This window comes from Malaclemys terrapin, chromosome 4 (assembly GCF_027887155.1).
Source record: "Malaclemys terrapin pileata isolate rMalTer1 chromosome 4, rMalTer1.hap1, whole genome shotgun sequence".
In the NCBI taxonomy this organism is placed as follows: domain Eukaryota; kingdom Metazoa; phylum Chordata; order Testudines; family Emydidae; genus Malaclemys; species Malaclemys terrapin.
Genome location: NC_071508.1, coordinates 20,563,621 through 20,704,686, shown reverse-complemented (window position 1 = coordinate 20,704,686; position 141,066 = coordinate 20,563,621). Strand labels below are relative to the sequence as shown.

The following is a 141,066-nucleotide window of genomic DNA, read 5'->3' as shown; positions in this document are numbered from 1 at the left end:
GCTGAGAATTGTTTCACTACTGTTGTGTGCACACAGGAGAGAGTTTGGGGGGCAGATGGGGAGAGGGAATGACACTTTCAGCATCACTGAGAAATATTCTTGTCATTTGCCAAGTCTAAAGAACACCTTCCGCAATAATAATGAAAACAGCTGTCCCCTCCTCACTAGCAGGAAAGCCCTTTTCAGCACTGAGGCAGGGGGATCTGTCACTGATAGCTGGTGTCCACTAGGGGTCCATTTGCAAACATAGAGGAGCATTTATACAGTTTAAATGAATGTGTTTGAGATCAATTAAAGCAACATGTGTGGGAAATGCAGAGATTAAGAAGAAAACTAAGGTCTCAACATGGAGCAGCCTTGTATTCCTCATTAAGCCACACTGAAAAAGTGTGGAGATTTTTTCCCTTAACTACATTAAAGTATGGCACGTCCATTTTAAAGGCCCATCCTAAGATAGAGGGAATTGATTTTACAGATCTATTTAGAGACTTTGTAGTACCAGGAAGTCAAGTTTCTAGTGACAAAATGTTACCTTACGTGAAGGACAATCAGATTCCTTTCCTCATGCTACACGCTGGTGTATGAGACTAGAGTCTTTCACAACCTGTTAGTCTTTAACATTTCATACACGATCTATAAATAGTTAGCATTTATTTGTTTCTCTGCACTTTACAATGGGGGGTATTTGAGACTACTATACAAACGGATCACAAGTTCACTCTTAGTGCATAAGATGCACAAGTTATCACCTTGGTTTTTGTAGCCACATATAGCTGCACATTCTTCCTATTATGTAAAGATATTCTCCCTTCAGATGAATGCTTAAATGAGGCCTTTCATAGGAAATAACTTGACTGTGTGCAATTCCAAAAGTGGTCTGTGCCAGCCAAAGCTTCAGCTAGTGCCTCCGAGTTTAATCATGGCACCATGGGGCGGGTTGGGCAAATATTCCTTGTAAATCTGATTTTTGGATTAGCTGAGTCACAAAGCAAGAAAGTTTTAAAATCCCAGCAGAATTGAGGTTGTTCAGTAACATTACTGACCTAAACCACGTCAGCTAAAGTGACAACATCTATGTTATGTCTAAGAGACAATCTGGCAGCAGAGGTGAAAGTCTTGCAACCAGCTGCCACCTGTGTGACTGTCAAATGAGAGAGAAGCACACTCCGTTGGCTGGTGGCATCAGATCCCAGGATAGATGTAAATTCATTGGAATGGAACACTGCCTCACAAGAAAGATCTCCTGCTTTGAAAATATCCAGCTGCTTCCCCTTGTGTATGAATAACTCCATTTACTCAGCAGCTAGATAGCCATATCCTATGAAAAGGCTGAGTTTTGCTATCATCCCCTAAACACTAGAACACAAGGAATATGGTAACATTCACAAGACTCTCCCTCACCCCATATATTCAGAGTTACGCCACATTAAGGACAAATTATTCAGTTTGAGGGTCTAGCACTTGGAAAAAAGCCTCATCTAAAAAGAAACCTGTCATCTAAAATTGTAAACTTTACTTCTCTTGCACTAATGATCTGTGATGGTTTTACACACTCAAGTTTTAAGCAACACACTTGTGAGTGAGCTTGTCATTTCACAAGGCAAGTTCAGGGGTGAAAATTTCACCATCCCCCTTCACTAGGAGCAAGCTTCCTCCCTCTCTCAATTGAGATGAGAGAAGTCTAGAATATAACGGTTGTCATAATGGCCATTGGTCCATTCAGTCCAGGAGCAGTCAATACCAGGTGAACCTCTCCCTTCCAAACTGATAATGGACAGGGCCAACTGAGAAAAGCTGTATGCAGAGCAAATTTCTTTCCTGACTCTGCCTTCCCATCCCATCAGCAAGCAGCAGTTGCCTATGTAGAGTGGCACATGCACCTGCACAAAAGCTATTTTCCTGCTGCCAGAAGAAATGGACTATGTTGCCTGATTTTGGATACCAGTCACATTCCTCACAAGTCTGGCTGTTAATGCTCATGAACTCTGGAGCACTCATTTTCTGCTCCAGCTGCTGGCGTTGGACTTAAGAGAAGCAGCACAGACAGGAGAGAAGAGAAACAGGAATGCTCCAAGTTATTTTTGGATAGTTTGTTATCCAAAGTTGTGCAGTAACTTGCAACACCATTAGAAATGGACTCCCAGACCTGTTTAGGGCCCCCACAAGACTGCATTTTACAATTCCGTTAAGCCAAGGGTGCAGTAAGAGGAATTTTGTTTTTAGCGATCTAACACAATTACACCAATATAATTTGTTGAAAAAGTTTGCATCTGAATTATGCAAACACAATTTTTAAAGTTTAGCCCAACGTGTTAAAATCCATGAAAATCTAAGTCGCAGACGACAGGGTTTATAATGAAAAAGCTAAGCAGGCCTGGATGTTTGCTGCTGGGTGCGGGAAAGCAATGAGGACACCAAGGCCAGCCACACTAATGCAGCAATTAGAAAGAAAGCAACCACTCAAAAGCCTGGATGGCATGTTAAGAACTTAAGTTGCTTACTGAGCCAAACTGATTTTAACTGTTACAGGTGGTACTTTTTCAGGTAGGTAGATACGTAGGTGGAAGGTGCACCAGTCTGGGGGGCTTCGTTTCCCTTTGGTTCATCCCTCCATGGCTGCCGGGTGTAGGAGCCACTCCTCACCAGGTTAACAGCAGATTCTCTGTTGAGGCAGAAGAGAGCACTTTGGCAGTTTAAAAAGACTCTGGAGCCATGTTGTCGTGGTTTATCACACTGCTGAGCACGAAGTTAAGTGCTGGAGTCTCAACATCCAGTGGCAAGATCAAAGAGCCCTCCACATTCCGGCAATACAAACCCTTTTCCAGCTACAGTCCTGATTCACCACAGGGATAACGGGGACATTTTGATTAACTATTCCCCTTAAAATTAGCTCTAGTAATTCCCAAGTATTTATTACTTATTTAATGTCACAAGAATGCATAGTGTTTTGCACACACATTAACACAAGGTCTCTGACCACAAGCACTTGATCCAAATTCAGACTGTTTATAGAAAATCACTTCATACATTAGACCTAGAAAGATCTTGCTCTCCCTGCCTCTCTCCTTTTACCTCTGAGACATCAAGGACTGGTCACTGCCAGAGACAGGATACCAGGCCTCGGATCAATGGCCTGAGCCAATATGGTAAGTCTTAGGCTATTGACTTAGGAGCCAGGAGCAGCATGTATAAACATTTAGCAACAACTAGAACTATGTGCCATGATTCAGAAACAAATGAATGCCCCTACGAGTGTTAACGTGTGAAGGAGCAGGGGAATGGGATCTAAGAATCTGAGCTCAAGTCCCTCACTCCCATGCTGGAAGTATCTTGTGTGTTGTTCTCTGGCAATTGCCTCTCGCCAGCTATAGGAATCAGAACCTATTTGTAGCATGAGCTAATATGCTTCAGAGCTCCCAATTATTTTTCAATTTTGATTTCAAGCTATTCGTGCTGTTTTACTTCAAGCCTCTAGAGCATTCCATGAAGCACTGATTTGGCTAGTGTTAAAAGAAAAGTACTGGAAAAATTGTGTCACACAGTATACTGTGAATACCATCTGCTAATATAGCCTGATCCTTCTTCATCCTACAGAGCAAGGGACACTTAGCAGCAACCAGCTGGGTACAGCACAGTCTGAGGCACTGTTCAAATACACTCAGCTTTATCAGTCATCCCTCCTGTAATTTCAAATACAAATTGTCTGCTAAGATCCAAATAATGGTGGCAGTTTGAGACTGAAGCTAGAGCACGGCAGGCAGGATGTAACAAGAACAGTACAGAATCTATACTTGCTGTGAAATTGTTTCTCAGAGCCTATTCGGTGTAACTGCTTCACAACAATTATAGTTTGTGCTGGCTCTACAAATCAAGCCAAGCTCAAATCTTACTCCCCTTAGATCACATTGCAAGGAACCCACCGGAGGCAGCATTTCCCCAAATCATCATGTTATGAGACAGATGCTGCTTCCATTTTTATACTGCAGCAGCAGCAATGAGTAACCAAACAAGACTTGGGGCCCCATCCTGCTAGGCACTTTACAGACACACAGAAGAGTCCCTGCACCAGAGTTCACAGACTTAAGCTACAATCAAGAAGCAACTGGTGGACAAAAACAAATGGGATGGAAGAGATGATGTTTGAGCAAGTTACAGTACAATAAGCAGGGGTCTCTGATAGAACTCAAATTTAGACTTATTTTAGAGGACAAGAAGGCATCTGCATAGTATCACAATGGAGGGGAGAGATGTGTGTATAATCATCGTTTTCAGCATTTCACATTTTAAATTCTGAAAGTGTGCCAATAATTTAAGAGTTTAGGGAGCAGATACTATCGCCTACTGAGGGAAGGGCCCATTAAATTCACTTTTCATAAAATGTTGCCAGATTTCAAGCCATATCAAACACCTGTGCGCTTGGGAGTGATGAGTGAAAACTATGAAGCATGAACACAGAAACAGCAGAAAGGCATTTCCAAGGATTAAATTCCAGCAGAATCTTCACCAGAATAAAATCTGAGCCTTAAATTCAGTCCAAGTCCTACCTGTTTTCCTTTTCTTCTATGTCACCCGTACTGCTTAGTCTTCTAGGGGTTATGGGGGCAACGTAGTTTTTGCTGTCCTTATCCTGAAGGAAAAAACAAAACAACGTATTTCAAGATAATGTATATTCCACATGGAAGTTACATCTTCAATGGAATTCAGCAACACCTCTGAATTAGTGTTTCCATTCTTGCTTCTAGAAGTGAGAGTCAGTTTTTAATTTTTCCAAATTTGCCAGTTTCAAGGCCTTTGCTCTAAGTTTAAAAATTGGCATGGAGGAGTCAGCCTGGAACCATTTCAAGAAATAGCCCAAAAGATCTGTTTTCTAGAATTTACCATATGTTCTTTTTAGAGAGTTGGCTTCCCTGGCAACTAGCATGGTAAAGGTGAGGCTAGTAATTGAGGGCAGCTTCTAAATTAAGATAGATCGTGTGTAAATGGGCAGCAGAGCTGAATGGATGGAGAGCACACTGAGGAAGACTTTAGATTCAGAGCAGCACAATACCTACTCTGAAACTTGACAATACCTACTGTGAACACAGGTCACTCACTGGCTGGATTAGACATTCCCCACTAAAGTATGTGGGATGCCAAACTGCCGGGGGATTGCTAGGCAGGCTCCAATTTAGGTAGGAAGGGGTAAAAGGAATGCTTTGGCTGAATTCCAACAATTTTGCATGAACTACCAACATAGAAAGTAAGATGGCGTACTTTTCCAAACAGGAGGAAAGTATAAATGTACTAAAGCATCTGAACACAGATTCAAGCAGCATGAAAAAAAGCTGCAAGAAGAATGACAGGGGCATTAAATTATGGAGATTACGAACGAGTGGCCATAACTGAAACCCAGTGGGATGACGCTCAAAAGTGGGATGGCCTTACAGATAGGTAAGCTGATTGACGCTGCTTGGTAAGCACCCCTCAGATGGGATTCTCTACAAACTGTTTTGAGGGAAAGGAGACGTTTTCCTTGTTGTCTAATAATGCAGAAATCCGGGGACTCGATGAAGAGCGGTAGATGGAGGAACCTCTCTCTCTCAGTGCCTCCCGGGAAGCAGCTTCACTTACCATATTGTGGCTGCCAGTTTTCCGTAGACCAAGCCTCCAAGATGAGGGAGATTCATCCTTTTGCTCCTCTGATTTGTTGAGCAAACTGGTGAACTGCGGTGGGAGAAGACAACAGCGGGTAGGAAGCTCGGGTACTGCAGACAGTATATCAATTAACTTCCCAGAGAGTTTTACTAAGTAGGTTACACTTTAAAGCATGAGATTCAATGCAGTCTCTAGCGATAGCTAGATACATATACACACACACAATTCTAATCTGTAAATGCAATTTAAGGTTAATTAGGATATAGAGAGGGAATAAAAAGGTGTAATATAAAGGTTTGTCAGCATGTGTTTAAGAAGGGTGCACTACTCAAGAATGGCAAAGACCCAAGTGCCTTATGCAGCTCATCCCACATGAGTGCAAGTGAACACTTCATATGAGAAACCATGCAACCGTGTATTCTGTACATGCTGCTCTGTATTGGTTTTATTATGGACTTCAGCTATACAACCACATACTATTTCCTCAAATATACAATTGTTTCACAACTTTGTTTCAGCTACAGATATGTACCATATTGTAGTACTGGCATATTTCTCTATGTATGCTAGAGAGATCCATGAAAATAATCAGTACTAGAAGAGGGAGGCTCCTGCAAAGCATCTGCCTCCATCTACTCATGTGCAAGGCTATAGAAGAGATGTGTATTTTTGTTGTTGTACCTGTGTAGTACGCACTCATTTAACACTATTGCAATGCACATTTACAATGGGACAGTTAGTTTGCACATGGGACCTTAATTCTGGCATTTCGAGATTTCTGTACTTAACTGCAACCTTCATGTTTTTTTAATGTGGTTTTGGATGGATTTCACTCCAAAGTAAAAAAAAAAGCTAAACACTACCGGATTACCTTAACCCACGTACCTCATGGAGACCTTACAGCTATTAGATTTTACCTTACAAGACACAGTGAGGCCACTATACTGACATTTCCCAGCAAGAAATCTAGTCTGATGGTAGTGAGACACAGAAAAAGCTCAAGAGGCAGGAGACAGTTGTTGTAAGCGAAGTTGTGTTAATTAAGGGATTTCGGTTAATCTGATGAGTGTGTACACAAGGAGTTTATCTATAAAACAAACATACACCTACTCTGTGTTAACCCACTTCAATTAATCAAAAGTCTCAAACTACTGAGATTTCGGATTTTCATACTTGCATAGGAAGCGCTCATCAGCTTGAGGTAGCTGCAATGCATGCAGCAGGGAAAGGGTTAACTGCACTATTCATTGTTGCTCACGCTCTCTTCCTCATCACTTGCCTGGTTAAGTAAATTTAAGTTTATGTCATAAGGAGTGCTATCTTATTTGCTCTGGACAAGCGATTAGGCTGACTGGCACATACAAAACAATTCATGACTAACTATGAAACCTCTTGCATCTCATATCTATTAGCTCACTCTAAAAAAAATAACCTAGCATATAACAACCTGCACTTCAGTGTACGAACCTGAGATGTTAAGCACAGGGCCACCAAAAGGAATGCAAGATATGAAGGTTACTCAGCTGTAACTGGAAGTTCTTTGACATGTACGGTCCTTATCTGTATTCCAAACATGGGGACGCCCATGTTCCTTGTGCCTGAGACCAGAGAATTTGCACGTTGTGTCTGTAGGTCTGCGCCTGAATCCTAGAGCTCCAAGGGTGTAAGGGGAGGTGCGGACCAACTGCTTCTCCAGATCCTTCGCTATCGCGAATCTAGTCATGATCCAAAGCAGAGGGGAAGGGGGGGGGGGGGTCGTGGAATACAGATTATGGTCCCGTCAGGTGTTCACAAAGAATGCTAACTCCAACATGCACCTACTCCAGGTTCATCTACCATACCAGGAAAGCCGTGACCTTGGCAAAGATTGTTACTTTGGTATTCATTTAGTCTCTGTCTGATGAATAAACAGCCCAAAGCCAGCCTGTACACAGAGGTGAAGCCTGGTGAATGGCGTTATGCAAGTACACAAGGGCATGTGGGCTAGCAGAGAAAGACAGACCTTGACTATAGTTTGAGGTCTGAGGGTGACTTGAACTAAGCTGTTCATGGCCTGAAATTGGTCCATAGGGAGATAGGCCCTTGCTGAAGTCAGTTCTTTGGTTGCTTCTACAAAGTCTAAGGTTTTTGTGGGACTCAAGGTAGACTTTTCTCTGTTTACACAAATTCCCAAGGATGTCAGAAGGTGGAGCAAAGATAGGGTGGCTGATTGAACCTCCTGATTGGATCTGCCCATTAGGAGCCATTCATTCAGGTATGGGAAGTTGGTATAGCTGTTTTGACTCATCTGGGCCACCACCATTGTGAGGTTGCCAGTCCAAACAGAAATCTGAGGAACCTTCTGTGGGGCAGATGAATGCCCACATGAAAGAAAGCATCTTTCACGTTGAGAGCTGTGAGCTACATGCCCTTCTCCAGGAAGAGAATTATCAATGCCAATGTGCACATGCAGAATTATGATTTGCAAATAAAAATATTCAGCTGATGTAGGTCGAAAATGGGTCTTCATCCTTCTTTTTTCTTGGAGACTGAAATATAGGGAGTAGAACCCTTTTCCTAGATGCTGAGGTGGCACTTACTCTATATCCCCTCCTTGGAGGGGACCTTGGAGGGGACAGTCCACCTCCTTACAGAAGATTTCCTCTTGAGGGTGGTCCCTGGAGATGGGCCAGGAAAGGGGTTTGCAAGGGGGAAGGAGAGAAACTTGATGGCATAGCCAGAGTGGATGGTATCCAATCCACACTTATTCATTGTTATTGCCCTCCAATTGTAAGTGAAAAATGCGAGGGGGCCACCAAAGGTTTGGGGGGGCAGTTGGAGATGACATCAATAAATGTATGTAGTTCTCAAGCATCCTGTCAAAAGTAACCTCTAGTTGGTGGATGGGGCTGAGTGGCTGTGGTTGAAAGAGCTGCCTACTTAGGGCTTTGCACCTTCTGACATTGCATGGCAGTTCGTAAGGGTGCTGGCAGTAGAACAGCTGAGGGAGATGTCTTGGTTTATACATCTGTTTGTGGTGTTTCCTCTTTGATGCTGGCTATAAATGCCCAGGGAGTGGGGTGTCATCCTGGAGTCTTAATGAGCGCAGTGACTCATCCGCCTTTTCGTTACAGAGGTTAGACTCAAAGGGCAAGTCCTCAATGGGATTCCTCCCTGAGGAACCCCAAACAGTGAAGCCATGTTTCATGCCTCCAGGATCACCGTAGCAATAGCTCTAGATGTGGGATCAGCAGTGTCCATTGCAAATTGAAAAGAAATCTTAGCTACCAGTTTGCCTTCATCAGTGAGGGCTTGGAATTGGACCCTGTCCACTGATGGAGTGTCTTCAAACTCCAAGAATTTGGAGTAATTTGTAAAATCGTGCTTTGCTAATAGGACCTGGTTGTTAGCAATTCTCAGCCTTTTTCAGGGTAGGGGTGCAAGATGCAGAAGTATGCCATACCGCCCTGGTTGGTTCCATGATGGCCTCATTTACTGGGAGGCCCACCTGACTGGGGCCAGTGGGCTGCAAGATGTCCATGAGCTTATACTGCATATCATGGATCTCCTGGAGTGGAATCTGGAGTTCAATTGCCACACTCTGCAAGAGTTCTTGGTATTGCCTGTGGTTTTCAGGCAGGGATGCTGAGGATGGAGCAATTGCCTCATCAGGCAAAGACGATGACATCTGTCAGAACCGGTTGATCCAGCTCCATTTCCTCCTTCCACGTGCTCTGATGGAGCCAGTTGGCGTTGACTAGGAGGAGAGGGCCGGCAGGATTCACGCATAGCTCTGGAGTGTCTCTAGCATAGGGATCCCATGGATCCCAACAGGGCCAGTATGAAGTGTCAACTGGTTGGAGGGGGAATCTCAATGCAGTGAATACCATCGGTTCCCTAGGTGGTCACGTCTGGGCATAGGATGGGTCCAAGATCTCCTGCTGTCTCTGTCTGAGCCAACCCCCTACATGGAAGCGATGGCTTGTCTGGACATCAGAATCAACCAATGAGAAGGTAAATTCTGGCTCTGTTGGCCGTACTGGTGGATGAATGCTTCAATTCATCAAACTATGGAATAGAGGACTAATCCCTTCTCCTCAAGGGTTGTTTCTTCTTTCTTCTTCTGTTGTTGAGGTGTCCCTCAGGAGAACCAGAAAGGAGAGGAAACAGAGGACCAGGTAAGGTGAAAATATCCTCAAAAGAGGTAAAAGTTTCAGTCCCTCCCAGAACACGAGGTGTCCCAGTGTTTGGGACTGATGGTGCTCAGCGGATCCTTCTGGGAACAAGTCAGTACAGTTGAAGAGGAGTCTATCCTAGAGCTCCCAGTCAGTGCTGGCAGGTGCCGATCCTTTGGCTTTCAAGTTGTGAGCCAGAGCCAATACCGATAAGACTTTTCTACGTCACACCTTACCCTCGTGGTCAGAAGGTTTAGGCAGACCTGAGTCTTTAGGATCAACACGAGGACTCACCTGACTCTGTCCAAGTCAGGGAGGGATCCTTCTTTTAGAAGCAAATGTGGAAAAGGATCTATGAAAGTGCCCCTAACTCTCCTAAGAGGCCTGAGGCAATGATTACTCTGACTTAACAGCCATGGCCTCTGCTTCGGAGCTCATGCTCAGAGGGGCACTGCCTGCAGACCGAGGCCTATGTACCAGAGGGTTCACCTGCCAGGCTCTGACTGGGTCTCATGACTTTCTCCATGAGATACTTCCTCAGTTGAAACCCTTGTCGCCTCTCAGGTTTGGGGAGGGAAGCAGAGGCAGATGCTGCACTTAGCGGAGATGTGAGCCTCCCCAAGACACTAAAGGCAGCACTAGCCATCATCGCTGACTGAGATGGGGCAGGGGCAAGAGACATTTCTTAAATCCCAGGACTGTAGACATGGTCCTTCAGAGGGGAGTGAAAAGAAATTGAGAGGGGAGGCCCCAAGGCGGGAGCAGAGCGCAGGGGGACTAAACTACGCTAATTAAAAGACTGAAAACACTAGAAACTATACACTAGGATATTTACAGGTAGGAAAACAGTGCAAAGGTGGCTCTGGACATAGGATTCCGACTCAGGCTGGGCAACAGTAAGAATAAACAGGTTGGCCTGCACCTCTCCTTATACCATTGATACTGAGCACAAAGAACACCAGGGCCCAAAAACGGACCAACAGACACTACTTGCAAATTCTCCAGTCTCGGGCATGTATGGAATACTCATTGGGACCACACTCATGGCTCCTGCTAGCCAAGTGGATTTAGAGTAAGAAGAGGTTTATGTCTAATCTCAGTAGCTATAGAGAGCTTCACTCGCGGGAGAGGGGGGAGAATATCATTGCCAGAGAAATGACAAGCAGTCTCACCTCTACCTCATTAGTGTAGCATCACAGCTCATACAGTGCCATCAAGTCTGGGCCAGGTTATGTAACCTGGATGGATCTTCAGGCTATGTGCTTCAATACCAATTGCATTGTTGTCACATTGCCATGAAGGGCAAAAACAGGAATTTTACCAGTCGCTTCCATAAGGACAGTTTCAATGGAGTTCTCTCTGTTGCAGTATTTTCTGCTGAAAGGAACTAGGGGAACAGATGTAGACAAAACTGCTTCTGTCACCAAACAGGCAGTGGGGTCCTTCCTGGCCAGAGAACCAGGAGTACTTGTTAAGCAGTAACGTGTTGTTGTTGTTTTTTTTTAAATGGCCCAACTTATTTCAGAGGGTGCATAATGGAAAGAGAGCACACCAGACAAAATTAGCCCTATTTGTGCATGTCCCAGACTATTATGCCATTAACTGTGCCTCTTTGTTAAATCAGAGAGAGAATAGTATCTGATTGTAAATCTTGCAACCTCTCTGAACACCAGTTTAAGAAAATCTATTCTCCAGTGCACCCAATTGTTTTAAAGTAACAATGGAATGCACAGTTGGACTCTAAGTCAATCCCCAATTCACTTACTTTTCTGGCAGGAGCTGCGGTGAAGGAGTTATGTTCTGGTGGTGGTATTTGCTCAGTGACGCTAGTCCTGGGTTCATGACCAGAATGGTTGGCAAAGGACTCTTTCTTTCTCTCTACAATTTTAGAGAAGGGGAGGAAAAACAAGGTGTTTGAATGTTGCATTTATAAACCACTTTCCCTTTACCACTGTGATGTGCAAATAAGCAGACCCAGAGCCTGTGTAATAACAGAACATTTTAGTGCCCCACACTCAGAATAAAGGGAAACATCCCTAAGTCTACTCATTGAACAAAAGGTATTTCTGCCCAGTCCTAAAACACCTCTGCACTAAGTGGTTACAGCTGAAGCATGCTTTTACAGAGCCATCTATTTCACACCCAGCAGGTAAACTGCCCCTTCTTTCCTGAGAGCGTTTGAGGCCAGATAACAGGCTTCATTCATTAGATTTCCTTTAACTGAGCATTCTTGCCAGACATATGGGTTTGAGAACTAGACTAAAGTATTCCTGCAATGCCGAAATATACGGACATTTCTGTGTACAGCTGGGACTAGCTGATCACTCTGGAGATAGTCAAGAATAAACTAACCCAAAACAGCCAGATCCTGTGGCTACCTAGTTGCTCCATTCTACAAGCTCAAGCTTCCACCATTAAGGCTTTTTGATTTCTATTCAAGACAGATGCCTCTACCCCTACAATATAGCATTCGGTTCCAAACACCTTGTTACCTAAGAACATGGGAGGCACATATCGTAGGCTGGGGAAGGCTATGCCTCCCCAAACAGCCCTGCGTGGCCTCACCCACTCTCCACCCCAAGGCCCTCTCCTGCTTGCTGCTGCCCCTTTGGCCCCAGCCCAGGCAGGCTGCTCCTTTTTGAGGAAGTGTGCTGGGACTGGGGCTAGGGCGGCCAGCCTGCGGCTGGGACTTGGGGCAGGCTAGGCGGGCGCTGGGGCTGTGCCTCCTGGAGCTTCAGGGCTGGGGGTGCTGGGCCTGCAGCGCCCAGGTGGGGGCTGCCAGCGCTGGGGCCGCCCACCTGGCACAGTTTGTCTTGCACTTGTTTTACCTTTCAGTAGCAGTTTGAAGCAGACTAGTACACAAAGATACAGTGCAGCACTTTTTGTGCACTGCTGTTTGCTCCTCAGGGACTGGGGAACTTCTCAATTTCACTTGGCTGCCTTCACTCACTTTGAGCAAATCAGAAAGCCGAGCAGAGAGAGGGCTCTAAACTCCTGTAAGAGTTGTAAGAAATAAGGCCAAGACAAAAAACTCTGGGCTCTTTTGCCTTCTCAAGTTTTCATACCAGAGTCAGCAATTAAAACACATCTGTGTTTTACATATGGGAAAGCTACTTTACACCAAGAGTTGCCAAAACAGGTCTGCTCTGACTTCAGTTTAATTTCAATTCCATGTTTGTATAAGGTTCATCCATACTGTTTCTGAAGCTGATACACTATGACACACCACTTCCTGCAGCAAAACCACTCCTTATAGGCAGGCTTGGAAGGATTGCATTTTTTTAAATCGGTAAATGTCAGTAAACATCGATTTCACTGTACACACAAACAACAAATTTTCCCCTCAATAATCCAAATTTACAGATAGGCAAAGCTAAGAAAAATGCTGCTTGGGAACTTACTAGTTTGATTTAAGGCTATTTACTGTACTTTGTATATTTTGACATGCAATGTTAACAAATTTGCTTTAATGGCTATAAAGCTTTAATTTTTTGAATCTTAATGTCTGTCATTAAGTAATTGTCTGATCCCCCCATAATTTCCCACAGCTGAAAATTTAATTTGAAAATAAAAAATGTGAATACCTCATAATTGTGAAACTTTGAAAATTTAAAATGGATAAAAATAAAAAATGCTTAAAAACAGATATTATCCCTCAAAATTATAAAAAAAATAAGTCATTCTGCCAAGCTTACTTGTTGGTGTTTCATTTAAGCCCCTGCTTTGCTTGCAAGGCCTGAGATTACAAGACAAAGTTGCTCCTTATTAAAACTCTATTTTAATTAGAAGAGCAACTACACATGGACTAAAATCCATATGACATTCATTTTATTTACATACCAAAAGACTTAATTTTAAAAAATGTTTAATCTTGGTCATTAACATACATAGACAAAGACTTTTTTTTTTTTAAACTGCCAGTTCTGCCAAGATCAGCCTAGATGCTTCGGTCCTTTTAACTCATCATCCATCTTCAAGTTTGTCCAATCAGAGCCCAAGTGATAGTTCTTTCGCTGCCAGACAGAAGCCAGGCTGTGCTTCCATAGCTGTTTGACAGTTTTGTAGTGCTCACTGGAGTAAAGATTTATTGATTAGCACAAATAGACCGAGTAAGGTGCAGTTATAACCCATAGCCACACTAACTCTTGATCAATATTCTTCTTCCTTGTCTAGTGAAAAAAACGGCAAATATATTGATAAACTAAGTACCATTATCATCCAATGAAATGCTGTTTTGTAGCTTTCTAAAGTCATTGTTTAGAACAACCGGGATCCTAACAGTCTTACATCTATAGAACACTAGGGGGAGACTTGTTTTCTGTTTTTATTCTGGGGATGAAAGCTAAACAGTGTCACAGGAATCTGTGGTCAGCCCCCTCTTTGCAGAGATATGGGTAAATCAGGAAGCAGAGACCTAAATATGGTCACTTGAACAACATGTGCACCACATACCCCCTGACTACGTTTCTAACTGAAGCCACAGAGACGTTATGAAGAAACCAGGAGCTTGGAACTCCAGCAGTTAGCAGCAGCATCCAAAGCCTGAGATACATTATGTACTTAGTGAATCCATTATTTTTCAACAGACTGAAACCTTTATACACCAAGATCAGAAAAAGCTTTCCCTACTCCCACTCCCATGTGGTGATGGAGTATTTAAATGTCACAGGAAATAAGTTTCCATTTCCTACGGTTTATTTTTCCTGAAAACACATTTTTAGTCCTTTATCTAGAACAGCAGCAAGTGGCTTTTACTGAGCAGCATTAAAATGAGTTAACTAGAAGACCAACTTCTAGACACACCTTCATTCAGTTCATTATATTCAAGGTACAATAGGAGTACTATTTTCTCCACACATTGAACTGGTTACTCAAAACCTCTCATTCACCAAAATTTTTACCTTTAAGGGGAACATAAGCAAGTAAGGCTGGAAACTAACTAGAGCCCCGTGTTATTCTCAAACATGAAATAACCACGAAATAAAACAAAAAGCGATGTATAAAATGAAAAAAAAAGAAAAAATCAAAAGCTTCTAATCAGCCAGGAGAGAGTCAGTAGCCAATGGCAGCACCCATGAGCACAAATGGTGAGCTAACCGGATCAATTCCACCAGACAGAGTGCACTCAGCCAATGGCAGGTCCCGTACAGGTCACATGCGTGCTGAGCAGGTGGGGATCAGCAGGAGGATTTGGCGGCTGTACAAAGAGTGTGGAGGGGAAGGGGATGGAGGAGGGGGTGAGGGGTGTGTGAGGAGGCAGGGCTGATAAAACAAAAACACAAAATTCCCAAAAAATAAAATGAAAAAAAAAAATCTAAAAACAAAGTTTCATGGGGGTCTAACGACTGCCCATCCCAAAGTTAGCGTTGTCTAGTGGGGAAGGCCATCCAAAAATTTAAAGCATTTTAACATTTAAGCTGAGGAAAAGGCACCGTTTATATAAGACCTACATAACATTTTGTGTTGTCCTGATGCAGAGCTGATGGAGAACATAAATTAAAACCTACCCCCAGATCTTTACTGACACTTATGCTGATCTATGAGCCAGTAAACAAAAAGGAAAATGTCCTGTTTGCATTCAGTGCTTGAAACAACAACGCTGGTTTGAAACATTTGGCAAGATGAAAGTTTTCATCCCTCTAAAAGGGTCTTGCAAAGTTGTATTAAATGAAAGGATGGGGCAAGGACTATTAAATTTGCTTTCTAGCAATTCTAATTTTGGGTATTGAGATCAAATTCTAATTTCTCACCTACAAAGTATTCATCTGTTTTAAAATAAATTTAGGGTCAATAAAGTCAGGTCTTCCATTTTTTAAAAGATGTCTCACTATACAGTTATCCACCATATGCTATACCAGTCTATGTGATTTACTTAGCAGCTCATCTCATCTGAAGAAACATTTTTAAAATGCATTTAGCCTTTGAAAAAACAGTGAGTGGGACTCCCTAGCTGAGGCCTCATATCTTAATTAACTAAAATCTCAGGTGTTGCATTATGCATTACCTGCCTCCTTTTCAGCATCTGATTCTGAAGCCTCATCTTCTTCGGCTTCCTCCTCTTCCTCAGAGCTGGAACTGCTCGATTCCTTGTTCTCCTCTTCTGGTTCCCGGGACTTCAGAGTGTCTTCTTCATAAAGAATCTTCTCTTTGCTGAGACAAATAGGAGTTTTTAAGATGTGCCAACAGGGGGGAAATCAGCTATTTGTGACCTTTACTCTTAAGGAACCTGCAGATAAGTCACTACATCTAGAACAGGTAAGCACACAACTATCTCTTACACACTTCTGCTCCCCAGTATTTCCTACCCAGTACATTTGCTATTGGTGAAATTCCCGATCCTGCATTCCCCATGCTGGCAGGGGCAGCTCCACTCACCCTGCGGAGATGTGGACTAGAGTGCCTTATGTTACTCCAGGGCAATCCCTCTAGCTGTACTAAAAGGTTTCAAATGAGATCATCAAGTCCTCAGCCAGAGGCTGGAGATAGCTACACAGGGAAGACAGGAGTGTGGGAGACTGTAGAAAAGACAAAAGCTACACCAGCTATTTTGTGGGTCTTACTTTTTGAAGAGTCCACTTTGCAGTTTGCCATTCATGTCAGTTTCAATTAGCTTGTTTCTCGTCTCCTTCCCACTGCGCAGCTGTCAAAAGGTGGAAGAAGAAGGAGAAGGTCATGTTTGAACAGGCATCAGCAGCACGAGCAGCTCGTTATCAGTCTGAAGTCATCCCAAACCTCATTTTGAGGAAGTAGCAGGTGTTTTTCCTTGTTAAGTGCTTTGTCGTTGCTCAATTTGACAGGCAAATACACATCTATAAGCGCACCGCACCGCATCATGGCCAGGAATAGCTATAACAGCATAAGGTAGATACCAGGTACATTGTTATACTCAAGTGTCATTTCATGGGAATTCCATGGAAATCAGCAACAGTGCTGACGGAGGGGAGTCCCCTTTGACCCTAAGGGTCAGATACTTGCCCCAGATGTACTGCCCTGTTCTTTCAAGCACATGCACAGAATTGGGGTGGGGGAGAGGGGAGGTTGTCATCAAGTGTCAATTCCTGCAGTGATGGAAGTGTTTTGGCCAACTGGTTCAGGAAATCTTGTCACCAGTGATTCCACTGGGGATGGATAAACCAGCAGCAGCATGATAATAGTCAGGGTAACTCCCAGGAACAATAAGCATGTTTTTAGGTAGAGCAGAAAGAGACTAATTCTAGCGCTGTCGTGCATTTTGAGGATCATTCTGAGCCTGAAAATCCCACTAAAAATCCCTCAGCCGGACACTCATGTTCTTCAAGTGAACGTATCCTGGAATCCCAAAATTGTAAACACTGCAGTGCAGGGTTTATAGGATTGGAAAACACTGCGGGACCCCAGGATTGGATGCCTTAAGCTAACAGAATACTCAAGGCAGTGCTATAAGGGGAGGTTGACTGGGGTAGCTAGGTCTGTTCAGCAGAGAACTTCTCCCCTCCTTCGCTTCTTCTCCACACTGCCCAAGGTAAGTTACAAGTTCTTCCTCTGCTGATAGAGGCCCAGAATCCCTCTGGACAGGTAAGAAGCAGAAACATACTCACATCTTTGAATGCACAAAAACTAACAGACATAGGCTCAGGGAAGCCTTTCATGACTTGAAATAAGGAGCTTCTCCTATGAGCTCTGAGTGCCTCATTTAGCCTAAGGTTAGGTGAGAATACAGAAGACATCCCACCATTTTTCCTGGTCCCGCATGAAAGAAATATGGCCAGATTCATTAAGAAATTTGTGTATGGCCAGCTCATGCATGCTATAGCAGTTTTTTATGCTATATGCAAGAGAATTTGTAGGTGTATTTTGATTAGTTTTTTTTAATTAGGAGTGCAGTTTTCTGCATTAGGCTGGTTCACACTTCCTGGGAAAAAGCCTAAAGAACCCTGTTTACATATTAGTTTATCAATTCCCCTAATTTGCTGAGAAGTTGGCTCACATTTAAAACAGTTTTGAACCAAAAAAAAAAAAAAAAAGGGATGCAACGGGGGACTGCTGGGCCACTGTGGCCTAGTCTTCACTTACCGGCTGGTCCGGCGGCACGCCATCGATGTTCTGGGATCGATTTATCGCGTCTGGTTAAGACGCGATAAATCGATCCCGGATCGATCCCGGAAGTGCTCACAGTCGGCGCCGGTACTCCAGCTCGCCGAGAGGAGTACGCGGCGTCGACGGGGGGAGACTTCCGGCCGCGTCTGGACCGCGGTAAGTCCGGACTAAGGTACTTCGAATTCAGCTACGTTATTAACGTAGCTGAATTTGCGTACCTTAGTCCGAAGTCCGGACTAAGTGGGGACCAGCCCTGTGTTGCAGCCAGAATTCTGAGTTCTACCTCTCTCACTGCCCTATTCCTCAAAGCTGTAAGTACTGGTATCACCACGTTTTTATAGCTAACGTTTTCTCTCTAGCAACACCGCTTTAATTCCACTGTGTTACACTGCATCTGGCTGGATTTTTTTTTTTTTTTTTTTGCTTGCTTGGATTTTGGTGACATCAATGAATAAGTGGCAAGTCTGAGATGGACTAGGAAGGAGTGCAACTCCAGGCCAATGCTGCAATATGAGGATCAATTTTCCTTTGATCAAGACCCACCATTTTTGCTATCAGCTTGCTACCCACACCACCTTCACCAAAGGCTTCCACCACATCACAAGATGACATACTATTTAGTGTGGGTTTGAAATTACTAAACTTCTCCCAATGTTGGGGTTCACATAGTTATAATTACTTCTCCCTCCCTCAGTCTTGCTCTTCTAAAAGACAATACAGGAACAAATATACCAGTTCAGAATAAAGCAGGACACAGTGTTTGAATCATCTTCCTTTACGAAAAGTTATAGTAACCATAAGCCTTCCTTAGTTGCTATGTAAGTACCTCCCAGAAACAAGAGATTTAGGGACAATGGTAAATCTAAAGATTAACTGTACAGCTACACTCAATATCTAGAATTCCAGATGTTGATAAATCATTGACCCTCTTGCTACAGCTGAGTTGCTAGCAAACGGGTTCTGGAACTTTAAGTATGCCATTACGTTTAATGTCTCCCAATTATCTAAAAAATGATGGCACGTAGTTTCATGCTTCCACTGAGACATCATATATATGTTAGATTATCCATGCAGAGATAGCTAGTTAGAAAGCAAGAAAGAGGTCAGCCAAAAACTCAACACATTCTGTTTTTTCTGCAGCATCTCCAAGTGCTCAACCAGTCCCTCATCAGCCACATCAAATGGTGTCTGGCCCTGATGACATGGGCAATTAGAAAACAGAGGCACCATCCAAGCTTCATTAATACGTCAGAAGTGTTCTTTACCAGTGGATAAAAGAACTGAACTCCCTGCCACAGTATGCATTCAGGAGAACCCCACTTCAGAGACCTGCTTGGACATCCAACTGCCAGCTGACATATGGAATGGGATGGCAGAGAAGACAGCCCTCGTGTCATTCTGACATAGTCACTTAATTCCTAGACTAGGACTGGCCAAAAGCAGAGGCTGCAGTTTTATAATGCAACCCATGGCCAGACTCACCTTTATTACAAGTGCAGCTCAGAGAGAATGAGATCCCATGCTCCAACTCAGCAGCAGGAGCTATTGCATTTGGGTCACGTGCTCTCCAAAAATTGCACATCTACATTAAGGATGAGGGTGACCTCAACCTGCCCTATTCATTAGTGCACCCTTCTAAGCTCCTGGCAATTTGCCAATGCAGCCATCAACAGGACAAAGTTGAGGGGTCTCTGTCCTGAACTGTTACTCAAATATAAAATAACTAGGAAGGCCACTTTGGGATGTAATGAAAGAGACCTCCAACACTGTCATTTTAATTAAAATACTCAGCCACCTTATTAATCACATTAATAATGAAACCTGATGGCTGTTGATTAAATGAAGACTGACAGGCCACAGCTCCTGGCCAGGGAATTTACAACCCATAGCCAGATCACTAAAGATATTATGACCCACTTAACTTTCAAAGGGATTGTTTGCAGAGCAATAAGACAGTAGAACCTTGCTAATTTGCAGCGGTTACTGAGACAACCATTGAGGACTACAGAATTTTAGAAATTAGGTCCCAATCCGGCAAAGAGAATTGTGGTGGCAGGGGTCTGTCCATGTGGTTCTCTTTGCCAGATCAGGCCTTAGATGAATGATCATACAAACAAAAATAAACAGAATGAATCACAAGTGTAATTTTTCAAATCAATTTCCACTGCAAGCAGATGTTACTCTATTCCTCGTTTATACAAGGAGGAAAATGCCACACTCAGCCAGACACTTAAAAAAAATAATTTGTTCTCTCAGCCGCCTAAGCCTCCTGCCTGGATTCATTCACTGATGTCGCTCTAGCAGGTATAGTCTCAATCCACTGCCAAAGAAGTGGCCATCATTCCAGCTGATTGCAGCTGGTAGGACAGTGCACAGGGAGACTCATTGTTGCCATAACAAGCCATGCAAAACCTTACAGATTAGAAGTCCCAACATCCTGAATTGCACCTAGTGCACAAAAGAGAAGTAGTATAATCTGTGCATGAGCCACTATGTGAACAGTTTAAGGAGGAAAATCTTGGAAGGACTACACACAAAATTGGCCTTGAAACAAAAGCATATTTTGGCAATGCAGGGAGACTGGGGGAAACTGCGAGGCTTGGGAGAGGTCCAGCCACTGTGCATCACTACCCCAGTACCTCTAAGAAGAGGCCTGCATTTGGAAGGGAAGGCCAGATGGGATCTCTGCAGTGTGAAGATGTTTGGCAGAGAAGGAGCCAAACGAAGACCCAATAAGTTTTGGGTAGAGAAGTCCCAGTAATGGCTTCTAAGAAAAAGCTGGTTGCCCTTCACTACAGTCTAGAGATGAGTCTAGTGCTGGTTCTGCCAAAGAGCATAACTGAAATTCCCCAGACTGACAGGCCAGTGGAGGCAGGACTACCAGAGAGGGATTGGAGCAAGGATTTCACTGCCTGTGACTGACAGCTAATGAACAAGACAACCCACAAATCAGCATTACAAGACATGCATCTTAATAGACTGGGATCTGTGCAGTAAAAGCAAATCCTGGTGCAAGCCAGACACTTTGGGAACACCTCCACCATGTATACCATTGTCTGACTTTCCCCCTCACCTGTCTATCTGATCATTGCAGATGCCATGAAACACTGGCACCCAGTCAAGACCTTTATGTGAAGGTTTTTGAAAAACAGGTGTCCATAGTTGAGATCCTAAGGGACTGTCAAGAGTGTCAAAGTGACTGAGAAGCACAAGACCTACTGCCTTTTAGCAACACTAAGCACCCACCAGCCTAAACATTTAGGGAGGTCACAGCAGGGCTCTACGCATTGACACGCTTGCCACTGTTCTTTGATTATTTGTATTTTGGGGATTCCACCATCACCTTCAAGAATACCCACATCACCACAGCAACCTTCCCGAAGGCAGAGGTGCACTGGACAGAGAATGAGCACCGTGTGCCATTCCAAACTGCCACCACTGATCAGAGGCAGAGCATGCTGCCTTTATAGCACTGTCATTTGAGGCAGCATTGGGATTTTGACATTTCTGCTGCTTTTAAACTGCTGTGTTACAGTGCTAACTAACTATAGTATTGTTAAATGGCTCACATAGCAGTTTCCTTGTGAAAGCTCAGCTCAGCTGAAACATGTGCTTTTCGATCAGGTGCTGACTTTTTAAGCTAATTTTCCAGCTGGAGAAAGTGGGGAAACAAGGCTGTTAAGAGACTTGCTCAAGGTCAAGGAGCAATTCTGTGTCTCATCAAGAGGTTTGCTAGCTCCTGGCTCTCTGCCCTTGGTGTAAGTCACTAGAGTTTAGATTTGAGCTCAAAGATGGTCATAAAATATCAAAGGGTAAGAGCCCAGATTAGCTCAGTTTTATTTTCTGAAATAGCTAGAAGCGAGGGGAAGTTCTCCACAAGAGGTATAAGCACCATTCGCAACAGTGACTATTGGAAAGTGCGGCCACCTCATTACTGGACTGTGTGCAAAACACTGCTAAGGACAGACATGACAAGGCACCATTATTTTTACAGTGGTTGAGCCCAAGGGCCCGGATCAGGGCCCCATTGTGTCATTGGGCACTATACAAAGAACAAAGACAGTCCCTGCCTCAAAGAGCTTACAATCCAAGTATAAGACAAGAGCCAACAGGTGCATACGGATGGTGGAGCACAAGGAAACACTGAGATGGTTATGAAGAGCTGGATAAAACCAGCAGTCTGAGCACACCAACTGCCTAACCACAACTGAGTGTCTTGTAGTCATCACGCTGGAGGAGAGTTTTCAGAGGGGATGTGAGCCTGGACAATGGAGCAGCCTTGTGGGAGTTTACAAGGTGCTCCTCCATAGCACAAGAGGTGGCATGGGACAAAGCACACAGGTGAATGTTGGAAAACGCCTTGCTGGAGAAAACCTCACTAAGTTCCACTTGCCCAAGTACATTACTAGGCTGCTCAGGGGTTGCTTCTTTTACACTCACAGGCCTATCAGAGGAGCCACTCAGCTTCAGCTCAGCAGCAGTCCAAGTGGAACCTCTCCATTACAGAAACTGCAAGCAGCACTAAGGGCTCGTCTACATTGCCAAGTTGTCGACAAAACTTTCGTCTTTCACGGGTACTTAAAAAAGTCTGCCCTGCCCCCCCGAAAGACAAAAGTTTTGACGCGACAAGTGGCAGTGTGAACGCGGCTCCTGCCGACAAAGCGAATGCCGCTCACGGGGCTGGAAGTATTTTGTCGGCAAAAGTGCTGACAAACAGCATTTACACACCCCGACGTTTAGCAACAAGGCTGTGTCAACACAGCCTTGTCGCTAAAAGCTGCGTGGTGTAGACAAGTCCTAAGTGGAATGTGGGTGTTAAGAGAGGACTGGCTAGTGTTTTTTTCCCTAGGCTGACAAGTTCAAACAACAATTTTGCATGACTAATTTAACTTATTCAGCATATCTATAGGAAAGAGTGTGACAGGGGCTTAAGTTACGGGGCACCAATAGTTACATGCAAAAAGCAGTAAAACTTAATATCACATAACTGGTACATCACTGTACCATTGACTGGCAGTCATTAGTTTCCTGCAAATAATTAGTTACACTTCAACCCAGAGTTTCCAGGCAAAACACATTTTGGTACAGAGACTGCAATCACTTTTATCCTGCAATAACATTTAACCTGTAACTCCCAACCCTGCATAGTCAAGAATTAAGCTACATTATATTACCATATATATTACATTATATTACCTACAGAAGTGCTACATTATATTACCGTCTATACTTGTTCATAAGCCGAACATTTTTGGTAAAAGAGTGACATATTGAAGAGCGGGGGTCATCTTATAAACAGGTCTACACCAAAATTTGATGATTTTAAACTCTATGGAATCATTGAATTGAATATCTAATACATTGTCATTTTGTTTACCTGTAGGGTTACCATATTTTGTGCCTCCAAATGGAGGACACTCCCCGGGGGCCCGCCCCCGCCCCCAGCCCCGCCCACGCCCCCGCCCCAACTCCGCCCCCTCCCAAAGTCTCCGCCCCCTCCCCTGCTTCCCGCGAACATTTAATTTGCGGGAAGCCTGAAGCAGGTAAGGGGGGGGGGGAGGAGGCGCGGCCCAGGCTGGTCCCCCCACGGCTCCAGCCTGGGTCGGCTCGGGCCCTGGGGTGCCGGCCCCGACCGACCACCCCTCGGCTCCCAGCCCCGCGGGCCCGGCGCACCCCCCGGCTCCCCGACCCCGGCTCCCGGACCCCGGCGCACTCCCCGGCTCCCGGACCCCGGCGCACTCCCCGGCTCCCGGCCCCGGCTCCCCGACCCCGGCGCACCCCCCGGCTCCCCGACCCCGGCGCACTCCCCGGCTCCCCGACCCCGGCTCCCAGCCCGGCTCCCCGACCCCGGCTCCCCGACCCCAGCTCCCAGCCCGGCTCCCCGACCCCGGCGCACGCCCCGGCTCCCCGACCCCGGCTCCCAGCCCGGCTCCCCGACCCGGCTCCGCGGGCCCGGACCGGCACCGCGCCCCCCAGCTCCCGGCCCCGCGCCCAGCCCGGCCCCCTGCACCATGCCCCCGGCCCCGGACAAAGAGGCCCCGGCCGAGCCTCCCGATTTTCCCGGACATGCCCGGCTTTTGGGGATTTCCCCCCGGACGGGGATTTGAGCCCCCAAAAGCCGGACATGTCCGGGAAAATCCGGACGTATGGTAACCCTATTACCTGGAAAGTCTGCAGGCATGGAGCCCCTCAGCTCCCTGTAGCAGTGGTTCACCGTTTTCAGTCAATGGGAGCTGTGGGAAGTGGTGCACCACTTCCTGCAGCTCCCAGTGGCTGGGAACGCGAACCATGACCACAGGGAGCTGAGGGGCTCTGTGCCTGCAGATGCTCCAGGTAAACAAAACGTTGTAACCCGCCAGCAGCTTACCCTCATGGACCGGGAGCCAAAGTTCGCCAACCCCTGAAATATAGAGTTGGCTTATGAAAGGATCATACAGTTTTTGCTATTTTTACCTAACCATCTTGGGGGGTCGGCTTATAAACAAATGGGCTAATGAATGAGTACATACGGTACTTTGTATTACTATAGCGCCTAGAAGCCTCAATCATGGACTAGGATCCCACTGTGCTAGGCGCATAAAAAACAGAGCAAGACGACAGTCCCTGCCCTGGAGAGCATACAATCTACATGTGGATGGATGCAGACAGACGGCAAAGTACAAGGAAGCCATGAGACAGTGTTGTCTAAATATACAAGACAGAGACAGGGTGGGGGATGGGGTAGAACACACCAGCAAAGTCAACAATGTGATGGTGGCAAATGTCACATAGTTCCATATTTTTTCTTCTTCTTTTGGGTGGGTTTACTTGGGAGGGGGATCAGCTACATGGAACGAAGGGAGGGTGAGGGTAGGAGGAGCAGGTGAAGAGACTGAATTAGAGGGAGTGGGAAGGTTGGAGTAAACAGCCAATCAGCACAGGGCAGAGGACATCTGAAAACATTTGATGAGAATGTCCCCAGATCCCTGCTGTGGTTGCTTCTGCTCCTACAGGCTGGAGTCTGGTTGGCTCCTCTCCGCAATTCTCCCCTAAGGTCACATGGCAAGGGGAAGGAGAGGCACACGCCTTATTTCAATTTCAGGCTAAGAAATACCCCGAGGCACCTAGAGCTTTGGATGGGCATCTTTTGGGGTGCATATGTTTATAAACGGAACAGCTGAGATTGAAAGGCAGTTGGGTGCCTAACAAACCCCACCCTCAACTACAGCACCAGGAGCGCCCCATTCCACAACAGAACCGAATGCAAGGCATTGACCGATGTAAAGGAGTCATTACCTCATGACTTCAGAGTAGCCCTTGGCTGCAGCTACATGCAGAGCAGTAGCACCTGATCGAGGTTGCTTTATATCCTCAAGCTTCCCACTGTTTAGCCACTGCCGTGCATCCTGCAGCATCTGTTGCTCTTCCTCTTTCCTTGCCAAGTCCAGGTCCACCCCTGTGGGAGCAGATCGCAGATGGAAAAACAAAATCAAACCAAAACTCACCTGTACTTGTGTGTCAATTTAAAATGGAATAATTTTAACAAAATTTTTGGCCGTTTTGCAAGCTCACTAATAGCATTTCCTAGGATGTAGGAGAACTCCTGAACCACCCTCAACAGAAATAAATTCAGATATTCATAATACTTAAAATTGAGAGGCTCATTCACAAGCCAGCCCACAATTAATTACCAGGTAAAGCATGAATTGTTATGGGTGCAAGAATTGAGTCCTCAAAAATGCAGACCTAGCTTGAAAAAAGTCAAGCACAGCCCAAAGAACAGTCTAACAAACTGAATTAAACATGAATATACATTTAATCTATTGTGTACAGCTGATGAGATGCACCTCAGACACCTCTTGCAAGGTTAAAATACCCAAAAAACTATTGATAAATGAGCTTATTAACAGTCCATTCCTGCATGCCCAAAACTCACTGAAGTCAATGTGTTGTATTGCAAAGGAACAGGTGATGCATTTAAGTGACCACAGAAATGCGAGCATGCATGTTGGTGTGCGCCCACATGGAAGGGAACAAGATTCATCACATTCCTATAATAATGGAGCCACTGATCCTGCCCCAAAGATCACTTAGGAACAAAACAGCCAACACAACGTCTAAGTTGCATATGTGGGTTAAGGCTAGAGTCATTCCAGTACACAAACTACTCCAGCACCAACATCGTTAGTAAGCTATGCAACAACGAAGCAGAGTGAAATGGCTCTCGTTTCCAAGGGAACACAGTAAAACTCAGAAAAGGCTACATTTTCCATAGAAACTCCTGGCAAACCTTCTAGGCAGGCTTTCAAGTTTCTTCCTAAGCAAGGCTTGAAAATTCCAGTCTCCCAGACGCCAATATCAAGTAGGAAACGGTCTCTGAACATAAGGGCCCAGTTCCATTAATTACTACAGACTTTAAACTTCCATTTTTAAAAGTTAAGGCTCTAACCCTTATAGCAGCAGAGAATACCTTCCAAAAAGGAAGGACTACAATGGTGCCTTCCCAAGTCTGCAGATAAGCCAGGTTAGTATGTTTATTGCTGTTTAAAACTTCGCCATCTTACACTGGTGCAAGCTTCCACTGGAGACGTGCGGAACATGCTTAGCCACACCAGCGCAAAGATAGCCAGTCTAGTCAGTGCCTTGTAGAGGGAACACTTAGGCCTTGTGTGCCCGAAGAGGTTATACATCATCATTAGGGCCCTACCAAATTCACAGTCCATTCTGGTCACTTTCACGGCCAGAGGGTTTTAAAATTGGTCAATTTCACGATTTCAGATGTTTACACCTGAAATTTCATGGTTTTGTAACCCTGAGGGTCCCGCCCAAAATGGAATCATGGAGGGGATTGCAAAGTTGTTGTAGTGGGGTCCCAAGATTGCCACCTTCACTTCTGTGCTGGGTTCAGAGCTGGGCTTTGAAGGCAGCACCCTCCCAGCTTCCTGCAGTTAGAGGAGATTCCCAGAGGTGGAGGTGAGTAGGATCTCCCCCATGCTGCTGGGAGCACCCCAGGCAGGGGCTCCTAGCTGCTAGTCCATGCCAGGGACAGATTAAGGCAGGGGCTCCTGGCCAATTTGTGGGCCCCCAGGAAAAACAGGTGCCACAGCCCTGGCAGAAGCCCCTACCAGGTCACCCTGACCCCCGGCAGGAGCAGCAGGGGAAGAAGCCCCGAGCCCGGGTGCCATGAACCCCAGCTGCAGCCGCGGGGCTGAAGCCTCGATCCCGGGCAGCCCTGAGCCCCAGCTGGAGCGGGGGTGGGGGAGAGAGAGGGTGGAAGCCCAGAGACCACGCTGCCCTGGCTGGAGCTGCTGAGGCGGGAAGGGGGGTGGGGGAGGTGGAAAACCCGAGCCCACACTACTCCGCCTGGAGTGGCAGAGGAAGCCCCCAGCCCGGGCTGCCCTGAGCCCTGGCTGAAGCTGCAGGGCTGAAGCCCAGAGCCCGGGCTGCCCCAGCTGCAGCCACTGGGAGCAAAAGCCCCAGCCCAGCAGAAGCCGCTACGGGAGGAAGACCCGAGCTTGGCGCCCGGTGCTGTGGGTGGAGCCGCTGGGGTGTGGGGGAACGGAAGCCCAGAGCCCAGCTCCTGGGCTGCTGCAGTGCAGAAGTGAGGGCAGACCACTCATTTCTGTGCCGCCTCTGGAGGTGGGTCTGATCTCCCCACCAAGAGCGGCCATGCAAAGGAAGGACAACTCCTGACCCTCCAGTGCAGCTGGAATAGCAGCTAGGAACCCGGGGTTCCCAGCAGCAGGGGAGATCAGATTTCACAGGGAAGGGCTGATTTCATGGTCCATGACACGATTTTCACGGCCTTGAAATTGGTAGGGCCCTAATCATCGTAACTAGCACCAATGCTTTTCATTGTTGTAAACAGCAACTTGCACCAGTGCAGCTTACCTTGGTTTGAATCTGGCACAAACCGCTCAGACATAAGACGCTTTTTAAAACAGTGTAGCTGCTAAAAAAAACCCAGTATAGACAAGACCTTTGTGGTTCCCAGTGGAGAAAAATATCAAATGCAAATCCAAGTTGCAATAGTTTTTCTTGTTAGGAATAACATGATGGCAATATTATAACAGACCTCAGTGAAGTTAGGACTTCACAGATACCAACTGGCTGGATAAATAAATATCAATTAGCTGGTTTAAAAAAAAAATCTTTTATTCAAATTGGATTTGTATTTAAATATATTTTTATTTTTAAAAATAAACATAATATAAGTTGTCATTATTTCAACTTCAATTTTAAGGCCTAAATTATTAAAATATTTTTTAAAGAAAAAAATATTCAAACAGTACTATTGTTGCCAACGTTTTAAATAAAGTCAAACCACCGAACTTGAAGTCACTGGCTAAGCACCTACAGCCAGAGTTTGTCAAAGTGCTAAACCAGCTTTTGACAAGAGTAGCCTCGTCTGCACGTACAGAGAATATTTTCATCATTTCAGTTTATTCAACTAGTTCAGTTCAATGACTAATTCATTCAGAGTTGAGAAACCAATTGGGAGTTGAAAAAGCAGGAAAAATACCCCTTTCAATCAATGGATAAAAATCATGTGAGAGGATGGTATTTACTATTTCTAAAATCTTGCAGGACATGGTGACCAGACACAATCAGTTCGATTCATTAACAACAGATAGTACTTCTGTTTAATAAATCAGCATTAAATGCAAAACATGTTATGGGAAACTTACTTTTTTCCTATGTATCCAGAACTTTAAGGTATTTTAATAAAGACAATTTTAAAATGTTGTTGGTGCATTTAATTGAATTCCAATCTCCATCCAAATGCAGCTTGACAAATCACGAGTAAAAAATAATCTAGTAAAGAAATGAGTCACCATTTTCTAACAAAAAATGTTAAGAATCTGAATAAATGTAAGCTTTATAATTGCTTAAATGTGTATAAATAATATAGTGTATCATCCTGGTTAGTAAAAAGTACCAAATTTAGCATAAAGGCTATTTTAGTTGCAAATCAACATGTTTTAATGGCTATCAACCAATGAGAATCAACCTTTGATTAGAAAAGTAACTCAAAAGTACAAGTGCAACACAAGATTAAAACAAATCATTTAAATCAAAATTTTGTGGCTGATGATTTTAAATCAGTGATTTAAGTCACTGATTTAAATCAATCCACTCTGGATATCAGAGACTTGAATTTAACTTCATCTGAGAGTAAAGAGATCCTGTATGAGGCATTATCATTTTCAACCATTTGGTATTTTGCCTGCTTTGCACAAGCCCTTTTACAGAGGATGCAGAATGGAAACGAAGTATTAGTAATTTGTGAACTAGATCACAGCGGGTTTTGTACAATTATTCTAATGCCAGGCCATCAAAGTAAAATTGTTCTGCTACTCCTTGGGCCAGATTTCAGTTTCATCAAAACATCTAGTACATCCAGTTTCCTTATAAAGCCCCTAGAAGGCCCAAAGGAAGCATGTTCAAGTACACAGCTGGCTTACCTTGTTTCTTTACTTGCTCCAGAAGCAGGTCCTTCATGGCTGCTTCCTCTGCAAGGTCAGACTGGACTTCACCTTCACTGTTCACAGCAGCCACGTTGGCTCCATGGCTGAGCAAGTATCTATACAGATTAGACCCATACTGATGTATCAGACTGTTACCAGAATTGAAATTCAGATATGACTGAACAGCAGAAGAGTATCTGGTTTTCTGATAGAAGTGAGGTCCCAAATGAGACTGCTCTGTAAGCCTCTCAATTGAGAGTTTAGAACTCCTGCTGCTCCTCCATAGCAGCCCATGCAGACAGTTGATATACTCCCATTCCTATACAGCCAGTTAAAATGCCTCGATTTCATGTACGAACATGGTCATGCTTGCGCTTTTAAAGGAGTTTTGAAGTAACAAAAAACCAAACAAGACTGATCTTCATTATGTTCTTCCACTTCCCTTTTTATAAGTGAATCAAAAGTTCGTACAAGAGCAGGCAATTCCTCCTTCAGCCTGCATGTCATTAACGAATGTGACAGACTAGCAACGTTCTCGGTTAAAGGTCTTACAGGTTAGGGATGTTGCCTGCCCAGAACTGGGCCCGAGATGGCAAACAGGGGGTTTGTCGCCCGGTGTGCTTGGCACCAATAAAGACACCGAGGGGAGAAAGCAAGCCAAGTTTATTTCAGAGCTCTGAAATGGCACTAGGAGACCAGCATGTCTCAAATCAAGTGCAACAAATACAAACAACTTTTACCTTTTATACTTCAAACTGTTTACATACATCTCTTTGTCTGGCTGTTCCCCCTTACCCCTCCCTTCCAGACAACTGTTACAATAAACTCTACATAAGCTTGTGAGAAAACTTTCTCAGTCTTTGCGACCTTGGATTAGACGCCTGCAAACTAACTACCCCGCCTTTCCCTCGCTTCTTATCTCTATTATTTCTGCTAGTGTGAGTGAAACTGCAGCCATCTGTTAAAAAGCTGACATTACATTTCTGCTTCAGCCTACTTCAGAGCATGTAAGCAGTTAGCACAGAAGTAGGTGAGAGTTCCCAAGATGGCGTCACTGTGGTTCAGGTAGGCCCAGAGCAAAAGAGCTTCATCGGCACTTTTGGCCTTCCGCTCTCCCGAGTTACCTGGTAGCTATACCTAGTGGACCCCAACACAGGTATAACCCTAAGTACTCAGTGGAGAGCTCTGTCCTGTGACAAAGTTACAATATGATAGAAAAACCTAATTCACACACATTTAGAAATAGACTGAACAAGGCCTATAACATGGAGCTGGCAAATGAGCAATGAACAGCTGAGAAACACAAAGCATTCTCTCTGTGCAGCACGTTTTCCAATGATTTTTGAATAATGAGGTGAGCTGTAAAGATCTTGACACGTAAGAAGATCTTTACAACAGCAAGCCCCTTTCAGAACTTTTCTTAGCTCAGTGCAGTAGTTACAGTCATAATCCCTGAATATGATTTTTTTAAAAAAATAATCAATTCAGTCACATTCAAAGCATTTCAACAATAAATTAAACCGTCTTCTGTTGTTGTATAATTTTGATAACTACATACGTATGTACATGATCCAGTAATTACAATGAATAATTTGGTTTTTAATTAATAATTGTCCAAATAACTAAAAATAAATCATTTTTTATTTTAAATAGTCTCTTTTGCGGCCTCCCCATCCCCCCATCAGTTCAGGCCCCCCATCAGTCCCCAACCCCTCAATCCAGCCCCCGGAGCCTCACCTCTGCTCCTCCTAGGTTTCCTCGCCCCCCTTTCCCAGGCCTGGGGGTTGTAGTGGGGTCCCCTCTCATCTCCCCTTTCCCAGGCTGGGGGGTTAGGGATGGCTCCCTCTGTCCCTTTCCAGGCCAGGTGCTGGAGGGGAAAAGAGCAGAGGTCCTGCCCTGTCCATGTTTTTCACAGGATGGGAGGAGGGAACGGAGCCAGTGCTGGCTCTGCCGGCTTCCAGCAGGACCAAACTTCGCAAGGGGGCTGTAGCTTCTTGCGTCAATGCCAGACAGGCTCCAGACCCCCCTGAAATCCGATCACCCACTATAAAATCAAAAGCTGCACTTTGCTGCATGATTGCTGTGGGGGGTCCCAGGGCTGCTGGGTCATTCCCCCTCACTAGGCATCGCTGGTCTGTTACCCACCTCACTCCTGGTTCCCTCCTGCCCTTTGTCTCTCATAGGAGAAGATAGAGTACGTCTTCCTGATCATCTTTACCATTGAAGCCACACTCAAGATCATCGCCTATGGGTTTCTACTTCACACGGACACCTACCTCCGAAATGGCTGGAACGTGCTGGACTTCGCCATTGTCTCTTTGGGGTAAAGGAGAGCTGGTTTGGCGGGGTGGGCAGAAGGTTTCTTAGAAAATGTCCTGTTTGTTCTTGGGGCGGGTTGTGAGACCATGGTAGGGAGAGCGTGACCAGGCCCGAGACCTGGAGTTGGAGCCAAAGCCCACTGAAGCCGGTGGGAGCGTTTCTAGTGACTCCCCTTGGAGGAGGCTCACTTGCCTTTTCCCACACGGCGCCCCTCTGCCTGAGACGACTCCCTTGAGCTTGCCCGCGCGCCCTCTCCATTTTTAAGTCCTCCTTCGAGACCTACAGGTTCTGCACACGGGCTGGCTTTAAATCAGAGCTGGGAGAATAACCGATCTTTCGATTCACTGGCCATGCCGAAAAACAGAAAAAAAGCCGCACTGAACCGGTCTGAGATGAGGTTATGGTTTAGCTGTGCTGGCAGGGGCTGTGGTGTGAACTTCCCTGGTCCGGCCTGTACAGGGTGAGATTGACTTTCCTCGCTTGGATTTTTTTTTTTTTTTTACTGTCTCCTTCCCTCCTTTCCCTCTCCCTCCATGTTCCTTCTCTCACCCCCCCTCCTCCCCTTTCCCCTCTCTTCCCTGTCCCACTCCCTTCCTCACCCGCTCTGGCAGGCTGGTCACGGTGGTTGTGGAGCAGATCAACGTGATGCAGGGCATACCGCCGTCGGGGAAGGGCGGCTTTGACGTCAAAGCCCTGCGAGCCTTCCGCGTGCTGAGACCCTGCACCTGGTGTCGGGAGTGCCAAGTGGGTGAAAGCTGCCCGGACGGCAGGCGGCTCGCTGGCAGGAGGCTAGGGTCACAGCAGCTGCAGTAGGCTTCCCCTTCGCACGGGTCTGTGGCCAGCCCCCAGCTGGGCCTCTGCGGAATGCCAACCGATCAGCAAAGTCTAGATCAGGGGTGGCCAACCTGAGCCTGAGAAGGAGCCAGAATTGACCAAAGTACATTGCCAAAGAGCCACAGTAATACGTCAGCAGCCCCCAATCAGCTCCCTCCCGGCCCCCGCTCCCAGAGCCTCCCACCCTCCGACAGCCCCGCCGATCAGCACCTCCCCCTTCCTCCCCGCACCTCCAGATCAGCTGTTTCGTGGCGTGCAGGAAGCTCTGGGGGCAGGGCCGGCTCCAGGGTTTTGTCCGCCCCAAGCAGCCAAACAACAACAACAAAAAGCTGCGATCTCGATCTGCGGTGGCAATTTGGCGGGAGGTCCCTCGCTCCAAGCCGGAGTGAGGGACCATCCGCCGAATTGCCACCGAATAGCTGGACGTGCCGCCCCTCTCCGGAGTGGCCGCCCCAAGCACCCGCTTGAGAAGCGGGTGCCTGCAGCTGGCCCTGTCTCAGGGGGAGGGGGAAGAGTGAGGGCACGGCAGGCTCAGGGGAGGGGGCAGGAAGGGGTGAAGTGGGGGCAGGGCCCATGGCAGAGCCAGGGGTTGAGCAGTGAGCACCCACCGGCACATTGGAAAGTTGGTGCCGGTAGCTCCAGCCCCGGAGTCAGTGCCTATACAAGGAGCCGCATGTTAACTTCTGAAGAGCCGCATGTGGCTCCGGAGCCACAGGTTGGCCACCCCTGATCTAGATAGTCCCAGTGCTAGTGCCCCTCGCGGAGATATAACCCACCAAGACCCAGCATGCGCCAATCCCACCATAGCCTGTTGTGAAAGGAGCTGGTGGGGGTCACCCCAGTGTCTAGGAGCCAGATGCCCCCATCGTGAGACCATCTCCCAAGGAGATGAACTGTGGGGACTCAGCCTTCCCCGATCCCTCTGGGGCAGTGTGAGGGGGCCTGGAGCCTGTAATGGGATTGAGAGATTTCAGTCACCAGGGCTTTCCTTCTCACACACCCCCCCTCCTGGGACATATAGGGACACATGCTGGGGAGGAAGGATGGCCTAGTGGTTGACACCAGTGAGAGCTGGGCCCAGGTCCCTCCCTCTCTTCCCTGCCATGTGCTGCGGTGGCGAAGCGGTTCAATGTGTCTGTGAGACGCCGTGCTGCCAGTTAGGAGGGGAGGGGTGTGTGACCTGTTACCCTTCTCTCTCTCGGCTGCAGGCCTGCAGGTGGTCCTGAACTCCATCATCAAGGCCATGGTGCCCCTGCTCCACATCGCCCTGCTGGTCCTCTTCATGATCATCATCTACGCCATCGTCGGGCAGGAGCTGTTCAAGGGAAAGTTGCACAAGACTTGCTACTACATCGGGACAGGTCTGGAACGTGGGCGACCCTCCCACCAGCCCGGGGGGGGGCATGCCATAACCCTCCCAGCCACACCATATAGCCATATAACCATATGACGTGGCTGGGAGGTGTATGCCATATCTGGGGGCGTTATATGACTATATGGCATGGCGGGGAGGTGTATGGCATGGCTGGGAAGTGTATGGCATGGGTGGGGGCATTATAAGGCTATATGGCATGATGGAGAGGTATATGGCATATCTGGGTGCGTTATATGGCTGTATGGCATGGCTGGGAGATGTATGGCATATCTGGGGGCATTATATGGCTATATGGTGTGGCTGGGAGGGTTATGGCATGGCTGGGGGCGCTATATGGTATGGCTGGGAGGGTTATGGCATGGCTGGGGGCATTATATGGCTATATGGTGTGGCTAGGAGGTATATTGCACTGCGCCAGAGCCCTCCTCTGGGTGGGGCTGGGGGCTAAGGCACAAGCAGTAGCAGGAGTGTAGTTGTCCTTCTCCTCTGCTCAGCCTGACTTCTGTGCTTCGGTTTCACCCTCAGATATCATTGCCAAAGGGGAAATGGAAAAGCCATCCCCGTGCACCACCACCGGCCACGGGTATCACTGCACCCTCAACGGCACTGAGTGCAGGAGTGGGTGGCCAGGGCCCAACAACGGCATCCCCCATTTTGATAATTTTGGCTTCGCCATGCTGACTGTGTACCAGTGCATCACCACGGAGGGCTGGACGGAAGTCCTCTACTGGGTAGGTGCAGGCCTGAGCCCGCTGGCTGCGAGGGAGGAGATGCCGGCACGCTCTTTGAACAAGAACATGGTACTAAGCAGGTTGGGCTGGCCAGGCTTCCCAAATGGTGGGAATCCTTCCAGGGCAGCGAGCCCCGCAGACCCTGCAGCTACTGGATGATGTATCCACTGAGCAATGAGCTCCCAGGGAGAAGGTGGCACCCGCCAGTGCAGCAGAGTGTTTGAACCCTGCCTAGCCAAGAGAGTCCCTGTCCAAGTACCACTGAGACTCTCAAACAAACCCCACCCTTGCCTTAAAAGACAGGAGCCTGGTGGGAGCGAGTCCTCAGACGGCTCCTCAGCTCTGGAGCTCAGGTATAAGCGACCATAAACTTGCCCTCCAAGCCACGAAGAATGGTAGGGGAGGAGGATGGTGTGAGGGCTCAGGGACAGGCTGGGAATTGCAGAGCTGAGTTCCAGTCCCGCCTCTGCCTCTGGAAAGCGCTTGGTGTGTTACCCTTCTGGGCATCCTTTGCTCCCAGGAGTGTGGGCTGAGGGCAGCTTGAGACACAGGTTGCTGGGCCAGTGTCTGATATTGTATCTGGTGGCTTTTAATAATAACACCACCTAGCTCTTATACAGTGCTTTTCACCATTAGATCTTAAAGCATTTCACCGTCATTAACTCCCCCTGCCCCACTCATCCCCCGGGAAGCAGGCAGGACAGTGCTATTATCTCCATTGCACAGATGGGGAGCTGAGACCCAGAGGCTAAGTGACATGCTCAAGGTCACACAAGGAGTCTGTGGCAGAGTAGGGAGTTGGGTCTTCAAAGCCTTAAACTAGTGCCCTAACCACTGGGTTCCTGGGAGGAAGGCTGGTCAATGAGTAGGGACAAGTCTGAAACCTGGGAGACCCAGGTTCAATTCCCTGCTCTGCCACAGACTCCCATTGTGACTGTGGGCAAGTCTCTTAGTCGCTCTGTGTCTCAGTTCCCCATGCGTAAAGACTGTGAGGTGCTCAGCTACTCCAGTAATGGGCTTACCTGAGCCAGGTGGATTTGGTTCTCCCCCTGGATCTTCATCTGCCTCTGTCCTGCTCAGGTGAACGACGCCATCGGGAACGAGTGGCCCTGGATCTATTTCGTCAGCCTCATTCTGCTGGGCTCTTTCTTCGTTCTCAACCTGGTGCTGGGCGTGCTCAGCGGGTAAGGCGTGTGGGCTGCATGGTGCAGCTCTCCTTTCTCTCTGTCCCAGCAGGGGTCTCCCCTGAGGGAGGGGCCAGGCCCTTATTGAGTTTGGGGATATGAACAGAAAGTCTGAAGGGGGTTTTTAACCTTTTTCTTCCCTTTTCTTCGTCCCTTCTTCCTTGGTACCTTGGCTACCAAGGCTATCAAGCCTTGTCTTCCCTTTTCTCTTGGAGAACTCTTTGGATGACTCAGGAATGTGGAGCAGGGGCGCTCTCAGCCCTTAATTGAAGGGACAGGATGGCAGAATTCTTAACACAGAGAGCTTTTCTCCCCAGTCTTAACAAAACCAGACAATGAACACATTGTAATTATTTAGTTGTATTGTGGTAGCACCTAGCAGCCCCCATCCTGGTCCAGGACCCCATGGTGCTAGGTGCTGTGCAAACACAGAACAAAAAGACAGTCCCTGCCCCAACAGCAGTTTTAAATAGTCCCTGTAAAATTCCCTTCCCTTCTCAGTTAACCAGGTGTCACTTCCTTGGTCCCTGCAGTGTCACAATCTTACTAGTCCTCGAGTCTTCCAGCGTAGCCAAGACATGAATTAAAGCAAACGGGTAAAATACCACTGAAAACAAACCCACCTGTCCTTTCCAGGCCTCCTTTATCCCTCAGAAGGGAGCAAAAAAAGGCCAAGCCCAATGTTTTTCCCCCTTGACAGGTCACCTTTACTATGGAGAGTGTGGGAAAATGGGCACAGCTGGCAATCTCTCTGCACCCTCCAGCTGTGTGAGCTTCCCCTTTAGCTCTGACACTCTGTTATGATTTTCTCAAGGCTTTCCAGTATCGGATACTCCTGTGTGCCTCAACAGCAGCAGTGGGGACAGCCATTAGTGCTCCTAATGTTAACCTGCCCTCTTTACAATCTAGCTGTAGTAGTTGGTTCTGTGGTGTCCTGTGGCAAGGAGTTCCACAGGATGATAAAAAAATGGGGAATAGGGAAGCATTTCCTGTTATTAGGTCTGTATTCGTCCCCCTTCCCCCGCAATTTTGTATTATATAACCAAGGTAAAAGACAGGACTGATCCATTCTCAGTCTTCAGTTGAGTTAAAGGAGTAATTCCACCAGCTGGCAGCAGTAGTAGGCTCTTGTCCTCTCTGGGGACTAGCCACTAGAATAGGACGTGGCACACACTTGATGAGTGTGTCCCATGAGCAAGGTCTGGATTGAAGCTGCCCGCAGAGCCCCCTCTCCATTGGCCTCATGCCAACCGTCTGCGTTTGTTCCAGGGAGTTCACCAAGGAGTGTGAGAAGGCCAAGTCACGGGGCACGTTCCAGAAGCTGCGAGAGAAGCAGCAGCTGGAGGAGGATCTGAAGGGCTACATGGACTGGATCACCCATGCCGAAGTCATGGACAGCCACCGGGCCAGGGAAGAAGGTACCATCCTCACCTGGGCAAAGCCTCTCGCTTCTGGAGAATGGTTAAATCCTCCACCGGGGGTGGGGGGGGGTGTCTGTGGGATGAGCGGGGTGGGAGGCCGGGAGAAGGTGTGCACTTGCTCCTAGTTTACTCATTGAGGGAGGCTGCCCCTCCCTTGACATTATCCAGGTTCAAGGATTAGAAGCTGCTTCAGACTCGCCAGAGATGAAGAGTTTTTGGAGAGTAAAGACCGTCCTATGGCATAGGACAGGCCAAGGCCTTGGGAAGCCCGTAGGCTGTTCCTGGCTCTGCCACTGACACACTGGGTGACCTCGGGCAAGTCACTTCACCAATCCGTGCCTCTGTTTCCCATGTGTAGTGGGATGTACTAACACTTGCCCATTTGGGGCTGAAATTAGTCACATTTGCTAAGGGCTTTTGAGAACCTGAAGTGGAAGTTGCTATAGAAGAGAGTTATTGGCCCCCCTTCCCCATTACCTCCCTGGGATGCTGTTATGTGCTTGGATATAATCCCTTGGCTCTTTGTTTACTCTGTGGGGCATTTTACACAGCTGTGGAGCTATATGTAATGATCAGAATTCTGAACGCCATCGCTGGTCCCCTGCTCTCTATTGCCACCGGTTACACTCCCGCGGTGTCTAGTATTGCTCCGTTTCTTCACACATTACGATGCCAAAAAAAACCTCCTTCCCAAACTTGTTCTCTTGAGTGCGGACGTGTCTCTTGAGGAGGTTTGTATCTCTTAGGGAGTTATTAGATGGGAACCCTTCCTTTGCAGATGTGCTTCTCAGGGTATAGCTACGCTGCAATCACTTTCATCTAGCCAGTTCGGTCACCAGAGCCGGTGAAGCCGCAATAGCCCTGTGCGTGATTATACGCCGATTTCACCGCTCCAGTATCGGAGCTAACGAGATTAAAGTGCTCTCGGGTGCATCTGCACAAGCTGCGATCACACCTCCGATTGCAGTGTGGACATACCCTTAGAGTTCCCCTTCCCTCTCCGGTGGGAATCCATTGCCGATGTCCCCATGTGTCTCTTGAGGGGGTCCCCAGCTCACTGAAGAACTCTCTCTTTCATAGGGATGCTGCCATCAGAGGAAGGGGGTTCAGAGACCGAGAGCCTGTATGAAATTGAGGGCATGAACAAATGGATTCTCTTCTTGTGAGTATACACACACACACACACACACACACACACAGTCTCTCTCTCTCCTGCCTGATCCTGACTCTCCTGCTCTTGGAATCAATCCTGTTGTAAGAGCCCCTATTGGAAGAGCTGGTAGTTTTGTTGGGGGGGTGGATACACCATGTTCAGTGCAGCCCACGCAAAGGTTGATTTTGCTATGTCCGGCTCTGGAAAAAGGCTAGTTCAGGTGGTATCCCGCCTCTTCTTTTGGGAGACCATGCGTCAAGCTCCTCTCCACTATCTCTCCTCCTACCCAGCACACCCCAGGGCTCCGGGAACTGCGTGAGTGGTGTCAGGAAATCCAAGGTCATTCCAACTGATGAACAGGTGAGGCCAGCGCACTCTTTAAGGGGCAGTGTCCTCTCCAGAGCATGCACAGGACCGGCCGCCATGCGGAAGGGAAGGCATCTCATGGACCCTGCGCTAGGCGAGCAGCCCGGACACCTGGGCAAGTGCCTTAGCTTCACCATCTGTTCCTATTCCTTGGGCAAGTGCCTTAGTTTCACCATCTGTAAAATGGGGATAAATGAAGCACACTTCCCCAGGGCTTTGAAACAAGTTGTTCATTAACACACCAGCATCTCCTTTGTTACCCTGGTGCATCCCCATTTGGCGTCGTGGTGATTGAGTGGGGACTTTGACTCCGTGCTGGTAATAGTTTGGGATGGAGGAAAGGTGGTAGAGAGGGGCAAAGCGGTATCCCTGCCTGCAGAACCCCTCTCCTATGCGTTTGCTTGGGTCCCTGGGAGCTGGTGGGCAGGGCGCTTTGCAATGACTCTGCCCTCTGGGGCTGGGTGCCGGGGGGCAGGGAGCCCTGAAGTCACCCCTCTTGGCCCATCTCTCTAGCCGGCAGTGGAGGCGATGGAACCGCCTGTTCCGCAGGAAGTGCCGCGAGGTGGTGAAGTCCAAGTTTTTCTATTGGCTGGTGATCCTGCTCATCTCTCTGAATACCCTGTCAATCGCCTCCGAGCATCACTGGCAGCCCGAGTGGCTGACTCGTGTGCAAGGTGAGCAGAGCGGCCCGGGGCTGGGGAGCCGCTGCCGGTTCGGTGCATCCACGGGCGTGCATGCGCACACGCCTGCCCACAAGTGAACACCCACATAGACACACATACACACCAACGCACACACGTGCATGCGCCTGCGCACCACACACACACGCAAAAGTGCACGCACACCCCCGTGCCTGTGTGCACATGTAGTTTCCTCCCGGTCTTGTGTGTCCCCTCCTGCGCACAGACCCGCCTCTTGCTGGGGTGGGGAAGGGAGCGTTCTGCTGCCGCTGCTCAGGGCCAGGAGCTGGGCAGGTAAGTGTGAGTCAGGCTCCTCTTCCTCCCTGCTGCGCTGCCCCAGGATCGTAGGCTGGGGGAGAGGGAGGCAGCAGGGGGCGTAGTGAGAAGGCGGAGGAGGATGTGGTCTCATGAGCAGCTGCTAGTGGCCATCGGGGGATCTGCCGCCTCAGTCCAGAGCGCTGACCGGCTGGGTTCGCTGCTTGCAGACAGTGCCAACCGGGTGCTGCTGGCTCTCTTTGCGGCCGAGATGCTGCTGAAGATGTATGCGCTGGGCCTGTGCCAGTACTTCATGTCCCTCTTCAACGGCTTCGACTGCTTCGTGGTGTGCGTCGGCATCCTGGAGATTATCCTGGTGGAGATCAACGTCATGTCACCCCTGGGCATCTCCGTCCTGCGGTACATTCGCCTGCTGAGGATCTTCAAGATAACCAGGTGGGGGCACCTCTCCCCAGGGCCTGGGGTCAGGCAGTACAGGCAGGGGGGCTTGCACTGGGAGGCTGGGCTGTCCTTACCCCTTCTGAGGCCTCAGGCATGACTACAACTATGAGCTGCCAGAGGCTGAGGAAGGGGAACTGGTGAGTTCTCCGGCCTCTGTGTGGCCAGGGTCAGGATACCTAGTGTCTGTTTACAACTCTGGGAGGGGAGTGGGGTCTAGTGGTTAGAGCTAGGGCTTAGGTGTCAGGACTCCTGGGTTCTATCCCAGCCACAGGAAGGGGGTGGGGTCTAGTGGTTAGAGCAGGGAGTCTGGGAGTCAGGACTCCTGGGTTCTGTTCCCAGCTCTGGGAGAGGAGTGGGGTCTAGTGGGTCAAAGCAGGGGGCGGGGAGCTAGGACTCCTGGGTTCTCTCCCTGGCTCTGGGAGGGGAGGGGGGGCTAGTGGATCAGAGCAGGGGAGGTGGGGGTCTGGGACACAGAACCCTGGGGCTCTAATCTGACACTGACTCACCGCTATCAGCGCCCAGCTGATCAGGCTGTCCTGTGAGTGGTGGGGCAAACCACACTCTGAGTAGTTACCTGCGGCCCTGCTGGAAGGAGGGCGTGGAGAGTGCAGGGTCTGAGCCCTCCTGCCACGAGACAAATCAGCAGCTCAGTCTGTCCTTTGGGACCCAGTGAGGCTCCTCACAGCTACCCGGAGCAGGAGCAGGAGCCCGCTCTGCCAGAGGGGTCCCAGAGACACAACAGAGCAGGGAGCAGAGAATGCCACAGGATTCATGAACCTCACTTCCCTAGGTTGGGATATTTGGTGGCAATAATGAAAATGGGGGGAAGCTGGGCATGGGGTTCACCTGGCTCCCCAGATCTATCTAGGTAGGTACTTATCTGCCCTCATCACCATAACATCAGAGCAACGGATTCCTCCTCACGCCCCCTGTGTGGCAGGGCAGCATCCTTATTCCTGTTTCATGCATGGGGAACGGAGGCACGGAGGGGCTAAGTGCCAGGCCCGTGGTTGCACAAGACATCTGTGGCGAAGCCAGGAACTGAGTACTAGGATGTGTTTCCTAATGGAGAGCACACTTGAATGGGAATCAGGAGACGTGGCTTCTACTCCCAGCTCTGCCACTGGCCTGCTGGGGGACCTGGGGCAAGTCATGTCCCTGCCCAGTGCCTCAGTTTCCCCACCTGTGAGATGGGGACAAGGAACATGGCCTCCTTTGCAAAGCACTTTGAGATCTACTGATGAAAAACTCCACAGAAGAGCTAGGCATTATTCTTATCATCTCCTGTCTAACACCTGGTCCCAGGACCACACGGGAGACATTTGGCCAAGCGGAGATGAGATGATGGAGTGCCCCCTCGAACTGAGCAGGGCATTCCCCTCATCACCCTGCCCCCCATTTCTGCTTGTGCGCCCCAGTGGCACCACTCGACATAAGCAGCCTGTGTGCCTCTTCTCACGCTAGGTACTGGACCTCTCTGAGCAACCTGGTGGCATCCCTGCTAAACTCGGTCCGCTCCATCGCCTCCCTGCTCCTCCTCCTCTTCCTCTTCATCATCATCTTCTCCCTGCTGGGGATGCAGCTCTTCGGCGGGAAGTTCGACTTTGAAGACATGGAGGTGCGGCGCAGCACCTTCCATAACTTCCCCCAGGCGCTTATCAGTGTCTTCCAGGTACGGGGCATGGGGTGCAGCGGGCATCAATCCCACTGATCTAACGCATAGAGGAGGGGCTGAAGTCAGGATACCTGGGTTCTTTTTTGGGCTCTGGGGGACAGTGTGACTTAGTGGTTAGAGCAGGGAACAAGGAGTCAGGACTTCTGGGTTCTGTTCTTTCTGGTCCAGTGGAATGGTTCTACTTGACCTGTTCTTTCACTCACCCCGTCTCCCAGATCCTGACCGGAGAAGATTGGAATTCAATCATGTACAATGGGATCATGGCTTATAAAGGGCCCTCCTTCCCCGGCGTGCTGGTATGCATTTACTTCATCGTCCTCTTTGTCTGCGGGAACTGTATCCTCTTTCTAGCCAGTTGGGGAGTAACAGCTGGGTGTTTTCTTGTCTTATCCAGCACAGTCACATCTAGGTTCAAGTACACATCGGGGAAGAGCTATGGGGCTGGGTATGGTATGTTCAGACATCATAGTACCAGGAGTGAGGGAAATGATGCAACAGGAGTGGGGGTTAAAAGGGATGAAAAAATCAGTTGGGACACCAACAGAGATTCCCTGGTGACAGCCAAGAGGCAGCTGTCATGGGTACACAGAGGGCTCGTTGCTGAACCTGGGGTTCTCCCCAGCTGCCTGCGTACATTGCTTAGTGTCACCACACAGGCTCTCGCTAAGCCTGGGCCATGGAAGGGACTCATTCCTTACATCTGAGCATGCTCCCTAAGCTCCTTAGCCCCACCCCCTCTCAGATATCTGCTCAATGTCTTCCTGGCCATCGCTGTGGACAATCTGGCCGAGCCGAGAGCCTGACGTCGGCCCAGAAAGCCAAAGCCGAGGAGAAGAAGCGGAGGAAAATGTCCAGGTCGGTGCTGCTCTCTGCTGCTTAAAAGCGGGAACCCCCAAGGGCCCAGGGCTTGCAAATCAATGTGAGCTGCTGGTCTTGGGCATCATCTCAGCAGCATTCATTGCAACTCTGCCATGGCCTCACTCCTCACCTCTCTTTTGTGGTTCCCTGTCCAGAAGTTACCCAGAGAAATCTGAGGAGGAAAAGCTCCTGCTGGCCAAGAAGCTGGAGCAGAAAGCCAAGGCTGAAGGAATCCCCACCACAGCCAAGGTCAGTGCCACGACCCCTCTGAGCTCGTCTGAACAAATGTCTAGGGGAACTTTCCCTGGCAGTTGAGGAGTACGGTACCCAGCAGTAATGTCTTCCCATTATTTGTCCTGTCGTGCATGAAAGGTGGATGGCCATGGCGGGAGGGAGGGAGATTTCCCCAGGGCCCACGGAATGACTGGGGACAAAATCCTGAGCTTCAGCAGACGCATCTCCGGAGACTTGTAGCAAGACGTCCATTCTGTATGCCCTGTAGGCCCGGATCATTCCTCTGACGAGCGAGCCTGCTTTCCCTGTCCCCTCCCAAAAAGCGTGGCGGGGGGACGGGGAGTGGGACTCAGTGGGTACAGGCCCAGGATCAAAGGTCCCGTATCAAAGGACTGTCTCGGTGGAGTTTCCACTCAAGATCTTTCTACACACACGTGTTCACAGACACACACACATATAGGGCCCATCAGAGGCCCTTGTCCAACTGGCCAGTGATCCTGGCTCCCCTGCCCCTTGTTATTTATTATTAATTATTTCTATTATGGTAGCACCTAGGAGCAGTGGCAGATTAGCCACTGGGCCCGGGGCCCCAGCCAACTGGGGGGCCCCCGGAAAAAATCTGCTGGCAGCAGCGAAAGCCTGGAGCTGCGGCCGCCGGGCGGGTGAGGCTGGAAAGCCCCCACGCACTGACCCTGTTCCGTGGCAGAAGTGTTGGGCAGGGGAAGCCCCCTCCACAGCAGCCAGACCCATGTCCCACAGAGAAGCACGGGGGTGGCGGGGGAAGCCTCAGCATCCAGACCCTGGGACTGAAGGAGCTCTCACACCCTGCTGTGGCCCCAGGGCCGTGGCACGGGACAGAGCTTCTTGGTCTTGGGGTGCAGTGGGGGAGGGCAGAAAGGAGCAAAAGGGGTTGTGGGGCTGCAGTGGGGGGGCAGAATGAGGAGGACCCTGGGTGGAACAGGGGCGGGTCCCAGGGGAAGGGGCAGAAAGGGGTGGGGCTGTGGGTGGGGCCACAGGCGGAAGGGGTGGGGAGGGGCCCCCCACTTGCTCTGACCCAAGGCCCCAGGGAACCTTAATCCATTTCTGCCTAGGAGCCTCCGTCGTGGGTCAGAGCCCCATTGTGCCAGGCACTGTACAAACACAGAACAAACAGATGGCTCCTGCCCCAGTGGGAGATCGGGGGAGCTCTCCCTGCCTCTCGCCTGCAGCATTGTCCCGCTGGCCTGCAGAAGGCTGGCACGCAGAGCCCTGGCAGTGCCACGGGTGGTGTTTCCGGGATGCTCAGTTAGTCGCCTCTCTCTCTCCTTCTCAGTTAAAAGTGGACGAGTGAATGAGATCAAAGACCCCTACCCTTCTGCTGACTTCCCAGGTAAGGCTCTGGCTTGATCCTTGCCTCCAGCCGGAGAGACTGAGGGAGCGATGGAAAGGGTTGGGGTGGCTTGCAGAGAGAAATCCCATTGGAGGGCTCTGGTCCCAAGAGTGCAGCTCAGCTAGTGGCTTATTATGATGCAGAAAGCCACATGGTTTGTTTCCAGCAGACGCCGAGCTGGAATAAACTCTGTGCAGTTCTCTGCAGCACTTGGTCTGTGTATGAGGGTAGGGGCGTGATCAGGGAGTTCTACCTCTCTCTGGGGAGGATACCAGACTCTGCACATGCCTCTTCCATTGCTTGTGGGGTGTTACTTGCCTCACTGACGGGTGAGTCCTGCTGGCCACTAGGGGGCGCACTAGGCGACATAAGATGGGGGACCCCCCCACACACACACTGAGAACAATGGGAGCTGGGTTTGGCCTGGAGGATTTGAAGTCAGGACGTCGGGGGATACCCCAGGGTTTTGTCCTATGGGTCTCTAATGGCAAGCAGCATCTTGCTCCACAGCGGGAGTGTGAGTACCCCCAGGGGCTGTGGGGTGCGAGGGGAGCCACAGCCCTTCGTCTAACTGTGGTGGCCACAATCTCTCTGCCCAGCATAAAAGGAAACATGGCCAGATGTCAGGTTCCTGATCCCTGCATGGCGGGTCAGAGCTGTTTTGCTGACTCATCCTGCAGCTGGACCACGGGGTCTCATCATCCCCAACTCCGGATGGTTAAGGAAACAATCCCTGATTGGCTGCCCAGGATGGAGAGGGGCCAAGTGATCCTTCTCTACCTCTAAGTTTTAGCTTCTGCTAAGGTTTTTTTTTTTTTTTTGGCTGCTGCTAAGTGAATGACCCCAACATGCGAGCTCAAAGTGACTGACTCTGTTTCCCTCCCTCTGGCTGCTCCACAGGTGACGATGAGGAAGATGAGCCCGAAATCCCCCTGAGCCCTCAGCCACTCCCCCTGGCAGAGCTGCAGCTCAAGGAGAAAGCAGTACCCATGCCCGAAGCCAGTGCCTTCTTCATCTTCAGCCCAACCAACAAGTAGGTGCTGCTTCTCCTCCCATCTGTCAGAAACCCAGCAGTGATCAGCGAGGATAGAACCTGGAACCTCCCGACTGAGCTACAAAGTAACACCTTTAACTGTAATGGTCTGTTACAGCTTCTGGAGCCAGCTGTGCCCACACGCTGTCCCAGGGTCGAAGCATGCCGGGCACACAGAATGAGGGGTGCCACCCCCGAGACTCACGCAGGGATCTCCCCAGCTGCACCACTCCCCAAGCTCTAACCTGGGCTGTCACTCAGCCCCTTGGAGCTGACAATGCTTTGACTGCCTGCCTCCCCTCTCTCCCTTCCCCAGGATCCGAGTGCTGTGCCACCGAATCGTCAACGCCACCTGGTTCACCAACTTCATCCTGCTCTTTATCCCGCTCAGCAGCGTCTCCCTGGCGGCCGAGGATCCCATCCGGCCTGTGTCCTTCAGGAACAAGGTTCCCAGGATGGGCTGTTGGGGAAAGCAGTTTGAGCCACCAGAAATGTGCAGCTTCAGGGGAGCTGCTTGCCAGGCTATCGCCTTGTGCGCAAGGAGAGTTTAGTGCAGGGGATGAGGAATCAGGAGTCCTTGGTTCTTTTCCTGGCTCTGGAAGGAAAACCTGTTCCAGAGCTGCAGCAGGGGATTCTGGGTTCTCATTCCTGGCTGGCACTAACTTTACTTTGTGGCCCTGGGCAAGTCACTTCCTCTCTGTGCCTCACCATCCCAGTCAGTAGCAGAGGGATAATAAAGCTGCCCTGTGAGGTTACATTCGTTCCCCGCTGGGATCTGCTCGGCCCCTGTGGTGCAGGGAGCGGTAGAGATACCCACAGAGAAGTCCATTGCCCTGTGAAGCACTCGGAGAACCCACAAGTGTGGATGGAGTTATTCATCAGAACTCCACGGCTGGAGGTGGGCCATTGGGCAGGGTGCAGAGGTGGCACCAAGCATTCGTGCTGTCAGGCGCTCGTCTGGCTGGTTCTTGCTCACGTGCTCAGGGTCCAACCGATCACCATATTTGGGGTCAGGAAGGAGTTTCCCCCCAGGTCACACCGGCTGGCATCTTGGGGCTGGCTGGTTTTGCCTTCCTCTGGGGGACAGATCACTTGCAAGGACCCGCTGGGTATGTCTCAATAAAACAAATCCCTGCCATTGCAGGGGCCTGAGCCATTGGTGGGCCCCTCAATCACTGGACTGCTGGCTTAGGTTTCCGTGGAAAGCTCAGCAGCGTGGGGCACACAGCTGAGGTAAAATGGGACTGCTCTAAAAAACTGGAATCAGGACTCCTGGCTTCTGCCCCTAGCACTGCCACTAACTGCCTGTGTGATCACTGGCAAGTCACTTAACATCACTCTGTGCCTCAGATTCCCCACCTTTAAATTGTCTTGGATTGTAATACTGTGAATGTACAGAGCCTTTCATCTGAGGACCCCAAAGCACTGACACTAACCTCGTTTTACACACAGGGAAACTGAGGCCCAGAGAGGGGAAATTACTTGCCCAAGGTTACCCAGCTAGATGCTTACAGAGCTGGGAAAAGAACCCAGGGATCCTGACACCTTAGGCCATGGTCCTTTCCCAGAACCAGGAATTGAACCCAGGAGTCCTGACCCTAAATCGCCAGCATTAACCACTAGAACACTGACTGGCGAGGCCACATCTGGAGTCCTGTGTCCAGTTTGGGGCCTCCCACTACAAAAGGGATGTGGACAAATTGGAGAGAGTCCAGCGGAGGGCAATGAAAATGATCAGGGGGTTGGGGCACATGACTTACAAGGAGAGGCTGAGGGAACTGGGATTATTTAGTCTGCAGAAGAGAAGAGTGAGAGGGGATTTGATAGCAGCCTTCAACTACCTAAACAGGGGTTCCAAAGAGGATGAAGCTTGGCTGTTCTCAGTGATGGCAGATGACAGAACAAGGAGTAATGGTCTCAAGTTGCAGTGAGGGAGGTCTAGGTTGGATATTAGGAAAAACGATTTCACTAGGAGGGTGGTGAAGCACTGGAATGGGTTACCTAGGGAGGTGGTGGAATCTCCATCCTTAGTGGTTTTTAAGTTCCGGCTTGACAAAGCCCTGTCTGGGATGATTTAGTTGGGGTTGTTCCTGCTCTGAGCAGGGGGTTGGATTTGATGACCTCCTGAGGTCCCTTCCAACCCTAATCTTCTATGATTCTATGAACACTCTCCCCTCCCAAAGATGGGAACAGTAGCTAGGAATCCTGGCTCCTGGGCTCTAACCCTTGGACTGCTGTGCTCTGCTAAGGATAATCCTTTTCTGACTGCTGTGGGGACTGGGAGGCTTAATTCATTAGTGTCGTAAAGATGCTGGCGCGAAAGAAGCAGTCACAGTGCAAAGCATGTATGTATTATTGTGGTATTTATTATTAGCACCAGGTGTGCAGTTTCCATTCAGCGGGGCAGTGTGCCGTCTGTCTGCCAAAGCTCCTGGTTGTAGGCCGTTCAAATAACATCTGGTCTCCCGAGTTACCAAAACCTCTCCCTGATTTTTATCTTCAGGTTCTGGGATATTTTGACATCGGCTTCACCTCCGTGTTCACAGTTGAAATAGTCCTGAAGGTGAGTCACACCCCATCTTTCTGGAGCCAGTGCATAATGGGGTGATGCCAACGGTGAGGGGAGCCGCTGATCGGGGCAGAGCAGAGGCAGGCGTCAGCAGTGGCTGCAGTGAATGGGGAATCTTTGATTGAGGCTGCTGCTGCACACAGACAGCACTGGGGGTTCGCTGGCCAGCCTGTGCCACTTACTGTCACCACTAGGGCGGCCTCCTCCGTACAGCGAGTCAGAACATTTGCCTCAAACGTTTTTCGTTAGTTTCTCCAAAACTGAAATTTGTCATGAAATTGTGTTGATTCTGACAAAAATTCATGCCAAAAAAAAAACCACGTTTGGAAATGTTCAAAATGTTGTTTAGAATTTGATGTCCTTTCTTTTTTCATGTTTACATTATTTCATACCATGGCAGGAGTAACACTGCACTAGGTTTCCATCAATACGAACTACCAACTGCCATTAATGTACACCCATAATATGCCCTATTACTGTGACATGTCATAATATAATAGAAATTAGGGCTGTCAATTAATCGCAGTTAACTCATGCGATTAAATAAAAAATCACGATTAGTCGCAGTTTTAATCGCACTGTTAATCGATAGAATGCCACTTGGAATTTGTTAAATATTTGTGGATGTTTTTCTACATTTTCAAATATATTGATTTCAATGACAACACAGAATACAAAGTGTACAGTGCTCACTTTATATTATTTTTGATTACAGATATTTGCACTGTAAAAATGATAAATAAAAGAAATAGTATTTTTCAGTTCACCTCATACAAGTACTGGAGTGCAATCTCTTTATTGTGAAAATGCAACTTACAAATGTAGATTTTTTTGGTTCCATAATTGCATTCAAAAACAAAACAATGCAAAACTTTAGAGCAGGGGTGGCCAGCCTGTGGCTCCGGAGCCACATGCAGCTCTTCAGAAGTTAACATGCGGCTCCTTGTATAGGCACCGACTCTGGGGCTGGAGCTACAGGCGCCAACTTTCCAATGTGCCGGGGGGTGCTCACTGCTCAACCCCTGGCTCTGCCACAGGCCCTGCCCCCACTCCACCCCTTCCCTGAGCCTGCCGTGTCCTCGTTCCTCCTCCCCTCCCCCCCGCCATCCAGCCTCCTGCACACCACAAAACAGCTGATTGGGAGGTGTGGGGAGGGAGGGGGAGGTGCTGATCGGTGGGGCTGCTGGTGGGCAGGGGATGGCGGGGAGCTGATGGGGGGCTGCTGACATATTACTGTGGCTCTTTGGCAATGTACATTGGTAAATTCTGGCTCCTTCTCAGGCTCAGGTTGGCCACCCTTGCTTTAGAGCAGTGGCTCTCAAACCTTTTTTACTGGTGACCCCTTTCGCATAGGAAGCTCCTGAGTGCGACCCCCATTATAAATTAAGAACACTTTTTTATATATTTAACACCATTCTAAATGCTGGAGGCAAAGCGGGGTTTGGGAGAGGTTGACAGCTTTCAACCCCCCATGTAATAACCTTGTGACCCCCTGAGAGGTCCCAAACCCCAGTTTGAGAACCCCTGCTTTAGAGCCTACAAGTCCACTCAATCCTACTTCTTGTTCAGCCAATCACTCAGACAAAAAAGGTTTCAAAGTAGCAGCCGTGTTAGTCTGTATCTGCAAAAAGAACAGGAGTACTTGTGGCACCTTAGAGACTAACAAATTTATTTCAGCATAAGCTTCTTCGGATGCATAGAATGGAACACACAGACAGAAGATATTTATACATACAGAGAACATGAAAAGGTGGAAGAACGCATACCAACTGTAAGAGACCAATCTATTGAGATGAGCGATCAGTAGGGTGACCAGATGTCCCGATTTTATAGGGACTGTCCCGATATTTCCTTGTTTGTCCCGCGTCCTGACCGCACGTCGGTCGGGACACTGGACAAACAAGGAAATGTGCCGGAGCCTGGAGCCCGGAAGTGCTCGCCCCCCCCGCGCCCCGACTCCACTCCCTCCTCCCCCAATTGGCTCCCTCCCCAAATCCCCGCCTCTTCCCCAGGCTCACCATTCCTCCTCCCTCCGCAAGCGCTGGAGAGAGGCCCGGGAGACTCAGAGGAAGCGCGGGGCCGGGGTGAGTAAGAGTCCGGCCTGGCCCCGAGCAGGCAGGACGCAGTTGGGTGGTAGGGAGAGGAGGCTGTTCTCCCCCCCGGGCAGCGGGACTCGGGAGCAGCCGCTGCTGCAGCTCCCACTGCCGCGGGGGGAGGAAGCAGCCATGGCGCTCGGCAGCTGCGGCTCTGGCGCCCGCGAACTCCCCAGGCCCGGGCCTGCTGCGGGGACCCAGCAGCGCGCACGCTGCGCCCAGCCCCTGGCCAGTCGCGTCTGGGCTGCTGCCCAGGTGATGCAATCCTGCGGCGGCCCCGGGGCGGAGGTATCGGCAGCCCAGCCCCGTTCGTTCCCCTGCGGGACCCAAGCGGGACGGGGGGGCTGGGGTGTGCTGCCCCCACTCCGGGGCCGCCGCGGGATAGCACCAGCTGGGCAGCAGCCCAGACGCGACTGGCCAGGGGCTGGGCGCAGCGTGTGCGCTGCTGGGTCCCCGCAGCAGGCCGCACCTCGGGGGGTTCGGGCCCGGGCGCCAGAGCCGCAGCCGCCGAGCTTGGCCATCGGCCGCTTCCTCCCCCCTCGGCAGTGGGAGCTGCAGCAGCGGCTGCTCCCGAGTCCCGCTGCCCGGGGGGAAGAACAGCCGCCGCCTGGCCCCGCGGGCCGCCCCCCTCCTCTCCCTACCACCCAACTGAGTCCTGCCTGCTCGGGGCCAGGCTGGACTCTTACTCACCCCGGCCCCGCGCTTCCTCTGAGTCTCCCGGGCCTCCCTCCAGCGCTTGTGGAGGAAGGGTGGTTTTTTTTGTTTTTTTTTTGCCACGCCCCCCCACTACTCCCCCCTACCCCCGCGTCACCCTCCCCCCCTACCCCCGCGTCACCCTCCCCCCCTACCCCCCCCCCCCCCCCCCCTGTCCTGATATTTGACTTGGGTGATCTGGTCACCCTAGCTATCAGCAGCAGAAGAAAAAACCCCTTTGAAGTGATAATCGAGATGACCCATAGAAGGTGTGAGGAGAACTTAACATGGGGAAAAAAAATTCAGTTAGTGTAATGACCCAACCATTCCCAGTCTCTAAAGTTTGTTTACATTGACGGGAGATACTGCTGCCTGCTTCTTACTTACAATGTCACCAGAAAGTGAGAACAGGCGTTCACATGGCACTTTTGTAGCTGGCATTACAAAGTATTTACATGCCAGCTATGCTAAATATTCGTATGCCCCTTCATGCTTCTGCCACCGTTCCAGAGGACAGGCTTCCATGCTGATGACGCTTGTTAAAAAAATAATGCATTAATAAAATTTGTGACTGAACTCCTTGAGGGAGAACTGTATGTCTCTGGCTCTGTTTTACCCGCATTCTGCCATATATCATGTTATAGCAGTCTCAGATGATGACCCAGCACATGTTGTTCATTTTAAGAACACTTTTGCTGCAGATTTGACAAAACGCAAAGAAGGTACCATGTGAGATTTCTAAAGATAGCTACAGCACTCAACCCAAGGTTTAAGAATCTGAAGTGCCTTCCAAAATCTGAGAGGGACAAGGTGTGGAATATGCTTTCGGAAATCTTAAAAGTGCAATATTCTGATGCAAAAACTACAGAACCCAAACCACCAAAAAAGAAAATCAACCTTCTGCTAGTGGCATCTGACTCAGATTATGAAAATGAACATGCGTCGGTCCACTCTGCTTTGGATTGTTATCAGTCAGAACCCGTCATCAGCATGGACGCATGTCCTCTGGAATGGTGGATGAAGCATGAAGGGACATATGAATCTTTAGCGCATCTGGCATGTAAATAACTAGTGATGCCGGCTACAACAGTGCCATGAGAACACCTGTTCTCACTTTCAGGTGAGATTGTAAATAAGAAGCGGGCAGCATTAGCTCCTGCAAATGTAAACAAACTTGTTTGTCTGAGTGATTGGCTGAACAAGAAATAGGACTGAGTGGACTTGTAGGCTCTAAAGTTTTACATTGTTTTATTTTTGAATGCAGTTATTTTTTGTACATAATTCTACATTTTTAAGTTCAACTTTCATGATAAAGAGATTGCACTACAGTACTTGTATTGGGTGAATTGAAAAATACTATTTCATTTGTTTTTTACAGTGCAAGTATTTGTAATCAAAAATAAATATAAAGTGAGCAGTGTGCACTTTGTATTCTGTGTTGTAATTGAAATCAATATATTTGAAAATGTAGAAAACATCCAAAAATATTTAAAGAAATGGTATTCTATTATTGTTTAACAGCAAGATTAATCAATATTAATTTTTTTAATCGCTTGACAGCCCTAGCAGAAATATTATTTTAATATAGTTTATTTTAAAACTCTTTAAGGGCAGCTGCCACTTAGCATGGATTGAAACAGCTTCGCTTTTCTTTTAGATCAAAATGTCTCCTGTTTGTGTTGTAATGAAATAGTTTGACACTGGAGTTACAATGCAAACAGCAGACGTTTTGACCTAGAAGAGAAGATGTTTCAATCAGTGCTAAGTAGCAGCTGCCCTTAACTGTTTTTAAAATGCACAGATTAATCCATTCCAAGGCTAGAAGGCACCATTACGATCACCTGGTTTGACCTACTATGTGACACAGACCATAGAACGTAGAGAATGCCTTTAGAAAAACATCCCCTCTTGATTTAAAAATTGTCAGTGCTGGAGTCTCCACCACGTCTCTGGGTAAATTGCTCCTATGATTAATTACCCTCACTGTAAACAATTTACACCTTCTTTCCAGTCTGAATTTGTCTAGTTTCAGCTTCCAGCCATGGGACTATATTATGCCTTTCTCTGCTAGACTGAAGCACCCGTTATTAAATATTTAAAATAAAATCAATAGAATCATTAAATGATTGTCATTTTACGACACCAGTAGTAGTAGTGTATGCCACAGACATGTCATTAAATAATAGAAAAATAAAAATATTAAACAAACAAAAAAAAGAAATAAAATAAAATAAAATAAAACAAAATTTCAAAGTGTTCCAGAACCAACATTTTTCAAAACTTCCATTTCATGGGATATTTTGAAAATATTTTTTTTGTTCCAATCAGGACCAAAACCAAATGATGATGTGTCGAAATTTCCCCCGAAACAGAAATGCCGAGTTTTGACCAGCTCTGCTCCTGAGTCCCACCCTAGATGGACCAGTCAGAGAAGGCCCTGCGGGCCGTGCTCTACTGTGGCCGGTTGGGCGCCCAGGGAAGCATTTGTTTAGTGGCTGTCAGCCCAGTTCCTAGGCCACAGGTGTCTGCGTGAGAAAAGCACCATCACAATTGGCAGCTGGGCCAAGAATGGGCTGTGGAGAATGAACTCCCTGGAGAGACTCCTGTGGGGTGGGGCTGAGGCTCGCTGGCTCAGTGGTACATGATAAGCTTCCTTTACTGTGCCTATTCTGTGGCTCTAGAGAGGACTTAAGTGTCCAGTGCTCCAATCTGGCTTCTTTCATGAGCAGCAGTCACTAAAAAGAGAGAGGATCAGAGGTGATCTGCCCCGTTCCCATTAACTCCCCTCTGCTTCCCTTCAGATGACCGCATACAGTGCATTCCTTCACAAGGGGTCCTTCTGCCGGAACTACTTCAACCTCCTGGATCTGCTGGTGGTTGCTGTCTCCCTCATCTCCATGGGAATTGAGTAAGCACCTGTTGTAGCAACAGGTCTGCCTGTTCAGCAGGGGATAGGGCCATCTGCTGTGCTGTCATCTACGTTGGCAATAGAGACATAGGATGGGTTAGGCCATTGGTCTGTCTAGCCTAGTATCTCACCTCCAGCAATGACCAGTAACTGATGCTGCAGATTGTAGGGATGCACCTGGGCAGATGCAGGGCTGTAGATGGAGGGTGGGGAGTAATTCCCTCCTGATCCCTGTGACAATCAGCCTGTGCCCAGAAGCATGTGAGTTGGTTGATTCCCCTTGCATTAGCATTCATACACTATTCAGTGCCACAAAGTCATCCAGCCACACTGTTGGGAGTAAGGAAATAAACAACCCCTGAGAATGGGGAGGAGAGGCTATGACATGAATTGGATACGCAAGGATTTTGTGGGCAGGCACTCACTTCAATCTCGAATTGCCTTCCTCCTCCCCCAAGTTCCTTCAGGACTCCTGGGTTCTGTTCCTCATGGTGGGTGGGAATGTGGCCTAGGGGCTAGGGCTCAGGATAGGGATGTCAGCGATCCTGGGGGCTAGGCCCAACTCTGCTACTGATGTACTGTGCAGCCGCCGGCCCCTTCCCCCACGGTGGGAAGCGCCTAGAAGTGCTGCCCTTGGGGAGCTCTGTCAAACTGGATTGCAATCCCCTCCTAGAACACATGACAGCCTGGCCCCGCCAGAGCATGCTCCCGGCCTGTCCTTCTGGCCCTGCCGCTCCGCACCCCCTGGCCTGCCCCCTGCAGCACACCGCCAGCCTGCCCCCCAGCGCGCCCCCTCCCGCTCTGCACCCCCCAGCCTGCCCCCTGCAGCACACCGCCAGCCTGCCCCCCAGCGCGCCCCCTCCCGCTCCGCACCCCCCGGCCTGCCCCCTGCAGCACACCGCCAGCCTGCCCCCCAGCGCGCCCCCTCCCGCTCCGCACCCCCCAGCCTGCCCCCTGCAGCACACCACCAGCCTGCCCCCCAGCGCGCCCCCTCCCGCTCTGCACCCCTCAGCCTGCCCCCTGCAGCACACCGCCAGCCTGCCTCCCAGCGCACCCCCTCCCGCTCTGCACCCCCCCAGCCTGCCCCCTGCAGCACACCGCCAGCCTGCCTCCCAGCGCACCCCCTCCCGCTCCGCACCTCCCAGCCTGCCCCCTGCAGCACACCGCCAGCCTGCCCCCCAGCACGCCCCCTCCCGCTCCGCACCCCCCAGCCTGCCCCTTGCAGCACACCGCCAGCCTGCCCCCCAGCACGCCCCCTCCCGCTCCGCACCCCCCGGCCTGCCCCCTGCAGCACACCGCCAGCCTGCCCCCCAGCGCGCCCCCTCCCGCTCTGCACCCCCCAGCCTGCCCCCTGCAGCACACCCCCAGCCTGCCCCCCAGCGCGCCCCCTCCCGCTCTGCACCCCCCAGCCTGCCCCCTGCAGCACACCGCCAGCCGGCCCCCCCAGCACGCCCCTTCCCGCTCTGTACCTCCCGGCCTGCCCTCAAGCATTCCCCCCCTCCTGCCCCCTCCTGCCCCTGCTGCTCTGCACCCCCCGGCCTGCCCTCCAAGCATGTTCCCCAGCCTGCCCCCTCCAGCATGCCCCCTCCTCGCCTGCCTGTCCCCCCAGTCTGCCCCCTCCTGTCCCTGGCAGGTACAGCTCCCCTGCCCATGTTGGAGGGGCACAGGTGTTGGCTCTCCCCCGATGCATCGCTGCAGGCCGGTTTGGCTCCTGACGGCGTGTGAGGAGCTGATTTGTCTGGCCAGACCCCAAGCTGGCTGAGTCACCCTGTCTCCCCCCGCCCTCCTCAGGTCCAGCGCCATCTCCGTGGTGAAAATCCTGAGGGTGCCGAGAGTCCTGCGGCCGCTGCGGGCCATTAACAGAGCGAAGGGGCTGAAGGTGAGAGCAAGGTGGGGACAAGGGCCCTCCATAGGGGGTGGACACGGCCCCCCTCAGATCTGTCACAGTAAGCCAGGACCTGCCAGATCATGGGCCATCTGAGCAGGATGCCAGGACTGCACGTCCCAGGGCTCAGGCCACCTGATTTCACTCTTACCCAGGTGTTTTGTTAGGTGTCTGTGGGCAGCTGGGAGGTAACCCATTGGTTTTGTATTAGGTCCCCTGGCTGCATCTGGAACAGCCGCTTCCCTTGCACACCAGTGTGGTGCCGGGTCCCCCATCCGTGTCTGGGACGGCCGTGTCCCCTGCACACCGGTGTGGTGCTGTGTCCCCCGTCTGTGTCTGGGATGGCCCCTTCCCCTACACAGGGGCACGGCCGATACCCACAGCAGGTCGTGGTGCTGCAGGCCTGGCCCATCTATGCATTGGCCTCTCTCCTCTCTCTAGCACGTAGTCCAGTGCATGTTCGTGGCCATCAAGACCATCGGCAACATTGTGATTGTCACCACCCTGCTGCAGTTCATGTTGGCCTGCATCGGGGTGCAGCTCTTCAAGGTGAGAGCCCCTCCCGGCCAGAACCCAGCGCTGGTCTCCCCCAACCCTCCCTGTCCTGGGGAGAGCTGGGGTGGAGCTGAGCTCAGGGAAGCGCCAGGAAGTGGCTCCTCTTCGTTTCTTTTAAGAGAGGGGATTCTCCCATGTCAGAAATTCAGAGGGAGGCCGAGGACCATCCCCGGCCATCCCCTTGGGGGTACCAGCACGCTGCAGGCAGAACAGGGCAGTGTATGCATAATCTGTGCCCAAGCAAGGCAGCCCCATGGCCCAGTGGGAGTCAGCCAATTTGGGGGTCTCTTGCCAGCTTTGGTGCTGACCAGCCAGGTAGCCTTGGGCCAGTCCCTTCCCCACCTGTGACTCGGTTTCCCCCGCTGCTCCCTGGGTCGGGGCCAAGCCGTGGGGTCATGTCAGGATGTACTGCAGTTGCCAGCAGCTGCCCTTGTCCTTGCTCCCCAGGTCTATCAGTCAGGCTCCCTGCGGTTCACAGTACAATCCCTGATTCTTCTGCTCTCTGCTTAAACCTAGGGGAAGTTTAGGAGCTGTACGGATCCGGCCAAGATGACAGAAGAGGAATGCAGGTAGGAGCCCCCTGTCATCACTGCATGTACCTCGCAGCCAGAGCGCAGGGACTGGGGGTGTCATTGCCTGAGGGGGGACTGGTGGGGAAGGCGAGGAACCAGCCCTGGTTTGTTGTCTCTTGTGCTCACAGCCTGTTCCCGGGACCCTGCTGAGCAGAGGAGCCCAGGCGTGGGTCTCTATGCAGAGCAAAGCCTGCAGCACAGGGCAGTTTGCTCTAGGGGGCAGAGAGCCGAGGGGAGTGTTGAATGGCCAGGACCAAGGAGGAGTTGGGCTCGTAAGCCAGAGGAAGGACAGGCCAATGGTTAAGGCACTAGCAGGGTTGCCAGGTGTCCGGGTTTTGACCGGAACACCTGGTCGAAAAGGGACCCTGGTGGCTCCGGTCAGCACCATTGACCAGGCCATTAAAAGTCCGGTCAGCAGCACAGCAGGGATAAGTCAGCCGCGGCTGCTGGAAGCAGGAGCATGTCCCCCCTTTGGCTCCTATGTGTAGGGGCAGCCAGGGGGCTCCGTACGCTGTTCCCGCCCCAAGTGCCAGCTCTGCAGCTCCCATTGGCCAGAAACTACAGCCAATGGGAGCTGCGGGGGGGGTGTGCCTGCGGACAGGGCAGCACGCAGAGCCACCTGGCCGCACCTCCACGTAGGAGCCAGAGGAAGGACAAGCCACTGCTTCCGGGAGCTGCTTGAGGTAACCGCTGCCCAGAACCTGCACCCCTGACCCCCTCCCACGCCCCAACCCCCTGCCCCAGCCCTGATTCCCCCTCACGCTTTTGGCTCGGAGCACCCTCCTGCACCCCAAGCCCCTCATCCTCAGCCCCACTCCAGAGACTGCACCTCCACCCCCAAACCCCCTGCCCCAGCCCAGAGCTCCCTCATTTCTGGCCCCCTTCCAGAACACACACCCCCAGCCCAGAGCCCGTACCCCTTCCCACCCCCCAGCCCCCTGCCTCAGCCCGGAACCCCCTCCCATACTTCATACCCCTCGTCTCCATCCCCCAGCCCGGAGCCCCTCCTACACCTCAAACCCCTCATTTTTGGCCCCACCCCAGAACCCGCATTCCCAGCCGGAGCCCTCACCCCCTCACGCATCCCAACCCCCTGCCCCAGCCTGGTGGAAATGAGGGAGTGAGTGAGAGTGGGGAGAGCGAGTGACAGAGGGAGTGAGCAGGGAGCGGGGCCTGGGAGGCAGGCAGGGCTGTTCAGTTTTGTGTGAGTAGAAAGTTGGCAACCCTAAGCCTGGGACTGTCTTGTGTTTTATGGAACGACCTGGGAAAGCTCTTTCAGGCCTTCTTCACTCATCATCAAAAGCAGGAGTAGAAGATGGCAGCCCCCAGGCATGGGTGGTGGGTATAAGAGCCAGAGGGGGCTAAGCCTCCCCAAACAGACGGCCTGCCGCCTTTGGAGCGCACCGCTGCCAAAAGGGTGGGCACCCTGGCTGTGGTCCTGCCCGCACTCCACTTGAGTTCCCGCTCCCACTCGTCCTCTTCCTGTCCCCAGTCTGCTTGCAGGGGAGCCTTGCAGGAGGGGGTGAAGAGACACACGCATGCACGAGGGGTGAGCGGCCGGAAGCCGGCGGGCAGGCAGGGGAACCCCAGGGGAGGGGCTGAAGAGGCGCAGGCGGGGATGAGTGGGGCAGGAGCTGGAGCAGGGGCGGGGCCATAATCTGGGCACACGCAGCCTCCCCAAATGGAGGAGTCACGTGCCGCCCATATCCCCAGGTGTTATGTCACCTTTGCAGGTCCCCTTTCAGACACGCTAGTGGGTGAAGTACGTGTCTGGGTGTATAGGGGGCTCCCCTGGGGCATGAGTCTCCCTGGCTGTGGAAGGGCAGAGCTCATCCCGGACGGCAGGATTTGCCAGGCATGTGGTGGGATTTGCCAAGCTGCTCCAGCCTGTAGATCCAGGCTGCCACCTGATCCCAGGTACTCTGGGGAGAGGCACCAAGGGTGGATCTTGGTGAGGCTGCTGGGCAGGTTGTAGACGGGTTGTAGCCCTGGCATCCACATGTGATCATTCCTCAGCACACCCTGATTGCATGACTGCCGATTCCTGTTATTGTCAGAACTAGCATACTCGGCCATGGTGCTTGTCGTGACCAGCACTGGCCTCTGGCTTCCTGCTGCTGTGAGTTCCCCAGGTTGATTTGGTGAGACAGTAACGTGCTCTGAGCAGCATGGAGTCTTCAGCAGGCGGGCACGTGTGTGTCATGGGCAAGGGGACCGGAGAGTTTCTGAGCCCAGTCCCCCACTCGCTCACCCCTCGTCTGTAAATGCGCTGCTGCCTCCCATTCCAGAGGCAACTTCTGTACATGGACAGCGGCCCCAAGCAGCAAGAGCTGTACCCGCGCGAGTGGGTGCACAACGACTTCCACTTCGACAACGTCCTTCAGCCATGATGCCGCTCTTCACTGTCTCCACCTTCGAGGGCTGGCCCCAGTGAGTCCGTCGAGGGGAGCACGCAGCATGGGGGCCGGGCACTGGGTCAGGCTGCACGGGGGGAGATCCCAGCACCCCACTGGCGCTGCTGCCTGGCTGGGGAATGCCATGTGAGGGGACTTCTCCCGAAGATGGGGAGAGGGGTCAGACCCCCCCACCCCCGATCAGGGGCAGAGAGGTGCCAGTGCAGTCAAAGGGGAAGCAGCTGTCTGGGATGTCCTGACCTCTCTGCCTTAGCTCAGCTGGACTGAGCCGCCCCCCCATGCAGCCTGGTAAACTGCATGCTCTCTACTCGCTACCCCCCAGGCTGCTGTACAAGGCCATTGACACCCACACCGAGGACATGGGCCCCATCTACAACTACCGGGTGGAGATCGCCATCTTCTTCATCATCTACATCATCCTCATCGCCTTCTTCATGATGAACCTCTTCGTCGGCTTTGTCATCGTCACCTTCCAGGAGCAGGGCGAGAGCGAATACAAGAACTGCGAGCTGGACAAGAACCAGGTACTCCCCGTGGAATCCCCCCCATGGAACCTCCCCCACCCTGCCGAGACCTCCCTCCGACCCCCCAGTCTCCTCCCACCCCAGCCCCCATGACCTGGGTTCCAGGGATGCCCAGGCTCTGGGTGCGAGGAGCCAGTTGTACCAGAGCTAGGTGCCAGGGTCTGGACGTGGCTAAGCATGCGGAATGAGTGCCAGCTGGACGAGAGCTGGGGTGCCCTAGCTGGGTGTGAACTAGCAAGACCAAGGTGCAGGGGACCCCAGGCAGGAGAGGCTGGGAGCCCAGGCACGAGGGTGTGTCCAAGCTGCAGAGTTGAAAGATGAGACCCCTGTTCTTCTGTGCCTCTCTCTGTCTGCTCTCTGACACCTTCACCGACACATCCAGGCTTGGCCACCACACTGGGAGCCCAGGATGGTTCCAATAAGCCAGGCTGCACAGACCTCTAACTTAGGGTTACCACATTTCCACAATCAAAAAAGAGGACACGGGGGGAGGGGGTAAGTCCCGCTCTAGACCCGCCCTGCCCCCATCCACTCCAACCCACTTCCCACCCCCTGACTACTTCCCTCAGTACCCCCAACCCCCCCCGCTCCTTGTCCCCTGACTGCCTCCTCCTGAGAACCCCCCACCCTAACTGCCCCCATAGGACCCTAGCTGTCCCCTGACTGCCCCGACCGTTATCCACATCCCCACCCCATAGTCACACCCCTGCCCCCAGACAGACCCCTGGGACTCCCATGCCCTATCCAACTGCTCCCCGCCCCCTGACAGGACCCCCAGAACTCCCGACCCATCCAACCCCCTCTGCTCCCTGCCTGCCTCGACCCCTCTCCACACCCCTGCCCCCTGACAGCCCCCCCAGAACCCCTGACCCATCCAACCCCCGCCCCCCGCTCCCTGTCCCCTGACTGCCCCCCTTCTCCAACTCCCCGGCCCCCTTACCGTGCCGCTCGGCTTAGAGCAGATGTCTGGCTCCGCCCCGCCCAAGCGGCGTGCTGAGGCTGTGGAGGAGGGGGGAAGCAGGGGAGGGGCTCTGGCCACTGCTCTGGGCTCCACCCCAGAGATGGTTGTGTTTCAGTGGTGCTGTAGTTTGTGGGTAGGATGCAAGGGACTATGGCGAGGTAGGCTGTTAAAGGGCTGTATGTCATGTCTGAACAGGGAGAAGGCTTCAGGGTATCTTTCGGAGCTGGGAAGGCACCTCCTGCTTTATATCCCTGTCCTGTGCGGCATATCCGACATCCTGCTTCATGCTGAGCTTGGCTGGACTGGTTTCCCAGGAGCACCAGCCCTTAGGCAGCCAGAGGTTGCTATTGAGCTGAGTCATGTATCTCCCCAGCCGGAGAGGAAGGATGGCCCAGTGGTCATGGCACTGGCCTGGGACTTGGGAGCCCTGTGGTCAAGTCCTTGCTCTGCCACAGACTCCCCGTGTGACCTTGGGCAACTCCCTTAGCCTCAGGGCCTCAATCCCCAGCTGCCCAGCCGGGGTCAGAGCACTGCCCTGCCCCCTGGAGGTGCATGAGGGTAAATGCATTAAACTGGGAGGTGCTCAGCTATTGCCATCATGGGGCTCAGATCAGTACCTTACCTGAGTAAAAGGCACTTACAGCATGTCAGGTGCTCCCTGTTTCTGCTGTCCCCTGAGCACGGCCTTCCCACGGGCACGCCTGCCATTTTTTGAGTCTCCGCCTTTTCCCTGCTCCTCTTGCTGTGACCCATCTTTAAGGTGACCATATTTCCCAAAGGGAAAACAGAACACCCCGTGGGACTGGCCTGAGCCCCTCTTCCTCCCCCCCCCCCACGGGGTTGCCTCGAACCACTCGCCTGAGTCCCTCCCCCCATGTGGGGCTGGCCTGAGCCGCTCACGCGAGCCCCCCTCCCTGTGCAGAGGGTAGGCGGGGCTGGGGCGAGCAGCAAAGCACATACGGGATAGGCCAACTATTTCCCAAAGGCTGGGGCCAGCGTCGCTGCTCACCTGAGCCCTGCCTGCCCCCCGTTGGATCCCAGCCTCCCCCCCACATTCCTCTGCACCCCACTTTCTTGACAAAACTGGGTGTTTGTCCCGTTTGCCCTTGGAGACAAATGCCCACTTTTGCAAAAAAAAAAGTCGGGACGCCCGGGACATGGCTTAAAAAAGGGACTTGTCCCAGCCGAAACGGGACGTAGGGTTACCCTACCCATCTTCCTCAGTGCGGCGCCATTGAGAACGTTGTGACGGAGCAGGGAGCAGGGCAGATTTGACCTGGGAATGTTGCAGGGGGATTGCAGTGAGGACGGGGGACTTCCCTTGAAGGAAGCTACCTGAGCTGTAACCTGAGCCAGGAACGGGGGTGGGGAGAATTAACACCTTCTGGCCGGGAGACTGAACAAAGGAGAGGAGCAGCGGGAGGAGTGGGGAGTTTAGTTTCGGTTTGGGCTGGGTGGTGCAACGCAGGGAACCCCCAAGCTGGGGTCTAAGCTCCCTGAACCTCCCAGAGGGACCTAATTGAGGGGGTCTGGTCGTACCTACACGCTCTGCTTGAGACTGTGTTCCTGTCCTTAAATAAACCTTCTGCTTTACTGGCTGGTTGAGAGTCGCAGTGAATCTCGGGAAGAGGGGTGCAGGGCCCTGACTCCCCCACACTCTGCAACACACGTGGCCGGCTGGGTTTGGCCAGGGCTGACCGACGCTGTGGCTTTGCCCTCTCTGCATCTCCCTTTCTCCTCTCCCCACAGGGCAAGCGTGTGATCGGGGAGGACGGCGCCGAGGGCTACAGTGACTTGTTCCAGGAGAACGCCATGCTCCAGAAGGAGAACGCCACCTTGCTCATGAGGGTGAAGGCCATGCAGGAGGCCATTGATGCCATCAACAGCCGGGTCACCCACCTGAGAGCCAGGAGGCCAATTTGATACTGGCCAAGGCAGGTGAGGATGGGCACCTCCAGAGAACATGTATGCGAGGTGGGGCATGCGGATCGGTCCCACGAAAATTACAGCCACCCCAGAGCTCAGGTCCAAGGACAGCTGAGTGGCAGCCCAGCTGCTAGGTGTTTCTGATCTTGTCTGTGATCCTAATTCTGTCCCTCCAGGTGACGGCAACGAGGCCATCGGCTCCCTGATCCAGAACTACATCTGGGAGATCGAGCAGCTCAGGTGGGCGTGGGTCACGTTCTCTCCTTCCGCCCGTCTGGGGGGGCCACATATCGCGTGCAGCTTGAGAGGACCTGCAAAGAGGCAGTGCGGGCTAGCGGGGGGGCTGCTGACCTGGGGCTCTGGAGGCCCAGATTCCCTCTCTGGCTCTGCCGCTCCCGGCTGGGTGACTGGTGCCGCGGGCACTGGGTTCAAATAGTAGGCTGGCATCGCAGCTCTGCCAATGACCTCAGGCAAGTCACTTCCCCTCTCTCTTGCCTTTGGTCTGATGCGACCATTTAGATTGTCGGTGCTTTGGGGCAGCGCCCGTCTCACGGGTGTGTGCAGCACCTGGCACAACAGGGCCTTGAGCCCGTCTCTCTCGGTGCTGCTGAAATATAAATAAAAGCCCCACATTCGAGATGGAAATGTCTCCATCCTGTAGGGCGTCCTGTCCGGCCCTTGTGCTCCCAAGCTTTCTCTGGAGCCTTGGCTGATCCAGACTTAAATGCCTCCCAGGGGTACATTGAAATGCAGTCTGATAGCTAGTGCTGCTCATATGTGGATTTCGTGCTGGAGAAACTGACAATCCTGGAGACAGGAATCCCCTCGCTCGTTCTGGGCCAGATTCTCAGCTGGTGTAAAATCAGCGTTGTCACACTGGGGTCCCTGGAGCAATGCCGATTTACGCCCCTCCCGCTGAGGATCCAGACCCCGTCTGTAATGCTAGAAAACAGAGTTTCAGAGTAACAGCCGTGTTAGTCTGTATCCGCAAAAAGAAGAACAGGAGTACTTGTGGCACCTTAGAGACTAACAAATTTATTAGAGCATAAGCTTTCGTGGACTACAGCCCACTTCTTCGGATGCATATAGAATGGAACATATAATGAGGAGATATATATACACACATACAGAGAGAGCATAAACAGGTGGGAGTTGTCTTACCAACTCTGAGAGGCCAATTAATTAAGAGAAAAAAAAAAAAAAAAAAAAAAAACTTTTGAAGTGATAATCAAGCTAGCCGAGTACAGACAGTGTGATAAGAAGTGTGAGAGTACTTACAAGGGGAGATAGTCAACGTTTGTAATGGCTCAGCCATTCCCAGTCCTTATTCAAACCGGAGTTGATTGTGTCTAGTTTGCATATCAATTCTAGCTCTGTAGTCTCTCTTTGGAGTCTGTTTTTGAAGTTTTTCTGTTGTAATATAGCCACCCGCAGGTCTGTCACTGAATGACCAGACAGGTTAAAGTGTTCTCCCACTGGTTTTTGAGTATTTTGATTCCTGATGTCAGATTTGTGTCCATTAATTCTTTTGCGTAGAGACTGTCCGGTTTGGCCAATGTACATGGCAGAGGGGCATTGCTGGCACATGATGGCATAGATCACATTGGTAGATGTGCAGGTGAACGAGCCCCTGATGGTATGGCTGATGTGATTAGGTCCTATGATGATGTCACTTGAATAGATATGTGGACAGAGTTGGCATCGGGGTTTGTTACAAGGATAGGTTCCTGGGTTAGTGGTTTTGTTCAGTGATGTGTGGTTGCTGGTGAGTATTTGCTTTAGGTTGGGGGGTTGTCTGTAAGCGAGGACAGGTCTGTCTCCCAAGATCTGTGAGAGTAAAGGATCATCTTTCAGGATAGGTTGTAGATCTCTGATGATGCGCTGGAGAGGTTTTAGTTGGGGGCTGAAGGTGACAGCTAGTGGTGTTCTGTTATTTTCTTTGTTGGGCCTGTCTTGTAGGAGGTGACTTCTGGGTACTCGTCTGGCTCTGTCAATCTGTTTTTTCACTTCAGCAGGTGGGTATTGTAGTTTTAAGAATGCTTGATAGAGATCTTGTAGGTGCTTGTCTCTATCCGAGGGATTGGAGCAAATGCGGTTATATCTTAGAGCTTGGCTGTAGACAATGGATCGTGTGGTGTGTCCTGGATGGAAGCTGGAGGCATGTAGGTAAGTGTAGCGGTCAGTAGGTTTCCGGTATAGGGTGGTATTGATGTGACCATCGCTTATTAGCACAGTAGTGTCCAGGAAATGGACCGCTTGTGTGGATTGATCTAGGCTGAGGTTGATGGTGGGATGGAAATTATTGAAATCATGGTGAAATTCCTCAAGGGCTTCTTTTCCATGGGTCCAGATGATGAAGATGTCATCAATGTAGCGCAAGTAGAGTAGGGGCGTTAGGGGACGAGAGCTAAGGAAGCGTTGTTCTAAGTCAGCCATAAAAATGTTGGCATATTGTGGGGCCATGCGGGTACCCATAGCAGTGCCGCTGACTAGAAAACAGAGGCAGCCGCTGCTGAAGATTAACCCTTTGGCTGCCATGTCAGCGTATCACCGTGGCTGTTGAGAACTGGCTGTCGGCCATAGGGTTGCTTCTCTCCCGTTAGCGTTCAGACCTGGTGGGAAGCCCTGGGGCCTTTGTGACGTGGCCTGGGCTGCATTGCCATCTAAGTGAAGGCACTAAATCCATGAAGTGGCATCTGCTGTGACTCTTTGCTCCCACAAGAGGCATGCAGATGGTTAGTGGTGGCCATGCCAGCTTTCCTTCCCTGCGATGTCCTTCTGCAGCACCCCTCCCCGGGAGCAGAGCCCTGAGCCCCTTTGTCCGAGCTGAGCGAGGGCAGTTTAGGTTCCAGACACACACTCTCCTGGTCACCCCTCCTTAGAAGTTGGGGGGAGGGGGTGTCTTTTCCCCTGGGGTTTTTGGACATCTGCCCAGGGCAGCAGATCTCCATAACCAAAAGCCCCTCCGATCCCCAGGACAAAGCTCTTGGAGAGCGAAGCCATGAACGAGTCGCTCCGCCGGAGTCTGTCGCGGGTCTCCTCCAGGCCCCCGTACTCCCTGGGCTCATCTCCAGGCCCAGGCCTGGGGGCACTCAGCAGCCCCATGGTCTCCATGGAGGCAGAGGCCACCGAAGTCCTCCAGCGGGCCAAGCAGGACCTGGAGCAGCTGAAGAAGGAGACCAAGCAGCGGAGGAAGAGGTGATGGCCAACTCCTTGCTGGGAACAGAGTGGGGGGGAGGGAAGGGGCTGTTCTGGGTGCTCCCATCCCTGGCTCTTCATTATTATGGCAGGACCATAGTTATTGGGATGCCCACTTCTCCCTTGGCTTCCAGCCCTGGCACCCTCCAGCCCCCATCAGCCCTGCTGGTCCAGACATTGTCCTGCCCCATCCCTGGGAAGCCAAAGCCATACAGCAGAGAATCAGGACTCCTGGGTTCTTTTCTCAGCTCTGCCTCTGACGTGCCACATGACCTTGGGTGAGTCCCTTCCCCTCCTTGTGCCTCAGTCTCCCCATCTGGTAACACTGCCTGGCCCGTCTCTCTGGAGGGCAGTGAAGCTGGGTTCCTGAAGGGCTCTGAGATGGAGGGTGTTGGGGATGTATGGTCTAAGGGGACCGTGTGCCAGGGCTCCCCAGTCACCGCGGTTCATCCCGTCTCTTCCTGGCAGCCCGGAGAAGGAGGCCTTTAAGAAGAGGCCAAAGCTGCAGCAGGAGAACGGGGAGGAGACGGACGAGAATGAGGAGGTGCGAGAGGCTTCCCCCGTGGAGTGGGTGGTGGGAGCCCGATTGCTAGCCAGAATGCCAGTGGCCTTCTCTGTTCCTCGCCCGTGGTTGGGGCAGCTGTGTCCTGCCGCACCCAGGGAGGTGGGGCAAACCCCAGCCTGTCTGTGGGAGTCGCAGGGGATCCGGGGGGCAGGGGCAGGGTCCATGACCACCCCCCCCGTAGGGCAGCCAGTCTGCTGCTGTTTGGCCCTGCCTAGGTGTGGAGAGTGGGGGCAGGGCATGGCCGAGGATGGCGGGTAAGACAGTCCCCTCTGCCCCCTGGCAGTGCCCTGTGCCATCTGACACCCTGGCAACAGGTGGGGCAGGACAACTAGCCACAGGCCTTTCCATGCAGCTGGGCTTTTTCCCGTGAACCGTGTCCCCTCTGCCCCAGCCGTCCCGGAGGTTCTCATCAGGTCCTTCATTTTCAGCTGCCATCTCAGCGGGGAGGGTCGGGGGAGCTCCCCAGACATGGCCCACTGCCTTTGCACACAGGGATCAGCCCTGCCCCTGGCCCCGGGTCAAACGTCCTCTCTCCTGCCTCTGCCTGGCACTGGTTTCCGAGGCAATCGCTTTAATTCACCCACATCTGGGGGTGGCGGATGGGGAGAGGCCTGAGCCCCTGCGACGATAAGAGAGGGGCCGAAGGCTCCTGATCTCTGCCCTAACCCTGCGCTTGTTTCCCAGGAGGAGGAGGAGCGGGAGGAGAGTGGCTGTGAGGATGAGGACGAGGATTCGGGCAGCGAGGAGAGCCTGGTGGACTCGGACTCCGATGCGGAGGAGAAGGGTAACTCGGAGGGCACGGCGCCCAGTTCTGTGCTTAGGCTGGGGCCGGGGATATCTGCAGTGACTCAGGGCTGTGCCCCTTTTGGGGAGGCGGTAGGCGGCTGCAGTGGGCCTGTAGGGTGAGCTGGGCAGGTCTTGGCTGGAGGTGCACGAGGTGCCAGTCAGGGTGCTAAGGTGCCCCGGCTCAGCTGGTGCTCAGTGGCACAGGCCTGGCTGCCAAGCTCTGTCCCTTCCTCCTCAGCCCCCCGCATTCGCCTTCGGGTACCCAGGCAAGGCTAAGACCGCAGGAGCGAGATGCCATCCCCTCTGAGTCCTGCCTCATCTGCCTCCTTTCCTCTGCAATGCCAGAGTCCATAGGGGACCCGTGAGCCAGGCACTGCCCCTCCCCTCTCCAGGCCGGCCCAGGGCTGCCTGGCTCTCTCCTCCTGACCTCCCCGGGGCTGCCTGGCTGACTGACTCTCCCCCCACCTCTAGTGGTGAATTTCCAGGCTGATCTGGCCGACCTGACCTGTGAGATCGAGATCGAGCAGAAGCTGATTGAGGAGCTGGAGAACAGCCAGCGGCGCCTGCAGACCCTCAAGCACCAGTCCGAGGAGAAGCTAATCCTGCTGCAGAACAAGATCCGCGACACCCAGCTGGAGAGGGACCGGGTGCTGCAGAACCTCAGTACGGGCAGTGCCCCCTCCACCCCCCGGCTCATCCCACCGCACGGGTCCTCTGAGCCAGCGCTGGCAGGAGAAACCCTGGGGTTCTCCCGGCGCCCAGTGAGGCCCAAACTGGGCCCTGTCCCTGTGTAAGGGACTGTTGCCCCCTTACTAACATTCAGTGGGGGGGTTTTGGTTGGCTGCTCCCAGCACTAAAAGGGGAGGGGTCGATGGCAAATCAGGAGCCTGAGACTGACAGTCCCCAGGGACAATGGGGAGAGGCCAATGCTCCAGATCAGCCTGATTGACAGGGCGGGCAGCTAATCAGGGAGTCAGGAGGCCAGGGGGGGTCCCGTCCTCCGGGTGAGCTGGAATTGCCTGAGTCAGACAGGGTGGGGCCGAGCTAAGGAGAGAGCAGGGGCCCAAGCTGAGCTGCTGGGAGCAGAGCTGCAGCCCCAAAGCCAGAGCACAGCCCAGAGAGAGCAGAGCTGCCCTGGGGGCAGAGCTGCAGCAACCGGAGCCAGAGAAGCAGCCCAGGGAGCTGAAGGCAGAGCAGCAGCAGCAGCAGCAGCAGCCGGGCTGAGGCCGAGTGGAGCTGGAGCCGGGGCTGGAGCCGTCCGGAGCTGGGTGCGGTGAGCAGCTGGGGAGAGTGAGGGGGACCCTGGGCAGTGGGCCCAGCACAGGGAGACGCCTCAGCCAAGAGGCCTTGCAGGCCAGACTCGGAGGGGGGATCATAACCCCGACCGGGCGGGGGCGATGCTGGGAAAAAGGGTCCTGCCACCTAGAGCCTGAGAGCATGTGGCCACCGCCAGAGCAAGTGTCCGACCCGCAGCGTCTCTGCAGCACAGCCAGGGCCTGAGAAGGAGCCTGGGACCTACAAGGAACAGACGGTGACCTGCCCTGACATTCCAGAGACACAGTTTGTGATGTTCCCTGCCACAGAGCGGGGTGATGTGTTTTCCTTTAACCTTTCCCATTTTTCCTTATTCTTTTATAAAGTTAATTGTTAATTAAACAACTTGTATTTGCTTTAAATTGTATGAAATGATCAGTGGGTCAGGGAGGTGCCCAGTGCAGAGAGAGTACTCCAGAGTGGGGACACCCTAGCCCCTGTCCTGGGTGACCACAGCAGGGTTGGGGGTCGAGCCCCCCAGGAATCCTGGGCCCAGCCTTGTCGTGGTTTACGAGGACTCTGCCAGACAGGAGAGTGGAAGGGGAGCCCTCAAGGGCAGGGAGGCCTCTGGGTAAAGGAAGTGGGAGCGAGGACTCGGATCCTTTCGCAAGCCCACTTCACCGGGGTAGTGCAGAAGCCAGGAAAGTTTACCACAGTAGCGGGACCATTCCCCCGCTAACACCTGCATTCCATGCCTCTCTTGCGGTCCCCAGAGATTCCCGCTGGCTGCTCCGTGTCTGGCTTCCCAGCTCCTGGGATCGATCCTTCTCCTCTGCTGTGTGCCACTTGTCCCGCCTCTTGATCAGGGCTGGGCCTGGTGACCCCGTGACCTCCCAGCTGTGCAGCCCGCTGGCTGTGGGGAGACAGTGGGTGTAGGGCCAAGGGAAAGTCCCTTCCCTCGGAGGAGCTCCAAGCTCTGACACGCGTCAGGGAGACAGGGCCAGGCAAAGAGGCAAAGCCGCCTGGCATCTGCGGCCAAGCTCCCAGCTGCTCCCGACTTCCTCCCAGCGAGGAAACTGTGGCTCTCCAATGCAGGAGCAGCAGCGTAGCCTGCCCATGCAGAGAGCTCCATCTCCAGGGCTTTTCAGTCCTGGGCATCTTCCCCGAGTGGGGCAGCTGATGCTATAACTGAGACTTTAGTGATTGAGACACCTGCCCCCAGCTGAGTCCCACCAAACTCATCTCAGCAGCATCCCCCTCTGGGCTGAACAGCAATGGCTGCCTGGAGGAGAACAGCCTGGAGCGGTGCGGTCCCTGGCACACGCCTGGCACTGCTCTGCTGCCGGGGTTATTGGTCTAAAATAGGCCCATGGTTCTGGCTTGCAGGCAATGACTGGTCTGGGCTACTCGGCCATTGAACATCTCCTGAGCTGCTGGACCAGGCAGGCTTGTCCCTGGAGGCCAAGAGTTAATCTAAAGTGCCCCCCACTGAGGGTGCTTTCCCTGGGGGCCTGGTGGGTCCAGAGGGCAGCTGGGTGGGATGGAGCGTGATGGGCTCGGCCTAGCCTGGCACTCTGAGCGTCTCTGCGCCACCCCCTTCAGGCACCATGGAATGCTACACGGAGGAGAAGGCCAACAAGATCAAGGCGGACTACGAGAAGCGGCTGAAGGAGATGAATCGGGAGCTGCAGAAGCTGCAGGCAGCCCAGAAGGAACGTGCTCGCCTGCTCAAGAACCAGTCGCGCTATGAGCGGGAGCTCAAGAAGCTGCAGGCTGAGGTGGCAGAGATGAAGAAGGCGAAGGTACCTGGCTGGGCAGAGGAGGAGGGGGCTGGAGGGGCATGGCCTGCTTGTGCTAGCTCTTCAAACTGGGGAGGGACGGTGGATGGGCACAGCCCCTTGTGCACACTCCTTATGCTGGGTGTGGCTGTCGGGGGGCCCGCAGGTGGCACTGATGAAGCAGATGCGGGAGGAGCAGCAGCGGAGGCGGCTGGTGGAGACCAAGCGGAATCGGGAGATCGCTCAGCTGAAGAAGGAGCAGCGCAGGCAGGAGGTGAGAACCCAGCTCCTTGTCAGGGCTCTGCAGATAGGGCAGCTCTGGCTGGGGCCTGTGCCCCTCACTCAGCTCTGAGCTCCCACACCAGCTGGCCAGGGTGCAGCGGGGAGTGCGAGTTCTCCAATGGGTCTGGGCCTTTCCTGGGGAGATGCCCCAAGCCAGGCTCCTTGGGACCAGATGGGGAGGGTGCTGGAGAGCCCTCGCTGATGCATGATGTGTCAGGTCCCCTCCCCTGTGCACAGGTGAGCAGTTACCTGGGTGAGCCAGCCTGCACCCAGAGTCCCTGACACAGGGTGGGGCAGGGGCAGGGGAGCCCCTGTGACGGGGCAGGGCTGAGACAGGGAGTGGGGCCATTCAGGATATGGGGCAGCAGGGGAGCCCTGCAAAGCTGGGGCTGAGCCGCAGGGATGGCTGAGCAAGGCGATGGGAAATCTGGAGCAAGCGCTGCACCAACAGAGGACCGGATTCCACTCTCTATTACGCTCATTGTAAATCTGGAGTAACTGCATTGACATTAGCGGAGTCGCTCCAGATTTACACTGCTGCTGCTGCGATGTGAATCCAGCCGTCACCTGCATCAAGAACATTCCACGTTCAGTCCTGCCCTACCTCTGCTTGACAGTGTGTTAGAGCTCTTCCGGGTGCCCGGCCGCTGGGATCAGTGCCCGGCTTGGCCCCCAGGCCCGCTCCTCTCAGAGCCCGTGTTGGGCCACTGGCCGGCCAAGGCCTGCAGGTCCTGTGAAGCCAGGAATGGGGCCGGCAGCATAGAACAGCGCAAAACCCTGCCTGGTTGGGGAGCTGTGTGCTGGGCACCCTGTGCGGAAACCAGCCACCCCACCGACTGTCTGGGGACTCCTCCCCCTGCTGAAGGCGCAGCACGTCCCCCTCTCCCAACCACATGTCCATCTGTCTGTCCATCCCTTGAGATCAGCACCTGGTGGGGTGGCAGGTTCCGCCTTCCCCAGGTCAGAGGAGGTGATTGCTTCCTCCTGCATCTCTGGTTGCTGCTCAGGGCAGGTACAAATGCCACAGTGCTGCCATCGGTTACAGCAGAATAAATCCCGATTAGCCCCAGTTGCTCCAGGTTTTATACCGCTGCTGGTGAGATCTCAGTGCAGGCCATGGGCTAAATTTTGAACATCCCATGTGCTGGCCCCAGGCAAGGGGGTGGGGGAGCCCTGGGTCCCCTCCCCTTCCCCCATTGCTGCCATGGGTTCTACCCCAGACCCTGGGTTCCTCTTTAGCGGCTCACGCCCGCTCAGGACTCGACTGAGGCTCGGCTTCTCTCCCGCGCAGTTTCAGATCCGGGCGCTGGAGTCTCAGAAGCGGCAGCAGGAAATCGTGCTGCGAAGGAAAACCCAGGAGGTGAGTGCCAGCCCCTGCACCTGCGGGGGTCTGGAGAGCCGCTCACGGGGCCGTGACTGGGTGGGCGCTAAAGCCTGGCTCCTGGATTGGGCCGTTGGCAGGGCAGGGCCCTGGGGCCTCTCCAGACGGAATAGTCCCCTCCGCTGTCCCAGTGGGTCGTGCTCCGCCAATCCTGGGTTGTTCCCAAGGCGCTGGCCCTGGGGGGGGTGGATTTCCCACAGAGCCTGGTGGTTTTATGGCCAGGAGTAACCAGGCAGGAGATGACAGTGATTGCGAGGGAAGAAACGCCTGCCTCCGGGGGCAGCTGATCTTCTGGGGTCAGGAAGGAGGAATTCTCTGCATGCCATGTGCGACCGTGCACAACAGGCTGTGTCTCCTCCCTCCTTCCTGGAGCTGGGTCCTGGCAGCTGAGTTGGTCACGTGACTCGTCCAGGCTGCCTCCTGCCCCAGCACCCGTACAGCTCGCGGGATGGTGCGGTGCTTCGATCCCAGCCCCTCCTGATGCATTCTGGGAAACTGCTATCCACGGGTACCGGACCTTCACCCAGCCCAGATAGGCTCAGCTCTCTTGAAAGGTGCTCAGCTGCTCCCGGGCTCCCTTTGCCACCTGAGAAGCATTGGAGTCGCTCTGCGGCTGGGGTCGATGCCCCCTGCGGGTGTTCCCAGGAGGCCCAGCCCTCAGGCACTGCTCTCACCCAGGTCTCTGCTCTGCGCCGCCTGGCCAAGCCCATGTCGAACGGGGTCTCTGGGAGGCTGAGTCAGAAGCCAGCCATGCTGGACTCAGGTGCGGAGGTGTCCGCCAGCACCACCTCCTCGGAATTGGAGTCCGGCTCTCGCTCGGTCTCCAGCATCGTGCGCCAGTGGAACCGGAAAATCGACCACTTCCTGGGAGACCCTTCGCCCTCCGTGAATGGGGCTCGGCCCGTCAGGTCAGACCAGTGCTTCCGAATCTGTGTCCCCCATGGCCTCGTTCCCTGCTTGGCCCTCAGGCCCCGGGCTCCTGGGTGTTAGATGGGAGCGGAGTTCTGTGGGAACACGGGAAACGATCGCTCTATCATCGTGGGCGACTCTGCCATGTGGTTTGACACGTGAGACTCTCCACATTGGCTGGAGACCTGATGTGTAAATGCCCCTCTGTCCTGAGCACTAGTGGGCGTGATGGCCGAGCGCCCGCCTGGTGGAAGCCCCCTGACCGTGTCCCATCCCACTGCAGGAAGAAGTTCCCAAAGAAGGGGATGAGCCAGACCTTCAGCAAGGCGGCCCGGCTCAAGTGGCAGTCGCTGGAGTGGCGCATCTTTGACGTTGTCATGCAGAGGATGACCATCGTCAACCTGGAGGCGGACATGGAGCGGCTGATCAAGGTGAGGTGTGGGGGGCAGTGCCCTGGTGGGGATTGGGTGGCCTGAGCATGACCGAGGGCCAGGATTGCTGGGAGGCTGCTGGCACCTGGACAGCGCCGGCTGAGGCGTTTCCTTCCCACCCGCCCCCCAGAAACGCGAGGAGCTGGCGCTGCTGCAGGAGGCGCTGCAGGGGAAGAGGGGAAAGCTGCAGGCGGAGAGCCCGGAGGAGCAGAAGGGCCTGCAGGAGCTGAACGAGAAGATCAGGTGCTGACCGCCAACATTGACTACATCACCGACAGCATCGCCGACTGCCAGGCCACCATCATGCAGCTGGAGGAGACCAAGGTGCCGGGGGAGGGGGCCTGCGGGCGGGGGTGAGGTGCAGGGGGTCTGTATATGGGGAGTTGGTCTCACGGGAGGGGGAGCAGGGGAGATCACCCCAGGGCATTGTGTGCTGTAAGGGAAAGGGGGTGCTCTGGGGGCTGGTTGATAGTTGGGGTGGGGACTGGGCGTGAGCAGGAGGCTGGCTGGCTGGACTCTTCCTCTAGACAGTTTAAGCATAAGGGTTGCAGGAGGCAGGTTTGCAGGGTCCTCTTGCTTTCTAAGCTCCAACTTCTGGGCTGAAACGTTGTGTCGTGGGTCACGCGGGGAGTCAGGGCCGAGCTGGCTCCCTGCTCTTAGCCCCCAGAGCTCGCCCCCTCCCTACAGAAACGTCACAGAGCAGCTGTTGCAGTCTGGCTGCTTTCTCTGCTTGTTTGCTGATGACGGCTGTATAAGGCCCAGTTCAGCAGGTGCCTGAGCACTCACGGGGCTGGTGCGATAGGCAGCCGTAGGCCCGTGGGCGCCAGGCTATCGGACATGGCTGTGGCTTGGCTTGGACCAGCAGAGGCCAAGAATCAGCCCTCTTCCGCTGCACGGTCTGCAAGGTCGGGGCCAGGATTTAGGAAGCCCCTTATATGTTGGTCCGTCAGGGTCTCCATCGGTGCTGGATGGTTTATTTGTGGAAGGGACGGCTGCGGAGAGCATGATGTCCACCACCAGCTGCTAGGCCCAACAGCCCTGATGGGAGTTCTGCACATGCTGGAGTCAGTGGAAGCCCTGTCCGTACCATGGGACAAATGTACCCATGATGTATCCAGTACTGCGGGCAAGGCGTGGTCTAGCCACGCTCAATCCTGTCTGTGTGCACAGAAAAACCCATGTCAGCACCAGGCTCCAGCCTGGGTTGCCGCCAGGCTCCAAACATGCTTAGAACATGGGCTTTCTCCATTCCCTGCGTATACGGCAACACAACCTCCTGTGAGAAACTGCCTCGACCCAGTCCAGTTCCACAGTGGCGTTCCTGTAGCCTAGACCGAAGCCAAGCCCAGGGGGCAGCCCGGTATTCAGAGCCAACTCCAGGTGTAGCCATGGGAGAGGGTTGAAGATGCTGTTTGCTTTTGTAGGAAATCTCAAACCCTTTTAGTTTTTCTTTTGAAATTTCCCAGGGGGAAGAAAAAATCAGTTTCTCCTCCCCTCCCCTCCTACCCCCCCCCCCCCTGAGAAACTGGAATTTTTGTGGGTTTTGAAAATCAGTTTTGATGGTTTAAGGCAAAAAAATTGGGGGTCTTGGGAAAGGGTTTCCCTTTTCTGAAACCGCGAACTTGTGCTGAAAGCTGTTGACAAACATTGAGTCTCTTTTCTGATGTCAGATTTTTGTAAAGGGAGGGTGGGATTTTGACCAGAAAGGAAATTTTTGTTTAATCAAATATTTCCACAGAGAAACAATAGCCTAATAATGAGGCCTTTCTCCCTGGCACCTGTCGGGTGTCTGTGCTGCAAGGCAAACCCCACAGCACAAGTCTCAGAGCCTGGATCCATTGCCTTGGCTCGCAGGGCTACGGGGCTAAAACGAAGAGTGTAGACATTCACACAAGGGCTGGAGCCTGGGCTCTGGAGGGTCTTGGAGCCCATGAGCGGGAATGTCTACACTGCTACTTTTAGCCCCGTAGTGCAAGCCCGAATCCTTTGGCCAGAGGCTCGCTGCTGTGGGTTTTTCTTTGCTGTGTGGACGCACCGTTAATGACATGGGGGGTCTGACCCAGGTTCAGCACAGTGTAGCTCTCTGCTCCCCTCCTAGCAGCTGGAGGTCGTAAACAGGTTTTTAGTATATGTCTACGCTTAATCTGCTACAGCTGCAAGGCTTTAGGTGTAGATACTCCCCGTCAGAGTAGGTAATCCACCTCCCAAGGAGGTGGCTGTTTAGTTCGGTCGGCAGAGCTACACTCTCCGGGATGGGCGGGGCAGGATTTTCACACCCTGGAGAGACATAGCTATGCTGGTATAAGTTCCCAGTGTAAACCTGCCCTTGGTCTGCTCTGGTCACCTGGCTAGCGAGCAGCTCCTGCTGTCCAGGCGGTAGAAGCTCCTCTTCTTTAAATCCGCAGGTGTGTGGTTCAGTCCCCATAGATGGCCCAATCAGGGGCCTGGTTCCAGGCACACGTCCAGTGCGAGTGCTCATGCACAGTATTGGCATGCAAGTCGTCTTCCGCGCCGCCTGCTCGCAGAGCACCTGTGTCCCTGCCGGCATCAGCCAGTCAAGGAACCCCTCCCAGTTCCGTGGTGCTGGTATCTCTGCTGGCCCTCTGCTTTCTGCCCTTCACCGCCCTCAGCGCCGTTCTAATTCCCCTCCCTAGGGGTCTCTCTTGCACCGTAGGAGGAGCTGGACTCCACCGACACCTCCGTGGTGATCAGCTCCTGCTCCTTGGCCGAGGCGCGCCTCCTGCTGGACAACTTCCTCAAGGCATCCATCGATAAGGTCAGGCAAAGGGCCTTCAAGTGGGGGTGCAGCTCTGTGGGGTGGGTCGCAGAACATGGGATCCCAGGAGGCCCCCTGTTAGCGTGGGATCACAATTGCTGCAGGTCAGGTTTGGAGCCAGGGCTATTTGGCTGCGCCTGGGGCATCCTTTGTGCATGGGTGAGGGAGACTGAGAGGCCTGCCTGGCCTGTGTGCTGCTGGACCCAGAGAGGGGAATGGGTTTGTGACGTTATTGATATCCTCTGGGACCATATAGATCATTGTTGCAACCAAGGTCCTGTAGTGGCACCCAGATCTTGTATAAGGGGGGTCAAATGGGGTGTCTAAGACAAGGTTATGGTTTACTGGTTATAATTATGCTGTCTATATGTGTGTATCAATTTTGTAGTTGAAGTTATGAATATTGGCTCTATACTGTCTGTATTTCAAACTTTGCTATGCTGCTGGGTGACATCCCAGACAAAATGGTGTTAGCTCTGCCTAGCCTGCTTGATGGCCCATTAAGGACCATCAGCTATACAATGGACCCATTGAGAGAAGGCAGATACACCTTGTAACTCAGCAAAGTATGCAGGGACTGGCCCATGTGACTCCAGACTCCATTTTGCTGTAATTTTCCACAATAAGAACAAAGGTGTTCTTACACCTGGAAAAGACTATATAAGGCGGATGCCTCATCTCCATCTGGTCTTCAATCCTGCTTCATACCTCTGAAGGAACTTTGCTACAAGCTGAAGCTTTGAACAAAGGACTGAGGACCCATCCCAGTGGGGGATGTATTCCAGAGACTTGATTTGAACCTGCAGTTTATTCTATTGCTGCTGCAAGCCTGAACCAAGAACTTTGCCATTACTGTATGTAATTGATTCCATTTAACCAATTCTAACTCTCCTCTCTATCTTTTTCCTTTTATGAATAAACCTTTAGATTCTAAAGGATTGGCAACAGCGTGATTTGTGAGTAAGATCTGATTTGTATATTGACCTGGGTCTGGGGCTTGGCCCTTTGGGATCAGGAGAACCTTTTTTCTTTTACTGCGGTATTGCTTTTCATAACCATTTGTCCCCATAACGAGTGGCACTGGTGGTAATACTGGGAAACTGGAGTGTCTAAGGAGACCGCTTGTGAGACTTGCAGTTAGCCAGTGGGGTGAGACCAAAGTCCTCCTAGTCTGGCTGGTTTGGTTTGCCTTAGAGGTGGAAAAAGCCCAGCCTTGGGCTGTAACTGCCCTATTTGAGCAATTTGTCCTGAGTTGGCACTCTCAGTTGGGTTCCGCCAGAACCGCATTGTCACAGGGGTACAAGCAGCAGCTGAGTGAGGCTGGTGTGGAACCTGCATCTGTGCCCAGGGACAGGGACTGAAGCCAGGAGCTGATTCCCCGTTCCACCCACTGGCCCGTCCTGTGTGCTGGACGGAAGGTAACCTCCTGCTCCCGCCAAACAGGGGCTGCAGGTGGCTCAGAAAGAAGCCCAGATTCGCCTGCTGGAAGGGCGCCTGAGACAAAGGGATGTGACCGGCTCCTCCCAGAACCATGTGATCCTGGATGCCCTGCGGGAGAAAGCGGAGTCCCACCCCGAGCTGCAGGCGCTCATCCACAACGTGCAGCAAGGTGGGTGCTGGGCTTTTCCCTCCTGGGGACCCCCGTGAGTACTGGGCATTGGCTGTCAAAGCAGCCGGCAGCGCTGATGTGGAGCCTGGGGCTGGCAGCAGCTGGGAAGGCTTGGGGTGTTTCCCTGCCCCTACAGATGGCACGTCTGCCCATTGGGACAGATGGAGCCCACCCCAGGGCTCTTGGCATTGCTCTGACCCTGTGGGCAGGAGTGATAGGCCCGCTTCTTCCAGACGTATCAGCCCACATGGTCACAGCCTGTCCAGCCGTGAGGATGCACTGATGGCGCTTTGGTGGCAAAGAGTTAATGATAGCAGGTCTGGGGGGTGGTCCCAAGGACCTAAAGGGCCACACGCTGATTGGCGACCGCCTGCTGGCTGGCTCTGATCGAACCAGCCCAGTGCGGTGCCCTCCCACCCTCTGTCACGTTGACGCACCCTTGTCGGCCGTTCCTTGTGCAGAGAACGGCTACGCCAGCACGGACGAGGAGATCTGGGAGTTCAGCCTGGCCTCGGAGGGGAGGTAAGCGCACCAGGGAGCGTGCAGTGTCCCAGCCTCGTGCGCCCCTGAGCGGCGGGATCTATGGAGGGAGGGGGGCACATCTCTGTGGCACTCATTGGCAAAGTAGACCCGTTAGAGCTTGGCAGCTAAATTCTCCAGGTTCTGTCTGCACCGAGCATGCTCCAGCCCCTCGGAGCTCCTACGTGGGACCCGACGGTGCACAGGCTACTCACACGCGATGACTGGCCATGCTCAAACCCAGGCGTGCAGGGGCTGTACAGAACTGTCCCAGTAATGGTTCCTCTTGAGGGCCAGGGGCAAGACGGAGCTGGGAGGGAAGAGGGCCCCGAAAGGGACCTGGGGATGGGCTGTACCTCGGGGAATGGGAGGAGGAACCGTAGCCGGGCTGGTGATAGGGTGTTATGGGGTGGGGGTGATGGGCAGTGGTTTCTTCCTTTAGCTTTAAGTTAAGCCTTAAAGGGGATCGGCCATTTAACCCTTTGTTTCCTACAGCTTCTCCCAGTCTTTCACCCTGAAGGGCTCGGCCAGCCAGGACGACTTCAAGTTCAAGGTCAGTTCGCAGCCACAGACAGGGCCATTTAACATCCAGATGTGGGGACTTTGGTCCATTGTACCCCCTCTCCCTTTGTGCTCACGGCTGGGCGGTGACCCTTGGCGGGAGTCTTCTCCATGGGCGGAATGTCTTGGGTCTGGAACTGAAATAGCCCGGGGTCTGGTCTCCTGGTGACGGCCGTGCCTGGCATGTTACTTTGGCCCTATAAATGGCTCCTTGAGTCGTAGAGCCCACTTTAAACCCCCAAATGCCACATCATTGAGCTGTACTGGGCTTCCCTGAATCCAGGCAAGGTGCCCTGGTGCTGTCTAGCCCTCCTCTGGGAGCAAATAAAACCCATGTGACGCCCTGGTGCTGTGCGCCCTTCCCAGAGGCTAATTGACTGGACCAGTCCCTCCATGTGCCAAATCCTCCTGGGAGAGCTGCTCCGGCACTCTGGGCCATACACGTTTCAGCCTTGCACAGGGGGTACTTCCTGTTGCCCTCATTAATGAGCTCATGAAACGTTAATGCTGGCAACCGGGGCCCAACTGAAAGGTTTCTCTAGATCTGCCACTGCTGGGTGCTTGGCCCCAGAGGCTTCTTGGAACTGAATGGCCAAGGGGCGCCAGCGTCTCAGACTCGCTCCACGTGCTACCCTCGGGGCAGTGAACTCCTCGCCTCTCAGCCCACCCCTCCCTGTGCCACGCCATAGGGGGAACCCAAGCTGTCAGGCCAGATGAAGGCTGTGTCGGCCGAGTGCCTGGGACCCACGTTGGACATCTCCACCAAAAACATCACCAATTCCTTGGTGTCCCTCATGGAGATCAAGGAAGACGGGATCGGCTTTTCCATCCGGGATTCCTACTACAAGGATAAGGTCTCCCGCACCATCAGCCTGCCCACCCGTGGCAGCACCTTGTAAGCCCTGGCAAGCATGGTCCCCACGTGCTTACAGGCCCTTGGGGGAAGAGGTGGGCTGGGCCATCGTATTCTGCCCATGGAGCCTTGAGTCTGGACTCCTCTCGGTCGAGCCAGCCTGTCCCAGCATGCAGTGGTGGGGCCAGCTTGCTCTGCCATCTTGGATTGCCAGTGTCCACAAACTGCCCGTCGGGGGGACGGGGCCTGGGGAAGGCGGGCACAAACCGGGTTCTGCTGTCGGACAGAGTTGGGCGTCCAGTCTCCACAGCCCTCTTATCGAAGGCACGGAGCTGCCTTCTCCAGCAGCAGTCTCGGTGATGAAGCCAACAGGACCTGCGCTCACAGCGCAAACCCTTAGCTGGGGCCGCTGGCCTGGCCTTGGGCCCTGCCGGGGCCTGATCCAGCCCGCTGGACCCCTGGCTCGGGAGGTGGATCTGTGCGCTGCCCCAGGGCTCTCGGCTCGCTTGCTCTGGGGTAGGCCTGTTCAGTGCTGAAGGGCCCTGGCCCCAAGGAAGGGCGATTGCTGATCAGGTCTTGCTCTGTTCCAGCCCTAGGCAGTCCCGTGGCTCGGACACCTCGCCTCTGACCCGGAGGAAATCCTATGACCGGGGGCAGCCTGCCAGGTGAGTGGGAAGAGGCTGGAGAGCACATGGGCCTAGCTCCCCATAGGGGACCGGCCTGTGCACTCGGCTTTGCCCAGGCACGACGCTGGGTGCTGGATCCAGCTGTGCCATAGAATCATAGAATATCAGGGTTGGAAAGGACCTCAGGAGGTCGTCTAGTCCAACCCCCTGCTCAAAGCAGCACCAATCCCCAACTAAAGCATCCCAGCCAGGGCTTTGTCAAGCCGGACCTTAAAAACCCCCAAGGAAGGAGATTCCACCACCTCCCTAGGGAACCCATTTCAGTGCTTCACCACCCTCCTAGTGAAATCGTTTTTCCTAATATCCAACCTAGACCTCCGTCACTGCAACTTGAGACCATTACTCCTCATTCTGTCATTTGCCAAGCTCCATCCTCTTTGGAACCCCCCTTCAGGTAGTTGAAGGCTGCTATCAAATCCCCCCATACTCTTCTCTTCTGCAGACTAAACAAGCCCAGTTCCCTTAGCCTCTCCTCATAAGTCATGTACCCCAGCTCCCTAATCATTTCTGTTGCCCTCTGCTGGACTCTCTCCAATATGTCCACATTCTTTCTGTAGCGGGGGGCCCAAAACTGGATGCAATACTCCAGATGTGACTCACCAGTGCCGAATAGAGGGGAATAATCACTTCACCATGGGCTGGCACTGCAGGCCTCCCTGTGCTGAGTGGAGGTGCGGGGCAGGGGGTAGATCCCCGGACCAGGCTTGTGATCATGGGTCTCTTTCTGAACACCCCGGCTCAGGACTTCGGACGTTGGCTTCACGCCTCCCTCGTCCCCTCCCACCAGGCCGCGCAATGACCGCAACGTCTTCTCCCGCCTCACCAGCAACCAGAGCCAGGGCTTCGCGCTGGACAAGTAAGAGCCTCGCGGGGCAAGGAGCGGGTAGGGGGGTGAAGCTCCAGGGAGCCCAGCCCCAAGAGCAGTGAATGGCAGACGGTGACTCCCATGGCTGTCCCCAGGTACCGTCCCCGCTCTGCCTCGGGCCCGGCAGTCCCAGCTGGAGTCAGCCCCAGGCTCCTGCCGAGCTCGTGAAGCGACCAGGGCGAAGGCAGAGAGCTGCGATACCGGTGCAGTAGAACTTCACATGGGGCAGCATCTCCCTGGGCAGGGGCCCTATGCCAGACCTGTCTATAACCCCATTGATATGGAGGGGGGGTCTTTGGTCCCCCTCTACTGGCTGGACCTTGTCTCGGGGCTGCCCCTGAGCTGCCAAGCCTGGGCCTTTAGCTCAGGCAGAAGCAGCTGCTGTTGAGAGCCTGGGGTGGCAGATGCCCTCCCTGTAGATGATCCAGCTGGAGGCTCGTCGTAACATTGCACTGCTAGAGCCCTCAGAACAGGCCTGAAGCGGTGCCCTGGCCTTTAGCGTTGTGTGCGCACACGTGGCAGTGCCCGGTTCCCCGCTGGGCCCGTGGGGATTCCCTGGGGGGCTGGGGCTGTCACAAGCCCCACTAGCGGCCCCGGGCTCTTTAGCTCCTGCTCGTAGCTCTGGAGGGCCCCGGTTCAGGCCCCAGTGTGTTGGCCAAGATGGCGGCTGTCACACTGGCTGCTGGCAGAGGAGAATTTCACCCGCAGGGACGCTGCTGGGTGGGTTTGGCTGCAGTTATAAAGCGGGTGAGGTGGGTCCAGGGGGCTGCTAGCTGAGGACACTAAGCCGCCATCCCGTCCCCAGCGAAGCATGGGGCTCGTCGGCACTGGGCTTGGCAGGGGTCCCCAGGCGGTGGGGAAGCCATTTCCCAGTCAGCCCTACCCCGGTTCTGTGTGGCACTGGCTGTGCCATCGCACCTGCCCCTTCTGGGCCCTGCTCCCTCTCCCACTGTGCTCTGTGGGGAGATGCCGGCTGCTCACAGGTCCCGGTCCCCCTCAGGAGGTGACATGGCTGCTCTCGGTGGGGCGAGCTTTCTGCCAGGGGCCCGTAGGTGCTCCGATTGCTCCTGGTGCCAGGGGCTGTGACCCTTCGGAGGTGGGGTGGGGGTGCTCTCCAGTGGCAGCCTTTGGTTTCTACGGAGGAACGAGCCCACCTTAGGACTGCCTTTGACCGTCACGGGCCAGCCTCTGCACGGGTGCAAATTGGCCTAGCTGCCGTGGGGGCAGCAGAGCGGCTTTGATTTACAGCTCCCGAGGACCTGGCCCTATGGTAGCAGCCACCTCCCATCTGCCTCCCTGCAGAATCCCAGTTTGGCGGCGATGTTCTAACCTGGGGGAGCCCATGGCGCTGCCTGCAGCTCAGGACCAGCCCCTGGTCCCCATCCCGCCTGCTATCAGACCGCACGATAGCGCAGAGCCGGACCGTGTCAGAACGCCCCAGCTGTACCCCAAAACCAGGAGTGCGGAACCTGAGGGGCTAGGTTGGATGGCTGGTGGGAGTGATGAGACGGGGGGTTCCATGGGAAGATTAAATGAAGACTGGATGCAGGAATCCCCGGGCGAGGCCTCAGGCGTGCACTGTACTGGTCAGACTGGGTGATTGTAACAGTCCCTTCTGGCTGAATGACTCCAGTCCAGCCTGAAAGATCTTGTGTCCGAGCCACGTATCCCTTCCTGCTCCTCTGCCCCTTTCCTCTCTGGTTTTCTGTGTCCGCTCCTCCCTCTCTACCCCGCTAGCTTGGATGCAATAACAACACTCCACTCTCTGACTCCGCTGCTGCCTCTCTCATCCGGGATTTTTTCTCCCGTAATCCTGCTAATTTTCTGTCCCTAGGTCTGACGACAGCGATTCCTCTGTCTCGGAGGTGCTGAGGTACATACAACTTTCTATTGATTAGAACTCTCCTGCTTCTCGCATTTCCCTCCCCCTGCCCTGCATGCTGAATCCGTGCTGGCCAAACTCTGGGCCTTGCTTCTTTGCTAAATCTATTGGGACTCTGTCCTGGTGCTGCTCTTGCTCGCTGTGTGTCCCTCTTTCCTTCTCTCTGCTTCCCCGCATAGCCCTGGCATGCCGTGTCCGGCTGTGGAAGTCCCTTTCTGCCTCTGGTCTCCAGTGCCTTAAGGTCTGAGCCATCGTCTTGAAATGCAGTGCTGGGGGTTTAAGCGGATAGCGTACGGTGCTTTCACTGAATGGGGACAGCTGCATGCTCTATTCTGCCTCGAGGGCGGGGCGGGTAGTGATGATATCTTGCGCTGTGTCTGGCCTAGCTGCAAGAGGCAGGGCAGGCCAGCTGTTGGAGCCGGTGGATGCTTGGAGGGTCCAGACTATGATGCTTTTTGTGTGTGTGTGTGTGTGTGTCTTCTCTCGCACCTTCAGTTCAGACATCTCCAAGCACTTGACAAACGTGGCTTCAGCCTCCCAGCACCCATGGCGAGGCTGGTCAGGATTGTTATCCCTGTCTTGTGCCTCGGTTTCCCCATCTGCAAAGAGTAAACACCTGGGGTGCAGCCTCTTGGCACCGAGGATCCTGTGGCTGCTGATGGGGCCTGTGCAGCCTCCCAGATATATTAGAGCAGCCTTGGGGTTGCTCTAACTCACTGCAACCTCCCAAAGGGCTGCTTGCCAGCTATGCCACACCCAGAGTTCCCCTAATGGGGTGTGCTAAGGCCCTGGCTCTGCCCCCAGCATGCCTGGGTTTGCAACACGAGCCACATAGAACCAGTTACGCTAGCTCAAGGCAGTGTCTGTGCCAGGACAACTCTCCTTCCCCCATTCCCTGCACATCAAAAGGGCCAGGCTGGCAGAGGAGCATCTCCCCACTGGCCTTTGGGTGCCTATTTGAGACACCGTGGGCCTGACTCTGACACCCTGAGCACCATCAGCTGGAGTAGTGGGTGCTCAGCGCCCCTCAAAAAATCCATTCCAACCATGCCACAAATGTGCCGTGTGACCCTGGGCTAGCCCTTTCCCCTCCCTTTGCCTCATTGTCCCCACCTGTAATCCAACCCTGCTGAGAGGAGGGGAGGTGCTTAGAGATCCTGGCTGGGAAGCTGCTTTGGGGCTATCAACCCTCTCCATGATGGGCTCTTCCACCTGGGCTCTTTCCTCAGGGGTGTCGATTCTCATGTGCTCAGCGCTCTAGAACCTCCCTCTGAACTCTGCTCACAGCCCCATTGGCTGTTGCTGGGGCAAAGCCTAGAACTGGTTTGAGACAGGATTGTCTCCTGGCCAGGGAGCCAGGATTCCTGGGTTCTCTCCCTGTTCTCAGGGGGATTGAGAACTCCTGGGCTCCGTTCCCAGCTCTGCCATTGATTCGATTGTGACCTGTTAAAAATCCCTTCCCCATCTGCCAAAACAGGGTGAAGCTCATTGCAAAACCGGAGTGGGTCAGATGGAGAGAGGGCGCTTCCCCCCCCGCTGGCCACGGGGTGGTGCCCTTATGCCCCACACAGCACAGCTGGAGCAGGGCCCCAGTTTGTTCAAGCCTGGAGGTTCTGGGGGTTGGGTCCGGAGCCAGCCTGTCCCTGCTAGTCTCTGACTCCACAGGGGATGGGGCAGCGTGTGCCATGCAGCAGCCTGGACTCTGTTGGCTTCGGGATCTTGCCTGGATGGGGCACAGGGGCCACCCACAGCTCTCACGGCGGGAGGGGGGTAGCTCATCTGTGCCAGCAGCGAGATGGCCAGGGGGTGAAGCCCGTTTCCTTTCCAAGCCCCTGCCCCAAGCCAAGGCAGGGTCTGCACGAGTCTCTGAGCCCTTCGCACCAACGGGGTGTGACCTGCCCCCGGGGGGCCTGTCTGGGGAGCAGGCTGCCCGGCAGCTTCTGTCTGTGGTTTGCTTTGCTCCGGAGTCCCACTAGCAGGCCCTGGCAGCCTCGTGGGGCGGGATCTGGCTTCGTCCTGGGTCACCCAGCCAGCGCCCTTCTGCTGACGCCCTTGCTCTCTCTCTCCCACGGAAAGGGCCTCATTAACCCCGTGGGCGGTGCCAGGAGCGCCCGGACAGCCCCGCTGCAGTGCATCTCCGTGGCGGAAGGACACTCCAAGCCCGTTCTCCGCGTGGACGCCACCAACGAGCTGCTCTTCTCCGGATCCAAAGGTGCGCGCCTCAGGGGCGGGCCGGCTGCTGAGCTCTGGGTGTGATCATTGGGGAGTGAGCCTGTTACCCAGGGGAGGGGCTGAGCCACCCCAAACTGCGGGGGCAGGACAGGAGCCTCTTGCTCAGACGGCACCCGCCTGCCTGAAAGCCACAACGGGCCGGTGCAGTTCTGGGTCCCCCCAGCAGAGGGCAGCAATGCTGCACGAGTCATTAGGCTGAACAGCTGTGTGGTGACATCCCTGAAGCGAGTTGTTGGGGCCTCTGCCCGGTTCCTAGTGGCTGGATGTTCACCTCGCACCTGGCACTAATAGACCCTCCCCCCGTTGGCAGGTCTGGCGGAGGTGCCAGAGGCTGGATGGGCCACAGGGACTGAGCTCCCCTGGGGCACTCGTGGGAGCAGGGAGAGGCGGGGGAGAGGGAGGGAGGAAGCCATGGGGATCCTTTGCTGAGGACAGGAAGGGTGCCGCAGTGTCATGTGCTCCTGCCTCCTCCCGCAGACCGGAGCTGCAAAATGTGGAACCTGGTGACGGGCCAGGATATCGCCTCACTAAAGGGCCACCCCAATAATGTGGTGTCCATCAAGTACTGCAGCCACTCAGGGTTGGTCTTCACTGTCTCCACCTCCTACATCAAGGTGTGGGATATCCGGGATTCGGCCAAGTGCATCCGCACCCTCACGTAAGTACCTGACGCACCGAGGCTGCCCTGTGGGCCTGGCCAAGCTCGACGCGCTGTCCTGCCAGCTTTCTGCACTCAGGGCAGCATTGCAAAGGCCAAGTGGCCGGGTTGGTCTGCAGGGCTGAGTCTAGGAATGCTGCAATGCTGGTCGTTCTAGCCTGGCCTGGCTCGTGGAAGCTCCGTGGCTTGGTGCTCTGCTCTCAGGGAAGTTGCTCCTCTCGTCTGTTTCAGGGGGCACCGTGCACCCTACAGTTGCTTTGATCAGGGATGGGTAATGACCCATCTGCAGCTGCCAGCGCCGTTTCCAGACCTCAGCGAAACAGCCCCTCTCTCTGGTGCCCAGCCACAGATTGAGACTTCTCTTTTAGGCTTCCCCAATCTGACTGGCGGGAACAGGAGCGGCGCCAGGGTTTTTGGCGCCCTAGATGGGAGTCCTTCTGTGCTCCCGGTCGTCGTCGGCAATTCAGCGGTGGGGGGGTCCTTCTGTGCTCCCGGTCGTCGGCGGCAATTCAGCGGTGGGGGGGTCCTTCCGTGCTCCCGGTCGTCGTCGGCAATTCAGCGGTGGGGGGGTCCTTCCACGCTCCCGGTCTTCGGGTCACTTCGGCGGCGGGTCCTGGAGCAAGTGAAGGACCCGCTGCAGAATTGCCGCCGAACACCCGGAGCGCGGAAGGACCCCCCACCGCCGAATTGCCGCCCCTCCCCCCCGCCCCCCCCCCAAATCCTGGTGCGGTCACCTAAATGGAAGCGCCGGCCCTGGGCGGGAACATGCCTGGGCTGCCTGTCAACATCAACTCCAGGCCAGGGATGGGGTTTGTGTCGCTCCGCCCTGGGCGTGGAGCTGGCATGCCTGCTGGTACGGGTCTGGCTGGCTGCGCGGCAAGGCACCTCCCTTGGGTGCCGAAAGCTGCTGCCTGGGTCACCCTTGCTGTGCCGTTGCTCCCGGCTTGAGGGGACGTGGGGCTGAGCGGGGGGGGTCTCATCCTGGCACCACTGGCACTGCATATGGCCAGGAAGTGGCGTTGCTTCCCCCTATAGATGGCTGGGGACAGACGCTGTCCAGCCTTCTAATCAGTCCACAATGGGCTAGATCTTCCATTCCACATTGTGTAAATTGCCCCCTCCCTCCCCCGAGGGTCTCTGCCTTGAGGCTCACCTGTTTGTCTCTTTGGCTTAGCTCTTCAGGTCAGGTGATCTCTGGGGACGCCTGTGCTGGGACCACCACCCGCACCATCGCCAGCGTGCAGGGGGAGCACCAGATCAACCAGATCACACTCAACCCCACTGGCACCATGCTCTACGCTGCCGCCGGGAACTCTGTCCACATCTGGGAGCTCAACAGGTCTGGGCGGGGCTAACTCGGGCCCCCAGGCAGGGGCAGCTCTTGTGGGGAGGCAGACGGGTGCTGCGTAGGCAGAGGGAGCAGTCGTTCTGGGCTGAGCGGGGGCCCGCTCCCTCCCGGCTGGAAGCTGTGTTATTGAGGCAGGGGCGGATTTGGACTGGCACCGGAGGAAGCTGCACTGGCACAAACCCCAGCGTGGAGCAGCTTAGCTTGTTTGTCTTGGGCTTTGCACTACATCAGAATGATCTGGACAAATTGGAGAAATGGGCTGAGGTAAACAGGATGAAGTTTAACAAAGACAAATGCAAAGTGCTCCACTTAGGAAGGAAAAATCAGTTTCACACATACAGAATGGGAAGAGACTGTCTAGGAAGGAGTACGGCAGAAAGGGATCTAGGGGTTATAGTGGACCACAAGCTAAATAGGAGTCAACTGTGTGATGCTGTTGCAAAAAAAGCAAACATGATTCTGGGATGTATTAACAGGTGTGTTGTGAGCAAGACACGAGAAGTCATTCTTCCGCTCTACTCTGCTCTGGTTAGGCCTCAGCTGGAGTATTGTGTCCAGTTCTGGGCACCGCATTTTAAAAAAGATGTGGAGAAATTGGAAAGGGTCCAGAGAAGAGCAACAAGAATGATTAAAGGTCTTGAGAACATGACCTATGAAGGAAGGCTGAAAGAATTGGGATTGTTTAGTTTGGAAAAGAGAAGACTGAGAGGGGACATGATAGCAGTTTTCAGGTATTTAAAAGGGTGTCATAAGGAGGAGGGAGAAAACTTGTTCACCTTAGCCTCTAAGGATAGAACCAGAAGCAATGGGCTTAAACTGCAGCAAGGGAGGTTTAGGTTGGACATTAGGAAAAAGTCCCTAACTGTCAGGGTGGTTAAACACTGGAATAAATTGCCTAGGGAGGTTGTGGAATCTCCATCTCTGGAGATATTTAAGAGTAGGTTAGATAACTGTCTATCAAGGATGGTCTAGGCAATATTTGGTCCTGCCATGAGGGCAGGGAACTGGACTCGATGACCTCTCGAGGTCCCTTCCAGTCCTAGAATCTATGAATCAGCACCAGCAGCTGCTGATCACACCCAAGGGTGGCTGAAAGTAGGACCCAGCGCTCCTCTCCCAGCTGCAGCCCTTAGGGCAGGGGTGGGGAACCTTTTCTCTGTCACTGGCCATTGACCCACAGGAAAAATCAATCACGGGCCACTTACCTGCCAGGAGGGCGTGGAGGCTTGGTGCTTCCCCTGCAGCGGGTGGTGGGAGAGGGCGCCACGGGCCAGATGAAATTAACTAAGGGGCTGGATCCAGCCTGCGGGCCGTAGCTTTCCCCGCCCCTGCCTTAGGAGATCGGTGGACAAGCCGGTCACCCCCTGACACCGCATCTGAGCCCAGCTCCCTGCCCCTAGCCCAAGGCCACAGTCACGGCCCATGGTGCTGAGGGATGTGGTATCCCCGAGATTGCTCCGTGCTCTGCGCCCCGGAGCCCGAGGTCCCCACTTCTGCTTGGGATGGTGGAGAGGGGCCTGGGGCTGGGAGGGTCCCTGCTGGGAGCCTTGGAGACTGGGCCAGCGAAGGGCCTGCAGGAACGAGCGCCTCCTGCTGAGCGCACCCCAGACCCTGACGCCCCGGGCTCCTGCTTGTAGGTTGCAGCCTATCGGGAAGCTGACCGGCCACATCAGGCCTGTGATGTGTCTCACTGTGAACCAGACTGCGAGCAACCATGACCTGGTCGTCACCGGCTCCAAGGATCACTACGTCAAGGTACCCTGGGACCCTCCCTCCCTCCCGCTCACAGGCAGCACAAGGGGCCTTTGAGCCCAGGAACCGCTGCTTGTGCCAGCCCTCCCCACCCCCATGCATAGCCGTTCTCCCGGAGGTGCCAGCTACAGGGGCTCGCTGCCCACCAAAGGCCTGGCGAGGAGGGGACATGCTGGGTGGTTTTGTCCAGAGCGCCCAGCGTCGGCCTAACTCCGCTCCCATGGGGGGCGGGAAGGAGCCGTTCTGTTGATCTCAGCGGGCGCAGAGGGAGGCCAGTACTGAGCACATTTGCAAATGCCACCAGGGTCTGAGAAATGCCATGAGCCCCCCAGCGCTCGTGGCCTGAAGGACCTGGTGGCTTTGCAGCTGGCCAGCGTTCCTGTCCCCACACCTGCCAGGTGTGTCTGTGGGTCACGGGGAGCAGGGTCTGTGCACTGCCCCTAAGAGCGTCCTGGAACCCAGATCTGGGAAATGATGGAGGAGCTGCCATGTCTCAAAGTGCTGGGCAGCTCGGCAGCCGTGGAGACCAGAATTCCAGGTGCCCGGCCCAGGCCTCCCCTCCGCACCCCCCGCTTCCTCCTGATGCCTCACACGTGGAAAGTGGAACCCACCTCCTCCTGCCCTCTGTGGCCTCTGCTGAACCTGCTGCCAAGGAGGCTATTTTGTCTTTGCAACGTGGCCCCTGCCAGCCGGACGCTGAGCTGCGTCCGCACGTTGGCCACCAAATCATTGGAGGAGGTGGAGATTTCCAGTCCCAGCTGAGCCGGGCGAGGTTCGAACCTGCGACCTGTATCTCAGCCCTAGTGCTGAGCCATCGTGTCCCCACATGGCCTCTGCCCAAGGATCCCAGCGTGGCGTAAGCAGGCAGAACCCTGCCGCTGCCAATCCATCCCTGTCTCATTTCACTGGGCCGTGGCTCAGCATCCCAGTGATAGCTGTGTGGTCGGACGCTCTCGCCATCCCCCTGCCTTGCTGAAAGGGCTGTTGCTGGCCTAATGACCTGAGAGCGACTGGTCTCCTTTGCCACCGGGGTTCACAGCAGCTGCCCTCCGGGCTGTTGCCTTGCAGATGTTTGACATTGCGGACAGCGTGGTGGGGAACGTCGGCCCCACCCATAACTTCGAGCCCCCGCACTACGACGGCATCGAGTGTCTGGCCATCCAGGGCGACGTGCTCTTCAGCGGCTCCGGGGACAACGGGATCAAGAAGTGGGACCTGCAGCAGCAGGAGCTCCTCCAGGTACGGAGGGGGACGAGCAGGAAGGCCCTGCTGCTGGGCGGGGGGCAGAGAGATGGGCTAGACCCGCAGCGTGCCGTTTCGAGGGCCAGTGCCAGGGTCTGGAGCGAGGACTTAGAACCTGCTGGAGAGTCGCTGTCCAGTCTGGAGCGTGCTCCCGCCATCCTGGGGGCAGAGGATCAGACAGCAGACACAAGGACCCCATCCCTACGTTGCACATGGGGCCTCCAGGCAATGGAAGAGCCCCGGGGGTTGCAAACGACAGTGGCTGGCAGGGTGGGTCCCGAAGGCAGTTTACAGCCGTGGGCAATGCACGGTAGCCAGTTCTATAGGGCTGGGCCCCACCTGCTGCGGTTAAAGGGCTCAGTGGCCTATGGGGAATGGGGACAGGTTGGTCTGGGGGTAGATAGCGCTCGGCGGTGTCCCTATTTCTGACCCCGGTGAGTGTGGCTGTCTGGTCTCCGGGCGCCACAGGCCGCGGTGCCTGGCTCTCCAGGTCAGTGGTGACGCGCTGCAGTGCGGGGATGGCCTCCGGTGGGTCTGGGATAGAGCAGCAGCCGAAGGGGGCGTGCAGGCCGGTGCTGGGAGGCAGGAGGTCTGGCTCTGCCATGAGACTTGGCTAACATTTCAGAGGCCTCCAGTTATTTTTTTTTTTTTTTTTTTTTAGTGGTGGGGGGCTCTGTTTTGGAGAACCTACCATGTGCCCGCCCGGGGCTGGGTTGTTCAGAGGAGCTGGGCACTGTGGGAGTCAAGGGGAGCAGTGGGGGTTCTGCCCCTCTGAAAATGGGGTGGTCGGGGTGTCCCCCAAAATGGAGCTGCCCAGAGCTAGTCACCATTTGTGGCTGTGTGACCCTCCCCCACAGTCTCTCCCCTATGAAATGAGGCTAATGCTCATTTTTCTTCCCACTGGAGCGCTGAGGATTGATGGCAGACAAATAATTAGAGAGATGGGGGGTGGGGGGGAATCTCTTTTATTGGACCAGATCCTGTGGGTGGAAGGGACAAGCTTTCAAGCCCCACCCTGGAAGAAGAGCTGAGTTTGCAGACTTGTCCCTTCCCCCCCCCCCCCCCCCCTGAAATTGGTCCAATCAAAGAGATTCTCTCCCCCATCTTGTGTGTCTCGTATCCTGGTTGCCAGCTCGGCTTGGATTGATTAGAGCTTGGAGATCCCCTGGTCAATCCCAATGAGCAATTGTCTCCTGGGGCGGAGCCCTCTTCTCTCCTGCTGAGCTGCTTCTGTAGCTCACCAGAGTCCCCTTGTCTTGAATTCAAATCCTCGGCTGCTGCTTGATGAGAAATCGAGCGGAGCTTAAAAATTCCAGCTCTCAGCCACGGTACAGATGTGGGGGGTTTGTCTCAGCCCATTACAGAGCCAGCAGCCAGCTGCAAACCCAGCATCTGGCTCTGGCTGCTGGCCTGACCCTGCCCTGGAGCTCAGGGGGCAGTTTGGGTCTTGATGGCCCCGGCTGGCAGCGTGGATCGTGGGCGCTCACTGGCTCTGCCCTGTCTCTGTGCCTGCCAGCAAATCCCCAGCGCGCACAAGGACTGGGTCTGTGCCCTGGCCTTCGTCCCCGGCCGCCCCATGCTGCTGAGCGCCTGCCGCGGGGGCGTGGTGAAGGTCTGGAACATGGAGAACTTCTCGCCCGTTGGGGAGATCAAGGGCCACGACAGCCCCATCAATGCCATCTGCACCAATTCCAAGCACATATTCACTGCTTCCAGGTGAGGGCAGTGGGTAGGGCTAGGCCCCTGCGGCATGGGAGAGGGAGGTCTGACCCTCAACTCCCCCCAGTGCAGCAGAGCTGCAGGAGCTCTCCAAACCCACTGTTGCTCCCCCCATGTGGCAGGGCCTGGAATGGCACTGGGAGCGAGGGATGGGAACAGCGCCGGAGCCAGGCTGCAGGCGGTTTGGTGTGGGGCAGCAGTCGGCTGCAGGGCCCCCAACCCCTCCCCATCTAGCCTCTCCTCTCCTCCATCTCTCAGCCATTGTTAGGTCGCCCCACAGTGAGGCTCTTCTGCCCCATCCAGTTATGCCAAGCGCTGGTCCTGCCCTGCCCCGCCATGCTTTTGGGATGCTCTTGCCAGCTCCTTTGATGTGCCGGGACTAGCCAGACCTGGTGCTGCTGGCCCTGCCACCCTCAGCGCAGAGAACGGACTTCCTGCCAACCGGGCACCAGCTCCTCCTCGACGGCACCTTGTGCATCTCCAATGAGAGCACCACCGCCCCCTCCTTCCGCTCCCCGGCCCCTGTGCACAGCCCTGGCCCCCAGAGTGGGTCCCCGGGTTCACAATGTCTCTGGCACCGTCTCTGATCTAATCTTTTCCGACCATGTCCCTTTTCTCCTTCCCTTTCTCTTCCCCCACCCCCCCCTCCACCCTCTGTTTCTCTCTGTGCCGCAGTGACTGCCAGGTAAAGCTATGGACTTACGTGCCTGGGCTCACCCCCTGCCTTCCTCACCACGTCCTTGCCATAAAGGGGCATGCCACTAGCCTGCCTTGACCCTCCTCCTCCTCCTCCTCTCTCTGGCTCTCACCCCCTCTGGCTCTCTCTCCTTTTCTTTCTCTGTCTCTTCTCTCTCCGCTCTGGTCTCAGCTGCTTCTTAACAGTATGAGATTCTTTTGGATTTTCCCCCCATGTAGAGCTCTTTGCAAGAGGAGACTGTCCTCTTGCCTGCCCCCCCCCCTCCCAGTCCCCCAGGTGATTGGATCCAGCGGCCAGCTCGGGGCTGCATGGGGTTTGCCCATCTGACTACTGCTCCTCCTGGGCCACTGCTGGGGGGATCCCCGCCCCATCCCCCACTGCGTCACTGGCCACTGCCAGTGAGGTGCCACTGGCTGAGCCTGCGCTCTGGTAGAGTGCCCCGTTACTGGCGCTCTGGGGGATTATCCCGCTGGCGGGCAGCTGGGCGCATCTGCTCCCTCCTTGCGCCGGTGCCCGCCCGCTTGGGGCACAGCGGCCTTGCTCTCCTGGGCTGCAGCGTGATGCATTTGGGGGCGGGGGAGTTGGGGGCAGGGCGTGGCCTGTAGCTGATTGTACTCGCTGTGCTGCCTCTTCCAGCTGGGGCAGGGGCAGCCCCCGGCCTCACTTCCTCTCTCTCTTCCTTCCCCAGCGACCTGACAGTGAAGCTCTGGAGCTGGAGAAGATTGCTGAACGGCCCGACCTAGGCACTGGAAAGGCCGGAGCCAGGGGGACTGTCAGGCTCCCTGGCGTGCCCAGGCCCCAGCCCCTCTCCCTGGCTGTGAAGAGCTGGGAGCGGCCTGGCCTGTGTGTGCTCCAGTTTCCAGGACTCTGGGGTGACGGCGTCTCAGCTGGGGCTTTGTGAACTGCCCGCTTCCACGGCTAGGGGGCGTCGTTCCCGTCCAGCCCCACGCTGGGTTTCCATGATGCAGAGGGCTTTCTGCTGACCAGGGCGTGGCCAGGCAGTGCTTCGGGACATGGCCTTGCCATGGGAGGCCCCCAAGCTGAGAGACTCAACGGGATCATTCCAATCTGTCCCGCAGCCCGTTCAGCAGCCCCAGATCCTGGATGTGCGAGAGGGATCCTGCCAGCTGCATCCTGCTGCTGGCCTCTGCTCCTCCTGGGTGCCTGGGGTCTCATTCCTTCTGCAAGCGGGTGCAGGCCCCTCTCCACGCTTCGTCGTGCAGCAGAGCTGGGATCTGCCGGCCGGTACCGAAATACGGAGAGGGCTTGTGTGCTGCCGACCCCAGCCTAGCACCAGCAGGGTGCATGGAGCCCCGTTCGCAGCACTGGCTGCGGTACCATCCTGGAGCTGGGACTCACTCTGTCCCATCTGCTACCATGTGTGCTGCAGGGGCAGGGCTGACTAAGGTCTAGCACCCTACGGCTCACCCCTTTCAGGCCCCCAATTAGCGGTTAGCACCGTAGAGCCAGAGTGCTAGCCCGGTTCCCACTAATCACTGGTGACAGGGCACAGTGTCCACTTCAGAAGCTGACTCCTTTAGCCCCCAAAGCCTTGAGGGAAGCCTGTGGTTCCGACAGGTCCCATCCCTTATGCTCCTCAGGACACAGTAGTAACCCCCCTTCTGAGGGCCCTGTTCTGCAGCCCTTATGTTGGGCAGGGCCGTGGGCCTGCAGCAGGAGACTGCTTGGCAGCGCTCCCCAGCATAAGGGTTACAGACCTGGGGCCGCACTACTCGGAAGGTGGAGTCTCATGAGCAACGGGGTGTCCCAGCACTGACTCTCTTCCAGGATCCTGTTTCCTTCCTGGTCCTTTACACTCAGCCCTTCCACCTCCCGCTGACCCCCATTTCAGGTACGATCCCCCAAAGAGCACAAGGGTCAGTTTTTTCTCTGAGCTGACAGCGTCTCCCATGCCACCACCCACTTCAGCCCTAGAAACAAAGTCACTTGCTTTAAGATTCCAAGGCAAAGTTTCTCTCTGGCCAGAGCTGGGTTGTGGGACCCAGGGGAGTAGGACAAATGGCCTTCATCGGTGGCCTCTTCAAAGGCAGTGGGCCATTGGCACTGGGACTGACCCAGAGCGGGGCTCGTTCCACCCCTCCCTGCCATACCCCAAAGTTCCACCCCGCGATTCTTCTGGTGCCCAGCCCTGCAACTCTTAGCTGAATTGTCCCATGCCTCACCCTGTTCGTCCAGGGGCTCCTCCACCTTCCACTACAGCCCTGCTTTACCCTGGGACAATGCCCAGCCTGGGGTGTAGTCTGTCTGCATGATCCCCACCAGGCACTGGCAGGAGCACTGCTTTACATTAAGGTTCTTTTGGTGATGGGCTAACCTTACCCCTGTCCTGCATTTCCAGTGTGAACAGCTGTAGATGGAAACCCAGACAGTAGAGATGGAGCAGGACTAACCGTGGTCACTTTGTCTAGCCCTCACCCTGTGTCTATACTATAGAAGTGTTGCAAACAGCAGGTGCATTTTCCTGCCCGGATAGGATTTTGGAGATGTTAACGCTTGCTACGGCTTTCTCGCTGTATGGGTTGTGGGATCCATTGGAGCAGTCTGTGTTCAGGAGAAGATGTGTAGATCTTTTATACCCTGATGTATTACTGTAATTACAATTATTTAATCAATAAAATGAATAAAAGCATTAAGTACATCAAAAAACATCAAAATGAAACAGACGATTGCTATGTACAGGGTGGGAGATTGCATGTGAGTGATGTTCGTCCATCGTTATCGATGAAGACCTCAACCACTCATTCTTTCGATGACCGGGCTCTGTACGTCTGAAGATGACTGATCAGTCCTATTCGGGCGTGGAACGTCCTGTCACACGTCGGGCAGACAAGTAATGGCACTGTCGATGATGTACAAGCAGCTCTGGACTTGCGCAGCTCACGCTTTTTTTCAGCCTCAGCAATTCGCCTCGCCTCAGAGGTATTACTGCCTGTGTGAATGAATGTATAGCCACAGCCTGACTGGGACAGCTGTCCTTCATTAGCAAGGCGAGTTTCGCTAAGGGCTGCAATGTCAATGTTGTAGCGTGCGAGCTCTCTAGCGACAAGTGCTGTTCTTCTCTCCGGTCTATCTGCCGTGATGTTGTCCAGTAACATGTGCACATTCCATGTGCCAATAGTGATCGGTGTCACTCTAAGTTTTGTTTTTATACGACCGCTTTTGTGGGATCCCCGCCAGCCGCGGTATGCTGGCCAGGGTAAGGTGAAGCAGGCAATGTTTAAGGCACCTTTTCTAGCCCCCTCCTCATTCTACGGAGGCGAGCAGTGCAATCCTGAATAGGGCTGCTCAGTCGCTCAAGAAGATGCCGAGCTCCACTGCTGCTTCGGTCAGTGAGGAACGACCATTATGCCTGAGCCGCCTATGTGCAGGTCCGCAGCTACAGCTCCCAGTGTATCCACACCTGCTGCTTCATCGCTCGCCCATCGCCACAGGACTTGATATGATGTAATAGGATACGATATTATGTCGAGACTTGCGCATGAATTGGATTAAAGTGAGGGAGAGTTGCGCGACGTCAGCTTCACTCTCTCTTCCCAGTTCCTATCTGTATCCAGTGGCAAGAACAGAAGTAGAGACGGCTGGAGATAGGGCAGGGCTCAGTGGATGACCAGGACGCCTACGTGTCTTGTGCTCTTAAGCGTTCCACAACGCTTGCTGTCATCACCTTCCTGACCATTGAACCAGGTTGCCTCAGTCAGCCAGATCCAGCCTTCGCATGCAATGGGTAGACAGGCCCTAACTCACAGAGAGTCTCATACTCATCGGCTACCCTCACCTGGTTTAGCCCACCGGTCGAGACGGTCTCCGGGGTGTGGCCGCTGTCACATGCTGACAGCTACTTGGAGCCACAGGTGAGAGCTGGGTATTGTCAAGTGGGGACCAAAGTGGATGAGCTACTCCTAGGAGTACGACTGCTCCCCCATCAGAGGTACTACCCCTCCCTGACAACCCCATGTGAGTAGGTAACCGCTCGATAGCTTTCTTCACCATATAGTTTTTGACAGGTTACCACACCCCATCCCCATTGCCGGCGCCGTCCCCATTTTTCTGTGTTTTGCCGGGGGAAGGTTGCGTACTTGTGTTTTGACATATTTAGAGAAAAAAGTATGAAAGACTAGAAAGAGAGGCTGTAAGGGGTTTGCAGCTCCCTCCCCCTCCGTCTGCGCAGGAGACAACACTAGGGTGACCAGACGTCCCGATAAAAGCGGGACCGTCCCGATATTTAGGTATTTGTCCCGCGTCCCGCTTGATCTTCGGTCGGGACCCTGCACTCCGCTTTTTTTTTTTTTTTTTTCTCCGCCGGCAGCACTCAGCTGTTCTCAGCTTTTTTTTTTTTCTTCTCCTCTGACTGCCGGCAGCACTCAGCTGTTCTCCGTTGGTTCCCCCCCCCCTCCTAAAAACCAGAGGCTGAAGGTATGCATACCTAAGGAAGGGTGCATAATCTCCTCTGACTGCCCACAGCACTCGGCTGTTCTCAGCTCCTGCCCCCGCCTGCCGGCAGCAATGGGCCACAGTAGGGAATTGGGAGAGGGAGCTGTTTGTGTCCTTATACCGGCAGCACTCAGTTTTTTGGGTTTTTTTGCTCCACCAGTGACCACCCCCCCCCCCGTGTCCCGATATTTTCTTCCTGTCATCTGGTCACCCTAGACAACGCCCCTCGCTATGATACTTCTGGGATACCTTGGTTCAGGGGAAAATTAGCTCAGTGTTAATGGTTCAGGCCTGCAGTCAGACCGAGCAAAGATAGAGAGTCTGTGTCACGGGGCAACGGTGAGGGATGATCTCTTCCGGCCTCTAAGTGCCCTCTACAGGCTGGTGTCTCGCCTGCCGCTGGTCCCGGTGTACCTCCCAGACCCCGGTACCCCTCTACGTCAGGGTCCTGCCCCCGGCAGTAACCCACTATCTGGGTGTCCAGGGGAACCCCCAACCCTCTAACCACACCTTGCCTCATTGGCTACTGCCAGTCACTGTCTAGCCCCCGCTCACTGGGGCGGACTGCAGTATATAAACCACGCATCATCGGCAAGGGGGGTTGGACCAGCTGCCTCTGCCTATCTCTCGGGTGCCCCTCTGCAGCCCGAGTACCGTTTTTAGGTGTAAGAGTATCCGGACTCACCCCTGCGGCGCCTCCTGCTGGTCATCCAGGGAATTAGCTCTCCAGCCTCTGGAGCGCCCTCTGCAGGCCAGTGATCCGCCTGGCCTCTGCACGCAGGCTCCCGTGTCCTTCCCAGGACCCCGGTGCCCCTTGCTCTGGGTGCTGCCCCCTGGCAGTACCCACACATGCTAGGTCTCCCCTCCCAGGTGAACCCCTACCCACTAACCCCACCTCACCTCAGGATAAGGCCACTGCCAGTCACCAGCTAGCCCCCACTCTCTGGGGCAGACTGCAGTATAAGCCACTCATTGGCAAGGTTGGGTTCGGACCTGCTGCCTTGGCTTGGGCTGCCCTCTGCAACCCCCAGTACCCCTTGGCCTATTACCAGGCCACAGCCTGGGGCTATCCAGGCTGGAGCTCCACAGCTCCTCAGCCTTTCCCCAGCCCTGCTCCACTCAGGTATCCTGTCTAGCTCCCTGCAGCCAGGCCCTTCTCTCTCTGCACTCAGAGAGAGACTCTTGAGCGCCTGGCTCCCAGCCTTCTTATACAGGCCAGCTGGGGCCTGATTGGGGCATGGCCCAGCTGTGGCTACTTCCCCAATCAGCCCAGTAGCTTTTCCCTTTGCCCCAGCCCTCTGCCAGGGCTGTTTTAAACCCCTCAGGCAGGAGTGCGGTAGCCACCCTGCTACACACCCCCCACCTCAAGATCCCCTCCACCGGGGGGGTAGGGTGTCTGTCTATCCCTAACGCCCCAGCATTCCTCTCAGCTGGGCCCGCAGGAAATCCCTCTCTGCTCGCAGGCTGTCCAGTGCAAGGAGCAGCTGCTCACTTCCTCCATAGTTTGGGTTCCCATGGTTGCCTTTTCAGCTCCCCCATGGGATCCCAGGTTTGTCTGGGGCCTCCCTGCCCCTGACAATCCCCTCTGTGGGGCCCTGGTTGTCATCACCCCCTCCTTCGGGGCAGTCTCAGACCCAGCCTGATCCTCTGGCCTACCCCGCCGTCTCTGGGAGCTAGGCCGCTTTTCCCGGCGCCCCTTGTGGCAGAGGAGGCACAGCCAGTGCTCACCCCTGCCCACCTCAGGGCTAGCCTGGGCCCTGCGAGTTCCGTGAGGGCACTCCCCCTTCTTGTGCCCTGGCTCCCCACAGGCCCAACACAATTTGAGCCCCCCTGTTGGCTTCACAGGGGGCACTCGAGTCAGTCCACGGTCTGTCTCTGGCACAGCCCTTCCTTCAGGGCTCGCCTGGGCCCTGTGAGGGCACACCCTCTTCAAGTGTCCTGGTTCCCCACAGGCCCAACAGTTCTTTGACCTTGGCACCGGCCTCCTGCCCAAGGTGCCTGGCCCCCAATGAGGTCCTTGTGCCCTCCCCTGCAGCAGCTGGAGCAGCCTGGCTTGCTGCTCGGCGAGACGGGCCACACGGGCTCTCCAATAATAGTCCTTCATGGTTTTCTCCACCTTTGGTTCTCAAGACTCTGCATTGGGCAATAGTCCACAGTCCTTGCCTTGGCCCCTTGTGTCACGGGTGGACCGCTATACCCGTATTCTCCACCATATGTAAGAGTATCCGGACTCACCCCTGCGGCGCCTCCTGCTGGTCGTCCAGGGAATTAGCTCTCCAGCCTCTGGAGTGACCTCTGCAGGCCAGTGATCCGCCTGTCCTCTGCACTCAGGCTCCAGTGTCCCTCCCGGGACCCCGGTGCCCCTTGCTCTGGGTGCTGCCCCCTGGCAGTACCCACACACGCTAGGTCTCCCCTCCCAGGGGAACCCCCACCCACTAACCCCACCTCACCTCAGGATAAGGCCACTGCCAGTCACCAGCTAGCCCCCACTCTCTGGGGCAGACTGCAGTATAGGCCACTCATCATCGGCAAGGTTGGGTTCGGACCTGCTGCCTTGGCCTAGCCCTGGGCTGCCCTCTGCAACCCCCAGTACCTCTTGGCCTATTACCAGGCCACAGCCTGGGGCTATCCAGGCTGGAGCTCCCCAGCTCCTCAGCCTTTCCCCAGCCCTGCTCCACTCAGGTATCCTGTCTAGCTCCCTGCAGCCAGGCCCTTCTCTCTCTGCACTCAGAGAGAGACTCTTGAGCTCCTGGCTCCCAGCCTTCTTATACAGGCCAGCTGGGGCCTGATTGGGGCATGGCCCAGCTGTGGCTACTTCCCCAATCAGCCCAGTAGCTTTTCCCTTTGCCCCAGCCCTCTTCTAGGGCTGTTTTAAACCTCTCAGGCAGGAGCGGGCTAGCCAACCTGCTACAGTAGGCCTTTATCTAGGCCTGCAGCCTGGGGTTTTGCCCAGCGCCCTCAATCAGGGCGGGGCGGCAATCGAGAAGGGGCTGTGGCCTACAGGCAGGCAGGCAGAGCAACAGAAGGTCCATTTGCCTGGCCACTGATCAGGGTGGGGCAGCAAGCAAGTAGGGGGGCTCTGGCCTACATCCGGCAGAGCTGTGGCAGTCTAGGGGAGGTTACCTCTCTGGTGGGAGAGTCAGCACAACCGTCTGGCATCCGGATTCAGGGGGGAGCCAGACCAATGCAGGCCTCCTGACAACCAGGTGGGGATGCTACCACTCCTGACGTTGGGTTGCCGGGGGTAGGGGAACCCAGGCCCTCCCACTCACCTATGTCCCATCCCAGGGCCCTAATAGAAGCGGAGTGGCCTGCCACTGGGTCAGTGGGGAAAATCCAACTGCAACACACTGGCTGGCTTGTAGTCAATGACACAGCTGAATCTGATTTGGCTTCCCTGGGCTCCTTCCTGCACGACCATTCTGTGTGTACATGGGTTCCAGGGTTGTTGTTTGCTTTGGACCACGAAAAAGTTCAAGGAGCTGAGATTACAGAAAAGTCCCATAAAATGTAAAAGGGCTTAAAGCCAATGGGGTTCTCTCTCTCCCTCTTTCTCTCTCCACATACACCACATCTATCTATCTATCCCCATACACCCCCTCTATCTATCTAGCTACATACTCCATAGACTCATAGACTTTAAGGTCAGAAGGGACCATTATGATCATCTGGTCTGACCCCCTGCATGCTGCAGGCCACAAAACCGTCCCTACCCTTCCCTTGACTCTGCTGATGAAGTCCCCAAATCCTGTGTTTTAGTGACTTCAATTGGCAGAGAACCCTCCTGCTAGCGATCCCTGCCCCATGCTGCGGAGGAAGGCGAAAAACCTCCAGGGCCTCAGCCAATCTACCCTGGAGGAAAATTCCTTCCCAACCCCAAATATGGTGATCAGTAATACCCCGAGCATGTAGGCAAGAGTCTCCGGCCTGACCCTTGTTAGCCATTATACTATTTACCTACCATTGCTCGGTATTCCTCAGATAATATGTTTTATCATTAAACCATTCCCTCCATAAACTTATCTAACTTAATCTTAAAACCAGACAGGTCCCTCGCCCCCACCGTTTCCCTCGGAAGGCCGTTCCAATATTTCACCCCTCTGACGGTCAGAAACCTTCGTCTAATTTCAAGCCTAAACTTCCCCACGGCCAGTTTATATCCATTCGTTCTCGTGTCCACATTAGTACTAAGCTGGAATAATTCCTCTCCCTCCCTTGTATTTATCCCTCTGATATATTTAAAGAGAGCAATCATATCCCCCCTCAGCCTTCGTTTTGTCAGACTAAACAACCCGAGCTCCTCCAGTCTCCTTTCATACGACAGGTTTTCCATTCCTCTGATCATCCTAGTGGCCCTTCTCTGCACCCGTTCCAATTTGAGTTCATCTTTTTTAAACATGGGAGACCAGAACTGCACACAGTACTCCAAATGAGGTCTCACCAGCGCCTTATACAACGGAAGCAGCACCTCCTTATCCCTACTAGATATGCCTCGCCTAATGCATCCCAAGACCGCATTGGCTTTTTTCACCGCCACATCACATTGTCGACTCATAGTCATCCTCCGGTCTACAAGAACCCCTAGGTCCTTCTCCTCTTCCGTTACTTCTAACCAATGCGTCCCCAGCTTGTAACTAAAATTGTTGTTAGTCATCCCTAAATGCATCACCTTACACTTTTCACTATTAAATTTCATCCTATTTCTGATACTCCAATTCACAAGCTCATTCAAGTCTCCCTGCAGCATATCCCTATCCTCCTCCGAATTGGCAACGCCTCCCACCTTCGTATCGTCCGCAAACTTTATCAATCCACTCCTGCAATCGGTTCCGAGGTCAGTTCTAAATAGATTAAATAAAATGGGTCCCAAAACCGAACCCTGAGGAACTCCACTGGTAACCTCCCTCCAACCTGACAGTTCACCCTTCAATACCACCCGCTGCATTCTCCCCATTAACCAATTCCTTATCCACCTCTGGATTTTCATATCAATCCCCATCTTTTCCAGTTTAATCAATAATTCCTCATGGGGTACAGTATCAAACGCTTTACTGAAATCCAGGTATATTAGGTCCACCGCATTTCCCTTATCTAATAAGTCCGTTACTTTCTCGAAGAAGGGGATCAGATTCGTTTGGCACGATCTGCCCTTCGTAAAACCATGTTGTAATTTATCGCACTTGCCATTAACCTCAAGGTCCTCAACTACTTTCCCTTTCAGAATTTTCTCCAGCACCTTGCACACTACAGATGTTAAACTAACAGGCCTGTAGTTACCCGGATCACTTTTTTTCCCTTTCTTGAAAATAGGAACCACATTAGCTATTCTCCAGTCTAACGGAACCACTCCCGAGTTTACAGATTCATTAAATATTATCGCTAATGGGCCTGCTATTTCCCGCGCCAATTCCTTCAATATTCTCGGATGAAGATCGTCCGGTCCTCCCGATTTAGCACCATTAAGGCATTCGAGTTTTGTTTCTACCTCGGATACGGTAATCCCCCATTCTGTTTGCCCCTCTGTCACGGTGCTAGTATCCCTAATACCTTCATTGGCCTCATTAAAAACCGATGCAAAATATTCATTGAGATATTGTGCCATGCCTAGATTATCTTTAATCTCCTCTCCGGCGAAAGTCTTCAGCGGTCCGACTTCTTCCTTCCCCCCTCTATCTATCCCCATACACCCCATCTATCTATCTATCCCCATATACCACATTTATCTATCTATCTACATACTCCCCCTCTATCTATCTATCTATCTGTCTATCTATCTATCTATCTATCTATCCCCATACACCCCATCTATCTATCTTCACACTCCCCCTCTATCTATCTATGTATCTATCCGCATACACCCCATCTATCTATCTATCTACATACTCCTCCTCTATCTATCTATGTATCTATCTATCCCCATACACCACATCTATCTATTTACATACTCCCCCTATCTATCTATCTATCTATCTATCTAGAGGGGGAGTATGTAGATAGATAGATGGGGTGTATGCGGATAGATAGATACATAGATAGATAGAGGGGGAGTATGTAGATAGATAGATGGGGTGTATGGGGATAGATAGATGGGGTGTATGGGGATAGATAGATAGAGGGGGATGATGTCGCTAGATATGTGTATGGGGATAGATAAATAGATAGAGGGGGTGTATGGGGATAGATAGATGTGGGGGTGTATGGGGGTAGATAGATAGATGTGGTGTATGTGGAGAGAGAAAAAGGGAGAGAGAGAACTCCATTGGCTTTAAGCCCTTTTACATTTTATGGGACTTTTCTGTAATCTCAGCTCCTTGAACTTTTTCGTGGTCCAAAGCAAACAACAACCCTGGAACCCATGTACACAGAGAATGGTCGTGTAGGAAGGAGCCCAGGGAAGCCAAATCAGATTCAGCTGTGTCATTGACTACAAGCCGGCCAGTGTGTTGCAGTTGGATTTTCTCCGCTGACCCAGTGGCAGGCCACTCCGCTTCTATTAGGGCCCTGGGATGGGACGTAAGTGAGTGGGAGGGCCTGGGTTCCCCTACCCCCGGCAACCCAACGTCAGAAGTGGTAGCCTCCCCACATGGTTGTCAGGAGGCCTGCATTGGTCTGGCTCCCCCCTGAATCCGGATGCCAGACGGTTGTGCTGACTCTCCCACCAGAGAGGTAACCTCCCCTAGACTGCCACAGCTCTGCCGGACTGTAAGCCAGAGCCCCCCTACTTGCTTGCTGCCCCACTCTGATCAGTGGCCAGGCAAATGGACCTTCTGTTGCTCTGCCTGCCTGCCTGTAGGCCACAGCCCCTTCTCGATTGCTGCCCTGCCCTGATTGAGGACCCTGGGCAAACAGACTCTCTACCATTACTTGGCCTGACTGCAGGCTAGAACCATTAACACTGAGCTACTTTTCCCCTGAACCAAGGTACCCGGAAGTATCATAGCAAAGGGCGTGGTCTCCCGCCCAGACGGACGGGGAGGGAGCCGTGAATCCCTTACAGTCTCTCTTTCTACTCATTCATACTTTTTCTCTAAATATGTCAAAACACAGGCACACAACCTTCCCCCGGCCAAACACAGAAAAATAATACAAAATAAATTTTCAAAATGGCAGACGGCACCAAAAACATACACGACTGGAAATGGGGAGGGAGGGCGGGACGTAAATGCTACACAGTGCATGGAAACCTATCAAAAAGTACATGGTGATGAAAGCTATCGAGCAGTTAACTACTCACATGGCTGCGCAGAGCAGGCGGCCAATGGGGAAGAAGCCATGGTCTGGCACGAAGCTCCCAGGGAAGGGAGGCTGGCTTTTCCCAGAGCTAGGGCAGCTGGGCAGCTTCAATGACCGGGCTCTCCTTAGTGCACATTGTTCTTATCCTATGAAAGCATGTCCATAGGCTGCTGTGGGCTGGCGGGTGGTTCTTGAACGCCTCCAGGATGAAGATGGTCTGAGAAGCCAGGCTTTGGACCGAGGAGTTGCTGTCCTGCTGCAAGCCTTTGAGGTCTAAGATTGAAAGGAAGGAAATGGAGGTCAGAGCCACAGAGCTCTGGAGAGCCCCAGCAAACCAAGCCAGTGCTGTACCTCTCGGCCTGTGACAAGGAGGCAGCAGGCTGGGAGGCGGGAGGCAGGGGACTAGCAGGAACAACCAGCAACCTTCACTAAACATCCCTGCTGCCCTCCACAAATGAGGGAGCCTCCAGACACAGGCAAGAAGTCCCAATGAACCCCATTTACTCACTATTTCTAGGACTGCCCCATCCCTGCAGTATCTGAGCACCTCATCCCTGCCTGTATTTACCCTCCGCCTTCCCCCCAATGCACAGATGGGCACTTAGGTCCAGAGAGGGGGAGAGTCATAAAGGGGGCTTGGACATTGTTAGGCTATGCCTAACTTTAGGTGCCCTGCTGCCATCCAGGAAATGCCGAGGAGGGAGCTCAGCCATTCTCTAGCTCTGGTTGGGAGGCCCAGCTGTGAACCTGCTCTGGGAGTGAGAAGCCTGAGCTATATCACTCCCCCCCTCCACCATTCGCCAACAAATGTGGAGATGCTGCTCTGCCCTGCGCTGCCCAGGGGTCCGGGCACGCAGCAAGGAGGTAGGTGACCGGACGTCACCTCTGCCTCATTTGGAGCAGTGGCTTCACTCCAGGCACCCCACGTGGAGGTGACTGCTCTAAACACTGGGCTAGTGAGTGCAAGGGGGGAGGCAGCACCCCACCTCGGCTGTGTTTGGGGGGGGGCAATCGTCTCTGAAGGCCAGCCAGCTCAAGCCCAGTTTGGGGATCTGCCAGGCCGCAGCTCTGAGGTCAGGGCTAAGTGCCTGGCACATGCCAACCAGCAGACACGACAGGGTGAGGGGGCAGCTGATCAGGGGTTTGGGGATCTACATTTTGCATCCCTTTGTGGCTCTCGCCCGAGATCCTGCTGGCGTCGGAGATTGAACCCAGCCCACGGCCCTGGGCCGTTCATCCCCCTAGCGCTCAGTGCTCAAAGCAGGTACCACCCACCGTTGCAGATGGCATCCAGCTTGTCCTGGCTCCTCTGGTCCAGCTGCCGGGCAGCGAGCCCTACACATACAAACAGCTCGTCACATCCCCGCAGCCCCAGCGAGGGTGTCAAATGTCACCCTCCAAGCAACCCCTCGCTTCCCCCGCCCCTCGCTGGCCAGGACGGTGCTCCCGAGTCCCCAGGGGAAAGGGTGAGTCCCCAGGGATGGTTACAGGGCTGGTTGCCAAAGGAGAGCACAGCACCTTGAGGGTTCACTACCAAGAGCCCATGGTGGGGTATGGGGGGGGGGAATGGGGACTGCATGGGGAGCAGTGGGGTTAGAGGGGGCCCATCAGCCGATCAGGGCAGTTTGGGGTGAGCTTGCTCCTGCGGACTTCTGACACCCTTGATCCTGCATTGGACAATCAGGAGCCCAAGGGTTACTTCTCGCTGCTGGCAGGGACTGAGGAGAGCCTGGGACCGGATCCAGCCCCCCTGTTAAAGGGACACCTGCTCTGTGGTTACCTATGAACCTGATGGCCGCTTGTCTAAGTGGAGTCTGTGGGTTCTCCAGAAAGGCCATGGTCTGGCACAGAAAGTTGTTGGCTCTCCCCTTGTAGCGCGTCAGCTAGGACCAGAACAAGGGAGCACAAGGTTATTAAAGGCCTTTCCGTCCCGCAGGCCGGGTTCCAGGTGTGTGGAGCGCACGTCCTGTTTTCACCCCTCTTTCCTGTGCCGGGGGGATCACGCAGAGGGACTACACCCAGGGCCAGGAGTGGTCCCAGGGCTGGGGCTCAGTGTGGGCACAGAGCCGGGCAATGGGGGGTGCCCTATCCACCGATTCCCCCGCTCCTACCACGAGGGCTGCGCAGTGAATGACCTGAGGGCTCCCTCACCAGGCAGTCACAGCTTTGCCAGATATCCTTGCGCTGGATGAAGCCACCAAGCTGGTGCCACTTCAGGAATTCTGCCGCACTGCTGAGGGTGTCCCAACACACCTGCAAAACAAGTGGGGCCAGGGCGAGCCGGCCACGGTTACGGGAGCTGGAAGCCACTAGCCTCGTTACCCGGAGGCGGGGAGACCGTGCATGCTGAACGCTTCCCGGCCCCAGGTTGCTTGCGGAAGGGCGGTGGTGTGGCTAAGGCAATAGCTGGAGACCTGACTCAATTCCCAGCTCTCCCTGCAGGAACTCAGGCAAGTTGCTTAGGCCCAGGGCTGCAAAGGGATTTAGGTGCCTAATGCCTATGGGTGATCAATACTTTTGAGGCGCTAGGCCTCATGCTGTGCCTCAGTTCCCCTCCTCATGGTGGGTAGGAGGGAGAATTCATTAGTGCTGGTGGCATTTGGCTCCCAAGTGATGGTGGCCATGAGCGCTAGCATGTGCAGAGACACCTGGGGCGGGGAGTGGGGGGGCGGCTTGGGCATCTCATGTCTAGTACGGGCTGTCCGGGCCGCTTGGCCAAGGGCACACTGGGTCCTGCGCACCATCTGGAGACTGGGTAGCTCTGCTCCTGGTAGGGGCCATGGCCAGGGTTGTGCTCTTCCCACCAGCACAGCCAGGGAATGTGCGGAGGCCAGTGGCTGTAGGAGTGGTGAGGCGACCCCTCCCCCCACCCAATCTCTCAGCCTGGCTGCAGGGGGGGAGTGTTGGGCTCAGAGGATGCAGGGAAGACTCAGCAGTTGGGTGGGGCGCCATGGTCATGGCGCTACTGCACTCAACGTTCAAGTGATTTTGAGCGCCTGACTGTCACAGCACTGAGCACCTGCCCTCTGTCAGCGAGACCCTTTAAAGAGGGGGTGTCACATGCTGCCCCCTCAAAACAAATTACTGGTCACTCTGTAACGGTATCCGCTGCAGGCTCCAGCTCGTGGCCTCACCTGGGACACGTTGGGACGCTCATCATGCACAAGGAGGAGCAGCGGGACCAGGCTCTGGAGCACATGCGCCTTCATCCGCCTCCTGTCGAGCCCCCTTACAAGCTCCAGCAGGTGTTTAAAGAGGGTGATGGAGAGCACCCGGAGCCTGCTGGTCACCTGCAAGAGACGACGTGGGGAGGAGACGCTGTGACAGTCATTCTCACCCAGCGGGGCGAGCGCTCACTGTGCCAGAGATGTCTGCCCTGTAGGGGGTATTGGTAACTCACCCCCCAGCCATACAGCCACAGCTGGGGCCAGAGTCTCATGGGCATAGCGCCATTGAAGGCAATCGAGATGCAGATTTCCACCAGTTGAGGGGCTGGCCTGGTAACTTCTTGGCCAGGGAGAGCAGTAAGGTGGGGTGAGACTGCCCCTGGGCTCTCACAGCCAGCTCTGGGCACACTGACATCAGCACACACCTGTGTCAGCCAAGGGGGAATGCTCAGGGCAGAGCAGCGCCAGGACAGGGGCGGCAGAGAGGGAGTGATGAGGAAAGATTCAAAGAGCGAAGGAGGGGGTGTAGTTTGTCCTCCCGCTTTGCGGGCCCAGCTCACACTGCTCTTGACCCACAGCGGCCCTCTAGCCAGGCCAAGGGGGCCAAGCGTGGGGGGCAAATTCCTACACTGGTGTTTGTTCAAGCCACGCACAGGGACCTGGGGTGGATTTAACCCAGGGCCAAGGAGTGGTAAATGTGCAGGAGTTCCCAGATAGGGGGCCTTGGAAGCCATGACTGGAAGCCACCCAGCCTCCAGGGGCTCGGAGTGGGCTGAGGGTTGCCCCACTCCTGTGCATGGGTTTCTTGTTAACTCAGAGCCAGCCCCGCTTGGTCACATGGTGCTGCTGGGCCCCCGCCCTGCATGGCTGCTGGCAGAGCTGAACCAGTCCAGTGACCAGGGAGGCTGGGCGAGCTGTGCCAAGCAGGGAGAACCAGGAGCAATAGCTGGATGCTGTAGGGAGGGGCCACTGCTTTCTGGGAGGTGAGGCTGAGGGGGCAGCCTGGGGACGGGGTGACTTGAGCTGTTCTGGGAGTGGCTGAACCTTTAAACGGTGACCCCAATCAGCAGTTACATGTCACCTCCGGGCACCAGGTTCTAGACAAGGCAGTTCTCTGCGTGACATCTGTTGTAAAAGTGTTCATAAGTTCACCTCACCTCAGTCCCTGGAAAAATCATGGAGCAGGTCCTCAAGGAATCAATTATGAAACACTTAGAGGAGAGGAAAGTGATCAGGAACAGTCAGCATGGATTCACCAAGGGGAAGTCGTGCCTGACTAACCTAATTGCCTTCTATGAGGAGATAACTGGCTCTGTGGATGAGGGGAAAGCAGTGGATGTGTTATTCCTTGACTTTAGCAAAGCTTTTGATACAGTCTCCCACAGTATTCTTGCCGCCAAGTTAAAGAAGTATGGGCTGGATGAACGGACTGTAAGGTGGATAGAAAGCTGGCTAGATCGTCGGGCTCAAGGGATAGTGATCAATGGTTCCATGTCTAGTTGGCAGCCGGTTTCAAGCGGAGTGCCCTAAGGGTCGGTCCTGGGGCCAGTTTTGTTTAATATCTTTATTAATGATCTGGAGGATGGTGTGGACTGCACTCTCAGCAAGTTTGCAGATGACACTAAACTGGGAGGCGTGGTAGATACGCTGGAGGGTAGGGATCAGATACAGAGGGACCTAGACAGATTTGAGGATTGGGCCAAAAGAAACCTGATGAGGTTCAACAAGGACAAGTGCAGAGTCCTGCACTTAGGATGGAAGAATCCTATGCACTGCTACAGACTAGGGACCGAATGGCTAGGTAGCAGTTCTGCAGAAAAGGACCTAGGGGTCACAGTGGACGAGAAGCTGGATATGAGTCAACAGTGTGCTCTTGTTGCCAAGAAGGCTAATGGCATTTTGGGTTGTATAAGTAGGGGCATTGCCAGCAGATCAAGGGATGTGATCGTTCCCCTTTATGCGACATTGGTGAGGCCTCATCTGGAGTACTGTGTCCAGTTTTGGGCCCCACACTACAAGAAGGATGTGGAAATATTGGAAAGAGTCCAGCGGAGGGCAACAAAAATGATTAGGGGTCTGGAGCACATGACTTATGAGGAGAGGCTGAGGGAACTGGGATTGTTTATTCTCCAGAAGAGAAGAATGAGGGGGGGGGGATTTGATAGCTGCTTTCAACTACCTGAAGGGGGGTTCCAAAGAGGATGGAGCTCGGCTGTTCTCAGTGGTGGCAGTTGACAGAACAAGGAGCAATGGTCTCAAGTTGCAGTGGGGGAGGTCTAGGTTGGATATTAGGAAACACTATTTCACTAGGAGGGTGGTGAAGCACTGGAATGCTTTACCTAGGGATGTGGTGGAATCTCCTTCCTTGGAGGTTTTTAAGGCCCGGGTTGACAAAGCCCTGGCTGGGATGATTTAGTTGGGAATTGGTCCTGCTTTGAGCAGAGGGTTGGACTAGATGACCTCCTGAGGTCCCTTCCAACCCTGATATTCTATGATTCTATGATTCTTTTAGCCTGTTTATCTGATTTGGCTGCGCTCTTCCTGTCTGGCCACTTCGTAGTAGGTTCTTGGAACAGTAGTTCTGAGTTGTCTTTCCATGAGGAGTTGTGCTAGACTAGATGCAGGAGCTGCTGTTGGTGTTGATCTGTAATTCAGAGGAGCAAGGAATGGATCTTCCTGCTGTCAGATGTTTTTGGCTGTCTGCGCAGCTCTCTCAGCCTCTCCATTCGCTTGTGAGTAATTTGGGCTGCCAGTGATATGAGCAAAATCATATTTCATTCAGACTGACTTAAATTCTGCTGCAGTGAATTGTGGGACATTGTCCATCACTAGTTGTTCTGGATACAGAAATGAGCAAACGTACACTTCAGTTTCTCAATAACACTGCAACATGTTATGTCTTTCAAGTACATTATTTCTATATAGCTGGAAAAGTAGTCCACAATGACCTGGCAATGATGTCCTCTGAATTCACAAAAATCTGCAGCTAGTCTTTCCCAGTTCTCTCTCTTGTAGAGGTGGTTGTTCACTGGTTCAGCATTGCCTCTTAAGTTGATTTGGACTAGATCACCTTTCAAAAGCCCAATAGCATCAGATCCTCAAGTTCTTCCATCTTTCTCACTAGGCCCATCATGGCTGCTACACTGCAGCTGAGAAGGTTGTTGGTCTTTGATCTCATACACACGGAACGCAAAGCTTTTGTCTTTGTAAATTGGTTCGGTGCCCATGCAGTTCAAAATCCCTTCAGGGAGGGTCAGAGCTGTGTGACATCAGCTCTCGAGTCAACTTTAAAGTCAATAGTCTTGCTTTGAATATTCAATGTCACTTTCCAGGCGGGCGCCATGTCATCACAAGTGATAGATCCCAGAATCAATGGGTCTTGATTGTCTGCAATATGAGTCAACTCCCTGACTGCTTCAGTGCAACGAACAGCTGCAAAATGTCCATATTTCAGGCATTTATTACAGCATGCGCCTCTGGCTGGACATGTATCATCCCTTGGGATATGACTTTTCCACACCTTGTGCATGTAGACTGGCATTTGTCCCTCTTAGCCTGCGAATTCTCTCTCCTTACCTCAGGGATTTTATGAGAAAGACTTTTAACACTTAAGTGTCTGTTTGTAGCTTTTAAGCTAGTTGCAGGTTTTTCAATTTGCTTTTGCCTGTTGTTTGACTAATTCTGACTCTTGCTAGCTGTATAGCTGTGGGTAGAGTTAAATCTCTCTTCGGCGGTAGCTACTGTGAAAGGTTTTTAGCAGTGTTGTTATAGCTGTGACAGTCCCAGGATATTAGAGGTAGGTGAGGGAATATCATTTAGACCTCACCTGGCTTGTCTCTATGAAAGGTTTTTATCTTTTAACCCAATAACCAGCCTGTTTCTGAAATTTTCATGTTTTACATTCCCCAAATCACAGTTTTCAGCCAGGGGATGCAGAGGTCTTCTAAAACTTTCAACATTTTCCCCTGGTTCTTGAATTCTTTGCTGAAAACATGCTCTTTAATAAACCACATTTCCCTCGGTTATAAAGTGTGCATCAATCCTAACCACAACCCTTGCATAGTTGTCTTTGTGATGGTCTTCAGTAAAGTCAAAGGAGGTAAAGATATGCTCTGCGTGCTTCTCCATAGCCTAAATTAAAGTCAATACCTGTATATCCCCAGTTCCTTTGTGCAGCTTGTTTGCAATGCAAAATCGTGCCAAACATTGTTTCCAGTCTGTCCATTGTGAAGGGTTATGAAAGGTGACGTTCTCTGGGGAATCAGAGTGGGACATGTTGATGAGGTCCTGCAAACTTCGTTGCTGTTCCTTCCGTCTGCAACCTGTGTTGCTGTTTTCCTTTGGTTTCTGTTCTTAGTTTACTCCTGACACCATATCATGTTCTGTACCAGATATGTACTGCCTACAGAGCTTGTTTACACACACCAGATGGACAGTGCTTAATTTGTAATGAAAGAGGTGCTGGGGCTCAAGCAATTTTTTTACAATCATAACTGATGCAGCAAGCCCAGAGATGCCAGGGCTAAGCCCTGGCAAGCCCTGGCACAAGTTGAGCACTGCAGATGGGTTCATCATAAGAACCGTTAATGCTCTGCTGGATACAGCTGAGGTTCATTTAAATAAGGTATTTTACAGAGCATCACCTAGTAGTCGAACAGTATCATACAGGGTAACATGCCATTACACAGGTAGCCTGGCTTGTTTGCTAGACTCCATCCCATGTTAATCTTACTAGCCAGCTGCTCCTGCCCCCGGTGTCAGCTCAGAGCAGCCGGGCAGGCTCTGCACAAAACTTATGGGAGCGGTCTGGGGGCATCAGAGCTGCACTGCAGTGGGCATAGGCAGATGTTGAATTGGCACCTCGCTGGTCTTCCCTCCAGTTGTTGAGGCCTATTTGCCTTTCCCTGGTGATGGGCGTTGTGTTCATTAACGCTATTTGGATTTAACACCCCCCCCATAAAGAACCTGTTCTGTTCCCCCCGGGCCCGAGAGAGGTTTGGTTTAAAGGGCTCGCCCCAGGGCGAGATCCTGCAGCTGGGGTCCAGGAGACCCTGGGAACAGCTTGAGCCGGGCCTGTGCCACTACTAAATAAAGAGCGGCAGGGTCCCAGCAGAGTTCGGCAGGGCTGAGGGTAGTATTTAGTGTTGTGAAAGCTGGGGAGGTGGGTGGACGCTCCAGGAGCCCCCACTGGGGGTTACCCCTAGAAGGCAGTAATGGATGGGCCCCTTTCTCCTGCCCACTTGCTGGATCTCATCATCCAGTGGGGGACTGGACATCAGTCTGGTGAACGTGCCGGCGGGGGCTAGTTTGTGGTTATGAAAGACCTGGGGAGAACTAGGCCCTCCTTTGACGCTGCGCTGCCATGAGAACAAAGGGGAGAGGAAAGGGTGGTAGCTGCAGAACCTACAAACGGAGCCGTTTCCTTATGGAGCTCCCAGGCCAGCTGTGGGATTCCTGGCCAGGGAGAGGAGGGGCAGGATTTTCACCAGGGTACCATCACTTGTCACCCTGGAAGCCAGCAAGAGCATTGCAGCACCCTGTGCTGCAGAGGCTCCCTCACTGCATGCAGACTCAGGAATGCATGTCCTTCCACAAGGGGAGCCTTGTCCCCAGGCTGCCCTGATCCTTGTCAGCAGGCCTGCAGGACACAAGGGTTCCCATCCTTTCTGCCATACGCTCTGATGGAGAGTGAGGTAGCAGAGGAAGGTGGGAATGGGCTCACGTCATTTACAACAATCCTTTTTCTGGCTAGGACCATACACAGGCCCTGCTAGCCCACCCGCCAGTCCCCATTCACAGGTCCGCAGTTTGAACGGTCTCCCATGGGCCACCAGGCCTTACATCATCAATGAAAGGCAGGAGTTTCTCAGCCACTTGCACAGCCGCGCGGCTGGCGCTCTGCCTGTCCATGCCGGCAAGGATGTTTTTCAGAACGGTGATGGCCTCGGCGATGATGTCCCTGTCTACCTCCTGTAGTTGCTCCAGGACCTCTGGCAGCAGACGCTGGAGTTTCCCCACCTGCGGGAAATGAGGAGCTGCTTTACAAAACACCCTCCAGTGACCCACAAGCCATTTCCAAAACAACGTCCACCTCCCCTGCAGACAGAGGCATGGGAACTAAGGGGGTGCTGCAGCACTCCCAGGTTTTACACGGGGCTCTGCTCCTGGCCCCGCTCACAGGGTCCCAGCTGTCAGCCCTGCGCCAACCCCCATCTGTGGCCCCAGCCTCGGTTCCCTTGCTCCATCCACCTCCCCCGCCCCCGGCTCCTGGAGCCATGGCCCTGCTCCTGAGCCCAGCTCTAGGGGTGGCAGGGGGTGTGGGCAGGGGTAAGGTGGGGTGCAGCACCTCCACTATAAAAAGTCTTCCAGCGCCCCTGCCTCCAGGTGACATGTTAGAACCTCAAAGCCTTTGCACAGCCAGCTAGGATCACGGGCAGCAGGGCCGGCTACCTGAAACATAAGCATCTGCTTCCTTGTACCCCAGATCTCAGGGGATGGTATTTATTAGCGGGTATCATCTGTGGAAAGTTCTCTGCACAACACATTGACCCCAAATAAATCAAGTCTATTATTGTTATAGGGGTTCAAATAGCACCTCGAGGGCCTATCTGCAATCAGGGCTTGTGCCGGGGGATTTCCAGGCACAGTAAGAGACGTCCCCTGCCCTAGAGCTTACAGGCTAGGCACACAAAGGAAGGATTTCTATCCCCATTGTACAGACATGGAACTCAGGCACAGAGAGGCTACGTGACTCGCCCATGGTCACCCAGGGAGTCTGGAAGAGCCAGGAACCGAACCTGGGTTCTCCCGAGTCCCTGTCCTTACAGCCCAGCCTAGAGGAGGGAGCCAATTTTGCACACGAGTTCTAGGGTTGGTCTGTTACTAAAAGCCAGATTCAATCATTTCTGTATTTGGTTTTTGAACCTTTCAAAGACAGCCCCACAAAACATTTTTGGAGAGGGTCCAGAGAAGAGCTTGAGAACATGACCTATGAAGGAAGGCTGAAAGAATTGTGTTTGTTTAGTTTGAAAAAGAGAAGACTGAGAGGGGACATGATAGCAGTTTTCAGGTATCTAAAAGGGTGTCATAAGGAGGAGGGAGAAAACTTGTTCACCTTAGTCTCTAAGGATAGAACAAGAAGCAATGGGCTTAAACTGCAGCAAGGGAGGTTTAGGTTGGACATTAGGAAAAAATTCCTAACTGTTAGGGTGGTTAAACACTGGAATAAATTGCCTAGGGAGGTTGTGGAATCTCCATCTCTGGAGGTATTTAAGAGTAGGTTAGATAACTGTCTATCAAGGATGGTCTAGGCAATATTTGGTCCTGCCATGAGGGCAGGGAACTGGACTCGATGACCTCTCGAGGTCTCTTCCAGTCCTAGAATCTATGAATCTATGAAAATCTCAACCGGCATCAGGGAAAAAAATGTGTCAAATACAGGCTAACCGGTTCCGGAAGAAAAAATGAACCACAAGCAAGTGAAAACCAGGCTGAGGCGCATGGAACGATGGGAATGGTGTATGACAAAGAATTACAGTCACGCCCTCTCCATGTCTGATAGAATCGTAGTCCGGGTTTAATAAACCGGACTGACCCGCTATTCTCAAGGTAAGTAAATTATCATCAGTGAGAGTTGCCTTCAGATTGTCTCCTCTTTACCAGGCTGCCAGATCTGTGTATTTAAGCCCCAAGGGTTTTCTCTGCCTTCACTATACTGTGTGTATCAAACTTGTTATGAGATCTTAGCAGCAAAAGGCCCCTGTAGAGCTCTTCAGAGGAGCAAGTGCTGCGGGACAGAGCTGTGACATCAACAGTTAAAACCTATGAGGCTTTAAAAGGAGATTTGTAGGAAAAAATGGTTCCTAATTGAAGCGAAATGGCTCTGTCTGGGCGTCCCTGATCACTGGTGTCACCAGCATTCCCTGGGGTCTAGAGTCCACAGCTCTGCTGCTAATCTAGTGCTAGGGTTCTTTGGATCACAGAGACCCCAGACACAATCAGGCCCGGCAGTGCCAGGTACTGCACACACCCAGAGACACACCCCGCAGGAGCCAGGCTTGGAGACTTGCCCAAGGTCACCAAGCAGGTCAGTGACAGAGCCAGGAATAGAAGCCAGGGCTCCTGACTCGAGGCCAGGGCCATGTCCCCATGGAAGGTTTCAATGACCCCAGCCCTGCAGCAGCTCCCTGCGGTTCTGGGTTTATCCCCCAGCCCTCCTCCCCTCTCACCTTCTCTGGGCACAGGGACAGGTTCAGGAGGCCTTTGAGCGCCAGCCAGCGCACCACAGTGTTGGGGTCTCTCAGCTGCCCACTCAAGTGGTCCAGGATGGCGTCTTCCTGCTTATTGCCAAGGTCAGGGCACTGGAGGAGCTAACACATCAACAGCGAAACAAGCTAGAGAACGGGGCTGGACCCTCACGACTCATCTCTGCCAAGGGGCCCTTAGCTCCACCTGCCACGGGCACAGCATGCGCTGTACGCCGGGCACCGCGATTGGTCACTGTGTGTGCCCCACTGAAACGCTGCTAGCGCAACGGGCCCTCGAGGCTCCAGCCGAGATCAAGGCCTACCCTGCTCCCCCACTAAGGCTCAGCTGCATGCGGAGCAGGGAGGGAGGGGGCTGCAGCCTTGTGTTCCAAAGGGCCGCCCGGTCTACGGGGGGCAGGTGAATTGGCCGTGGATGGGCCCGGCCTGCGCATGGCATACGGACGTCAGAGGGGGCTTCAGGGCCGAGGTCACACAAGGGACCATTCTATGGAGCTGAGCCTTGGGGAACAAGAGACACCCGACCCTGGGCTTTGCTCCAGCCCCGCAACACCAGCTGGGGCCGGTAACAATGTCCAGAGTCAGTGACTCCACCCCTAGGGCTTTAGGAGCTTTCCCTGCCCCTGGTCACCCACCCACCCCCAGAGCCACCTACTCCTCTCCTGGCCATAGGCATGGGCGGCGAGTTCTATGGGCCCTCGGTGCCTGGGCACCATGGGCCTCGGCCCCGCCTTCTGCCCCCACGTCTCCCGGGCCATTTAAAAGAGCCCGGGGCCCCCACTCACCACCCGCAGTGCAGCGGAGCTGAGCGGCTTCCTGCCTGCTTGCTCCACATGGCTGCCGGCCCCTCCCTGCGGCCCCTGAGTGGGGTGGGTCTGTGTCCCACTGTCACGGAGTGTGGGGGAGTCAGGGCCCCGCACCCCCCACTTCCTGTGATTCACCGTGACTCTCACCAGCCAGTAAAACAGAAGGTTTATTAGATGACAGGAACACAGTCCCAAGCAGGGCTTGTAAGTACAACCAGGACCCCTTTAGCCAGGTCCCTCTGGGGGGCAAGGATCTTAGACCCCAGACTTGGGGTTCCCTGCCTCTTCCCACCCAGCCCAAAACTGAAACCAAAACCCCTCCTGCAGGCTCTCTCCTCCTCCTTCTCTCCCCCTCTCCCTTTGTCCAGTTTCCAGGGCAAAGGTGTCAACTTGCCCCACCCCCCTTCCTGGCTCAGGTTAACAGGCTCAGGTACTGTCCCTCACCTAAAGTCATCCCCTGCTCTCCCATCCCCCATGCAGACAGTCCAGTAAAACTAACCGACATACCCAGGTCAATCCACCCCGCTCCCTACTGCGTCACACCCACCCCAAGCGCCCCTGCAGCCAGTAGGAAGCTGCGCGGGCAGTGCCTGGGGGTAGCAGCACACGGAGGCCCCCAGGCCCGCCCTGCCTAGGAGCCCCAGGTAAGCGCCGCACCCTCCCAACTCCTCCCAGAGCCTGCACCCCCACCCCTTTCCCACACCCCACTCCGGCCCCCAAACTCCTCCCAGAGCCTGTACCCCCTCCCTCCACACCCCCTCCTGCCCCCAAACTCTTCCCAGAGCCTGCACCCCCACCCCTTTCCCACACCCCACTCCGGCCCCCAAACTCCCTCCCAGAGCCTGTACCCCCTCCCTCCACACCCCCTCCTGCCCCCAAACTCCTCCCAGAGCCTGCACCCCTCACCCCTTCCTGCACCCCCACCTTCTGCCCCAGCCTGGAGCCTGCACCCAAACCCAAACTCCATCCCAGAGCCTGCACCGCAGGCCCCTTCCCCCACCCAAACTCCCTCCCAGGGCCCAACCTCTCACCCCTCCTGCACCCCAATCCCCTACCCCAGCCCAGTGCCTGTACCCCAGACCTCCTCCCCCCGCCCAAACTCCCTCCCAGAGACTTAGACAGGTGGGAGGCAGTTTGGAGGGGCGGGCTCTGCTGGTCACCACCAAAATTTCTACAAACCTGCCGCCCCTGGCCATAGGTCAGTCCCATGCCACAGTCACCGCTGGGCTAGGGCTGTTCTCACGACCCTCACCCGCCAGTGAGGCTCACCTGAATGAAGAACGCCATGGCCGGGATGTACCGCCTATCATCCCTGCAGTTGAGGATGGCCATCAGCTCCTGGAAAATCCAGCAACGCTCCTGGAAACTGACCGAAACCATGGCCCTGGCATGGGAAACACAAACACCACATCATTGAGGTGGGCAAGGACTGGTTCTCCATTTACAAATCTAACCAGACCAGTGCCACAGGACAGGGGATCCCGGGTGACTAGTCACGTGCAGCTGGCATGGACTAGTTCCTGCTGGCTTAAAATGCCCAGCAGCCTAACTGCTAGAGACCCAGACCCTTAATCACTCTACAGGGAGCCCTTCCACGAGGCCAGCTCCGAGCACGCAGCGCTGGGCTGTGTGACCAAGTGGGAGGGACGTTCTTAATGTCTCCTCTGAATACTGTGTGGTTGCCTCAGTTTCCCCTATGCATTTCTTAAGTCTCCAGTGTGCATAAATGGCTGACAATCTGTCTCCTAGCAACAAATGGCCAGGGCCCTTCCCCCCTTGCAAGGGGATAGCTAAAGGTGAACAAAGATCAGGTGACCTCCTGGCCCAGGAAAGAGACAAAGGCCAGAAAGGAGGGGCTGGAGGGGGGTTTCAGTTGGGAGCTGGCTGGGGACGGGAAGTGAGTGCGGACGGAGTTGTCTGCCTCGCTGGGCCCCAGAATGGACCCGGCTGAGGGGTCCCGTTTGCTGTACCTACAAGCTCTGTTTTAGACTGTGTTCCTGTCATCGAATAAACCTCTGTTTTACTGGCTGGCTAAGAGTCACGTCTGACTGCGAAGTGGGGGTGCGTGCAGGATCCTCTGGCTTCCTCAGGACCCCACCTGGGGGGACTCGCTGTGGGAAGCGCACGGAGGGGCATATGCTGAATGCTCCAAGGAGAGACCCAGGAAGGTGAAGCCGTGTGAGCTTCTTGCCCTGAAGACAGTCTGCTCCGAGGGAGAGGAGGCTCCCCAAAGTCCTGACTGGCTTTGTGGGGAGCAGTTCCAGAGCATTGCCCGGGGACTCCGTGATAGGCTGCAAGAGAACTGCAGACAAAGAAGGGCGTCGGTGGGCTCGGTGGCCTTTCTCATGTGCCCAGATATTGGGTGATGAGAGACAGAAGGTGGGTTAGGGAATATCTTAGATTGGTCTAAGACAAGTGTTAGAGCTTTCTGTGTTAGCGTCTCTCTCTCACACACAGATGCTGGGCCAGCCAAAGACATTCCCTCCCCCGCCTTGTCTCTCTCATGTGCTGGGCCTGACAGGGCTACACCAACGCTGCAGACAGACATGACGGAGGCTGTCTTTGCCCAGCCACGCCTGCCAGAGCCACGCAGGAAGCGGTTTACGCCAGGCAGCGCAGGGTGGAGAAGTAGCCGACTGACCCCTCAGCCAACGGCACAGAGGCTGTGGCCTCTTCCACGCAGGCGATTGGGAGCCGCGTCTCACCCAGCGGGGAAGGCGATGTGGCCGTGTCCTGGGCCCAGGGACAGGAGATGCTACTGCGGTCAGTTCTGGGCAGCAGCCCCAGGGACAAGACACTCACCGGGCAAGCACCAAGACGCCTTCGTGGTGCATGTCGGCGTTCACGAGCATGCCCCAGCCACCCTGCTTGTGGATGAACGTGGTCTGGTCCCTGTAGCCAGCACATTGGAGCAAGGCTTGCATGGCATCCACCGCATACCTGCATGCAGAGCGAGCCTCTTGTTACTGAGCGAGCCCAGGCCAGGCTCTGCCGTGTGCCTGCGGGCGACAGTTCAGAACCGAGGCGGGATGTCGGGCTGGTGGTACCTGACAGGGCTGAAGGATGCAGGCGTGTCCCCCTGGTTATTCACCCTCTCGTTATGCATGGACAGCTCCACCGTATATGTGATCTGGAATAGCAGGGCGATGGAGAGCTGAGGGAAGAGCTCCTTCACCTGCTGTCTGCAGGCCTGCTCCTTGAAGATCTCGTACAGGGCTCTGGTGGCCTGCAGCCAAGAACAGGAGACAGATGTCACTGCAGGGCCTTCGCCCTTTCCACGCTCCCCCGAGGCACCTAGAGAGGAGGGGTGGGCTGGGGGCTAAGGCCTGGGATGCTGGATTCAATTCCTAGCCTGTGTGATCTTGGCTAGAACCACAGAAGGGACTTCGGCTCAGCGTTGCCATGCCTAGCTTCATGTGCCCTGCTGCCCAGTGGACTCACAGCCCTGAGTTAAGTGCCCAGGCTCCATATACGCTCCAGAGGGAGAGTCAGTTGGGCCAATTGTTAAAGAGGGTAAATGGGATGGCCTGGGTAATTTCAGGCCTGTCAGCCTGACATCGATCCCAGGCAAGATAATGGAGCGGCTGGTACAAGATTAAATTAATAAAGAATTAAAGAAGATAATTTAATTAATGCAAATCAACATGGGTGTATGGAAAATATTTCCGGCCAAGAGAATTGCGATCTGTTTTTTGATGAGATTACAAGTTTGGTAGAGAAAGGAAATAGCATTGGCATAATGTATGTAGACTTCTGTAAGGCGCTTGAGTTGGCGCCACACTCCAGTTTGATCGGAATCCTAGAAGGATACAAAAGTAACGTGGCACACATGAATTGGTTATAAACTGGCTGACAGGTCTCAAAATGTAATTGTAAACTGGGAATCAGCATTGCACTGGTGTGTTTCCAGTGTGGTCCCCGCAGGGATCGGGTCTTGGCCCTACACGATTTAACATTTTTATCAATGACCTGGAAGAAAACATAAAATCATCACTGATAAAATTTGCAGATGACACAAGAATTGGGTGAGTGGTAAATAATGAAGAGGACAAGTCACTGATACAGAGCGATCTGAATCGCTTGGTAAACCGGGGGGCAATCAAACAGTATGTGTTTTACTATGGCTCATTGTAAATGAATACATCTAGGAACAGGACGGGGAATTCTCTCCTGGGAAGCAGAGACTCTGAAAAGGACCTGGGAGTCCTGGTGGATAATCAGCTGAACAGGAGCTCCCAGTGTGGCGCTGTGGCCAAAAGAGCTCATGTGATCCTGGGATAAATAAACAGAAGAATCTCGAGTGGGAGTATCTGGCACTGGTGTGACCCACTGCTGGGATCCTGGGTCCTGTTCCAGTGCCCACAATGCAAGAAGATTGTTGATAAATTGCAGAGGGTTCAGAGAAGAGTCGTGAGAATGATTAAAGGATTAGAAACCATGTCTTATAGTGACAGGGTGACCAGACAGCAAGTGTGAAAAATCAGGACGGGGGTTGCGGGGTATTAGGAGCCTATATAAGAAAACGTCCCTAAAATCAGGACTGTCCCTATAAAATCTGGTCACCCTACACAGTGAGAGACTCAAGAAGCTTGATCTATTCAGCTTAACAAAGAGAAGGTTGAGGGATGACTTGATTACTGTCCATAGGTATTTCCCTGGGGAACAAATATTTAGTAATTGGCTTTTCAGTCTAGCAGAGAAAGGTCTAACATGATCCAGTGGCTGGAAGTTGAAGGTAGACATTCAGATTGGAAATAAGGCATACACATCACAGTGAGAGTAATTAATCATTGGAACAATTTACCCAGGGTGGTGATAGATTCTCCATCACTGACCATTTTTGAATCACGATGGGATGTTTTTCTTCAAAGACCTGCTCTAGGAATGATCTGGGGGCAGTTCTCTGGCCTGTGTCATGCAGGGGATCTGACTAGATGATCACAGAGGTCCCTTCTGGCCTTGAAATCTATGAAGCTAAGAGTGGGGAGCTGCCTAAACCAGCCAATAGGAAATGCTGAGGAGAGGGGTGTGGCCTAAGCCCTACCCCCAAAGGGAATTCGGTATCTATCTCTACTTGGGAACACTTAAATAGTCATTGGAGCAGAGTTTAGACCCCGGGTCTCCCAGTTGGGTGCCCTAACCACTCGGCTAGAGACAGTGGTGTAGTCCAAAATCGGAAGGTACTGGAATGCCACTAAAATATTGATTTTCATAAACATGAATTATACAAATTCACATTTTATTTGTCTACTGAATTTCTGGTACAGTAATACTTGGCTAAACCAGGCCTGGCTGGAGACAGGCTGGCTGTCCAAAATAACAAGGTATTGGATTTTCTTTTTTTTAATTGTGTACACAGGGGTCGGCAACATTTGGCACACGGCTCGCCAGGGTAAGCACCCTGGCAGGCCAGGCAAGTTTATTTACCTGCTGACGCAGCAGGTTCGGCCGATTGCGGCCCCCACTCGCTGCGGTTCGCCATCCCGGGCCAATGGGGGCGGCGAGAAACCGCGGCCAGCACATCCCTCGCCCACGCCGCGTCAGCAGGTAAATAAACTGGCCCAGCCCGCCAGGGTGCTTACCCTGGCGAGCCGCGTGCCAAACGTTGCCGACCCCTGGTATACACGCGCACACACACACAACTATATTAGCTATTCAATTCATTTTAACTGTTGAAATCATTATGCTGAAATGCCATTAATGTGTACACAGCACACTATGTAAAAGATCTAAAGCTAGACAGTACAGTGAGAGAAACCCAATGAATGCGTAGCACGTTTTCTTTTTACTTTAGCCTATAGGCTAATGAAAATACAAAATAAATCATGCTGCTGCACTATAGACATTACTCTATCAGGTGGAAATAATAAAAGTTTATTTTAAATTGAAACTAGCTAGTAGGTTACACAAGTAACACAAAATACATCAAGGCATAACAGGGGCTGAAGTAGCAAAGGCCTGCTGTAATGCATTTATCTAATTTCTACAAGTATTTCCACAAAGTGTCTTTCTCCATCTTGTAATTTATGTGTCTGTGAATCAGAGGGAGAACAAGGATGTCTGAGCCAAGTTCTGGCACAGCTGAGAGGATGCCACATGGAAAATGAAGGGCCACGGAACTTGCTAAACATGAGCAATGACATATGCGGAATAAGCCGCTTGCTACATTTGCCATTCACAATCATAGTCATGTGGCTAAATCCACGCTCACACTCAGCCGTGCTGCATGAAATCACACGCGTGGAGCTGAACAGAGGTTTCAGCTGAGCTGGCACTTCTGACCAGTATAGTCAAGAAAGTCACGCTAGGCATTGACTATTCCAAATCGGTTGCACAGCTGCCCTACCTCCTTTTCACTTTATCTAAGAATAATGGGTCACTACAAAAAGTAATTTTCCCTCTGCTGATACTCACACCTTCTTCTTGTTCTTTCTTGGTTTCAGGTGACCGGCAGTAAAGCGTATACAGTTTGTCAAAGAATTCCAAGTGATTTACAGTTCTTACTTCACTTAACGTTTCAGCAGCTGCCAAATCCAACCTGTGATTCACACACTACCTCGCTAGAACATTTGGGTACTTCTTCACAATACAGCTCGCTACGCCAGAGTTCTTCCGAAGCATAACACTAGCATCACCACTCGCAAATACTACAAGAGTAATTGTAATCAGAATTCGATTTATTGAGGCATTTCAGCTCACAATCTACAGTGCCTGAAGCCGTCTGACGTGGAAGTGCAATCAGATCAAGAAACATGAAGTGAGGATAATCATCCTTCAAAGTGTCACATTTTAAATAGATTCTAACTGTTGATTCATTGCTCAGAGTAGTTGATTCATCAACAGACATGGCTATCTTTCCGTCACTCTCCGGCATCTGAGCACACATTCGTCATTTGCAAGGCTTTCGGTGCATTGCAGATGAGATAGGGTCTAGCATGTCTGTAGCACTGAATTGTGAACACAGACCGATACCAATATCTACACCATGCAGTATGTGGAATTCAGTTACATCGGGACGATCCGAGTAGGGTCTGCCATGTTTAGCAATGTAATATGCCATTCACTTTACCTGCACAGTTGTGTCAAGTTCTGATTTTGTCATGTTAACCACTTCATCTTCAAAAGTTGAGGTTTCTGCTTCTGTTGAAAGCTGTAAAGCTACCTGCAGTTGAATCTTTGTGTTCCTTTATCTTCATTGGCAGAGATGTTAATCTGGACTCTCAGCTAGGTCCATAAGGAGAAACAGAAAACTACCACCACCCTACTGCTATGGAGAGACCCTGATGAAACTTTGCTACCGTTAAGGCATCCAAGCTTACCATCATGGCAGGACAACCAAGGATAATCCCTCTTCTTCAGCATCCACTAACCAGAATTCATGCCAGCTGGTCTTTGGCTGTTGAAGGGTAATCTTCACAGTTCGTTCTCACTGCAATAGCCACCTCAGTGAACTCCATTACAGGAAGAGCTCTGTTTTTGTGTTTGTGTCTGCAGTCGAAGCACGGCTGCTACTGTCTTCGTCAGCACCTTTAGCCTTCTCAAAGAAGTAGTTAGGAAGAGAAGTTTCAGAGTAACAGCCGTGTTAGTCTGTATCCGCAAAAAGAAGAACAGGAGTACTTGTGGCACCTTAGAGACTAACAAATTTATTAGAGCATAAGCTTTCGTGGACTACAGCCCACTTCTTCGGATGCATCCGAAGAAGTGGGCTGTAGTCCACGAAAGCTTATGCTCTAATAAATTTGTTAGTCTCTAAGGTGCCACAAGTACTCCTGTTCTTCTTTTTAGGAAGAGAAGAATTTCCTAATGCTCTTTTCACTGCATCAGAGGACTGCTGGCTGTAACAGACAGTTGTGCCGGAGATGTGAATCATGTCATTTAGCTTGCCTACTATGTGCGTTCTGGCTCGATTACAATATTGTTGTCTGGTGTTGTTTCACATCTTTATTAATGACCTGGATGTAGATAGAGAGAGCAAACTGGTCAAGTTTGCAGATGACACAAAGCTAGGAGGAGTCACCAATACTTTAGAGGAAAGAGCTAAAATTACGAGGGATCATGGTAAATTGGAGGACCGGGCTATAGACAACAAAATGAAATTCACCAAAGACAAATGTGAGGTGCTACATTTAGAGAAGAAAAATCAAATGCACAGATACAGAATAGGGGATAACCAGCTTGGCCGTGGCACTTCTGAGAAGGATCTGGGAGCTGTGGTCGATCACAACCTCAGCATGAGTCAGCAATGCGATGCTGTTGCAAAAAAAAGCAAATGCAATTTTAGGTTGCATTAACAGAGGTATAGCATGCAAGTTATGGGAGGCGATAGTACTGCTCTACTCAGCACTGGTTAGGCCTCAGCTGGAGGACAGTGTCCAGTTTTGGTCACCAATGTCTAGAAAGGATGTGGAGAAACTGTAATGGATCCAGAGGCGAGTAACAAAGATGATCAGAGGGATGGAACACAAGCCATACGAGCAAAGGCTGAAGGAACTGGCTATGTTTAGTTTGGAAAAGAGGAGATTAAGGGGGGACTTGATAACGGTCTTCAGACTTGGAAGGCTGCCATAAAAAAAAGATGGAGAAAAGTTGTTCTCTCTTTCCACAGAGGGCAGGACAAGAGGCGATGGGGTCAAACTACAGCACAGCAGATGTAGATTAAACCTCAGGAAAAGCTTCCTAACGGTAAGAAGAGTAGGACGATGGGACAGATGCCTAGGGAGCTTGTGGAAACTCCTTCGCTGGAGGTTTTCAGAAGGAGGCTGGAGCCATCTGTCTGGGGTGGGTTAGACACAACAAGTCCTGCCTCGTGGCAGGGCGCTGGACGAGCTGACCCTGCGCTCCCTTCTCACCCTGTGGTTCTAGGAGTGCTGCTGAATAGCACCAGGAGAGCGTTTCGGCGTGTTCCGGCTCGACTATAGCACTGGCTAGAGTCACGCTCTCTCTCTTCGGCCCAATGACTATACCCAGTGGGAGACTGAGAGACACCCTCAGGCAGTGACGGGGACACACGGCGCTCCTTCCCTTGCTGCAGGGGCTGATACTTACAGCCAAGGGGACCTCTCTCTGAGAGACATGATGGTGGTGCAGCGGCTGCTCCTGCAGCGTGTTGAGCAGCTCCTTTAGGACCTTTCCTGTGGTCTGGCAGTGGGATGCCAGCATCCGCCACATCTCCGCAGCAACGCTGCAAAGGGAGAGAGCCAACGGCACTTGGTCAGAGCCCGGTCAGCCTCCTGCACCACGCCCCCCCGGCACCGGCACCCTGCTGGGTCTCCTTGCACCAGCCAGCTCTTTGTTGCCCTCCCGCTGCTGCTGGTGCAGGCTGCCTGGGGACCGGGTCTGAGTGTCAGCCCCAGGGGAGGCTGAGGGATGCCATACAGGGTTTTGCAGGCTGGTCTGTCTCCAGGGCAAGCCAGCCTGCAAAACCCTCCAGGAGAAGCAGCAGTTCTGCAGGGAGAAGGAGATCTCTGGAAGGTTCTGCACTCCCCTGTCCCTGGCAGCGGAACCAGTCCGGGGGACCCGGAGCGCAAGCGACGGCAGCCCCAGCCCCGTACCTGTCACATGACAGCGAGCAGCCCAGCAGGGTTCTGACCACCTCCTCGCTGTACTGGTTGCCCAGCACGAGAAGGGTCCTGAACAGCTCCTTCCGGGACAGCGGCTCGCTGATGGAGTCCAGGTTCTTGTAAATGCTCATCACAGCCTCCGACACCTGGAAGGGAAATGAGGAGATGGGGGCCTCGGCTTCCTCGCACTGCTATTGATCTGGGGTGCCAGGGACCTGCTGCACCTGAAAGCCATCTGCCCTCCCAGATCCTCTTTGCCAGCCCCAGACCTAGAGCACAGGACCAGTTCCCAGCCTATCGATTCATAGACTGCAAGGCCACAAACGGCCATGGTGATCACCTAGACCAGGGGTCTCAAACTCAAATGACCACAAGGGCCACATGAGGACTAGTACATTGGTCCGAGGGCCGCATTACTGACACCTCCCCCCTGCCGCCCTCGGCCCCACCCCCACCCCACCCCTTCCATGAGGCCCCACCCCTGCCCCGCCTCTTCCCACCCCTTCCCTGCCCCCATTCCAACCCCTTCCCCGAAATCCCCACCCCAACGCCGCCCCCTCCCTGCCCCCAGGGGGTACAGGAGGGCTGTGGGGTGTGGCAGGGGCTCAGGGCAGTGGGTTGGGGTGTGGGGTGCAGGAGGGGTGAGGGGTGTGGCAGGGGGTCAGGGCAGGGGATTGGGGTGCAAGAGGGGTGCAGCAGGGGGCTCAGGGCAGTGGATTGGGGTGCAGGAGGGGTGCAAGGTGCGTCAGGCGGCTCAGGGAAGGGGGTTGGGGTGCAGGAGGGGTGTGGGGTGCGACAGGGGCTCAGGGCAGGGGGTCGGGGTGCGGCGGGGGCTCAGGGCAGTGGGTTGGGGTGCAGGAGGGCTGTGGCAGGGGGTCAGGGTGCAGGATGCGGCAAGGGGTTCAGGGCAGGGCGTTCGGCTGCAGGAGGAGTTCGGGGGGCGGGCTCTGGCCTGCCCTGCCCCGCCCCCACGCTGCTCCGGGATGTATGTATTGCTGTTGCTTCAGGCACCGCCCCCAGCATCTCCCATTGGCCGGGAATGGGGAAACGCGGGCAATGGGAGCTGCTGGGGGCGGTGCCTGAAGCAACATCAACACACACAGCAGTGTGCCCCCTCTTCTCCATGTTCCGGCCGCTTCCCGGCACGGCGCGGGGGCAGGGCAGGCAGGCAGGGAGTCTGCCCTGCCCCGGTGCACGTCGGGCCGGAGCCGCTCTAGGTAAACGCTGGGGGAGGGCAGGAGCGGGGGCTGCGAGGGGCTCGAGGGCTGCAGAAAATTACCTCGCGGGCCGCATGTGGCCCATGCGCCGTGTGTTTGAGACCCCTGACCTAGACTGACCCCCCCTCCCCCCCACATTGCACAAGCCAGAGACCTGCCCCCCAATAACACCTAGAGTCTCCCACGGATGGGCTCCCCCAGCAGGGTGTTCTCACTGCGGCTCTTACCCTCTCCAGCCTTGGGCCGGGGACCATCAGGATCTCATGCAGCATGTGCCTGGCCACCACCGAGTCATGGACGCTGGTGTCTCTCATGCTATCAATAGCAGTGCAGAGGAAGTCCATGCGCTCGGATCCGTTGAGGTACTTCCCAAACATCTGAAACAAACCCGCCAGTGAAACCACTTTTGCTGCCCAGCGCGGTTCCAGTCAGTCACTGGCCCAGCCAGGAGTGCAGGCAAACCCCACTCTGCCGGGACAGGGCTGGGTTACTGCACCTGGGCAGCACAGTATCCAGTCAGCAATCAGGAACTGCCGTGCATGGCAGAGGCCAGCCGGGCAGTCCACGGGGGCACAATACTGCACAGCACGGATACACTCTCTAGTTCTCAGCAGGGGCTGGCACTGGTGCACAGATGCATTGATGCCTTTTGTTGCATTAATCTCTGGGGAAGCTCCCACCACGCCTGACAAGGAGCTGGGATCAGGTTTGGATGAGCCCCAGTGCATCTTGGGATGTGGCATGTAGGGAGGCATATTGGGCTGCATTAGTAGAAGCATTGCCAGCAGATTGAGGGAAGTGATTATTCCCCTCTATTCGGCACTGGTGAGTTCACATCCGGAGTATTGCATCCAGTTTTGGGCCCCCCACAAGAGAAAGGATGTGGACAAATCAGAGAGAGTCCAGCAGAGGGCAATGAAAATGATTAGGGGCCTGGGGCACATGACTTATGAGGAGAGACTGAGGGAACTGGGCTTATTTAGTCTGCAGAAGAGAAGAGTGAGGGGGGATTTGACAGCAGCCTTCAACTACCTGCAGGGGGTGGGGGGTTCCAAAGAGGATGGAGCTAGGCTGTTCTCAGTGGTGGCAGATGAGAGAACAAGGAGTAATGGTCTCAAGTTGCAGTGGGGAAGGTCTAGGTTGGATATTAGGAAAAACGATTTCACTAGGAGGGGGGTGAAGCACTGGAATGGGTTATCTGGGGAGGTGGTGGAATCTCCATCCTTAGAGGTTTTTAAGGCCTGGCTTGACAAAGACCTGGCTGTGATGATTTAGTTGGGGTTGGTCCTGCTTTGAGCAGGGCGTTGGATTAGATGATCTCCTGAGGTCTATGATTCTATGAGGTAGAGTGGGCCATAGGCAGGGCTCTGGCCCAGATGAATGGGCTCAGTCACACGCCTGGGTCTGTCCCTTCCCCCGACTCCTAGGGTGTTAATTTCTGACTCCTGATAACTCTGCGCACAACAATCCCGTGAAGCACTGACTGTACTTACCCATGTGATATCGCTAGTGTTGGTGAACAAGGTGTCCCAGGAGCCGTACAAGGTTTGCCTGTCCTTGAGGAGCTGCCGATGCTCTTCACTGTTCCCCAGTGGCATAGCTATAAAGGGAAGGGTGTAACAGCTGACCTGTGTACAGTACTATAAAATCCCTCCTGGCCAGAGCCCCCAAAATCCTTTTCCCTGTAAAGGGTTAAGAAGCTCAGGTAACCTGGCTGGCATCTGACCCAAAGGACCAATAAGGGGACAAGATACTTTCAAATCTTGGCGGGGGGAAGGCTTTTGTTTGTGCTCTTTGTTTGGGAGTTCGTTCGCTCTTGGGACTGAGAGGGACCAGACATCAATCCAGGTTCTCCCCATCTTTCTAAACAAGTCTCTCATATTTCAAACTTGTAAGTAAAAAGCTAGGCAAGGCGTCTTAGTTTTACTTTGTTTTCTCAACTTGTAAATGTACCTTTTACTAGAGTGTTTATCTTTGTTGCTATGCTTTGAACCTGAGGCTAGAGGGAGGTCCTCTGAGCTCTTTAAGTTTGATTACCCTGTAAAGTTATTTTCCATACGGATTTTACGGAGATGATTTTTACCTTTTTTCTTTAATTAAAAAGGTAATTAATTTCTTTTTAAGAACCTGATTGATTTTTCCTTGTTTTAAGATCCAAGGGGTTTGGATCTTGATCCACCAGGAGTTGGTGGGAGGAAGGAGGGGAATGGTTAATTTCTCCTTGTTTTAAGATCCAAGGGGTTTGGATCTGTATTCACCAGGGAATTGGTGAAGGTCTCTCAAGGCTATCCAGGGAAGGGAATTAGCTTTGGGATGGTGGCAGCAGACCAGACCTAAGCTGGTAGTTAAGCTTAGAAGTTTTCATGCAGGCCCCCACATTTGTACCCTAAAGTTCAGAGTGGGGAAGCAGCCTTGACAGCCACCATCATTGAGGCTGAGCCAGGGAGGGGAAACAGACAGCAGGCAATATAAATCAGATGTTCGGTTAGCAAACTGGAGTTTTGCAAGAAAGTTTAGAGAGGGTGTGTGAGAGACAAGTACATCTAACAACCATACTGTAAACTCAGGCCAATAACCCCCTCCCCAAAAACAAAACTAAACAAACTAACCCCCCTGGAAGAGTAAAAATAAACCAGGCAGAAGGGCAGCAGCAGCATGGGGCTCGCCAGTTGATTGCACTGAATGCAGCATGTATGATTACCAGCCCTATGGGCAGGTAGCATATGTGGGCATTTGGCCCAAGGAGCTACTGGCCCTCGGAGACCAGGAGGCCAGAGGGGCTGAACTGGTGGAGCCAAGGAAGACAGCGAGGTACATAGAGGAGACTTTTAGGGACACAGTAGAGTGGTCCCACCCCCAGTCTGACAGCCTCTGTGCTGCTGAGGAGGGTGAAAGTTTCGGGGAAGGAGAACATCGAGCTAGAGCAGGGGGAGACGATCCCATAGTTGGGACCCACCTTCCAGAGGAAGTCATGATGTCCTCTCAAATTGAGGTAGGAACCCCAGTTACAAAGAAAAGCCTGGTAATAATAATGGGGGATTCAATCAATAGACATATAAGCAGTTTGGTTTGTGATGGCTGGGAGAACCACATGGTAAATTGCCTGCCTGGTGCAAAGGTTGCAGCTCTCACGAGACATCCAGACAGACTTATGTGCCCTGTGGTATGTAACCTAGCGTTTAAATCGGCCTCTGTATGAGATAGCTAATGTGACAGTGAATTTTAAAAAAGTCTCCAGATGTGATCCCTGGTAAGCCTGACTTCAGTACCAGGCAAATTGTTGAAACTATAGGAAAGAACAGAATTATCAGACACGTCGGTGAACACAATTTGTTGGGGCAGAGTCAACATGGCTTTTGTAAAAGGAAATCATGCTTCACCAATCTACTAGAATTCTTTGAAGGGGTCAACAAGAATGTGGAGAAGGGTGATCCAGTAGATATAGTGTCCTTGGACTCCTTTGACAGGGTCCCTCACCAAAGGCTCTTAACCAAAGGAAGATGTCATGGGATAAGAGGGAAGGTTCTCTCATGGGTCAGTGGTTAAAAGATAGGAAGCAAAGGACAGGAATAAATGGTCAGTTTTCGCAGTGGAGAGAGGTAAATAGCAGGGTCCCCCCCAAGGATCTGTGTTGAGACCAGTGTAGTTCAACATAGTCATAAATGATCCAGAAAAAGGGGTAACCAGTGAGGTGGCAAAATTTGCAGATGATACAAAATGACTCAAGATCGTTAAATCCAAAGCAGACTGCGAAGAGCTACAAAGGGATGTCACAAAACTGGGGGACTGGACAACAAAATGGCAGATGAAATTCAATGTTGATAAATGCAAAGTAATGCACATTGGAAATCATAATCCCAACTATATATACAAAATTATGGGGTTTAAATTACCACTCAAGAAAGGTTTCAGAGTAGCAGCCGTGTTAGTCTGTATCCGCAAAAAGAAGAACAGGAGTACTTGTGGCACCTTAGAGACTAACAAATTTATTAGAGCATAAGCTTTCGTGGACTACAGCCCACTTCTTCGGATGCAGAAAGAGATTTTGGAGTCATCGTAAATAGTTCTCTGAAAACATCCACTCAATGTGCAGTGGCAGTTAAAAAAGCAAACAGAATGTTGGGAACCATTAGGAAAGGGATAGATAATAAAACAGAAAAATATCATAATGTCTCTATATAAATCCATGGTGCGCCCACACCTTGAATACTGCGTGCAGTTCTGGTCGCCCCATCTCAAAACAGATATACCAGAACTGTAAAAGGTGCAGAGAAGGGCGACAAAAATGATTAGGGGGATGGAACAGCTTCCATATGAGGAAGGATGAAAAAGACTGGGGGCAAGTCTACACTTCAAACACTGTATCGCCTGTCGGAGAATAACAGAGTTCTCACTCTTTTGGTTGGGTACAGCACACGCCGTAGCTGCACTGGCGCTGTAGCATTTAAGTGAAGATGTTCCTATGCCAACAAGCTCTTAATCCACCTCCCGGAGAGGCGCTAGCTAGGTCAGTGGGAGAGGTGCTCCTGCGACAGGGGTGTGGATTTTTCACACCCCTGAGCAATGTCGTTATAACAATATAGGTCTGTAGTATAGACCTGGGACCATTTAGTTTAGATAAGAGATGACTAACGGGGGATATGATAGAGGTCTATAAAATCATGACTGGTGTGACGAAAGTGAATAAGAAAGTGTTATTTACCCCTGCACATAACACGAGAACTACGGGTCACTTTATGAAATGAATAGGCAGCAAGTTAAAAACGAACAGAAGAAGGTATCTCTGCACACAATGCACAGGCAACCTGTGGAAATTGTTGCCGTGGGATGTTGTGAAGGCTAAAAGTATAATTGGGTTCAAGATAATCAGGGCATGCAAACCCATACTCTGCATGTCCCTAAACCTCTGACTACCAGAAGCTGGGACTAGATGTCAGGGGATGGATCACTCAAAATTTCCCTGTTCAGTTCATTCCCTCTGAAGCATGAGGTACTGGCCACTATCAGAAGACACAATACTGGGCTAGATGAACCATTGGTCTGAGTCAGTATGTCCATTCTTATGTGAGTTATGAAGAGTAGCATATAGATAGGGGAAGCTAAAGACATCAGGGGAAACTCCATGGCTTGCAGGACTAAGGATAATAAGGAGGTTTTTTAAAAAAAGTGATTTAGGAACAAAAGAAATCTTAGCAGTGGTGTAGGCTCATTACTAGATGGAGACTCTTTAAAAGGTTGCAGAAAAGGCAGAAGTGTTCAAGAAATATGTTTTCCGTGTTTGGAAACCCCATGTTAGTGTATTTAGGAAGGACAAGGGTCTCCACGGCTCTTACATTTTAGCTGCAGCATGAAGGAGTAGAGGTGGTAAAATGCCTCCATAGACGATCGGCAGATCTCCTGCTCCGGATGGCACAGAGTGACACACGCCACCAGCTGGCCCAGGATTCTGAACTCCTCCGCTTCCTGATGGAGAGAGGGCGCAAAGGGAGTCACTCGCCCCTGCAGGCCTAGCGCAGCGTGTCCCCCTGGCATTGCCCTAGCAATGGGTTAGAACTGGGGGAGGCAGAGCCCAGTGCAGAGAGACTGGGGACAAGGAGAGCAGGAGGAGCCGTGGGGCCCATCACCAGGGGCTGAGGAAAGCTCAGCAGGGACGGGGAAATCTGGTCAGCAAAGTCAGCAAACCTTGCTCCCGAGTGGGGACCCGGGTAACGAATGAACTAACGTCCAGTCTCCATCTCAAGGGCAAGCGCCTAATCCCAGCCCCTTCTCCCACCCCCCACCCTCCATTGACCTCAGGCCCAGGAGCTTGGGGTCACCTTGGACTCCTCTGCTCTGCATCCCGCCTCTCTCACTCCATCCTGGAGTTCCCCAGAGCCCTCCCTTCCTGCGCCATCCCCAGCCTGCCGGCTCTCTCCTGCCGGCTCTCTCCTGCAGGCTTGTCCTCTCATCTCCCCCTCCTGCCAGACCTTCCCTTACCCCTCCTGCAGCACCTGCGCTGGCTCCCTGCTCTTCCCCACCTCGCCCCAAACCCCTTGCCCTCCTCTCCAGGGGTCTGCACAGCCTCCCCACACCCACTCCCCAGTGCTCTGGCTCCTTTGGCCCCTCCCATCCCTTTCAGTGTGTCCCCTCCCACCTCCCTCCTTCTGTTCTGCTGCCCCAGCCTCTGGGGGCACATCATCCAAACGCCCCCCTCCAGCTGCTGGAGGGGAGGCCCTGACACAGGGGGGATGGAGCAGCTGGAGCAGCTAAATGGCCCTGAGCACCCAGAGCAGGGGGCGTTCTTCTGGCAGCCTGGCAGGAGCTGATGCCAAAGCATCCCACAGGCAACTGACAAAGGGGGTGAACAGATACCTGGGTTCAGAGGCTGCTCTCAGGGCCATCCTGTGTAAATGCACTGACCCTGTGGAGCAGACTTTGGTGCTAGGGGAACAGCGGGGAGAGTCCTTGGAGACAGAATTATGGGGCTCGACCCAAAGCCCACTGGAGTCAGAGGACAGACCCATCGACATCAGTGCTCGGTAGATTGGACTCCTACCGAGGATCTTGCTGAGTCACTATTCTAGGCCCGGGTTTTCCCTGCCAGGGAGCGCTGCACCGCGAGGCTGCTCAGTGCAGTTAGGAGGCGGCCAGGGTCACAGGCTGCTCACCTTGCATTTGGGTTGACAAGCCATTAATTTCATGAGGAAGGTGATCCTTTCCACTGCCCTCAGCCGCCCATGCACCTCCTTGGATGCGGTCCAGGGGAGCAGGGCCTGAGAGAAACAAATTGGGACAAATTGCTGAGGAGAAGTACCAAAAAATAGCACAAGCACATAGGGAGAAAATCAGAAAGCTTAAGGCAAAAATGAGTTCTAACTGGCAAGGGACATAAAAGACAATCAGAAGCAGCTCTATAAATGCATTCGGAGCAAGAGAAAGACAAAGGAAAGTGAGGGGCCACTACTCAGCAGGGAAGGAGAGCAAATAATGGATGACACAGACAAAGCCAAGGTGTTTAATGCCTTTTTTGCTTCAGTTTTCACTAAAAAGGTTAATGGCAACTAGATGCTTAACACAATATTAACAACGAGGGGGAAGGAAAACAGGCCAGACTCGGGAGAGAACAGGTAAAAGACAATTTAGGTCAGTTAGATGAATTCAAGCTGGCAGAGCCACATGATATTCACCCTAGAGGGAGCTAGGCAAAGCAATCTCTGAACCGTTAGGAGGGCTGAGGTCCCAGAGGACTGGAGAAGGGCAGACACAGAACCTATCTTCAAAAAGGGGAACGAGGAGGCCTCAAGGAATTATAGACCTGTCAGCCTAACTTTGGTACCCAGAAAGATACTGAACAACTTATTAAACAGTTTGTAAGAACCTAGAGGAGATAATAGGGTGATAAGGAAGAGCACCATGGATTTGTCCAGAACAAACCATGCCAAACAAAGCTAATTTCCTTCTTTGACAGGGTTACTTGCCTAGTGGATGGAAGGAGGCAGTATATGATGATGTATATGAAGTTTAGTAAGGCTTTTGACACAGTTCCACAAGACATTCTCAGAAGCCAACTAAGCCAGTATGATCCAGATGAGATTACTATAAAGTGGGTGCACAACTGATGGAAAGACCATACTCAAAGAGGAGTTATCACTGACTCGCTGGCAAAGTGGAAGGGTGTCTCAAGTGGGGTTCCCCAGGGGTGTGCCTGGATCCAGTACTAGTCAATATTTTCATTAAGAACTTGGTTAACGGAGAGGAGAGTATGCTTGTAAAGTTTGCAGATGACACCAAACTGGGAAGGGTTGCAAGCACTTTGGAGGACAGATTAGAATTCAAAATGAGCTTGCTAAATTGGAGAGTTGGTCTCAAGTCAACAAGATGAAATTCAGTCAAAACAAATGTGACGTAACGCACTTAGGAAGGAAAAATCAAATGCATAAAAACAAAGTGAGGGATAACCGGCTAGGTGGCAGTACTGCAGAAAAGGGTCTGGGGGTTATCATGGGTCTCACACTGAATAGGAATCAACAGTGTGATGCTGTTGTGAAAAAGGGAAATGTCCTTCTGAGGTGTATTAGCTTGTAGCACTGTGTCCAGTTCTGGGCACCACGCTTTAAGAAAGATGTGAACAAACTGGGGCCAGTCCAGAGGACAGCGACAAAAGTGCTCAGCGGTTTAGAAAACCTGACCTGTGAAGAAAGGTTGAACAAACTGGGCATTTTCGTCTTGAGAAGACGGAGGGGGCACCTGGTAACAGTCTTCAAATACGTTAAGGGCTCTTATACAGAGGATGGTGACAAATTGTTCTCCATGTCCCCTGAAGGTAGGACAAGAAGTAATGGGCTTAATCTGCAGCAAGGGAGATTTAGGTTAAATATTAGGAAAAAGTCTAAGGGTGGCTAAGCACTGGAACAGGTGACCTAGGGAAGTGGTGGACTCCCCATCACGGAGGTTTTAAAAAACAGGCTGGACAAACACTCATCAGGGACGGTCTAGGAATGCTTGGCCCTGCCTCAGTGCAGGGGGTGGAGTAGATGACCTCTTGAGATCCCTTCCAGCCCTGCACTTCTGTGTTCCCTCTTCCCAGGCTCTGGAATCGAGGAGACCGAATCTCTGTCAAGGACATTTCCCTCTTTTTGGAGCACAAACCACCCACAGAATCTACTTCCTGTGGCCCCAGAACTAGAACGTTGGGGGAATCTCGCTCTGGGCTCTGGCCAGGTTGGTGGGGCCCATGGTGAACACAAATGAATGCCAGGGTCAGATGGGGGCTCAGTGGAGAACACGACAGATCCTGCACTCCTCCACCCCCACCCCGTGCAGACGTTTTTCAGATATAATGGGGGCACTTGGCCCTCCAGCCCAAGAACCTTTGTATAGAACGTACTTTGAGGAGCCAAAGGCACCGGGGGGGGAGGGGGAGAGGAGGGGGAGTGTCCCATGCTTGTGATTAAATGGAGTCTTGGTCCCTGAGCCCCACCCCAGCTACAGGACTAGTCCCCTTCCTGCCCCCACGGCTCCAGACCTCCAAGATCTTCTCCACCACCAGAAGTCTGGGCTCCTGATTCTCACACGCCAAGGCCTTCAGCATCTGATCCATGGCTCTCAGAGTCTGTGTGCAGAGCAGAGGAGACACCAGAGCAAGTGGCATTACCCAGCCAGGAGATGAACCAAGGCCCTGGCATGTGACACCCCCCAGGCCACGGCAGCACCTGGTATTCCAGCTCACCCACTCACTTGTACCCACAGGGGACCTACTGCAAACTCCTGGCAACAGGACACCACCTGCCTTTGCTGTCCCCAGAAAGGCCACTGCATGGAGTCTAACCCACTGGAAGAGTCAGAAAGGACTGCACATTTGGAGGGGAGATTTCCAGCCAAGCTTCGGTTCCTCTGGCCTGTGTGCGTCTGAAGCAGCCAATCACAGGCCTGTGCCCCCAGCCACGCACTGGGGATGAATGTGCTTGTGAAGGGAGTGTCTGTTCCCCACTAATTGTCGGTGCATGTGAAGGAGAAATGCCTACTACTGCTACCCTATGAGGGAGTTACTCCTTTATCTGCAGTGGTGGGGCCTGTGCTTTGGTGCTGCAGGTCCTGAGCTGAAGTCCTGCCGAGGAGCTGTGATTATTATACTCATGTGCCAGTGCCAGGTTACCCGGGGGACAGGTACACGAGCGACCGGCAGGATTCCCACTTGGTTTCGGGTGGCTCTGCGTGGCCGGTTTGGGGCTTACCTTGGTGTAGAGAGCAGCCTCCTTGCCCTGCATGGTCTCTGCTGGAGGCAGGGAGAAGACGCTGGAGAAGCAGGCTGCGAGCAGGTTGGATCGTTCCAGGTCCTGCAGCGGTGGCTTCACTCTGCTAAGAGAAGAGACACGTGCGGATTGGAGGGCTGAGGCGGGACTGATGCGCTAATGTTGGCGTCAGGCTCCCAGGACATGGAAACACCTGAGGGGGCTCCAACTGGGGGGTGGCAGATGAGAACAGGTCAGGGGGCGGTGGAGGGAGCTGGTGCTGCCTTCTCTCATACCAACAGGCAGGGACTTAGTGCAGTCTGCAGCTGTCTGCTGTGACCCCACCAGGACTCACCAGCTGGGGCAGAGAGCGCTGCGCTTCGCCGAGAAATGACATCCCGCAAACGGCACGGACGGGAGACTAGAGCCTGCTGGCACCAAAGTGCCTCTGAACCAAGTGGCCACAGTGCAAAGGAGCCTGCCAGTCCTGTCCCGCTGGGGGCAAAGAGACTCTTCCACCACAGCTGTCTGCACTGCGGCTGCACAGTCCGGGCCAGCAGAGAGATGCTGCATCAGCCCGCAGCAGGGCAGAATCCAGGCAGGGATCCAAGCCCTGCCCCTTGCCCAGAGCTCTCAGCCTGCTGGACAGGGCACCCAGCTGTGTGCAGGGGGGGAGGAAGGTGGAGACAGCCCAGACAGCATTAACCCCTTCACCCCCACTGCCAGAGCATGGCCCCAGCACATGCAATGAGGTGCCAGGTGACTACTTGCCCCCTGCAGGACAGAGCCGCGCCCCTCGTGGCAGGCGGCAGCCAGTGAGGAACAGCTACGCCCACTGCTGACGCAAATCACCCCCCTCCGCCCCAGCAGAGACGGGATCGTAGCCAATGCTGTCGCCTGCCCCGCTGTCAGGAAGCCAGTGCCCAGTGGGGAGAGCCGCTCCAGCGCCTGCTCTGCCTCCCCCTCCCATTCCTGGGGAACCTATTGAGCCAACAGCGAGAGCCCAGCTCCAGCCCGCAGCATCTGCCACCTCCGGACGCCTGATGGGCAGGCTTCTGGGAAGCTCAGAGCAGGGCACCAGCGGCGCTGAGAGAGAGCCCCCCATGGCACAGACAGTGCCACGGGCCAGGGCTCAGCCTGTCCAACTTCTCAGCCACAGGGGGTCGCTGAGCTGCCGGTGTGACGCAGCTGGCACAGCTGGCAGTGACTTCAGTTGCTCCGCTCCAGCAGCACCCAACTGCCCCTCTCCCCCCAGAGCCATCTCCTGCGGGGTCCCAGAGGGGACCAGTCCTAACCCCCTCACTCCCTCCCCCACATCTTCATAAGGCCACGTGGAGAGGTCGCCAGGCATCGAAGAATCCTCCACCATCTACCCACTGGTGCCAGCCCACATGCACCAGCACCATCACCTGCTGCCACGTGCCCGGCGGAATCAGAAGATGGGGGAGGAGCAGAGGGGGGAATGCCCTGGAGAACTGGCCATGCCAAGAGGCTGGCGTGTCTGGCTGCACACAGCACTGGCTGGGGCTGGGCCGGGCAGGCTGGGTACCTCATCTCCATGATGGTGAGCATCGCTTGCTGACGCACCATGTCGGTCAGGGAGTCGACGGACTCGTGCTGAAGCAGATCCTGGGGAGACAATGTGGGGAAATGCCAGCCAGGCTCCAAGCTCCTTCAAGGCTCCGACTGGGGAGCAAAGCGCAGGGCCTGCAACATGTGGGCTCGGCAGCCAGGTCGTCCTACTGCGGACTTGATGGTGTGCAGGGCTCCAGACGGGGAGCGCAGTGCAGGGCCTGTGGTCAGTGCCCGGCCTGTGGTCAGTGCCCCAGTGTCACGCACCAGTGCACTGAAAGGCTCCATCCGCATTAGCACCCAGGGACACCACCTGAGATCAGGCCCCCTTGTGCCCGGTGCTGCACACACACAGTGAGAGCCAGTCCCTGCCCCAGAGAACTCACGAGCTAACTAGAAGAGACAAGGCATGGAAGGGAAACTGAGGCACAGAGGGGGAAGTGACTTGCCCAAAGTCTTACTGCAGAACTGGGAGTAGAACCCAGGTGTGCTGAGCCCCAGCCCACTGGACCACCCCCCAGCCCACGCTGTCCCACGTTCAGGGAAGGGAGGTGAGCTCTGGAAAGCTTTCTGCAGTGCTGGAGAGCAAAGACTTGCCAAATCTACAGAGCAGATTTGTTGCTAGTTCCCTAGTGGGCACTGACTGCAGAGTGTTGGGGCTCTGGGCAGGGAGACTGGCGTATACAGAGCGACCCGGTGACTTGGGAAGCTGGGTGCAAGGGAACAATCTACATTTCCTTACAGTTCTATGTTTAGGAACAAAGAATGCAGGCCACACTCACAGCATGGGGGGCTCTAACCTGGGAAGCGGTGACTCTGGAAAAGACTTGGCAGTCAGGGTAATCAGCTGCCCATGAGCGCCCAGTGCGATGCTGGGGCCAAAAGGGCTAATGCCATCCTGGGATGTAGAAACAGGGCAAACTCCAGTTGTTAGAGAGGTTATTTTCCCTCTGTATTTGGCACTGGTGCGACCGCTGCTGGGATCCTGTGTCCAGGTCCGGTGCCCACAATTCAAGGAGAATGTTGATAAATTGGAGAGGGGTCAGAGAAGAGCCACAAGAGTGATTGGAGGATTGGGAAACATGCCTGACAGTGAGAGACTCAAGGAGCTCAATTAGTTCAGCTGAACGAAGGGAAGGTTACAGGGTGACTTGATGACAGTCTGTAAGTACCTACACGGGGAGCAAATATTTGATAATGGGCTCTTCAGTCTAACAGACAAACGTCTAACACGATCCAATGATTGGCAGCTCAAGTTAGACAAATCTGCAGAGATCTCCAGGCCAATCACTAAACCCGCCAGGTAACACAGCCCCAGTGTGTGTTTTACTCACCGCTATCTTCTCCACTAGCAGGGCTTTGCGGTCCATATCTATTTCTGGGCTCCATGCCACGATGTCTATGACGAGGTTCAGGATGGAATTCAAAAAATTCATTTTCTGGGCCTCGTCCTACGCCCCGCAGAGATTAGACACAAACAGGAAGGTTAGCGTGGAAAGGAGCTGCCAGTGGGAGAGATGTTAGAAAGCTTCCCCCCAGTGCTGCTCAGGCTTTGATATGCCGAGTGGCAGAAGGCCATTCATCTGGTAACAGGAGTGACTATCTGGGGAGGGCAGGGCAGCTCTGTGTGAAACCGGACCTGAGAGGGAGCAGCTCTCACGGGGTAGGTGTCCAAAGAGGAACTGCAACATGGGGGGTAGGCAGCCAGACAGTGTTACTGGGGGCTTGACAGAGTGGGAGGAACAGCTGGGTGGGACACCCTGACACCCCAATATTCGTCACTGTCATGTCATTAGGATATGTTTTGTACAAAGTACGTATTGTAAGGTATCATTCTAAAAGTCTTTATCTGCTAGACATTAATGTCTCATTGGATTGTATGTGCTATCGTTGTATGTGAAATTATGAAGTTCAGCTACGTCTGTGTTCCTGAAACACGTTGTGAGGTTCAAAACAGCCTTTCAGGTACAACAGTAAAAACGCCAAACAATGGCTTATTGGGGAAATGCACATAAGCAGCAGGGTTACCCCAGGAACTGTCCACAATAGAAACCTCTCCGAGAGAACGCTACACAATGGGAACTGTTGGACCCAGGTCACAGCAAAAGAGTTTTCCAGCGGGTGGGAAGAGGAGATAAAAGGGGAACAATGACATCAGGGGGGACCTCACGCTCCCTGCAATAAGACACCTGGAAACACCTGAGGGACAAAGATTGAACTATGAGAAGTGATGGTGCCAGGCTGGAGAGAGATTCCTAGCCTGTGTAAGAAAACCTGGGAAATCCAAGCTGCAAAGCCAAGGCAGCTTGTGCCTTAAGAATCTGCCCACCTGTTTATCACTCAGGGTGAGAATTTGCTCATGTAGAGTCTATCTATCCAGTGTGGAAAGCTTAGTTTGTGTGTTATGTTTATTTACTAATGCAATCTGCTTTGTACCGTTTGCTATCTCTTATAACCACTTACAAGCTACCTCTTGTAGTTAATAATCTTATTGCTTGTTTATACCATAACCCAGTTTGTGCAATTAGTAACTGGGGGGAGGGGCAAAGAGTTGTGCATACCTCTCTCCACATGGAGGGAGGGGGCGAATTTCATAAAACCTTTGGGTCTGTACTCCAAAGGAGGTGGGCACCAGAGTACTGGGACAAGCCCTTTCACCTGAGTCTTCCCAGAGCTGATCTCAGTGTCTGTGTCTTTCTGCAGCTGGGCGTGGCCCTGCCTGAGTGTATGGCTGGAAGAGGC

The 141,066-nt window shown here is 53.3% G+C and overlaps 3 protein-coding genes and 1 pseudogene across 3 annotated transcripts; 3 read left to right on the top strand and 1 right to left on the bottom strand.

Moving 5' to 3' along the window:
- The first annotated feature begins 29,411 nt into the window (after positions 1–29,411).
- Positions 29,412–44,188, top strand: LOC128835696 (voltage-dependent L-type calcium channel subunit alpha-1S-like; annotated as a pseudogene).
- Positions 44,189–44,869: 681 nt separating this feature from the next.
- LOC128835695 (voltage-dependent L-type calcium channel subunit alpha-1S-like) lies at positions 44,870–48,124 on the top strand. The gene is made up of 4 exons (XM_054025281.1): positions 44,870–44,876; positions 45,128–45,260; positions 45,577–45,706; positions 47,764–48,124. Exons 1-4 carry the CDS (start codon positions 44,870–44,872, stop codon positions 47,866–47,868), a joined length of 375 nt encoding a protein of 124 aa, XP_053881256.1. The 3' UTR covers positions 47,869–48,124.
- Positions 48,125–50,797: 2,673 nt separating this feature from the next.
- On the top strand, positions 50,798–93,355 carry LOC128836194 (kinesin-like protein KIF21B). The gene is given in 35 exon segments (XM_054026222.1): positions 50,798–50,884; positions 53,417–53,523; positions 55,315–55,402; positions 55,850–55,957; positions 56,480–56,532; positions 59,272–59,473; positions 62,184–62,334; positions 62,337–62,372; positions 62,537–62,600; positions 65,337–65,558; positions 66,027–66,102; positions 66,808–66,907; positions 67,381–67,572; positions 69,766–69,965; positions 70,108–70,215; positions 71,515–71,583; positions 72,283–72,512; positions 72,797–72,944; positions 73,075–73,183; positions 73,186–73,268; positions 75,619–75,720; positions 77,164–77,329; positions 77,791–77,851; positions 78,344–78,401; positions 79,099–79,304; positions 79,853–79,927; positions 80,691–80,804; position 83,131; positions 84,772–84,907; positions 85,405–85,585; positions 86,760–86,924; positions 88,571–88,688; positions 89,754–89,924; positions 91,444–91,643; positions 93,032–93,355. Coding segments are annotated over 34 exon segments (4,155 nt in total). The 5' UTR covers positions 50,798–50,884; the 3' UTR covers positions 93,087–93,355.
- A 10,476-nt stretch (positions 93,356–103,831) lies between these two features.
- LOC128836193 (maestro heat-like repeat-containing protein family member 7) lies at positions 103,832–119,646 on the bottom strand. Its single transcript, XM_054026221.1, has 10 exons — positions 119,313–119,646; positions 119,068–119,205; positions 117,535–117,649; positions 115,424–115,564; positions 113,037–113,213; positions 107,163–107,318; positions 106,180–106,281; positions 105,809–105,911; positions 105,304–105,363; positions 103,832–104,301 (listed from the first exon to the last, which is right to left on the bottom strand). The coding sequence occupies exons 1-10, from the start codon at positions 119,369–119,371 to the stop codon at positions 104,117–104,119; spliced, it is 1,236 nt and encodes a 411-aa protein (XP_053882196.1). The 5' UTR covers positions 119,372–119,646; the 3' UTR covers positions 103,832–104,116.
- Between the last annotated feature and the right edge of the window lie 21,420 nt (positions 119,647–141,066).

Excerpts from the sequence above, each read along its gene's own strand:
- LOC128835695 (XM_054025281.1), top strand. Across the intron at positions 45,261-45,576 it reads ATCTTCAGCCCAACCAACAA|GATCCGAGTGCTGTGCCACC; the intron begins GTAGGTGCTGCT and ends TCCCTTCCCCAG. Across the intron at positions 45,707-47,763 it reads CTGTGTCCTTCAGGAACAAG|GTTCTGGGATATTTTGACAT; the intron begins GTTCCCAGGATG and ends TTTTATCTTCAG.
- LOC128836193 (XM_054026221.1), bottom strand. The coding sequence starts at position 119,371 with ATGCATAACGAGAGGGTGAATAACCAGGGGGACACGCCTGCATCCTTC. Across the intron at positions 107,319-113,036 it reads TCCTGCCTTTCATTGATGAT|GTGACCAGCAGGCTCCGGGT; the intron begins GTAAGGCCTGGT and ends CGTCTCTTGCAG. Across the intron at positions 106,282-107,162 it reads AGCGTCCCAACGTGTCCCAG|GTGTGTTGGGACACCCTCAG; the intron begins GTGAGGCCACGA and ends CTTGTTTTGCAG.